At 44.1% G+C, this 138930-nt stretch overlaps 58 non-coding genes and 2 pseudogenes across 58 annotated transcripts; all 60 read right to left on the bottom strand.

Annotated features, from left to right (window-relative positions):
• Positions 1-707: 707 nt before the first annotated feature.
• Positions 708-898, bottom strand: LOC141229782 (U2 spliceosomal RNA). The gene has a single exon (XR_012296403.1). It is a non-coding gene; the product is annotated as a U2 spliceosomal RNA (small nuclear RNA).
• Positions 899-2019: 1121 nt separating this feature from the next.
• LOC141229977 (U2 spliceosomal RNA) lies at positions 2020-2219 on the bottom strand. Its single transcript, XR_012296588.1, has one exon. It is a non-coding gene; the product is annotated as a U2 spliceosomal RNA (small nuclear RNA).
• Positions 2220-8582: 6363 nt separating this feature from the next.
• On the bottom strand, positions 8583-8773 carry LOC141229793 (U2 spliceosomal RNA). Its single transcript, XR_012296414.1, has one exon. It is a non-coding gene; the product is annotated as a U2 spliceosomal RNA (small nuclear RNA).
• Positions 8774-9891: 1118 nt separating this feature from the next.
• Positions 9892-10082, bottom strand: LOC141229901 (U2 spliceosomal RNA). The gene has a single exon (XR_012296519.1). It is a non-coding gene; the product is annotated as a U2 spliceosomal RNA (small nuclear RNA).
• A 1115-nt stretch (positions 10083-11197) lies between these two features.
• On the bottom strand, positions 11198-11388 carry LOC141229985 (U2 spliceosomal RNA). Its single transcript, XR_012296595.1, has one exon. It is a non-coding gene; the product is annotated as a U2 spliceosomal RNA (small nuclear RNA).
• Positions 11389-17546: 6158 nt separating this feature from the next.
• On the bottom strand, positions 17547-17737 carry LOC141229804 (U2 spliceosomal RNA). The gene has a single exon (XR_012296425.1). It is a non-coding gene; the product is annotated as a U2 spliceosomal RNA (small nuclear RNA).
• A 1118-nt stretch (positions 17738-18855) lies between these two features.
• Positions 18856-19046, bottom strand: LOC141229816 (U2 spliceosomal RNA). Its single transcript, XR_012296436.1, has one exon. It is a non-coding gene; the product is annotated as a U2 spliceosomal RNA (small nuclear RNA).
• Positions 19047-20167: 1121 nt separating this feature from the next.
• LOC141229917 (U2 spliceosomal RNA) lies at positions 20168-20358 on the bottom strand. Its single transcript, XR_012296534.1, has one exon. It is a non-coding gene; the product is annotated as a U2 spliceosomal RNA (small nuclear RNA).
• Positions 20359-21476: 1118 nt separating this feature from the next.
• On the bottom strand, positions 21477-21667 carry LOC141229827 (U2 spliceosomal RNA). Its single transcript, XR_012296447.1, has one exon. It is a non-coding gene; the product is annotated as a U2 spliceosomal RNA (small nuclear RNA).
• Positions 21668-22785: 1118 nt separating this feature from the next.
• On the bottom strand, positions 22786-22976 carry LOC141229907 (U2 spliceosomal RNA). Its single transcript, XR_012296525.1, has one exon. It is a non-coding gene; the product is annotated as a U2 spliceosomal RNA (small nuclear RNA).
• Positions 22977-24094: 1118 nt separating this feature from the next.
• On the bottom strand, positions 24095-24288 carry LOC141229994 (U2 spliceosomal RNA). Its single transcript, XR_012296603.1, has one exon. It is a non-coding gene; the product is annotated as a U2 spliceosomal RNA (small nuclear RNA).
• Positions 24289-30400: 6112 nt separating this feature from the next.
• Positions 30401-30591, bottom strand: LOC141229838 (U2 spliceosomal RNA). Its single transcript, XR_012296458.1, has one exon. It is a non-coding gene; the product is annotated as a U2 spliceosomal RNA (small nuclear RNA).
• Positions 30592-31712: 1121 nt separating this feature from the next.
• Positions 31713-31903, bottom strand: LOC141229849 (U2 spliceosomal RNA). The gene has a single exon (XR_012296470.1). It is a non-coding gene; the product is annotated as a U2 spliceosomal RNA (small nuclear RNA).
• A 1115-nt stretch (positions 31904-33018) lies between these two features.
• Positions 33019-33209, bottom strand: LOC141229860 (U2 spliceosomal RNA). Its single transcript, XR_012296481.1, has one exon. It is a non-coding gene; the product is annotated as a U2 spliceosomal RNA (small nuclear RNA).
• A 1121-nt stretch (positions 33210-34330) lies between these two features.
• Positions 34331-34521, bottom strand: LOC141229873 (U2 spliceosomal RNA). Its single transcript, XR_012296493.1, has one exon. It is a non-coding gene; the product is annotated as a U2 spliceosomal RNA (small nuclear RNA).
• A 1118-nt stretch (positions 34522-35639) lies between these two features.
• Positions 35640-35830, bottom strand: LOC141229885 (U2 spliceosomal RNA). The gene has a single exon (XR_012296504.1). It is a non-coding gene; the product is annotated as a U2 spliceosomal RNA (small nuclear RNA).
• Positions 35831-36951: 1121 nt separating this feature from the next.
• On the bottom strand, positions 36952-37141 carry LOC141229944 (U2 spliceosomal RNA). The gene has a single exon (XR_012296561.1). It is a non-coding gene; the product is annotated as a U2 spliceosomal RNA (small nuclear RNA).
• A 1118-nt stretch (positions 37142-38259) lies between these two features.
• On the bottom strand, positions 38260-38450 carry LOC141229897 (U2 spliceosomal RNA). The gene has a single exon (XR_012296515.1). It is a non-coding gene; the product is annotated as a U2 spliceosomal RNA (small nuclear RNA).
• Positions 38451-39571: 1121 nt separating this feature from the next.
• Positions 39572-39762, bottom strand: LOC141229908 (U2 spliceosomal RNA). The gene has a single exon (XR_012296526.1). It is a non-coding gene; the product is annotated as a U2 spliceosomal RNA (small nuclear RNA).
• A 1121-nt stretch (positions 39763-40883) lies between these two features.
• LOC141229920 (U2 spliceosomal RNA) lies at positions 40884-41074 on the bottom strand. Its single transcript, XR_012296537.1, has one exon. It is a non-coding gene; the product is annotated as a U2 spliceosomal RNA (small nuclear RNA).
• A 1118-nt stretch (positions 41075-42192) lies between these two features.
• LOC141229950 (U2 spliceosomal RNA) lies at positions 42193-42385 on the bottom strand. Its single transcript, XR_012296565.1, has one exon. It is a non-coding gene; the product is annotated as a U2 spliceosomal RNA (small nuclear RNA).
• A 5565-nt stretch (positions 42386-47950) lies between these two features.
• On the bottom strand, positions 47951-48028 carry LOC141230015 (U2 spliceosomal RNA; annotated as a pseudogene).
• A 1121-nt stretch (positions 48029-49149) lies between these two features.
• Positions 49150-49340, bottom strand: LOC141229914 (U2 spliceosomal RNA). The gene has a single exon (XR_012296531.1). It is a non-coding gene; the product is annotated as a U2 spliceosomal RNA (small nuclear RNA).
• Positions 49341-50454: 1114 nt separating this feature from the next.
• LOC141229931 (U2 spliceosomal RNA) lies at positions 50455-50645 on the bottom strand. Its single transcript, XR_012296548.1, has one exon. It is a non-coding gene; the product is annotated as a U2 spliceosomal RNA (small nuclear RNA).
• Positions 50646-51766: 1121 nt separating this feature from the next.
• Positions 51767-51957, bottom strand: LOC141229943 (U2 spliceosomal RNA). The gene has a single exon (XR_012296560.1). It is a non-coding gene; the product is annotated as a U2 spliceosomal RNA (small nuclear RNA).
• A 1118-nt stretch (positions 51958-53075) lies between these two features.
• LOC141229953 (U2 spliceosomal RNA) lies at positions 53076-53273 on the bottom strand. The gene has a single exon (XR_012296568.1). It is a non-coding gene; the product is annotated as a U2 spliceosomal RNA (small nuclear RNA).
• Positions 53274-59635: 6362 nt separating this feature from the next.
• Positions 59636-59826, bottom strand: LOC141229955 (U2 spliceosomal RNA). Its single transcript, XR_012296570.1, has one exon. It is a non-coding gene; the product is annotated as a U2 spliceosomal RNA (small nuclear RNA).
• A 1109-nt stretch (positions 59827-60935) lies between these two features.
• LOC141229967 (U2 spliceosomal RNA) lies at positions 60936-61126 on the bottom strand. The gene has a single exon (XR_012296580.1). It is a non-coding gene; the product is annotated as a U2 spliceosomal RNA (small nuclear RNA).
• A 1109-nt stretch (positions 61127-62235) lies between these two features.
• Positions 62236-62426, bottom strand: LOC141229978 (U2 spliceosomal RNA). The gene has a single exon (XR_012296589.1). It is a non-coding gene; the product is annotated as a U2 spliceosomal RNA (small nuclear RNA).
• Positions 62427-63535: 1109 nt separating this feature from the next.
• LOC141229990 (U2 spliceosomal RNA) lies at positions 63536-63726 on the bottom strand. Its single transcript, XR_012296600.1, has one exon. It is a non-coding gene; the product is annotated as a U2 spliceosomal RNA (small nuclear RNA).
• A 1118-nt stretch (positions 63727-64844) lies between these two features.
• LOC141230001 (U2 spliceosomal RNA) lies at positions 64845-65035 on the bottom strand. Its single transcript, XR_012296609.1, has one exon. It is a non-coding gene; the product is annotated as a U2 spliceosomal RNA (small nuclear RNA).
• A 1109-nt stretch (positions 65036-66144) lies between these two features.
• Positions 66145-66335, bottom strand: LOC141230013 (U2 spliceosomal RNA). Its single transcript, XR_012296613.1, has one exon. It is a non-coding gene; the product is annotated as a U2 spliceosomal RNA (small nuclear RNA).
• Positions 66336-67444: 1109 nt separating this feature from the next.
• On the bottom strand, positions 67445-67635 carry LOC141230023 (U2 spliceosomal RNA). Its single transcript, XR_012296614.1, has one exon. It is a non-coding gene; the product is annotated as a U2 spliceosomal RNA (small nuclear RNA).
• A 1109-nt stretch (positions 67636-68744) lies between these two features.
• Positions 68745-68935, bottom strand: LOC141230024 (U2 spliceosomal RNA). Its single transcript, XR_012296615.1, has one exon. It is a non-coding gene; the product is annotated as a U2 spliceosomal RNA (small nuclear RNA).
• Positions 68936-70044: 1109 nt separating this feature from the next.
• LOC141230025 (U2 spliceosomal RNA) lies at positions 70045-70235 on the bottom strand. Its single transcript, XR_012296616.1, has one exon. It is a non-coding gene; the product is annotated as a U2 spliceosomal RNA (small nuclear RNA).
• Positions 70236-71344: 1109 nt separating this feature from the next.
• LOC141230026 (U2 spliceosomal RNA) lies at positions 71345-71535 on the bottom strand. The gene has a single exon (XR_012296617.1). It is a non-coding gene; the product is annotated as a U2 spliceosomal RNA (small nuclear RNA).
• Positions 71536-72644: 1109 nt separating this feature from the next.
• On the bottom strand, positions 72645-72835 carry LOC141230027 (U2 spliceosomal RNA). The gene has a single exon (XR_012296618.1). It is a non-coding gene; the product is annotated as a U2 spliceosomal RNA (small nuclear RNA).
• Positions 72836-73944: 1109 nt separating this feature from the next.
• Positions 73945-74135, bottom strand: LOC141230028 (U2 spliceosomal RNA). The gene has a single exon (XR_012296619.1). It is a non-coding gene; the product is annotated as a U2 spliceosomal RNA (small nuclear RNA).
• Positions 74136-75244: 1109 nt separating this feature from the next.
• LOC141230029 (U2 spliceosomal RNA) lies at positions 75245-75435 on the bottom strand. Its single transcript, XR_012296620.1, has one exon. It is a non-coding gene; the product is annotated as a U2 spliceosomal RNA (small nuclear RNA).
• A 1109-nt stretch (positions 75436-76544) lies between these two features.
• On the bottom strand, positions 76545-76735 carry LOC141229929 (U2 spliceosomal RNA). The gene has a single exon (XR_012296546.1). It is a non-coding gene; the product is annotated as a U2 spliceosomal RNA (small nuclear RNA).
• A 1109-nt stretch (positions 76736-77844) lies between these two features.
• On the bottom strand, positions 77845-78035 carry LOC141230031 (U2 spliceosomal RNA). Its single transcript, XR_012296622.1, has one exon. It is a non-coding gene; the product is annotated as a U2 spliceosomal RNA (small nuclear RNA).
• A 1109-nt stretch (positions 78036-79144) lies between these two features.
• Positions 79145-79338, bottom strand: LOC141229988 (U2 spliceosomal RNA). Its single transcript, XR_012296598.1, has one exon. It is a non-coding gene; the product is annotated as a U2 spliceosomal RNA (small nuclear RNA).
• A 6149-nt stretch (positions 79339-85487) lies between these two features.
• On the bottom strand, positions 85488-85678 carry LOC141229911 (U2 spliceosomal RNA). Its single transcript, XR_012296528.1, has one exon. It is a non-coding gene; the product is annotated as a U2 spliceosomal RNA (small nuclear RNA).
• A 1109-nt stretch (positions 85679-86787) lies between these two features.
• On the bottom strand, positions 86788-86978 carry LOC141229936 (U2 spliceosomal RNA). The gene has a single exon (XR_012296552.1). It is a non-coding gene; the product is annotated as a U2 spliceosomal RNA (small nuclear RNA).
• Positions 86979-88087: 1109 nt separating this feature from the next.
• LOC141230004 (U2 spliceosomal RNA) lies at positions 88088-88271 on the bottom strand. The gene has a single exon (XR_012296611.1). It is a non-coding gene; the product is annotated as a U2 spliceosomal RNA (small nuclear RNA).
• A 6103-nt stretch (positions 88272-94374) lies between these two features.
• On the bottom strand, positions 94375-94565 carry LOC141230032 (U2 spliceosomal RNA). The gene has a single exon (XR_012296623.1). It is a non-coding gene; the product is annotated as a U2 spliceosomal RNA (small nuclear RNA).
• A 1109-nt stretch (positions 94566-95674) lies between these two features.
• LOC141229894 (U2 spliceosomal RNA) lies at positions 95675-95865 on the bottom strand. Its single transcript, XR_012296512.1, has one exon. It is a non-coding gene; the product is annotated as a U2 spliceosomal RNA (small nuclear RNA).
• Positions 95866-96974: 1109 nt separating this feature from the next.
• LOC141229983 (U2 spliceosomal RNA) lies at positions 96975-97163 on the bottom strand. The gene has a single exon (XR_012296593.1). It is a non-coding gene; the product is annotated as a U2 spliceosomal RNA (small nuclear RNA).
• A 6068-nt stretch (positions 97164-103231) lies between these two features.
• LOC141229912 (U2 spliceosomal RNA) lies at positions 103232-103422 on the bottom strand. The gene has a single exon (XR_012296529.1). It is a non-coding gene; the product is annotated as a U2 spliceosomal RNA (small nuclear RNA).
• A 1109-nt stretch (positions 103423-104531) lies between these two features.
• On the bottom strand, positions 104532-104722 carry LOC141230033 (U2 spliceosomal RNA). Its single transcript, XR_012296624.1, has one exon. It is a non-coding gene; the product is annotated as a U2 spliceosomal RNA (small nuclear RNA).
• A 1109-nt stretch (positions 104723-105831) lies between these two features.
• LOC141230034 (U2 spliceosomal RNA) lies at positions 105832-106022 on the bottom strand. The gene has a single exon (XR_012296625.1). It is a non-coding gene; the product is annotated as a U2 spliceosomal RNA (small nuclear RNA).
• Positions 106023-107131: 1109 nt separating this feature from the next.
• Positions 107132-107322, bottom strand: LOC141229902 (U2 spliceosomal RNA). Its single transcript, XR_012296520.1, has one exon. It is a non-coding gene; the product is annotated as a U2 spliceosomal RNA (small nuclear RNA).
• A 1109-nt stretch (positions 107323-108431) lies between these two features.
• LOC141230035 (U2 spliceosomal RNA) lies at positions 108432-108622 on the bottom strand. Its single transcript, XR_012296626.1, has one exon. It is a non-coding gene; the product is annotated as a U2 spliceosomal RNA (small nuclear RNA).
• Positions 108623-109731: 1109 nt separating this feature from the next.
• LOC141230036 (U2 spliceosomal RNA) lies at positions 109732-109922 on the bottom strand. Its single transcript, XR_012296627.1, has one exon. It is a non-coding gene; the product is annotated as a U2 spliceosomal RNA (small nuclear RNA).
• A 1109-nt stretch (positions 109923-111031) lies between these two features.
• LOC141229903 (U2 spliceosomal RNA) lies at positions 111032-111222 on the bottom strand. Its single transcript, XR_012296521.1, has one exon. It is a non-coding gene; the product is annotated as a U2 spliceosomal RNA (small nuclear RNA).
• Positions 111223-112331: 1109 nt separating this feature from the next.
• Positions 112332-112542, bottom strand: LOC141229997 (U2 spliceosomal RNA; annotated as a pseudogene).
• A 6098-nt stretch (positions 112543-118640) lies between these two features.
• LOC141229969 (U2 spliceosomal RNA) lies at positions 118641-118830 on the bottom strand. The gene has a single exon (XR_012296582.1). It is a non-coding gene; the product is annotated as a U2 spliceosomal RNA (small nuclear RNA).
• A 6169-nt stretch (positions 118831-124999) lies between these two features.
• Positions 125000-125190, bottom strand: LOC141229941 (U2 spliceosomal RNA). Its single transcript, XR_012296558.1, has one exon. It is a non-coding gene; the product is annotated as a U2 spliceosomal RNA (small nuclear RNA).
• Positions 125191-126289: 1099 nt separating this feature from the next.
• LOC141229963 (U2 spliceosomal RNA) lies at positions 126290-126478 on the bottom strand. Its single transcript, XR_012296577.1, has one exon. It is a non-coding gene; the product is annotated as a U2 spliceosomal RNA (small nuclear RNA).
• A 6599-nt stretch (positions 126479-133077) lies between these two features.
• On the bottom strand, positions 133078-133267 carry LOC141229970 (U2 spliceosomal RNA). The gene has a single exon (XR_012296583.1). It is a non-coding gene; the product is annotated as a U2 spliceosomal RNA (small nuclear RNA).
• Positions 133268-138930: the final 5663 nt, after the last annotated feature.

Genomic DNA, 138930 nt, shown 5'->3' on the forward strand with positions numbered 1-138930 from the left:
ATGACACGCGCAGCCAGCGTTCCATTGCCACATTCCATCTACTGCAGGCAGGATACCTGGCTGGCTGAATGTCGCTGAGAAGCTCACAGAGACCGCCATAAGCAACAGTTTAACAGAATGCCACAGACTAATCAACCAAACTTTTTGGGTTGGGTTCTCTTTTATAGTCTGCAGGCATTAAATGAAAGAAGTCAGTGTTCCAGCAGAGGGAGACAACGTTTCAGAAAAGGCATTGTAGCAAACCAAAAAAGAAATTTTAAGCGCAGCAGAGTAACCAGCGCACATACCTGTTAGCTCAGGAGAGTTTAAAAGGCTGCTGTTGATAACAAGGGCATTTGCTAAATAGATGGTGTGTGTGCAACAATATACTGAAAGGTCAATTATATTGTGCAGCTTATCTCACCACCTGTAGTTATTTAGGTGAAAGCTCCAAAATGCTTGCCTAATATGTCTATTTATCCAAAAGGAAGTAAAAAGGGAGAGCTAGAAAGATAGCATTTCATTACATTACATGGCAATGCAATGCACAGTTGCTGAAGTTGAACCAAAATGAGCTTGTAATCTGGCTTCTGCAACTTTGAACATGAAAAATCCAATGAGGAGAAGAAAAGCAAAGCCAAAGAGTCCATCCCAAAATCCGACAAACAAGCAAAATGAACAAAAAACATTGAATTCAATTCTTTCTGATTTTAGAAACTGCATTAAAGAAGGGGTGCACCGGTCCTGGAGATACTGCAATACCAGGTCAATGCGTGGAGTGGACAGAGCAAGCTCTTTTTCCATCTCCCTGTTCTAAAAATCCATTTAATATATGGTCCCCAGATAGGGGACGTATCAGATATTAAACTGATAAGAACAGATACTACACTTGATCTTAGCCAAAAGGCCGAGAAGCGATAACCAGAATTGGTTTCAAACTACGGAGCCACCCAAGGATCCTGAAAAGTCCATTTGTGGAGATGAGCTCCTGGACTCCCGTTAAGAAGACATGTTGTCAACCTCTAGATCCCTTACATGCCTGCACTTTTCGGCTTGCTGCTGCTGCAATCCACGCGTTTTAGATCTGCATAACTCCACCTCTTTAAACACAGCACCTTCACCCCCTGCTGTTCCCACCCGCCTCAACACCGTTGGAAGGGAGGAGAACCAATTAAGGCGGGGGGTGGGGTGGAACGAGCAGCTGTCTACCCTTAGCAGGAGGGCTGCTGATTACATACCTCTCCTGCTGCTGCTGCTGCTGCTGCTGGCTGTCCAGCAGCAGACTGAAGGTGGCTGCTGCTGTGCACAGGTATATAAAGGCTCAGAGCCTATTATGACACGCGCAGCCAGCGTTCCATTGCCACATTCCATCTACTGCAGGCAGGATACCTGGCTGGCTGAATGTCGCTGAGAAGCTCACAGAGACCGCCATAAGCAACAGTTTAACAGAATGCCACAGACTAATCAACCAAACTTTTTGGGTTGGGTTCTCTTTTATAGTCTGCAGGCATTAAATGAAAGAAGTCAGTGTTCCAGCAGAGGGAGACAACGTTTCAGAAAAGGCATTGTAGCAAACCAAAAAAGAAATTTTAAGCGCAGCAGAGTAACCAGCGCACATACCTGTTAGCTCAGGTGAGTTTAAAAGGCTGCTGTTGATAACAAGGGCATTTGCTAAATAGATGGTGTGTGTGCAACAATATACTGAAAGGTCAATTATATTGTGCAGCTTATCTCACCACCTGTAGTTATTTAGGTGAAAGCTCCAAAATGCTTGCCTAATATGTCTGTTTATCCAAAAGGAAGTAAAAAGGGAGAGCTAGAAAGATAGCATTTCATTACATTACATGGCAATGCAATGCACAGTTGCTGAAGTTGAACCAAAATGAGCTTGTAATCTGGCTTCTGCAACTTTGAACATGAAAAATCCAATGAGGAGAAGAAAAGCAAAGCCAAAGAGTCCATCCCAAAATCCGACAAACAAGCAAAATGAACAAAAAACATTGAATTCAATTCTTTCTGATTTTAGAAACTGCATTAAAGAAGGGGTGCACCGGTCCTGGAGATACTGCAATACCAGGTCAATGCGTGGAGTGGACAGAGCAAGCTCTTTTTCCATCTCCCTGTTCTAAAAATCCATTTAATATATGGTCCCCAGATAGGGGACGTATCAGATATTAAACTGATAAGAACAGATTTTTTTTTTTTTTTTTTTTTAATTTGGCTATCCCCTGCAGAGGGATAAAACCGTTTATTAAAACTTTAACAAATTACAAGCATAATTACACAAATACCAAACGTTAAAAGACAAAATGAAATTTACAAAACAAAAAAATACAAAGATTTTAAATAATTAGGTTCCATTGGTCAACAAGCCATTTTTTGGAAATATGTACATTCTTCTTTTTGTCAATTAAATAATAAGTATACATTTCACATAAACATAAACTTAAAACATCATTCACTGATAAAACATCTTGTTTAAAAATAGCAATGTTGCGCGCTTTCCAGAGAGATGACTTGGCGCAGTTCACTGTCTTCCAAGCCATTGTGTACTGGTCCATTGTGGGGCATTCCATAAGTCCGTATAGCACAGTTTTATATGTAAAGTCCTTGAGGTCTGCCACCCTTTCCAGTAGGGGGAGCAGTCTTCTCCAGAAATCCTTTGCAAAATTACATGTCCATAATAGATGTTCCACCGTTTCCTCGTCTTGGCATCCGGCTCTTGGGCAGATGGCAGACCTCACAAATCCTCTTCTGTATTGGAATGCCCGGCAAGGAAGACAGCGGTGCATGCAACTCCAAGCCAGATCTCTCTGTTCATTAAAAAGATAAAAAACGTTAATCATTTTCCAGATAGACATAGATTTGTCATCATCATATCTGTCAACATTACATATTTCCTCACTTTTACGTATTTCTTTAATTAGTTTCTTACTATTTCTTAATTCCTCTATTTTCTTAGTCCCTAAATTAAAATCGGACACTATTTTCCTTAAAATCTCATAATGCGTCGACAAATTAAAAGCATGGGGCACAGATATATTAACTTTATACCATCCAAACTTTCTCATAAAAAATCCTGTATTAAAACGCATAAAAAAGGACCAATAGTGATTCTTAAAAAGGGCATTAAAACAGTAAACGAACAGATGGATTAAAAGAAACCTATTAAAATCTGGAAAATCTTTACCACCTTTTACTTTTGATTTCATCACGATTTCTCTTTTCAGCTTTTCCATTTTTGAGTTCCAAAAGAAGGTAAAACAGGTTTTGGTTATCTTTTTTAAAACATTAACAGGTGGGGGGAAAACCATGCTAAGATACAATAAAAGAGGTAAAATCACCATCTTTAAAACCAATACTTTACCCTCCATTGTAAGTCTCCTCATGTTCCACATACATATTTTCGTATTTACTTTCTGTGTAACTGTTTCCCAACTATTATAACCATCATTATTTTCAGTGAATGATATACCTAAAATGGAAATGGATTCGGAGACATTAATTGGTACATCACGTAAAATCATCCCCCCAACACTTAAAATGTTACACTTATTAAAATTGATTTTAAAACCAGAAGCTAGGCAAAAGGATTGCACTTGATGGAGAGTGGCCGTAAGTGATGGTGCATCTGTACACAAGACCGCCACGTCATCCGTGTAGCCTACAACCTTGGCCTCCAAACCACCGCTTCCAGGCAGAGGGACACCGCATATCTGTTTATTTTGGCGTATTGCACATAACATTGGTTCCAGTGCACAGATAAACAGTAGGGGGGACAGAGGGCATCCCTGTTTCACCCCTGACCGTAAAAATACCTCTTGTGTCTTAAAACCATTCACTAAAATCTTACTTGTACAATCCTTGTAAAATGCTTTAAGCGATAGTAAAAACCCTTCTGGTATGCCCATTTTCTCTAAAACTTTAAAAAGATAAAAGTGTGAGACACGGTCAAATGCTTTTTCAAAATCAATAGATAAAATCGCCATTTTCCCCTTTCTGTCTTTCACATCCTCAATACAGTCTTTCACTAAATTCAGATTGTCCCATATACTGCGCCCCGGCACCCCACACACTTGATTAGAATGAATAACTTTGCTGATGACTTCTTTTAGACGATTTGCACAAATTTTAGCCATTATTTTATAGTCACAATTTAAAAGTGTTATTGGTCTCCAGTTTTCTAATTTTGATTTATCACCTTTTTTGTATAGGAGGGAGACTTCACCTTTCTTCCAGGAATTTAATAAAACCTTATTATTAAAAACCTCAGTAAACAAATAAAACAAATCATCTTTTAAAATATCATAAAAACATACATAAAATTCTATTGGGATGCCATCAGGACCAGGGACCTTTCCATTTTTAAAACTTTTAATAGTTTTTAATACTTCTTGTTCCGTTAAAACTTGGGATAAAATCTCTTGGGATGCGGGATCTAAAACAGCCGTTAGTCCTTTCAGCGAATCATCCATTAATTTATTATCTATATTTTTTCCATGAAAAAGATTAGAAAAAAAAACCTCTACTTTACCCAGCATATTTTTTATATTATTCTCACCATCTATATGGTCAATTATCACTTTTTCTTTTTTATTTTTCCTAAAAAAATATCTGGAACACTTTTCATTTTCTTCTATATGTTGTACTCTAGAACGAAAAATTATCTCTTTTCCTTTTTGTTCTAGCCATTTTGAAATCTCTTCTTTTAAGTTTGAAATATCAACTTGTACATCTATCCCATTGTCTCTGAGCTTAAATAATGTTTGTAGGCGGGTATTTAAAATTCTATATTCTTCATATTTTTCTTTGGCTCTACATATACTCTTTTTAATAAAAAAGTCTTTTATTTTTACTTTCATTCTATCCCACCATACACTCATAGTCTTATTTGTTTTTTTCCCTTTTCTACATTTCCTATAAAACTCAATAAAATCTGATAAAATCTGCGGGTCAGTTAAAAGGGATACGTTCATTTTCCAGCTTTTCTTACCACATTTTTTGTTGTCATTTACTTTTATGGTAAAGGATAAAAGTTTATGGTCTGAAAATATATTAGCTAAAACTTCACATTTGGCAGGTATTGTTTTATCTGAACCAAAAATAAAATCAATCCTAGAGCTACAATTAGCATTGTTCCAAGTGAAACCGGCGTCCTCTGGGCTGTCACTATGACACTCTTTATATATGTCTATCAATTTAGCATCTTTGACTATATCATGTAGCATACCTGAGGTTTTATCGTAGTTCCTGCTTACAGAGCTGGAGCGCCGGTTTTCACCTTTTAAAACACAATTAAAATCCCCTGCTAAGATAAAAGGTTCAGAGTTATTAATAAATAAAGGTAAAAGATCAAGCATTTCGGCTCTTTCATTTTTCTCTGGGGATCCATAAAAATTTAAAAACTGCCATCTAATACCATCAATAAAAGCTTTCACTAATAAAATACGACCTGGTAAAATTTCCTGAATAAAATCAATTAAAACGTTCCCTTTAAAAAGTATGGCTACACCCGCTGATCCTGCAGCATTCGATCCGGACCAGACAGATGGCCCACACTTCCACTCATCTTTATATTTTTGATATGACATTTCATGTGGGATATTACATTCTTGCAGAAAAAATACAGATGCAGTAAAACACGTAAAAAAATTAAAAAGAGCAGTTCTTCTCGTGTTAGATTTTATGCCTCTCACGTTGAGGGAAATACATTTGAGTTCAGCCATCATTAGAAAATGTAGAAATTTTACTTAGGTAACTAAGAGCAACGGATTTACCTGTCCGATGAACCTGATCAGACCACTGGGCCTGCGCCTCCCTCCTCATCTGATAGTATCGTCACGAGAGTCTCCGTGGAGGAGGAAAGATTACCACATTTATATAAACCCGACGCTACACTGGCATAGCTCGGAGGGCTGGCTGGCAGAACCCGCTGGGTCTCCATTGGCTGGCCATGCAGTTCCTCATCAGGTGGGTCCCCGAGGGGTTCCGCCGCCCCTGTTTGACCTGTAGAAGGTCGTCCTATAGGAGGAGGTTGCGCACAAGGCAGAGCCTCTGACTCTTCAGAGGCAGCAAGATCCCGGTCCCCACCTGTAGCAGCGGAGACCGAAACCCCTGAGGGTCCAGCGTCCACGTCCCCTTCTGAAGAAGTGTCCATCTGTTCACCTCCTGCTGCCTCCTCCGAACCACCCTTTTTCTTTTTCTTAGGACCCACCTTTATCCACTCAGCGCCCTCAGCCCTAGGAGACCCAGACTGGGCAAGGGCTTCTGTGTCGGCCTTTTGCCGATCCCTTTTGACCTTACCAGTAGTGCCCTTCTGCTCCTTCTCAGCCCTCCTTTTGGACTCTCGCAGGTCCTGCAGCCAGGTTTTGGGATTTGGTATTTTACCTGTCATAGACTCTGGAGACATTTCACTATTTGGTACGCCCTTATTGTCTCCAGAGGCTCCAGGTTGTTGTTCCTCCTCCTGAGGGGTGGTCTGATCTTTTGGTCCTTGGTCGGACGTCTTGGACTTTCCCTTTTGCTCATCTTCCCGAAATCTGTGAGGGCAAGAAAAATAAAAGTGACCTGGAGTCTGGCAAAAACTACATTTCTTTTCCTTAGGGCATTCTTTTGTCTCATGTTCTTCACTAGCACAATTTCTACATGATACATTACAGTTTTCTTTTGAATGACCATAGCGCCCACAATTTCTGCAATATACTGGCATCCCAGAAAAGAAGAAATCCCCATTTGTTTGTCCAATTTTAAAACGGGCAGGGGGAAGCCGTATACCACCTGGTGTATTTGGATCTCTTATACACTTCACAAGAAATTTCCACTTAGATGTCCATATGTTATATTCATTAAGTATCTTCCCAATACATTTAACACTTTTAAAATAAATTGCTAAAAATGACATAATTTCTGGAGCAGAAACAAAAGGCGAAAATACTTTTACGACAACAAGTCTTACCTCATCCAGGACGTGCTCAACAATTTGTATCCCTTTCAGAACAGGACTATTTTCAACTTTTTTTAACTTTTCTAGAACATCTCTGAAAATACCTTCTCCGGTGAATGTGATGTCATAGTCACCTCTTCTAGGATAATCCTGGATGGACAGAATTTCATTCCTCTGCACGCCAAGAAGGTTCCTGAGCACGTCCTGGACTACATACCCTAATTTCCTCATATCCGAGCCACCCGCCGTGAAGTGAACTCGGATAGAGTTTTTTAGCCTCGCATAAAGAGGCACGAGGTTAGGGTCAACCTCCATGGAAACCGCAACAAGGTTGCAAATTGCAGCCGCTTGCAATCTGCGCTCCCAGTGTTCTTGCAGCGAAAGACACCTGGAAGCTGGGGGATCGCAACACGTTACCCTGGGACTAAGCCCTCTCCCTAATAGCAGCAAGCAGGTTAAGTCCACCAAAGTGGACGATCCTGCCAGGCCAAGGAGAGGGGTACCCGAGTACCCTTCAACTACAATCTCCTGCAATAAAGCACTTGATCGTAGCCAAAAGGCCGAGAAGCGATAACCAGAATTGGTTTCAAACTACGGAGCCACCCAAGGATCCTGAAAAGTCCATTTGTGGAGATGAGCTCCTGGACTCCCGTTAAGAAGACATGTTGTCAACCTCTAGATCCCTTACATGCCTGCACTTTTCGGCTTGCTGCTGCTGCAATCCACGCGTTTTAGATCTGCATAACTCCACCTCTTTAAACACAGTACCTTCACCCCCTGCTGTTCCCACCCGCCTCAACACCGTTGGAAGGGAGGAGAACCAATTAAGGCGGGGGGTGGGGTGGAACGAGCAGCTGTCTACCCTTAGCAGGAGGGCTGCTGATTACATACCTCTCCTGCTGCTGCTGCTGCTGCTGGCTGTCCAGCAGCAGACTGAAGGTGGCTGCTGCTGTGCATAGGTATATAAAGGCTCAGAGCCTATTATGACACGCGCAGCCAGCGTTCCATTGCCACATTCCATCTACTGCAGGCAGGATACCTGGCTGGCTGAATGTCGCTGAGAAGCTCACAGAGACCGCCATAAGCAACAGTTTAACAGAATGCCACAGACTAATCAACCAAATTTTTGGGTTGGGTTCTCTTTTATAGTCTGCAGGCATTAAATGAAAGAAGTCAGTGTTCCAGCAGAGGGAGACAACGTTTCAGAAAAGGCATTGTAGCAAACCAAAAAAGAAATTTTAAGCGCAGCAGAGTAACCAGCGCACATACCTGTTAGCTCAGGTGAGTTTAAAAGGCTGCTGTTGATAACAAGGGCATTTGCTAAATAGATGGTGTGTGTTGTGCAGCTTATCTCACCACCTGTAGTTATTTAGGTGAAAGCTCCAAAATGCTTGCCTAATATGTCTGTTTATCCAAAAGGAAGTAAAAAGGGAGAGCTAGAAAGATAGCATTTCATTACATTACATGGCAATGCAATGCACAGTTGCTGAAGTTGAACCAAAATGAGCTTGTAATCTGGCTTCTGCAACTTTGAACATGAAAAATCCAATGAGGAGAAGAAAAGCAAAGCCAAAGAGTCCATCCCAAAATCCGACAAACAAGCAAAATGAACAAAAAACATTGAATTCAATTCTTTCTGATTTTAGAAACTGCATTAAAGAAGGGGTGCACCGGTCCTGGAGATACTGCAATACCAGGTCAATGCGTGGAGTGGACAGAGCAAGCTCTTTTTCCATCTCCCTGTTCTAAAAATCCATTTAATATATGGTCCCCAGATAGGGGACGTATCAGATATTAAACTGATAAGAACAGATACTACACTTGATCTTAGCCAAAAGGCCGAGAAGCGATAACCAGAATTGGTTTCAAACTACGGAGCCACCCAAGGATCCTGAAAAGTCCATTTGTGGAGATGAGCTCCTGGACTCCCGTTAAGAAGACATGTTGTCAACCTCTAGATCCCTTACATGCCTGCACTTTTCGGCTTGCTGCTGCTGCAATCCACGCGTTTTAGATCTGCATAACTCCACCTCTTTAAACACAGCACCTTCACCCCCTGCTGTTCCCACCCGCCTCAACACCGTTGGAAGGGAGGAGAACCAATTAAGGCGGGGGGTGGGGTGGAACGAGCAGCTGTCTACCCTTAGCAGGAGGGCTGCTGATTACATACCTCTCCTGCTGCTGCTGCTGCTGCTGGCTGTCCAGCAGCAGACTGAAGGTGGCTGCTGCTGTGCACAGGTATATAAAGGCTCAGAGCCTATTATGACGCGCGCAGACAGCGTTCCATTGCCACATTCCATCTACTGCAGGCAGGATACCTGGCTGGCTGAATGTCGCTGAGAAGCTCACAGAGACCGCCATAAGCAACAGTTTAACAGAATGCCACAGACTAATCAACCAAACTTTTTGGGTTGGGTTCTCTTTTATAGTCTGCAGGCATTAAATGAAAGAAGTCAGTGTTCCAGCAGAGGGAGACAACGTTTCAGAAAAGGCATTGTAGCAAACCAAAAAAGAAATTTTAAGCGCAGCAGAGTAACCAGCGCACATACCTGTTAGCTCAGGTGAGTTTAAAAGGCTGCTGTTGATAACAAGGGCATTTGCTAAATAGATGGTGTGTGTGCAACAATATACTGAAAGGTCAATTATATTGTGCAGCTTATCTCACCACCTGTAGTTATTTAGGTGAAAGCTCCAAAATGCTTGCCTAATATGTCTGTTTATCCAAAAGGAAGTAAAAAGGGAGAGCTAGAAAGATAGCATTTCATTACATTACATGGCAATGCAATGCACAGTTGCTGAAGTTGAACCAAAATGAGCTTGTAATCTGGCTTCTGCAACTTTGAACATGAAAAATCCAATGAGGAGAAGAAAAGCAAAGCCAAAGAGTCCATCCCAAAATCCGACAAACAAGCAAAATGAACAAAAAACATTGAATTCAATTCTTTCTGATTTTAGAAACTGCATTAAAGAAGGGGTGCACCGGTCCTGGAGATACTGCAATACCAGGTCAATGCGTGGAGTGGACAGAGCAAGCTCTTTTTCCATCTCCCTGTGCTAAAAATCCATTTAATATATGGTCCCCAGATAGGGGACGTATCAGATATTAAACTGATAAGAACAGATACTACACTTGATCTTAGCCAAAAGGCCGAGAAGCGATAACCAGAATTGGTTTCAAACTACGGAGCCACCCAAGGATCCTGAAAAGTCCATTTGTGGAGATGAGCTCCTGGACTCCCGTTAAGAAGACATGTTGTCAACCTCTAGATCCCTTACATGCCTGCACTTTTCGGCTTGCTGCTGCTGCAATCCACGCGTTTTAGATCTGCATAACTCCACCTCTTTAAACACAGCACCTTCACCCCCTGCTGTTCCCACCCGCCTCAACACCGTTGGAAGGGAGGAGAACCAATTAAGGCGGGGGGTGGGGTGGAACGAGCAGCTGTCTACCCTTAGCAGGAGGGCTGCTGATTACATACCTCTCCTGCTGCTGCTGCTGCTGGCTGTCCAGCAGCAGACTGAAGGTGGCTGCTGCTGTGCACAGGTATATAAAGGCTCAGAGCCTATTATGACACGCGCAGCCAGCGTTCCATTGCCACATTCCATCTACTGCAGGCAGGATACCTGGCTGGCTGAATGTCGCTGAGAAGCTCACAGAGACCGCCATAAGCAACAGTTTAACAGAATGCCACAGACTAATCAACCAAACTTTTTGGGTTGGGTTCTCTTTTATAGTCTGCAGGCATTAAATGAAAGAAGTCAGTGTTCCAGCAGAGGGAGACAACGTTTCAGAAAAGGCATTGTAGCAAACCAAAAAAGAAATTTTAAGCGCAGCAGAGTAACCAGCGCACATACCTGTTAGCTCAGGTGAGTTTAAAAGGCTGCTGTTGATAACAAGGGCATTTGCTAAATAGATGGTGTGTGTGCAACAATATACTGAAAGGTCAATTATATTGTGCAGCTTATCTCACCACCTGTAGTTATTTAGGTGAAAGCTCCAAAATGCTTGCCTAATATGTCTGTTTATCCAAAAGGAAGTAAAAAGGGAGAGCTAGAAAGATAGCATTTCATTACATTACATGGCAATGCAATGCACAGTTGCTGAAGTTGAACCAAAATGAGCTTGTAATCTGGCTTCTGCAACTTTGAACATGAAAAATTCAATGAGGAGAAGAAAAGCAAAGCCAAAGAGTCCATCCCAAAATCCGACAAACAAGCAAAATGAACAAAAAACATTGAATTCAATTCTTTCTGATTTTAGAAACTGCATTAAAGAAGGGGTGCACCGGTCCTGGAGATACTGCAATACCAGGTCAATGCGTGGAGTGGACAGAGCAAGCTCTTTTTCCATCTCCCTGTTCTAAAAATCCATTTAATATATGGTCCCCAGATAGGGGACGTATCAGATATTAAACTGATAAGAACAGATTTTTTTTTTTTTTTTTTTTCTCCTCAGACGAGGAAATTCCACAGTCTATGGAAACCAGACAAAGGAAAATTCCATCAAAACAGCTGCGTCAAATCCAATACGCAATTTGCTGTCCCCATCATCATCGGAAATATTTATTTCATATTTCAAAACAACAATAACAAAAATCAAGAGGTACTAACAATATATCTCCACTTTTTAACTTTCCATATTCCCTCCGCATCCACTTCCCCTCTCCTCTTTTTGTCCCATAGGAAACACACATACATCTTCCCCAAAATCACCTTCACACTATCCTTTACAGCAATTTCCTTCCTTTTAAACACATACACATTCCTCACATCCCATAACACTTCCTTTATACATGCAAGCATCAACCACAAGACTCTTTCCTTCGTCCCATCACATATTCCCAAACCAAACATAAACAACTCAAAAGACAACAAATTCACACCACACAATTCTTTACACAAAGGCCCCATTCTCCCAATCACATCTCTAGCATACTGGCAATTCCAAAAAACATGCAACACACTTTCCCTTCCACCACAGCCATTTCTTGGACACATTTCACTCCTCACCAAACCTCTATTCCTCTGAAACTCTCTCACAGGTAATACTCCATGTAAAGACTGCCACACAACTTCACTCTGTTTGTTGGTCATACCACTCATCCGCACTTTCTTCCAAACCTTCTGCACATCACCACCCCTAACCATATTTATTCCACATTCTACCTCTCTACATTCAATCATCCTATACACAGCCTTCTTATTCTCCAGCAATCTCACATCTGCATCACACAGTTCATACCTCACCAAAAACTTATAAACCCACACATACCATACAGGCACCTCAAAAGCAATCGGACATCGCAAATCCCTTTCTTGCCACTTTAAACGAAACAAATACGCTCCAAATAAATACCTACACATAGATGAAAACTTTCCATCCGCCCTAATCACTTTCAAAACAAACACAACGATATTCACACCAAAAAACACGTCCAAATTCGGAAAACCCAAACCACCTTTTTCCACTCTTTTAACCAAAATTTCTCTCCTAGCTCTCTCCATTTTCGAGTTCCACAAAAAAACAAATAAAATTCTATTCAAGCTTCTCATACACATATATCCTGGTGGAAATACTACCGCAATATATAAAAATATTGGCAACACCACACTCTTAACAATTAAAATCTTCCCAAAAAAGGATAAACTCCTCAATTTCCAAAAATTCAACTTCTGCTCAACTTTTCCTTTCGCATCATCCCAACTTTCTTTCCCATCCAAACTCTCTGAAAACTTCACACCCAAAACTTTAATAGGTCCATTCACTACATTCACACCTACATCCCTACTTAAACTTCCGCCTCCAAAACCCTTACACTCACTCTTTTCCCAATTCACTTTAAACGCAGATGCACCACAAAAAATAGACACTAACAACTTCACCCGCCTCACCGAACATTCAGAATCACATAATACACACACGTCATCCATATAACCACTCACCTTCCATTCTTTTCCTCCACCTCCCGGCACTTGCACACCACGAATTACCTTATCTTTCCTCAGCATACACAACAATGGCTCAATTGCACAAATAAATGCTACAGGGGACAAAGGACACCCCTGTCGCACACCCGAAAACACATTCACTTTCCTACCCACATACCCATTCATTAAAACACAGCTATAAACACCCGCATACAAACTTCTCACTCGCCCAACAAAATCAGCCGGAAAACCCATTTTTAACAACACTCTGAACAAAAAACCATGCGACAACCTATCATAAGCCTTTTCAAAATCCAAACTTAACAAAAATACACTCTTCTTACGACCCATGCAATCCCATAGACAATCTCTTAACATACACACACACTCATGAATCCGCCTCCCAGGTACCGCACAACACTGCTCATCCCCAATCACACTCTCTATCACATCACGCATCCTATTAGCCATAAGTTTTGCATAGATTTTATAATCACAATTAAGTAACGTTATTGGCCTCCAATTCCTCAGACTTTTCAAATCCCCTTTCTTAGGAATTAACACAACCATACCTGCACGCATACTCTCAGTCACCTCCATGTTTCCCCACATATACTTACATACATCCACAAAGTCCTTACCAATCACACCCCACATCACACGATAAAATTCTACTGGGAGGCCATCCTCCCCCGGCGTCTTATTCAAAGCCATACTACACATAACCTTCCATACCTCATCACCAGTCACCTCACCCATCACTCTCTCTCTTTCTGCTTCACTCAACTTACTCTCTAACACACTCAAAACATCATTCTCCAAACATTCATCCCTCTGTTTCACTGCATACAGATCCTCATAAAACTTAGCCACCTCTTCACACATATCCTCTCCACTCACCTCACTTCCATCTGCTCCATACACCACGCTCATACTCTGTTTCTTTCCAAAAACTTTTTTAAAGAAAAACCGAGAACATTTCTCATCCTGCTCCATCTTATCAATCTTTGCCCTAAACACTATGCTTCTCCCTCTCTCCAACAAAAACTCACTAATCTCCTTTTTTACCTCTAAAATATCCTCCTCCACCTCAACTCCTCCTTCCCTTAACTTATACAAAACGCTCAACCGCGCGTTCAGTTTAACAAAACTCTCTCTTTTAATTGCTGCATACTTGTATCCTAAATTTTTAAAGAACATTTTTGTTTGTTTCTTCACCCAGTCCCACCACTCACAAACATTCCCAAACTCATTTTTATGCTTACACCATTCTTCATACCGCCTTTCATACTCCTTTCTCACATCTTCATTCTCTAACAGTTTAACATTTAACTTCCACAATCCTCTCCCAAACACTCCATCAACTTTTATATCCAACTCACACAACATACACACATGATCTGAAAAAAGAACGTTTTCCTGCCTATAATTAACAGAAACCATATTTTTAGAAATAAAACAATAATCCAATCTGGATTGTACCCTACCACTCTCAGAAAAGAAAGTGTTCAACAAAGGATTCATGTTACATACGCGCTGTATATCACACAACCCAAAATCATTCACTAACTCCAATAATGCTTTCCCAGACACATCCACATTCACTCTCCCCACATCACAGTTCATATCACCCACAATTACCACAGGTATTCTTCCTGGAACAAAAAGCTTAATTTTTTCAAATAAATTTTTGCGCTCATTTTTTTCAACTGGCGCATAAACATTAATAACACAAAACTTTACATTCTTGTATACAAAATTAGCAAGGATACATCTCCCCACCTCAATAACCAAATAATCACTCAAAACAACCTCCCTTCCTTTAACCAAAATACCCACACCATCATTCTTATTACATGCACTCCCCGACCACACAGACGCTCCATAAGACCATTCATCCCCTTTCACACCATCCACTACCCCACATTCTTGTAAACAAAAAATAGATGCATTTTGCATAGCTAAAAACTCAAAAATAGCAGCTCTTCTTACTTTACTTTTAAACACTCTTACGTTTTGGGACACTATGGTAAATCCCATAATACTTCTACTCCTTCAAAAATTACACAAAGAAATAGCCTTTGGCCTAAACCAAAGCTCACAAGAGGACAAAAAGAAAAAACATTTACAATATTATATGGTGACACTATCCAGCACCACCACTGTCCTCCTCCGCCATCAGAACAGAACAGCTGGTTTCCGACCCGCTGGCTTCACCAGCCACACTCCTCATTCTGGCAGTTCTGATCTTCCTCTGAGGCTCACTAAAATCTGCATCATCACTGCCCCCACCATCCTCCCTACGACTCTTCTTTGCACCCCTATCATCCTCCGAAGAAAAATCTTCAGTGTTTTCAGGACCCGAAGGGTGTTCAGGACTGTCGGGTTCCGAGATTTGCACTTCACATCCTGTTGCGTCCATTGCCTCTCCAAAAGTCATCATCTCAGGCAGCTCTGCTTCCACCACTTTCCTAGATATTCTCGCAGACACTGCCTTTTTCTCCACCTTTGCCACTTCCCTCCAGAACTCCTTTTCTTCCCTCCGCTTCTTCCTCATTTCTTCAGCAGAAGAAGAACATGGTCTCAGGGACACCTCCTCTGGCGCCGTAGAGGGAGAGGCTCTACCAGTTTCCCGCCTCCTTCCCTCTCTCTCCTCCCTCTCCAATCTTTCCAGCACTTTCAGTGCGCTTGCCATCTGCCTCCTCTCCAGCTCCTCCTCCTTCTGTTCTTTATCAGAACGTCTAGGTGCACTCATAGGACAGTCCTTATACATGTGATCACTACTCCCACAGACATCACAGGACTTGGCCTCTGGACACTGGTTGGCCATATGCCCCTCCTTTCTGCAATTTCGGCAACACTGCCCTTTAAGGCATGTTACCATGGTATGTCCGAAAGAAAAGCATCTACGGCAAAACATGGGCTGGCCTGGGTAAAAGAGGAAACCTCTATGGCCTGCAACGGAAAAATTTGATGGAGGGTGTCTAAAGCCCCCCACACTGTCAGGATCCCTTTTCAATTTCACACGGAATTTATACTGACAGTTAAAGATTCCTAGACAATTGACTTGCTTCACTCCCTTCCGCACATATTCACAGTAGCGAGAGAGGAAGCACTCCAGCAGCTCAGGGTCTGTAAAAGGGTTATAGACAGTCACAGTCACCTCCTTTTCTTGCAGACCAAACAAAGGTTCCCATCTAACTCCTTCCAAGCAGGGGTCACTAGAGTGACCACGGAGCCATTAAAAGACATTAAGGCAAACATCCTGGTCCATAAAGGTAACGTCATAATTACCTTGACGTGAAAATTCGTTGACACTGAAGATCTCAGAACGTCTTGCTCCAGCTTTGCCTTCAACGATGTCTTGGACAATGAAAACCACGTTGTTCTTGTTCTGGTCAGATGGATCCACGGACAAACGGATGGTGTTCTTCACAAAAGACATCTTGGATTCTGTCGGTATGGAATACCACAGGAAAAAGCAGAAAATCCTCCACAAAAGGGTCCGGATTACTCCAGGAGACTCGCACCAATCAAGGTACAGTCATACGATCGCAGCCAAAAGGCCGAGAAGCGATAACCAGAATTGGTTTCAAACTACGGAGCCACCCAAGGATCCTGAAAAGTCCATTTGTGGAGATGAGCTCCTGGACTGCCGTTAAGAAGACATGTTGTCAACCTCTAGATCCCTTACATGCCTGCACTTTTCGGCTTGCTGCTGCTGCAATCCACGCGTTTTAGATCTGCATAACTCCACCTCTTTAAACACAGCACCTTCACCCCCTGCTGTTCCCACCCGCCTCAACACCGTTGGAAGGGAGGAGAACCAATTAAGGCGGGGGGTGGGGTGGAACGAGCAGCTGTCTACCCTTAGCAGGAGGGCTGCTGATTACATACCTCTCCTGCTGCTGCTGCTGCTGCTGGCTGTCCAGCAGCAGACTGAAGGTGGCTGCTGCTGTGCACAGGTATGTAAAGGCTCAGAGCCTATTATGACGCGCGCAGACAGCGTTCCATTGCCACATTCCATCTACTGCAGGCAGGATACCTGGCTGGCTGAATGTCGCTGAGAAGCTCACAGAGACCGCCATAAGCAACAGTTTAACAGAATGCCACAGACTAATCAACCAAACTTTTTGGGTTGGGTTCTCTTTTATAGTCTGCAGGCATTAAATGAAAGAAGTCAGTGTTCCAGCAGAGGGAGACAACGTTTCAGAAAAGGCATTGTAGCAAACCAAAAAAGAAATTTTAAGCGCAGCAGAGTAACCAGCGCACATACCTGTTAGCTCAGGTGAGTTTAAAAGGCTGCTGTTGATAACAAGGGCATTTGCTAAATAGATGGTGTGTGTGCAACAATATACTGAAAGGTCAATTATATTGTGCAGCTTATCTCACCACCTGTAGTTATTTAGGTGAAAGCTCCAAAATGCTTGCCTAATATGTCTGTTTATCCAAAAGGAAGTAAAAAGGGAGAGCTAGAAAGATAGCATTTCATTACATTACATGGCAATGCAATGCACAGTTGCTGAAGTTGAACCAAAATGAGCTTGTAATCTGGCTTCTGCAACTTTGAACATGAAAAATCCAATGAGGAGAAGAAAAGCAAAGCCAAAGAGTCCATCCCAAAATCCGACAAACAAGCAAAATGAACAAAAAACATTGAATTCAATTCTTTCTGATTTTAGAAACTGCATTAAAGAAGGGGTGCACCGGTCCTGGAGATACTGCAATACCAGGTCAATGCGTGGAGTGGACAGAGCAAGCTCTTTTTCCATCTCCCTGTTCTAAAAATCCATTTAATATATGGTCCCCAGATAGGGGACGTATCAGATATTAAACTGATAAGAACAGATACTACACTTGATCTTAGCCAAAAGGCCGAGAAGCGATAACCAGAATTGGTTTCAAACTACGGAGCCACCCAAGGATCCTGAAAAGTCCATTTGTGGAGATGAGCTCCTGGACTCCCGTTAAGAAGACATGTTGTCAACCTCTAGATCCCTTACATGCCTGCACTTTTCGGCTTGCTGCTGCTGCAATCCACGCGTTTTAGATCTGCATAACTCCACCTCTTTAAACACAGCACCTTCACCCCCTGCTGTTCCCACCCGCCTCAACACCGTTGGAAGGGAGGAGAACCAATTAAGGCGGGGGGTGGGGTGGAACGAGCAGCTGTCTACCCTTAGCAGGAGGGCTGCTGATTACATACCTCTCCTGCTGCTGCTGCTGCTGCTGGCTGTCCAGCAGCAGACTGAAGGTGGCTGCTGCTGTGCACAGGTATATAAAGGCTCAGAGCCTATTATGACACGCGCAGCCAGCGTTCCATTGCCACATTCCATCTACTGCAGGCAGGATACCTGGCTGGCTGAATGTCGCTGAGAAGCTCACAGAGACCGCCATAAGCAACAGTTTAACAGAATGCCACAGACTAATCAACCAAACTTTTTGGGTTGGGTTCTCTTTTATAGTCTGCAGGCATTAAATGAAAGAAGTCAGTGTTCCAGCAGAGGGAGACAACGTTTCAGAAAAGGCATTGTAGCAAACCAAAAAAGAAATTTTAAGCGCAGCAGAGTAACCAGCGCACATACCTGTTAGCTCAGGTGAGTTTAAAAGGCTGCTGTTGATAACAAGGGCATTTGCTAAATAGATGGTGTGTGTGCAACAATATACTGAAAGGTCAATTATATTGTGCAGCTTATCTCACCACCTGTAGTTATTTAGGTGAAAGCTCCAAAATGCTTGCCTAATATGTCTGTTTATCCAAAAGGAAGTAAAAAGGGAGAGCTAGAAAGATAGCATTTCATTACATTACATGGCAATGCAATGCACAGTTGCTGAAGTTGAACCAAAATGAGCTTGTAATCTGGCTTCTGCAACTTTGAACATGAAAAATCCAATGAGGAGAAGAAAAGCAAAGCCAAAGAGTCCATCCCAAAATCCGACAAACAAGCAAAATGAACAAAAAACATTGAATTCAATTCTTTCTGATTTTAGAAACTGCATTAAAGAAGGGGTGCACCGGTCCTGGAGATACTGCAATACCAGGTCAATGCGTGGAGTGGACAGAGCAAGCTCTTTTTCCATCTCCCTGTTCTAAAAATCCATTTAATATATGGTCCCCAGATAGGGGACGTATCAGATATTAAACTGATAAGAACAGATACTACACTTGATCTTAGCCAAAAGGCCGAGAAGCGATAACCAGAATTGGTTTCAAACTACGGAGCCACCCAAGGATCCTGAAAAGTCCATTTGTGGAGATGAGCTCATGGACTCCCGTTAAGAAGACATGTTGTCAACCTCTAGATCCCTTACATGCCTGCACTTTTCGGCTTGCTGCTGCTGCAATCCACGCGTTTTAGATCTGCATAACTCCACCTCTTTAAACACAGCACCTTCACCCCCTGCTGTTCCCACCCGCCTCAACACCGTTGGAAGGGAGGAGAACCAATTAAGGCGGGGGGTGGGGTGGAACGAGCAGCTGTCTACCCTTAGCAGGAGGGCTGCTGATTACATACCTCTCCTGCTGCTGCTGCTGCTGCTGCTGGCTGTCCAGCAGCAGACTGAAGGTGGCTGCTGCTGTGCACAGGTATATAAAGGCTCAGAGCCTATTATGACACGCGCAGCGAGCGTTCCATTGCCACATTCCATCTACTGCAGGCAGGATACCTGGCTGGCTGAATGTCGCTGAGAAGCTCACAGAGACCGCCATAAGCAACAGTTTAACAGAATGCCACAGACTAATCAACCAAACTTTTTGGGTTGGGTTCTCTTTTATAGTCTGCAGGCATTAAATGAAAGAAGTCAGTGTTCCAGCAGAGGGAGACAACGTTTCAGAAAAGGCATTGTAGCAAACCAAAAAAGAAATTTTAAGCGCAGCAGAGTAACCAGCGCACATACCTGTTAGCTCAGGTGAGTTTAAAAGGCTGCTGTTGATAACAAGGGCATTTGCTAAATAGATGGTGTGTGTGCAACAATATACTGAAAGGTCAATTATATTGTGCAGCTTATCTCACCACCTGTAGTTATTTAGGTGAAAGCTCCAAAATGCTTGCCTAATATGTCTGTTTATCCAAAAGGAAGTAAAAAGGGAGAGCTAGAAAGATAGCATTTCATTACATTACATGGCAATGCAATGCACAGTTGCTGAAGTTGAACCAAAATGAGCTTGTAATCTGGCTTCTGCAACTTTGAACATGAAAAATCCAATGAGGAGAAGAAAAGCAAAGCCAAAGAGTCCATCCCAAAATCCGACAAACAAGCAAAATGAACAAAAAACATTGAATTCAATTCTTTCTGATTTTAGAAACTGCATTAAAGAAGGGGTGCACCGGTCCTGGAGATACTGCAATACCAGGTCAATGAGTGGAGTGGACAGAGCAAGCTCTTTTTCCATCTCCCTGTTCTAAAAATCCATTTAATATATGGTCCCCAGATAGGGGACGTATCAGATATTAAACTGATAAGAACAGATACTACACTTGATCTTAGCCAAAAGGCCGAGAAGCGATAACCAGAATTGGTTTCAAACTACGGAGCCACCCAAGGATCCTGAAAAGTCCATTTGTGGAGATGAGCTCCTGGACTCCCGTTAAGAAGACATGTTGTCAACCTCTAGATCCCTTACATGCCTGCACTTTTCGGCTTGCTGCTGCTGCAATCCACGCGTTTTAGATCTGCATAACTCCACCTCTTTAAACACAGCACCTTCACCCCCTGCTGTTCCCACCCGCCTCAACACCGTTGGAAGGGAGGAGAACCAATTAAGGCGGGGGGTGGGGTGGAACGAGCAGCTGTCTACCCTTAGCAGGAGGGCTGCTGATTACATACCTCTCCTGCTGCTGCTGCTGCTGCTGGCTGTCCAGCAGCAGACTGAAGGTGGCTGCTGCTGTGCACAGGTATATAAAGGCTCAGAGCCTATTATGACACGCGCAGCCAGCGTTCCATTGCCACATTCCATCTACTGCAGGCAGGATACCTGGCTGGCTGAATGTCGCTGAGAAGCTCACAGAGACCGCCATAAGCAACAGTTTAACAGAATGCCACAGACTAATCAACCAAACTTTTTGGGTTGGGTTCTCTTTTATAGTCTGCAGGCATTAAATGAAAGAAGTCAGTGTTCCAGCAGAGGGAGACAACGTTTCAGAAAAGGCATTGTAGCAAACCAAAAAAGAAATTTTAAGCGCAGCAGAGTAACCAGCGCACATACCTGTTAGCTCAGGTGAGTTTAAAAGGCTGCTGTTGATAACAAGGGCATTTGCTAAATAGATGGTGTGTGTGCAACAATATACTGAAAGGTCAATTATATTGTGCAGCTTATCTCACCACCTGTAGTTATTTAGGTGAAAGCTCCAAAATGCTTGCCTAATATGTCTGTTTATCCAAAAGGAAGTAAAAAGGGAGAGCTAGAAAGATAGCATTTCATTACATTACATGGCAATGCAATGCACAGTTGCTGAAGTTGAACCAAAATGAGCTTGTAATCTGGCTTCTGCAACTTTGAACATGAAAAATCCAATGAGGAGAAGAAAAGCAAAGCCAAAGAGTCCATCCCAAAATCCGACAAACAAGCAAAATGAACAAAAAACATTGAATTCAATTCTTTCTGATTTTAGAAACTGCATTAAAGAAGGGGTGCACCGGTCCTGGAGATACTGCAATACCAGGTCAATGCGTGGAGTGGACAGAGCAAGCTCTTTTTCCATCTCCCTGTTCTAAAAATCCATTTAATATATGGTCCCCAGATAGGGGACGTATCAGATATTAAACTGATAAGAACAGATACTACACTTGATCTTAGCCAAAAGGCCGAGAAGCGATAACCAGAATTGGTTTCAAACTACGGAGCCACCCAAGGATCCTGAAAAGTCCATTTGTGGAGATGAGCTCCTGGACTCCCGTTAAGAAGACATGTTGTCAACCTCTAGATCCCTTACATGCCTGCACTTTTCGGCTTGCTGCTGCTGCAATCCACGCGTTTTAGATCTGCATAACTCCACCTCTTTAAACACAGCACCTTCACCCCCTGCTGTTCCCACCCGCCTCAACACCGTTGGAAGGGAGGAGAACCAATTAAGGCGGGGGGTGGGGTGGAACGAGCAGCTGTCTACCCTTAGCAGGAGGGCTGCTGATTACATACCTCTCCTGCTGCTGCTGCTGCTGCTGGCTGTCCAGCAGCAGACTGAAGGTGGCTGCTGCTGTGCACAGGTATATAAAGGCTCAGAGCCTATTATGACACGCGCAGCCAGCGTTCCATTGCCACATTCCATCTACTGCAGGCAGGATACCTGGCTGGCTGAATGTCGCTGAGAAGCTCACAGAGACCGCCATAAGCAACAGTTTAACAGAATGCCACAGACTAATCAACCAAACTTTTTGGGTTGGGTTCTCTTTTATAGTCTGCAGGCATTAAATGAAAGAAGTCAGTGTTCCAGCAGAGGGAGACAACGTTTCAGAAAAGGCATTGTAGCAAACCAAAAAAGAAATTTTAAGCGCAGCAGAGTAACCAGCGCACATACCTGTTAGCTCAGGTGAGTTTAAAAGGCTGCTGTTGATAACAAGGGCATTTGCTAAATAGATGGTGTGTGTGCAACAATATACTGAAAGGTCAATTATATTGTGCAGCTTATCTCACCACCTGTAGTTATTTAGGTGAAAGCTCCAAAATGCTTGCCTAATATGTCTGTTTATCCAAAAGGAAGTAAAAAGGGAGAGCTAGAAAGATAGCATTTCATTACATTACATGGCAATGCAATGCACAGTTGCTGAAGTTGAACCAAAATGAGCTTGTAATCTGGCTTCTGCAACTTTGAACATGAAAAATCCAATGAGGAGAAGAAAAGCAAAGCCAAAGAGTCCATCCCAAAATCCGACAAACAAGCAAAATGAACAAAAAACATTGAATTCAATTCTTTCTGATTTTAGAAACTGCATTAAAGAAGGGGAGCACCGGTCCTGGAGATACTGCAATACCAGGTCAATGCGTGGAGTGGACAGAGCAAGCTCTTTTTCCATCTCCCTGTTCTAAAAATCCATTTAATATATGGTCCCCAGATAGGGGACGTATCAGATATTAAACTGATAAGAACAGATACTACACTTGATCTTAGCCAAAAGGCCGAGAAGCGATAACCAGAATTGGTTTCAAACTACGGAGCCACCCAAGGATCCTGAAAAGTCCATTTGTGGAGATGAGCTCCTGGACTCCCGTTAAGAAGACATGTTGTCAACCTCTAGATCCCTTACATGCCTGCACTTTTCGGCTTGCTGCTGCTGCAATCCACGCATTTTAGATCTGCATAACTCCACCTCTTTAAACACAGCACCTTCACCCCCTGCTGTTCCCACCCGCCTCAACACCGTTGGAAGGGAGGAGAACCAATTAAGGCGGGGGGTGGGGTGGAACGAGCAGCTGTCTACCCTTAGCAGGAGGGCTGCTGATTACATACCTCTCCTGCTGCTGCTGCTGCTGCTGGCTGTCCAGCAGCAGACTGAAGGTGGCTGCTGCTGTGCACAGGTATATAAAGGCTCAGAGCCTATTATGACACACGCAGCCAGCGTTCCATTGCCACATTCCATCTACTGCAGGCAGGATACCTGGCTGGCTGAATGTCGCTGAGAAGCTCACAGAGACCGCCATAAGCAACAGTTTAACAGAATGCCACAGACTAATCAACCAAACTTTTTGGGTTGGGTTCTCTTTTATAGTCTGCAGGCATTAAATGAAAGAAGTCAGTGTTCCAGCAGAGGGAGACAACGTTTCAGAAAAGGCATTGTAGCAAACCAAAAAAGAAATTTTAAGCGCAGCAGAGTAACCAGCGCACATACCTGTTAGCTCAGGTGAGTTTAAAAGGCTGCTGTTGATAACAAGGGCATTTGCTAAATAGATGGTGTGTGTGCAACAATATACTGAAAGGTCAATTATATTGTGCAGCTTATCTCACCACCTGTAGTTATTTAGGTGAAAGCTCCAAAATGCTTGCCTAATATGTCTGTTTATCCAAAAGGAAGTAAAAAGGGAGAGCTAGAAAGATAGCATTTCATTACATTACATGGCAATGCAATGCACAGTTGCTGAAGTTGAACCAAAATGAGCTTGTAATCTGGCTTCTGCAACTTTGAACATGAAAAATCCAATGAGGAGAAGAAAAGCAAAGCCAAAGAGTCCATCCCAAAATCCGACAAACAAGCAAAATGAACAAAAAACATTGAATTCAATTCTTTCTGATTTTAGAAACTGCATTAAAGAAGGGGTGCACCGGTCCTGGAGATACTGCAATACCAGGTCAATGCGTGGAGTGGACAGAGCAAGCTCTTTTTCCATCTCCCTGTTCTAAAAATCCATTTAATATATGGTCCCCAGATAGGGGACGTATCAGATATTAAACTGATAAGAACAGATTTTTTTTTTTTTTTTTTTTTTTTTTTTTTTTTTAAACCATTCAGGTTAGTTTTATAGCAAATCAGTAGGATATACCAAAACTGTTGCAAAAAAACCTTCTCATCATCATGGCCATATTTATTAAGCATAAAGTAACCTAATATTACAGAAAGAAGAACATCTTATTAATATAAACCAAAAGATCACTGAAATTTTACAATATGCCTCCACTTTTTAAATTTCCATATTCCCTCGGCATCTGTTCCACCACCGCTACTACTATCCATCTTGTAAATCAAAAATAGCCTAGAAAGAATAATCCTAATACATTCATTTACTGTAATTGATTTCCTTTTAAATACACAAAGATTCCTCACATCCCACAAACTTTCTAACACACAAGCCATAATTAACCACAAAACTCTCTCCTTTACACGTCCACTTGCACCAATACCAAACATAACCACACGCCAATCCACAAAAGTCACTCCTGCCAAACTCCTACACAACCCCCCTACACATTTCCACACGTCTTGCGCAAAATCACAATTCCACATCAGATGCATAACCGTCTCACAACCATTACATCCATCTGTTGGACAAACATCTGACCTAATCAAACCTCTCTTCTTTTGAACGTCTCTCACTGGAAGAATATTGTGAAACGCCATCCACACTACATCCTTCTGTTTGTTGGACATCCCATACATACCCAACTTTCTCCAAGCATCCGCAACCTCATTCCCTCTCAAACCAACAATATTAGACTCGACCTCATTTGCACACAATTTCCTATACACCCTCTTAGTCATTCTAAACTCATCCACCGGCACACTCAGCAAATCATACTTCTTGACAAACTTCTCAATCACCTCATACCACACCGGACACTTAAAAGACACAGGCACTCTCGCATCCCTCTTTCTCCAACCTAACCCATACAACATCCATCCTGCAGAATAACTTGCCATACATGCACCCTTATTACCTTTACCCAACAATACCACAATCGTCTTAATATAATGGAGCCCTAAAAAAACCTCAACATTAGGAAATCCCAAACCACCATGCTGGCAGGCCTTATAAAGGCTTTCCCTCTTCAGCTTCTCCATCTTGCTGCACCAGAAAAAGGAAAAAATCATTTTCTCAACTCTCTTCACTTTCCTAAAAGGGGATGGAAAAATTATGGCCACAAAAAGCAGAATGGGTAAGATCACTGCTTTGATAACTAGAACTTTGCCCCGCAAAGAAAGATCTCTCATTCTCCAAAAATTCAATTTTCGCTCAACACGCATACCACACTCGTCCCAACTCTCATTTCCTTTCAGATCATCATTGAAAAATACCCCTAAAACCTTAATTGCACTCTCCTCATACTTAACACCTTCCATACGAATACTGTCATCTCCAAAGCATTTGAAACTACACTTAGTCCAGTTAACTCTAAAACCTGATGCACCACAGAAAAAATCCAAAAGCAACCTCACCCTACTCATTGAAGCCATACTTTCACTCACCATCACAACATCATCCATGTAACCTAACACCTTCACATGCTTACCACCACTCCCAGGCACTAACAATCCTCTCATCATTTTCTCACGTCTCACTAAACACAGCAAAGGCTCAATCACACATACAAACAAGACAGGGGACATAGGGCACCCCTGTCATACACCAGACCTAATCATCACTTTGTCAGACAACCATCCATTCACTAAAAACTCACTTGACACATAATCATATAAAGACTTAACTCCATTCAGAAAAACCCTAGGGAAACCCATCCTCTCCAATACTTTAAACAGAAACACATGCGAAACTCTATCAAAAGCCTTTTCGAAATCAATTGCTAACACCATACACTTCTGCTTTCTAGTCTTACAATCCCCAAGCATATCCCTTAACAATAACAAATTATCACTTATACTCCGACCAGGCACGGCACACGCTTGGTCATCCTCCACAACCCTACCAATCACCTCACGCATACGATTTGCTAACAATTTACTGTAGACCTTATAATCAGCGTTAAGCAATGATATGGGTCTCCAGTTCTCCAAACGCTTTTTCTCACCCTTCTTAAACACAAGAACCACTATACCCTCTTTCATACTGTCACACAAAACACCATTCATCCACATATACCTACAAACCTCAGTCAAGTCCTTACCCAAAAACTCCCAAGCTTTCACATACAGCTCCACAGGCAACCCATCCTTCCCAGGCGTCTTATTCTTTTTAGCACTCATAACAACATTCCTCACCTCATCCAAAATAACATCCTCACACAAAGCATCACATTCATCCGAACCAAGTCTCTTCTCCATACCACTCAATACATGCGACACAAGTCCAGGATCAATCCATTTCTCATCGTACAACTTACTATAGAAGCCATTCACCTCATTCAACACATTCTTCCCAACCACACTAGATCCATCTTCACCTACCACTTCACTCAAATCCAACTTCCTTCCATTCATTTTTTTAAAAAAGTACCTGGTGCACTTTTCATTCTTTTCCAAATGCTCTAACTTGGTACGGTAAATAATCTCTTTACCTTTTTCATCCAGAAGACATTTTAACTCATTCTTAGCAACCTCAAGCTGATCAGACATATCCATTCCTTTCCTAACACACCCACGCAACCAATCAATCCGTCTACTTAAGTCATTAAATCTATTACGATATCTGGCAGCTTTTTTGTAGCCCCATTTTTTAAAGAAAGTTTTTAACTGTAATTTCACCCAATCCCACCATTCAAGCACACTACCAAAATCACGCTTACGCCACCTCCAACTTGCATACCTTTTCTCCAACTCACTCATCACCTCCTCATCCTCCAACAACCTCGTATTCAATTTCCAAACCCCACCCCCAAACACCATGTCCCCATTCGCACTAAAAACTCCACGCAAACACTCATGATCAGAAAAAGGTACCTTATGTTGAACATAACTTGAACAAACCATATTTTTGGAAAATAACATCCTATCTATCCTCGATGAAATATTACCACGGTCAGCATAATATGTAGGCGGTGGTGGAATGCCATACTCAAGTATTGCAGCGTCTAAGAAAGAAAAATCAGAAATAAGTTGAGATAACTTTTTTCCCGTAATGTCCACATTACCTTCTGTGACACAATTACAGTCACCAACAAAAACTGTAGGAATTTTTCCAGGGAGAAAAAAACTCAATTTCTCAAGAAGAGCAAGCCGCTCCTCTTTTTTAGTAGGACAATATAAATTAATCATTCTAACCTTCCACCCCCTATAACTCAAAAAAACAATAATGCAGCGACCCACCTCCACAACCGTGTAACTATCAATAGTAATATTCTTATTACCAACTAAAATCCCCACACCATCATTTTTGTTAAAGCTGGACCCCGACCAAACATACTGGCCATAAGGCCAGTCCTTATCCCCTGGAGATTCAGTAATCCCACACTCTTGTAGACAATAGACATCTGCACTCAAACCCTTTAGATAATCCAGAACTGTTGTTCTTCGGGTAACAGATCTAATTTGCCTAACATTAAGGGACACAATGTCCCATCCAGAATGATGCGGCATAACTAAAGGGGATCACACATAACCTGAAAAAAAAAGAAAGAAAACATCAACTCAACCTTCATCAAGCAAAGCAAAGCTATTACCATCTGGCTGAATGCCAAATGTAACAATGTCAGGAGAAAATACATCTGACGGGTAAGCACGAGAGTCCACCGGGCTATCACACACGGCAGCAATGGATGAACACTCAGTCCTTGGCTTCTTCTTGACCACATCAGGATCCTCCTCATCAGAGAAACGGACAGCAGACAAGTCCCCTTGGCCACCGCCCCCGATCTCCTCTGAAGCAGTATTGCACCAAGATATGACAGGAGAATTGGACAAGTCCATTTCCCCCTCACCACGGACACCAAACTGGGGAGGGAAAGGTGACATCACCTCTGGAATCACCATGTCAAAGCCTCCTGACGCAGGAGGCTGAAGCTGGGCATCTTCAAATATGTCGTCCATCTGAGTGCCATCCTCTTCCTCTTGGGGAGCAGTTGCCTCCCCGACATCCGGAAGGGGACCTTGTGGAACCCTAGTAGAAGTCGAAGGAACAGCAGGCCCCTCCGCGACCACTTGAGCAAAAGACTTAGGAGTGGTTCTAGCTTGACACTGCCTAAGAACATGCCCCTCCTCACCACAAGCATCACACTTTACCTGGTTCTTGCAGTCTTTCGCCATATGACCAGACGTGTTACACCTCCTGCAGGTTGGCGGATACCTGCAGGACTCCTGGACATGACCATACTTGTTACATCTTCTGCAGAATAAAGGAGCATCAGGAAAGTACAAGAAACCAGTGTCTCTCCCAATAGAGAAACTCATAGGAGGATAATGTATGCCCCCTGGCCCCTCGGGGTCTGTAGCAAAACGAACAAAGTACTTGTATTTGCCAGTCCACAAGCCTTCTTCATTCGAGATCTTGTGGGAAAAATGCACATAAGTACAATGCCTCCTCAAGAATACAGTAATGTCCTCCTGGGGGATAAAGGGATTGTGCATAAACACAACAACAGGAACATCCCCCTTTGAATAGAGGACAGTAAAAGTGAGTCCATCTAGGAGGGAGTTCTCAGTATGGCCTTTCAAGGTTCTATAAAGATTTTGGCAAGCAGCCATAGTAGAAAGAACCAGCACATACCTTCCATGACTTCTAAATTCCTGCAGGCAAAGAATGTCCGACTTCTTAATCTTCAATGCTTCATAGAAGATGGCATTCACCAGGTAGGACATGGAAAAATGTCCCTTCTTCTCCTCGGAAATCTCAATGCGAAATCCATTCTTGACCCGGGGGTCCCCGGTCCCAGCAAATTTCAGCTTGACTCCCATAGTCAGCCACGGAAATCGCCTTCCCGTTTCCTCCTCACTCTCCCCCTATAGCAGCATCCAGCTTAAGCCACCGGAGTGGCGATGCTGGAAGGCCGAGGGCTAGCACTCAAGGAACCTGATGTCCAGACACTTGATCTGAGCCAAAAGGCCGAGAAGCGATAACCAGAATTGGTTTCAAACTACGGAGCCACCCAAGGATCCTGAAAAGTCCATTTGTGGAGATGAGCTCCTGGACTCCCGTTAAGAAGACATGTTGTCAACCTCTAGATCCCTTACATGCCTGCACTTTTCGGCTTGCTGCTGCTGCAATCCACGCGTTTTAGATCTGCATAACTCCACCTCTTTAAACACAGCACCTTCACCCCCTGCTGTTCCCACCCGCCTCAACACCGTTGGAAGGGAGGAGAACCAATTAAGGCGGGGGGTGGGGTGGAACGAGCAGCTGTCTACCCTTAGCAGGAGGGCTGCTGATTACATACCTCTCCTGCTGCTGCTGCTGCTGCTGGCTGTCCAGCAGCAGACTGAAGGTGGCTGCTGCTGTGCACAGGTATATAAAGGCTCAGAGCCTATTATGACACGCGCAGCCAGCGTTCCATTGCCACATTCCATCTACTGCAGGCAGGATACCTGGCTGGCTGAATGTCGCTGAGAAGCTCACAGAGACCGCCATAAGCAACAGTTTAACAGAATGCCACAGACTAATCAACCAAACTTTTTGGGTTGGGTTCTCTTTTATAGTCTGCAGGCATTAAATGAAAGAAGTCAGTGTTCCAGCAGAGGGAGACAACGTTTCAGAAAAGGCATTGTAGCAAACCAAAAAAGAAATTTTAAGCGCAGCAGAGTAACCAGCGCACATACCTGTTAGCTCAGGTGAGTTTAAAAGGCTGCTGTTGATAACAAGGGCATTTGCTAAATAGATGGTGTGTGTGCAACAATATACTGAAAGGTCAATTATATTGTGCAGCTTATCTCACCACCTGTAGTTATTTAGGTGAAAGCTCCAAAATGCTTGCCTAATATGTCTGTTTATCCAAAAGGAAGTAAAAAGGGAGAGCTAGAAAGATAGCATTTCATTACATTACATGGCAATGCAATGCACAGTTGCTGAAGTTGAACCAAAATGAGCTTGTAATCTGGCTTCTGCAACTTTGAACATGAAAAATCCAATGAGGAGAAGAAAAGCAAAGCCAAAGAGTCCATCCCAAAATCCGACAAACAAGCAAAATGAACAAAAAACATTGAATTCAATTCTTTCTGATTTTAGAAACTGCATTAAAGAAGGGGTGCACCGGTCCTGGAGATACTGCAATACCAGGTCAATGCGTGGAGTGGACAGAGCAAGCTCTTTTTCCATCTCCCTGTTCTAAAAATCCATTTAATATATGGTCCCCAGATAGGGGACGTATCAGATATTAAACTGATAAGAACAGATACTACACTTGATCTTAGCCAAAAGGCCGAGAAGCGATAACCAGAATTGGTTTCAAACTACGGAGCCACCCAAGGATCCTGAAAAGTCCATTTGTGGAGATGAGCTCCTGGACTCCCGTTAAGAAGACATGTTGTCAACCTCTAGATCCCTTACATGCCTGCACTTTTCGGCTTGCTGCTGCTGCAATCCACGCGTTTTAGATCTGCATAACTCCACCTCTTTAAACACAGCACCTTCACCCCCTGCTGTTCCCACCCGCCTCAACACCGTTGGAAGGGAGGAGAACCAATTAAGGCGGGGGGTGGGGTGGAACGAGCAGCTGTCTACCCTTAGCAGGAGGGCTGCTGATTACATACCTCTCCTGCTGCTGCTGCTGCTGCTGCTGGCTGTCCAGCAGCAGACTGAAGGTGGCTGCTGCTGTGCACAGGTATATAAAGGCTCAGAGCCTATTATGACACGCGCAGCCAGCGTTCCATTGCCACATTCCATCTACTGCAGGCAGGATACCTGGCTGGCTGAATGTCGCTGAGAAGCTCACAGAGACCGCCATAAGCAACAGTTTAACAGAATGCCACAGACTAATCAACCAAACTTTTTGGGTTGGGTTCTCTTTTATAGTCTGCAGGCATTAAATGAAAGAAGTCAGTGTTCCAGCAGAGGGAGACAACGTTTCAGAAAAGGCATTGTAGCAAACCAAAAAAGAAATTTTAAGTGCAGCAGAGTAACCAGCGCACATACCTGTTAGCTCAGGTGAGTTTAAAAGGCTGCTGTTGATAACAAGGGCATTTGCTAAATAGATGGTGTGTGTGCAACAATATACTGAAAGGTCAATTATATTGTGCAGCTTATCTCACCACCTGTAGTTATTTAGGTGAAAGCTCCAAAATGCTTGCCTAATATGTCTGTTTATCCAAAAGGAAGTAAAAAGGGAGAGCTAGAAAGATAGCATTTCATCACATTACATGGCAATGCAATGCACAGTTGCTGAAGTTGAACCAAAATGAGCTTGTAATCTGGCTTCTGCAACTTTGAACATGAAAAATCCAATGAGGAGAAGAAAAGCAAAGCCAAAGAGTCCATCCCAAAATCCGACAAACAAGCAAAATGAACAAAAAACATTGAATTCAATTCTTTCTGATTTTAGAAACTGCATTAAAGAAGGGGTGCACCGGTCCTGGAGATACTGCAATACCAGGTCAATGCGTGGAGTGGACAGAGCAAGCTCTTTTTCCATCTCCCTGTTCTAAAAATCCATTTAATATATGGTCCCCAGATAGGGGACGTATCAGATATTAAACTGATAAGAACAGATACTACACTTGATCTTAGCCAAAAGGCCGAGAAGCGATAACCAGAATTGGTTTCAAACTACGGAGCCACCCAAGGATCCTGAAAAGTCCATTTGTGGAGATGAGCTCCTGGACTCCCGTTAAGAAGACATGTTGTCAACCTCTAGATCCCTTACATGCCTGCACTTTTCGGCTTGCTGCTGCAATCCACGCGTTTTAGATCTGCATAACTCCACCTCTTTAAACACAGCACCTTCACCCCCTGCTGTTCCCACCCGCCTCAACACCGTTGGAAGGGAGGAGAACCAATTAAGGCGGGGGGTGGGGTGGAACGAGCAGCTGTCTACCCTTAGCAGGAGGGCTGCTGATTACATACCTCTCCTGCTGCTGCTGCTGCTGCTGGCTGTCCAGCAGCAGACTGAAGGTGGCTGCTGCTGTGCACAGGTATATAAAGGCTCAGAGCCTATTATGACACGCGCAGCCAGCGTTCCATTGATACATTCCATCTACTGCAGGCAGGATACCTGGCTGGCTGAATGTCGCTGAGAAGCTCAAAGAGACCGCCATAAGCAACAGTTTAACAGAATGCCACAGACTAATCAACCAAACTTTTTGGGTTGGGTTCTCTTTTATAGTCTGCAGGCATTAAATGAAAGAAGTCAGTGTTCCAGCAGAGGGAGACAACGTTTCAGAAAAGGCATTGTAGCAAACCAAAAAAGAAATTTTAAGCGCAGCAGAGTAACCAGCGCACATACCTGTTAGCTCAGGTGAGTTTAAAAGGCTGCTGTTGATAACAAGGGCATTTGCTAAATAGATGGTGTGTGTGCAACAATATACTGAAAGGTCAATTATATTGTGCAGCTTATCTCACCACCTGTAGTTATTTAGGTGAAAGCTCCAAAATGCTTGCCTAATATGTCTGTTTATCCAAAAGGAAGTAAAAAGGGAGAGCTAGAAAGATAGCATTTCATTACATTACATGGCAATGCAATGCACAGTTGCTGAAGTTGAACCAAAATGAGTTTGTAATCTGGCTTCTGCAACTTTGAACATGAAAAATCCAATGAGGAGAAGAAAAGCAAAGCCAAAGAGTCCATCCCAAAATCCGACAAACAAGCAAAATGAACAAAAAACATTGAATTCAATTCTTTCTGATTTTAGAAACTGCATTAAAGAAGGGGTGCACCGGTCCTGGAGATACTGCAATACCAGGTCAATGCGTGGAGTGGACAGAGCAAGCTCTTTTTCCATCTCCCTGTTCTAAAAATCCATTTAATATATGGTCCCCAGATAGGGGACGTATCAGATATTAAACTGATAAGAACAGATACTACACTTGATCTTAGCCAAAAGGCCGAGAAGCGATAACCAGAATTGGTTTCAAACTACGGAGCCACCCAAGGATCCTGAAAAGTCCATTTGTGGAGATGAGCTCCTGGACTCCCGTTAAGAAGACATGTTGTCAACCTCTAGATCCCTTACATGCCTGCACTTTTCGGCTTGCTGCTGCTGCAATCCACGCGTTTTAGATCTGCATAACTCCACCTCTTTAAACACAGCACCTTCACCCCCTGCTGTTCCCACCCGCCTCAACACCGTTGGAAGGGAGGAGAACCAATTAAGGCGGGGGGTGGGGTGGAACGAGCAGCTGTCTACCCTTAGCAGGAGGGCTGCTGATTACATACCTCTCCTGCTGCTGCTGCTGCTGCTGCTGGCTGTCCAGCAGCAGACTGAAGGTGGCTGCTGCTGTGCACAGGTATATAAAGGCTCAGAGCCTATTATGACACGCGCAGCCAGCGTTCCATTGCCACATTCCATCTACTGCAGGCAGGATACCTGGCTGGCTGAATGTCGCTGAGAAGCTCACAGAGACCGCCATAAGCAACAGTTTAACAGAATGCCACAGACTAATCAACCAAACTTTTTGGGTTGGGTTCTCTTTTATAGTCTGCAGGCATTAAATGAAAGAAGTCAGTGTTCCAGCAGAGGGAGACAACGTTTCAGAAAAGGCATTGTAGCAAACCAAAAAAGAAATTTTAAGCGCAGCAGAGTAACCAGCGCACATACCTGTTAGCTCAGGTGAGTTTAAAAGGCTGCTGTTGATAACAAGGGCATTTGCTAAATAGATGGTGTGTGTGCAACAATATACTGAAAGGTCAATTATATTGTGCAGCTTATCTCACCACCTGTAGTTATTTAGGTGAAAGCTCCAAAATGCTTGCCTAATATGTCTGTTTATCCAAAAGGAAGTAAAAAGGGAGAGCTAGAAAGATAGCATTTCATTACATTACATGGCAATGCAATGCACAGTTGCTGAAGTTGAACCAAAATGAGCTTGTAATCTGGCTTCTGCAACTTTGAACATGAAAAATCCAATGAGGAGAAGAAAAGCAAAGCCAAAGAGTCCATCCCAAAATCCGACAAACAAGCAAAATGAACAAAAAACATTGAATTCAATTCTTTCTGATTTTAGAAACTGCATTAAAGAAGGGGTGCACCGGTCCTGGAGATACTGCAATACCAGGTCAATGCGTGGAGTGGACAGAGCAAGCTCTTTTTCCATCTCCCTGTTCTAAAAATCCATTTAATATATGGTCCCCAGATAGGGGACGTATCAGATATTAAACTGATAAGAACAGATACTACACTTGATCTTAGCCAAAAGGCCGAGAAGCGATAACCAGAATTGGTTTCAAACTACGGAGCCACCCAAGGATCCTGAAAAGTCCATTTGTGGAGATGAGCTCCTGGACTCCCGTTAAGAAGACATGTTGTCAACCTCTAGATCCCTTACATGCCTGCACTTTTCGGCTTGCTGCTGCTGCAATCCACGCGTTTTAGATCTGCATAACTCCACCTCTTTAAACACAGCACCTTCACCCCCTGCTGTTCCCACCCGCCTCAACACCGTTGGAAGGGAGGAGAACCAATTAAGGCGGGGGGTGGGGTGGAACGAGCAGCTGTCTACCCTTAGCAGGAGGGCTGCTGATTACATACCTCTCCTGCTGCTGCTGCTGCTGCTGGCTGTCCAGCAGCAGACTGAAGGTGGCTGCTGCTGTGCACAGGTATATAAAGGCTCAGAGCCTATTATGACATGCGCAGCCAGCGTTCCATTGCCACATTCCATCTACTGCAGGCAGGATACCTGGCTGGCTGAATGTCGCTGAGAAGCTCACAGAGACCGCCATAAGCAACAGTTTAACAGAATGCCACAGACTAATCAACCAAACTTTTTGGGTTGGGTTCTCTTTTATAGTCTGCAGGCATTAAATGAAAGAAGTCAGTGTTCCAGCAGAGGGAGACAACGTTTCAGAAAAGGCATTGTAGCAAACCAAAAAAGAAATTTTAAGCGCAGCAGAGTAACCAGCGCACATACCTGTTAGCTCAGGTGAGTTTAAAAGGCTGCTGTTGATAACAAGGGCATTTGCTAAATAGATGGTGTGTGTGCAACAATATACTGAAAGGTCAATTATATTGTGCAGCTTATCTCACCACCTGTAGTTATTTAGGTGAAAGCTCCAAAATGCTTGCCTAATATGTCTGTTTATCCAAAAGGAAGTAAAAAGGGAGAGCTAGAAAGATAGCATTTCATTACATTACATGGCAATGCAATGCACAGTTGCTGAAGTTGAACCAAAATGAGCTTGTAATCTGGCTTCTGCAACTTTGAACATGAAAAATCCAATGAGGAGAAGAAAAGCAAAGCCAAAGAGTCCATCCCAAAATCCGACAAACAAGCAAAATGAACAAAAAACATTGAATTCAATTCTTTCTGATTTTAGAAACTGCATTAAAGAAGGGGTGCACCGGTCCTGGAGATACTGCAATACCAGGTCAATGCGTGGAGTGGACAGAGCAAGCTCTTTTTCCATCTCCCTGTTCTAAAAATCCATTTAATATATGGTCCCCAGATAGGGGACGTATCAGATATTAAACTGATAAGAACAGATACTACACTTGATCTTAGCCAAAAGGCCGAGAAGCGATAACCAGAATTGGTTTCAAACTACAGAGCCACCCAAGGATCCTGAAAAGTCCATTTGTGGAGATGAGCTCCTGGACTCCCGTTAAGAAGACATGTTGTCAACCTCTAGATCCCTTACATGCCTGCACTTTTCGGCTTGCTGCTGCTGCAATCCACGCGTTTTAGATCTGCATAACTCCACCTCTTTAAACACAGCACCTTCACCCCCTGCTGTTCCCACCCGCCTCAACACCGTTGGAAGGGAGGAGAACCAATTAAGGCGGGGGGTGGGGTGGAACGAGCAGCTGTCTACCCTTAGCAGGAGGGCTGCTGATTACATACCTCTCCTGCTGCTGCTGCTGCTGCTGCTGGCTGTCCAGCAGCAGACTGAAGGTGGCTGCTGCTGTGCACAGGTATATAAAGGCTCAGAGCCTATTATGACACGCGCAGCCAGCGTTCCATTGCCACATTCCATCTACTGCAGGCAGGATACCTGGCTGGCTGAATGTCGCTGAGAAGCTCACAGAGACCGCCATAAGCAACAGTTTAACAGAATGCCACAGACTAATCAACCAAACTTTTTGGGTTGGGTTCTCTTTTATAGTCTGCAGGCATTAAATGAAAGAAGTCAGTGTTCCAGCAGAGGGAGACAACGTTTCAGAAAAGGCATTGTAGCAAACCAAAAAAGAAATTTTAAGCGCAGCAGAGTAACCAGCGCACATACCTGTTAGCTCAGGTGAGTTTAAAAGGCTGCTGTTGATAACAAGGGCATTTGCTAAATAGATGGTGTGTGTGCAGCAATATACTGAAAGGTCAATTATATTGTGCAGCTTATCTCACCACCTGTAGTTATTTAGGTGAAAGCTCCAAAATGCTTGCCTAATATGTCTGTTTATCCAAAAGGAAGTAAAAAGGGAGAGCTAGAAAGATAGCATTTCATTACATTACATGGCAATGCAATGCACAGTTGCTGAAGTTGAACCAAAATGAGCTTGTAATCTGGCTTCTGCAACTTTGAACATGAAAAATCCAATGAGGAGAAGAAAAGCAAAGCCAAAGAGTCCATCCCAAAATCCGACAAACAAGCAAAATGAACAAAAAACATTGAATTCAATTCTTTCTGATTTTAGAAACTGCATTAAAGAAGGGGTGCACGGGTCCTGGAGATACTGCAATACCAGGTCAATGCGTGGAGTGGACAGAGCAAGCTCTTTTTCCATCTCCCGTTCTAAAAATCCATTTAATATATGGTCCCCAGATAGGGGACGTATCAGATATTAAACTGATAAGAACAGATACTACACTTGATCTTAGCCAAAAGGCCGAGAAACGATAACCAGAATTGGTTTCAAACTACGGAGCCACCCAAGGATCCTGAAAAGTCCATTTGTGGAGATGAGCTCCTGGACTCCCGTTAAGAAGACATGTTGTCAACCTCTAGATCCCTTACATGCCTGCACTTTTCGGCTTGCTGCTGCTGCAATCCACGCGTTTTAGATCTGCATAACTCCACCTCTTTAAACACAGCACCTTCACCCCCTGCTGTTCCCACCCGCCTCAACACCGTTGGAAGGGAGGAGAACCAATTAAGGCGGGGGGTGGGGTGGAACGAGCAGCTGTCTACCCTTAGCAGGAGGGCTGCTGATTACATACCTCTCCTGCTGCTGCTGCTGCTGCTGGCTGTCCAGCAGCAGACTGAAGGTGGCTGCTGCTGTGCACAGGTATATAAAGGCTCAGAGCCTATTATGACACGCGCAGCCAGCGTTCCATTGCCACATTCCATCTACTGCAGGCAGGATACCTGGCTGGCTGAATGTCGCTGAGAAGCTCACAGAGACCGCCATAAGCAACAGTTTAACAGAATGCCACAGACTAATCAACCAAACTTTTTGGGTTGGGTTCTCTTTTATAGTCTGCAGGCATTAAATGAAAGAAGTCAGTGTTCCAGCAGAGGGAGACAACGTTTCAGAAAAGGCATTGTAGCAAACCAAAAAAGAAATTTTAAGCGCAGCAGAGTAACCAGCGCACATACCTGTTAGCTCAGGTGAGTTTAAAAGGCTGCTGTTGATAACAAGGGCATTTGCTAAATAGATGGTGTGTGTGCAACAATATACTGAAAGGTCAATTATATTGTGCAGCTTATCTCACCACCTGTAGTTATTTAGGTGAAAGCTCCAAAATGCTTGCCTAATATGTCTGTTTATCCAAAAGGAAGTAAAAAGGGAGAGCTAGAAAGATAGCATTTCATTACATTACATGGCAATGCAATGCACAGTTGCTGAAGTTGAACCAAAATGAGCTTGTAATCTGGCTTCTGCAACTTTGAACATGAAAAATCCAATGAGGAGAAGAAAAGCAAAGCCAAAGAGTCCATCCCAAAATCCGACAAACAAGCAAAATGAACAAAAAACATTGAATTCAATTCTTTCTGATTTTAGAAACTGCATTAAAGAAGGGGTGCACCGGTCCTGGAGATACTGCAATACCAGGTCAATGCGTGGAGTGGACAGAGCAAGCTCTTTTTCCATCTCCCTGTTCTAAAAATCCATTTAATATATGGTCCCCAGATAGGGGACGTATCAGATATTAAACTGATAAGAACAGATACTACACTTGATCTTAGCCAAAAGGCCGAGAAGCGATAACCAGAATTGGTTTCAAACTACGGAGCCACCCAAGGATCCTGAAAAGTCCATTTGTGGAGATGAGCTCCTGGACTCCCGTTAAGAAGACATGTTGTCAACCTCTAGATCCCTTACATGCCTGCACTTTTCGGCTTGCTGCTGCTGCAATCCACGCGTTTTAGATCTGCATAACTCCACCTCTTTAAACACAGCACCTTCACCCCCTGCTGTTCCCACCCGCCTCAACACCGTTGGAAGGGAGGAGAACCAATTAAGGCGGGGGGTGGGGTGGAACGAGCAGCTGTCTACCCTTAGCAGGAGGGCTGCTGATTACATACCTCTCCTGCTGCTGCTGCTGCTGCTGCTGGCTGTCCAGCAGCAGACTGAAGGTGGCTGCTGCTGTGCACAGGTATATAAAGGCTCAGAGCCTATTATGACACGCGCAGCCAGCGTTCCATTGCCACATTCCATCTACTGCAGGCAGGATACCTGGCTGGCTGAATGTCGCTGAGAAGCTCACAGAGACCGCCATAAGCAACAGTTTAACAGAATGCCACAGACTAATCAACCAAACTTTTTGGGTTGGGTTCTCTTTTATAGTCTGCAGGCATTAAATGAAAGAAGTCATTGTTCCAGCAGAGGGAGACAACGTTTCAGAAAAGGCATTGTAGCAAACCAAAAAAGAAATTTTAAGCGCAGCAGAGTAACCAGCGCACATACCTGTTAGCTCAGGTGAGTTTAAAAGGCTGCTGTTGATAACAAGGGCATTTGCTAAATAGATGGTGTGTGTGCAACAATATACTGAAAGGTCAATTATATTGTGCAGCTTATCTCACCACCTGTAGTTATTTAGGTGAAAGCTCCAAAATGCTTGCCTAATATGTCTGTTTATCCAAAAGGAAGTAAAAAGGGAGAGCTAGAAAGATAGCATTTCATTACATTACATGGCAATGCAATGCACAGTTGCTGAAGTTGAACCAAAATGAGCTTGTAATCTGGCTTCTGCAACTTTGAACATGAAAAATCCAATGAGGAGAAGAAAAGCAAAGCCAAAGAGTCCATCCCAAAATCCGACAAACAAGCAAAATGAACAAAAAACATTGAATTCAATTCTTTCTGATTTTAGAAACTGCATTAAAGAAGGGGTGCACCGGTCCTGGAGATACTGCAATACCAGGTCAATGCGTGGAGTGGACAGAGCAAGCTCTTTTTCCATCTCCCTGTTCTAAAAATCCATTTAATATATGGTCCCCAGATAGGGGACGTATCAGATATTAAACTGATAAGAACAGATACTACACTTGATCTTAGCCAAAAGGCCGAGAAGCGATAACCAGAATTGGTTTCAAACTACGGAGCCACCCAAGGATCCTGAAAAGTCCATTTGTGGAGATGAGCTCCTGGACTCCCGTTAAGAAGACATGTTGTCAACCTCTAGATCCCTTACATGCCTGCACTTTTCGGCTTGCTGCTGCTGCAATCCACGCGTTTTAGATCTGCATAACTCCACCTCTTTAAACACAGCACCTTCACCCCCTGCTGTTCCCACCCGCCTCAACACCGTTGGAAGGGAGGAGAACCAATTAAGGCGGGGGGTGGGGTGGAACGAGCAGCTGTCTACCCTTAGCAGGAGGGCTGCTGATTACATACCTCTCCTGCTGCTGCTGCTGCTGCTGCTGGCTGTCCAGCAGCAGACTGAAGGTGGCTGCTGCTGTGCACAGGTATATAAAGGCTCAGAGCCTATTATGACACGCGCAGCCAGCGTTCCATTGCCACATTCCATCTACTGCAGGCAGGATACCTGGCTGGCTGAATGTCGCTGAGAAGCTCACAGAGACCGCCATAAGCAACAGTTTAACAGAATGCCACAGACTAATCAACCAAACTTTTTGGGTTGGGTTCTCTTTTATAGTCTGCAGGCATTAAATGAAAGAAGTCAGTGTTCCAGCAGAGGGAGACAACGTTTCAGAAAAGGCATTGTAGCAAACCAAAAAAGAAATTTTAAGCGCAGCAGAGTAACCAGCGCACATACCTGTTAGCTCAGGTGAGTTTAAAAGGCTGCTGTTGATAACAAGGGCATTTGCTAAATAGATGGTGTGTGTGCAACAATATACTGAAAGGTCAATTATATTGTGCAGCTTATCTCACCACCTGTAGTTATTTAGGTGAAAGCTCCAAAATGCTTGCCTAATATGTCTGTTTATCCAAAAGGAAGTAAAAAGGGAGAGCTAGAAAGATAGCATTTCATTGCATTACATGGCAATGCAATGCACGGTTGCTGAAGTTGAACCAAAATGAGCTTGTAATCTGGCTTCTGCAACTTTGAACATGAAAAATCCAATGAGGAGAAGAAAAGCAAAGCCAAAGAGTCCATCCCAAAATCCGACAAACAAGCAAAATGAACAAAAAACATTGAATTCAATTCTTTCTGATTTTAGAAACTGCATTAAAGAAGGGGTGCACCGGTCCTGGAGATACTGCAATACCAGGTCAATGCGTGGAGTGGACAGAGCAAGCTCTTTTTCCATCTCCCTGTTCTAAAAATCCATTTAATATATGGTCCCCAGATAGGGGACGTATCAGATATTAAACTGATAAGAACAGATACTACACTTGATCTTAGCCAAAAGGCCGAGAAGCGATAACCAGAATTGGTTTCAAACTACGGAGCCACCCAAGGATCCTGAAAAGTCCATTTGTGGAGATGAGCTCCTGGACTCCCGTTAAGAAGACATGTTGTCAACCTCTAGATCCCTTACATGCCTGCACTTTTCGGCTTGCTGCTGCTGCAATCCACGCGTTTTAGATCTGCATAACTCCACCTCTTTAAACACAGCACCTTCACCCCCTGCTGTTCCCACCCGCCTCAACACCGTTGGAAGGGAGGAGAACCAATTAAGGCGGGGGGTGGGGTGGAACGAGCAGCTGTCTACCCTTAGCAGGAGGGCTGCTGATTACATACCTCTCCTGCTGCTGCTGCTGCTGCTGGCTGTCCAGCAGCAGACTGAAGGTGGCTGCTGCTGTGCACAGGTATATAAAGGCTCAGAGCCTATTATGACATGCGCAGCCAGCGTTCCATTGCCACATTCCATCTACTGCAGGCAGGATACCTGGCTGGCTGAATGTCGCTGAGAAGCTCACAGAGACCGCCATAAGCAACAGTTTAACAGAATGCCACAGACTAATCAACCAAACTTTTTGGGTTGGGTTCTCTTTTATAGTCTGCAGGCATTAAATGAAAGAAGTCAGTGTTCCAGCAGAGGGAGACAACGTTTCAGAAAAGGCATTGTAGCAAACCAAAAAAGAAATTTTAAGCGCAGCAGAGTAACCAGCGCACATACCTGTTAGCTCAGGTGAGTTTAAAAGGCTGCTGTTGATAACAAGGGCATTTGCTAAATAGATGGTGTGTGTGCAACAATATACTGAAAGGTCAATTATATTGTGCAGCTTATCTCACCACCTGTAGTTATTTAGGTGAAAGCTCCAAAATGCTTGCCTAATATGTCTGTTTATCCAAAAGGAAGTAAAAAGGGAGAGCTAGAAAGATAGCATTTCATTACATTACATGGCAATGCAATGCACAGTTGCTGAAGTTGAACCAAAATGAGCTTGTCATCTGGCTTCTGCAACTTTGAACATGAAAAATCCAATGAGGAGAAGAAAAGCAAAGCCAAAGAGTCCATCCCAAAATCCGACAAACAAGCAAAATGAACAAAAAACATTGAATTCAATTCTTTCTGATTTTAGAAACTGCATTAAAGAAGGGGTGCACCGGTCCTGGAGATACTGCAATACCAGGTCAATGCGTGGAGTGGACAGAGCAAGCTCTTTTTCCATCTCCCTGTTCTAAAAATCCATTTAATATATGGTCCCCAGATAGGGGACGTATCAGATATTAAACTGATAAGAACAGATTTTTTGATTGAATATATCTTTTATTAGCACAAAAAATAAGTTAACAGACAGTGTACAGTGCCGCAGCCCAGTACACACAGAATTCTACATCATATTTACATAGCATGAGGATACGACGCACTAACTAGACACATCACACCCCTATGCTACACAAAACACTCAATCTGAAAGAAAAAGCATGTCAATCAATACAGTACGACGAACCGTGATAAGGGATAGGGATTGGGAAAAAGGGGATGGGGAGGGGAAAATCACAGGCCCGAAGCTTTATTGAAAGACAAGACACATAAGGGGAGAGGGGGAGGAGGGGTTTAGTCCTCATCCTCGTCCTCCGGACCGTCCATGATGGAATAGTCTCTGAGCAGGCTGTGGATCAGCCTGCGGCAGTCCTGGATGGACATCCTCTCCCTCCTCAAGATGAGCCGGTTCCTGGCGACCCAAACGGCATCCTTGAAGCAGTTCATAAGGCGCCAAGCCTCCTGGATGGCTCCGACGGTATGAACCCCAGGGAATAGTCCATAAAGCACAGAATGGTGCGATAGGCTCGCCCTGGGGACAGAGTTCCTCAGGTCGTCCTCAAGTGCAGTCAATAGGCGCTGTGCAAATCCGCAGTCCCAAAAAGTGTGCAAAGATGTTTCCTCCACGAAGGGGCACCTTGGGCAGTACCGGGTCTTGCACAGGTTCCGGGCATGCATGAATGACCGGACGGGCAGTCCGCCCTGAATCGCCATCCACGACAAGTCCTTGTGCCCGTTGGTCAGCCTGTCAGACGACACATTTGTCCACACAGTCTCCAGCGTGTCCTGGTGAAGTCCTGTGATGTTCTCCACGTCATCCTTGGCTCTGATTAGCTTGTGGATAGTTTTGGGCTTCCACAAGTCGGGCTTGAGTCCCTCCAGTTGATGCTCCCCCACAAATCGAACGACGTCTCCGTAGAACCATGGCGTCGTCCAGTTGTAGGGGAAGGAGCTGTCCCACTTGTCCCAGCCGAGTCGCCTCCAAAGAGGAAGCAGGAAGAAGTGAGACATGGACCTGCCCGCGGAGCCATTCTTGACTTGCAAAGTCCGGCGGACACAATCACACACAAAAGAGGATCGCAGGAGGGTGGGGATATCTGGAACGCCCTTCCCACCCTTGCGAGGCTCCTTGTACATGACGGCCCGCCTGACTCTGTCCATCTTGGATCCCCAGACAAAGTGAAACACTGTCTTGGTAATGGCCCTGCACACAGTGACGTGTGGGGGCCAGGCCTGCGCCGTGTACTGCAAGACGGGCAGGACCTCATTACGCAGGACGAGTGCCTTACCCTCACAAGTGAGGTGTCTGAGGCTCCAGAGTCCGATCCGTTGCTTCACCTTGGCCAAGCGTTCTTGCCAGGACTTGAGGGCCGCTCCTTCCTTCCCGAACCAGACTCCCAGCACCTTGAGGAAATCCGGTTGAATGTTGAAGGGGAAGGGGGCAGAGGAGGCCGGCTGCCAATCCCCGAAGAGCATGGCTTCCGACTTCCTGCAGTTGACTTTGGCCCCTGAAGCCCGGCCGAACCTCTCACACGTCTGGACGAGGGCGTCGACTGAACCACGATCAGCGCAGAAGACGGTGACGTCGTCCATGTAGAGCGAGCACTTGACCTCGTGTCGTCCCGGACCCGGTGCGGTGATCCCTCTGATCTCTCCATTCTGCCGGATAGCCTCTGCGAAGAGTTCTATAACACAAACAAAAAGAAGAGGTGATAGAGGGCAGCCTTGTCTGACCCCAGAGAGGACAGGGAAGGGGTCAGTCTTCCAGCCGTTCACCAACACCGAGCTGTGGATATCAAAATACATCAGACGGACATATGAACAAAACATGTTACCCAAACCTAACCGGTGCAGAGCTCGGCCCATGAACTCGTGGGAAACCCGGTCGAAGGCCTTCTCCTGATCCAAGGAGACCAGGGCCGCGTGTGCGCGGCGGACCTTGATGTACTCGACCGTGTCCCGCACGAGAGCGAGGCTGTCTGCGATGCGACGTCCAGGGATGCCGCAGGTCTGGTCCGGGTGGATGATCCGTCCGATGACCGTCTTAAGTCGTGTCGCCATCGTCTTGGCCAGGATCTTGTAGTCCACGTTGAGCAGAGTGATGGGACGCCAATTCCTCAGGTCGCACCTCTCTCCCTTCCGCTTGTACAGGATCGTGACCATTCCTTCCCTCAAAGATGGAGGCATTCTACCCTCCACCACCATCTCCTCGTACAGGTCCAACAGGTCCGGACAGATGAGGTCTCCCAGCGCTACATAGAGCTCCGCTGGAAGACCATCACTGCCCGGGGTCCTGCCGGTCCTAAATGATTTAGCGGCAGAGAGCAATTCGCCCACCATCAGAGGTTTGTCCAAGGCTGCCGTGCCTGCAGGATCAAGATGGTTAGTGATACCTGACAGGAACTTATCAGCAGCGTAGGGGTCGGTAGTCTTGTGGGAGTAGAGTTCGCTGTAGAAGTCGCTGACGACCCTCATCACGTCCTCCTTCCCACGTCGCATGTTTCCGCTCTCGTCTCGCAGCTCGTTCAGGGGCGTGTGACCGGCATGAAGTTTCCTGAAAAAGAATGAGTTACATTTCTCACCCTTCTCCAGATTCTCCACTTTGGAACGGAAGACGATTCGCTTGGACTCCTCCTCAAAGTGCCTTTTCAGGCTCTTCTTGGTCTCCTCCAGCTCCTCCCTCACGTCCCAGCCGCAGTGAAGAAGGTCCTGCAGCGACCGCAGCTCGCGCTGCAGCCCTCTGAAGTCCCTCCTCTTCTCACACGCCTGTTGTCGACCCTTGGCCTGAAAGAAACAGCGAAACTCAAGTTTAACATATTCCCACCAATCAGAGACTGTTTGGAAGCTACCCTTGTAGGACTGCCACATTGCGTAGGCTGCTCTCAGCTCCTCCACGACTTCATCCTGAGCCAGCAGAGCACAATTCAGCTTCCAGGAGCCGGGGCCGGACGGAAAACCGTCGCCGAGGACACCTTGTAAGTGAATGGCTCTGTGGTCGGAGAAGAAGCAGGAGACCATCGAGTGCCTACTCTGCCTGACTGCCCGAGAGGTGAACACAAAGTCAATCCTGGAGCGGAGTGAGCCATCGGGTCGGCTCCACGAATAGTTCGTGGAGCCTCTCCCCATGGAGCCCACCACGTCCTGAAGAGAGGCCTCGGTTACCATCTCGATGAGCAGCTTGGACGTGATGTCCAACTTGGCAGATGTGCCAGAACTACGACCATCCTCCTCGATGGGGCAGTTGAAATCCCCGGCCATCACTAAGGTCCTGGTGGTGGCAAGCTGAAGCCGCAGGGTCTGGAAAAGCTCCAAACGCTCATTCTTCAGTGGGGACGCATACACGTTGATGAACCTGACAGGTTCTCCCGCCCAGTTGCCATCTACAACAAGAGCCCTGCCGCAGATGAGCTCCTGGACGGACTCAAGCGTGAATGCGCCCCCCCTGATCAGAATTGCGACCCCCGCAGACTTGCAGTCACCCCCACCGGACCAGTAGGATGGACCGTGGGACCACTCCCTGGCCAGATGTTTGAAGGACCTAGAGGAGGGAAGGGAACATTCCTGCAACATATAAACATCACACAACTGGGAAGTAAGGAAGGCATAAATAGTCTGACGTCTGAACTTGTCCTTGATGCTCCTGACATTAATGGAAAATAAGTTAATATTAGCCATCATGTAGGGAAAAAAGAAAAAGTTAGCGCAGGCAATACACCTTAGTTACCACTCCGGTCGGGTGGTCCCTCGTCGGTGTTGACTGCTGGTGACGGGATCACCAGCAGGCCCTCTTCCTCCATCTGGTCAAGCAGCGCGGCCTCGATCTCGGCGACCACCAGTTCCTCCTCTTCTGGCTCGGCCACCAGGGTCTCAACCATGTGCTCCATCTCTTCTGGCTCAGGGAGGGTATCCTCCTTTTCGCCTACGAAATCCAGAATCTTCTTTTTGAAGGATTCAGTAGCAGGGCTGTCCTCCACCTTCCTCTTTCCCCGGGTTGGAACTGGGGAGACAAGAAGGGGAAAATCCTCCTCGGAATAGATAGCGGCGGGTGGAGGAAAGGTTAATTCCACCGCTACCATGGTCTGGGGAGGGAGAGTGGCTGCCGGGGCAGGGGAAAGGACACCTGCTGAGGAGTAGGGGAAGGAGGAAGAGGAAGTGGAATCCTCAGCAGGGTTGGCCGGGGTGGGGGGGGGGTTGGACGGGGGTGGCAGGGGGAGGGATCGAGAGAGGGGTGACAGAACTCTTACCCTCCTTTGACTTTTTCTTCTGCTTCGGAGCTGCTGGGACCGTCGCTGGGGCTTTGGCCACCGACTCCTTGACCGCTTTGGCCTTGGTCGTCTCGGCCTTGGCCGCTGGGGCCTTGGTCGTCGCGTCCTTGACCTTCACAGGCCTGGTCATCGGGGCCTTGTCCTCCGTAGCTGGGGTCGTCGCAACCACCGATGCCCAGGATCTCTCACGCTTGGGGCAATCCTTGTACAGATGAGCCGCCAGCCCACACAGGTTGCAGGACGTCTTCTTCGGGCAGTCCTTCGAGCTGTGTCCCGTCACTCGACAAATCCTGCAGGCATCCTCCTTGCAGTCCTTCATCTCGTGGCCGTTCTTGCCGCATCTCCTGCAGTTCCGCGGCATGTCCGGGTAATAGATGAGGCCGTAGGAGTTGCCCAGGGAGAATGTCGGGGGCAGGTGCCGAAGTCCGTCTGAGTACGCCAGGTCCCTGTGAAGTCTAACGGTCACCGACCACTTACCTGTCCAGAAGCCGAGTCCATTCAGGATGTGAGAAGGTTCCTTCACAACCAAACAGAAGCGTCTCAGGAAGGTACAGATGTCTTGGCCTGGGGTGTGCGGGTTGCGCATGGAGACCGTGATCCTCCTTTCGTCCCTCTGGATAGGGCAGCTACCTGTAAAGGCAGAGAAAGAATTATCTGGTCCTTTTGCGCTTACCATTTCCCAGAACCTCCTGCAGGTGTTCACAGTGGCGAAGGTGACGAAGAAGATCCCCGTCAAGAAGGTCTGGATGCTGAGGGTGTCCGACCTGGAGAAGCCTCGATCCAGCAGCATCTTCTGGCAGAACACGTCCGAGGACATGTCCGGCACCCTCCCATCCACTTCCTTCAGCTTCAGGGCCACCGTCTGCCGCATCCATGGCTCCAGGGCTGGAGCTTCGTGGCGGGGCTTCTGGGGTCCCTTCTGCTGGCCAGTCGTGGAGGCAGAGTCCTTGGGGTCAGAATCGGCTCCTGGCTGGGCCCTCCTGGCTGTCCCCTGCTCCAGGCTCTTCTTTTCGGCCTTCCTCGCAGCGCTTGCCATGGCTTTCCTCCTGCAGTTACTTCTTGGAGCTGGATCTGGAACTTTTCCCGGAATGGGTGGAGCTATGCAGATTCTTCTCCCGTCGTGTTCTGGACAAATTCCCCGAAAGGTCTTTGTCTCGATGATTTTCTTCCTCGAAGATTCCACAGGACAGCCCGATTCTTCTCCGAGTCTTCGTCTTCTTCTGGATTCTTTAGAGCTTCTTCCTCCCACCGATATCCGCCTTCCTTCTCCGATGTCAGCTGGGCTCCGAAGCTCTTCTCCTTCCGAGTTCGATCGCTCTCGTCAAGTGTAGATCGTAGCTCTTGTGTTCTTATAAGAACAGATACTACACTTGATCTTAGCCAAAAGGCCGAGAAGCGATAACCAGAATTGGTTTCAAACTACGGAGCCACCCAAGGATCCTGAAAAGTCCATTTGTGGAGATGAGCTCCTGGACTCCCGTTAAGAAGACATGTTGTCAACCTCTAGATCCCTTACATGCCTGCACTTTTCGGCTTGCTGCTGCTGCAATCCACGCGTTTTAGATCTGCATAACTCCACCTCTTTAAACACAGCACCTTCACCCCCTGCTGTTCCCACCCGCCTCAACACCGTTGGAAGGGAGGAGAACCAATTAAGGCGGGGGGTGGGGTGGAACGAGCAGCTGTCTACCCTAAGCAGGAGGGCTGCTGATTACATACCTCTCCTGCTGCTGCTGCTGCTGCTGCTGGCTGTCCAGCAGCAGACTGAAGGTGGCTGCTGCTGTGCACAGGTATATAAAGGCTCAGAGCCTATTATGACACGCGCAGCCAGCGTTCCATTGCCACATTCCATCTACTGCAGGCAGGATACCTGGCTGGCTGAATGTCGCTGAGAAGCTCACAGAGACCGCCATAAGCAACAGTTTAACAGAATGCCACAGACTAATCAACCAAACTTTTTGGGTTGGGTTCTCTTTTATAGTCTGCAGGCATTAAATGAAAGAAGTCAGTGTTCCAGCAGAGGGAGACAACGTTTCAGAAAAGGCATTGCAGCAAACCAAAAAAGAAATTTTAAGCGCAGCAGAGTAACCAGCGGACATACCTGTTAGCTCAGGTGAGTTTAAAAGGCTGCTGTTGATAACAAGGGCATTTGCTAAATAGATGGTGTGTGTGCAACAATATACTGAAAGGTCAATTATATTGTGCAGCTTATCTCACCACCTGTAGTTATTTAGGTGAAAGCTCCAAAATGCTTGCCTAATATGTCTGTTTATCCAAAAGGAAGTAAAAAGGGAGAGCTAGAAAGATAGCATTTCATTACATTACATGGCAATGCAATGCACAGTTGCTGAAGTTGAACCAAAATGAGCTTGTAATCTGGCTTCTGCAACTTTGAACATGAAAAATCCAATGAGGAGAAGAAAAGCAAAGCCAAAGAGTCCATCCCAAAATCCGACAAACAAGCAAAATGAACAAAAAACATTGAATTCAATTCTTTCTGATTTTAGAAACTGCATTAAAGAAGGGGTGCACCGGTCCTGGAGATACTGCAATACCAGGTCAATGCGTGGAGTGGACAGAGCAAGCTCTTTTTCCATCTCCCTGTTCTAAAAATCCATTTAATATATGGTCCCCAGATAGGGGACGTATCAGATATTAAACTGATAAGAACAGGTACTACACTTGATCTTAGCCAAAAGGCCGAGAAGCGATAACCAGAATTGGTTTCAAACTACGGAGCCACCCAAGGATCCTGAAAAGTCCATTTGTGGAGATGAGCTCCTGGACTCCCGTTAAGAAGACATGTTGTCAACCTCTAGATCCCTTACATGCCTCACTTTTCGGCTTGCTGCTGCAATCCACGCGTTTTAGATCTGCATAACTCCACCTCTTTAAACACAGCACCTTCACTCCCTGCTGTTCCCACCCGCCTCAACACCGTTGGAAGGGAGGAGAACCAATTAAGGCGGGGGGTGGGGTGGAACGAGCAGCTGTCTACCCTTAGCAGGAGGGCTGCTGATTACATACCTCTCCTGCTGCTGCTGCTGCTGCTGGCTGTCCAGCAGCAGACTGAAGGTGGCTGCTGCTGTGCACAGGTATATAAAGGCTCAGAGCCTATTATGATACGCGCAGCCAGCGTTCCATTGCCACATTCCATCTACTGCAGGCAGGATATCTGGCTGGCTGAATGTCGCTGAGAAGCTCACAGAGACCGCCATAAGCAACAGTTTAACAGAATGCCACAGACTAATCAACCAAACTTTTTGGGTTGGGTTCTCTTTTATAGTCTGCAGGCATTAAATGAAAGAAGTCAGTGTTCCAGCAGAGGGAGACAACGTTTCAGAAAAGGCATTGTAGCAAACCAAAAAAGAAATTTTAAGCGCAGCAGAGTAACCAGCGCACATACCTGTTAGCTCAGGTGAGTTTAAAAGGCTGCTGTTGATAACAAGGGCATTTGCTAAATAGATGGTGTGTGTGCAACAATATACTGAAAGGTCAATTATATTGTGCAGCTTATCTCACCACCTGTAGTTATTTAGGTGAAAGCTCCAAAATGCTTGCCTAATATGTCTGTTTATCCAAAAGGAAGTAAAAAGGGAGAGCTAGAAAGATAGCATTTCATTACATTACATGGCAATGCAATGCACAGTTGCTGAAGTTGAACCAAAATGAGCTTGTAATCTGGCTTCTGCAACTTTGAACATGAAAAATCCAATGAGGAGAAGAAAAGCAAAGCCAAAGAGTCCATCCCAAAATCCGACAAACAAGCAAAATGTACAAAAAACATTGAATTCAATTCTTTCTGATTTTAGAAACTGCATTAAAGAAGGGGTGCACCGGTCCTGGAGATACTGCAATACCAGGTCAATGCGTGGAGTGGACAGAGCAAGCTCTTTTTCCATCTCCCTGTTCTAAAAATCCATTTAATATATGGTCCCCAGATAGGGGACGTATCAGATATTAAACTGATAAGAACAGATACTACACTTGATCTTAGCCAAAAGGCCGAGAAGCGATAACCAGAATTGGTTTCAAACTACGGAGCCACCCAAGGATCCTGAAAAGTCCATTTGTGGAGATGAGCTCCTGGACTCCCGTTAAGAAGACATGTTGTCAACCTCTAGATCCCTTACATGCCTGCACTTTTCGGCTTGCTGCTGCTGCAATCCACGCGTTTTAGATCTGCATAACTCCACCTCTTTAAACACAGCACCTTCACTCCCTGCTGTTCCCACCCGCCTCAACACCGTTGGAAGGGAGGAGAACCAATTAAGGCGGGGGGTGGGGTGGAACGAGCAGCTGTCTACCCTTAGCAGGAGGGCTGCTGATTACATACCTCTCCTGCTGCTGCTGCTGCTGCTGCTGGCTGTCCAGCAGCAGACTGAAGGTGGCTGCTGCTGTGCACAGGTATATAAAGGCTCAGAGCCTATTATGACACGCGCAGCCAGCGTTCCATTGCCACATTCCATCTACTGCAGGCAGGATACCTGGCTGGCTGAATGTCGCTGAGAAGCTCACAGAGACCGCCATAAGCAACAGTTTAACAGAATGCCACAGACTAATCAACCAAACTTTTTGGGTTGGGTTCTCTTTTATAGTCTGCAGGCATTAAATGAAAGAAGTCAGTGTTCCAGCAGAGGGAGACAACGTTTCAGAAAAGGCATTGTAGCAAACCAAAAAAGAAATTTTAAGCGCAGCAGAGTAACCAGCGCACATACCTGTTAGCTCAGGTGAGTTTAAAAGGCTGCTGTTGATAACAAGGGCATTTGCTAAATAGATGGTGTGTGTGCAAAAATATACTGAAAGGTCAATTATATTGTGCAGCTTATCTCACCACCTGTAGTTATTTAGGTGAAAGCTCCAAAATGCTTGCCTAATATGTCTGTTTATCCAAAAGGAAGTAAAAAGGGAGAGCTAGAAAGATAGCATTTCATTACATTACATGGCAATGCAATGCACAGTTGCTGAAGTTGAACCAAAATGAGCTTGTAATCTGGCTTCTGCAACTTTGAACATGAAAAATCCAATGAGGAGAAGAAAAGCAAAGCCAAAGAGTCCATCCCAAAATCCGACAAACAAGCAAAATGAACAAAAAACATTGAATTCAATTCTTTCTGATTTTAGAAACTGCATTAAAGAAGGGGTGCACCGGTCCTGGAGATACTGCAATACCAGGTCAATGCGTGGAGTGGACAGAGCAAGCTCTTTTTCCATCTCCCTGTTCTAAAAATCCATTTAATATATGGTCCCCAGATAGGGGACGTATCAGATATTAAACTGATAAGAACAGATACTACACTTGATCTTAGCCAAAAGGCCGAGAAGCGATAACCAGAATTGGTTTCAAACTACGGAGCCACCCAAGGATCCTGAAAAGTCCATTTGTGGAGATGAGCTCCTGGACTCCCGTTAAGAAGACATGTTGTCAACCTCTAGATCCCTTACATGCCTGCACTTTTCGGCTTGCTGCTGCTGCAATCCACGCGTTTTAGATCTGCATAACTCCACCTCTTTAAGCACAGCACCTTCACCCCCTGCTGTTCCCACCCGCCTCAACACCGTTGGAAGGGAGGAGAACCAATTTAGGCGGGGGGTGGGGTGGAACGAGCAGCTGTCTACCCTTAGCAGGAGGGCTGCTGATTACATACCTCTCCTGCTGCTGCTGCTGCTGCTGGCTGTCCAGCAGCAGACTGAAGGTGGCTGCTGCTGTGCACAGGTATATAAAGGCTCAGAGCCTATTATGACATGCGCAGCCAGCGTTCCATTGCCACATTCCATCTACTGCAGGCAGGATACCTGGCTGGCTGAATGTCGCTGAGAAGCTCACAGAGACCGCCATAAGCAACAGTTTAACAGAATGCCACAGACTAATCAACCAAACTTTTTGGGTTGGGTTCTCTTTTATAGTCTGCAGGCATTAAATGAAAGAAGTCAGTGTTCCAGCAGAGGGAGACAACGTTTCAGAAAAGGCATTGTAGCAAACCAAAAAAGAAATTTTAAGCGCAGCAGAGTAACCAGCGCACATACCTGTTAGCTCAGGTGAGTTTAAAAGGCTGCTGTTGATAACAAGGGCATTTGCTAAATAGATGGTGTGTGTGCAACAATATACTGAAAGGTCAATTATATTGTGCAGCTTATCTCACCACCTGTAGTTATTTAGGTGAAAGCTCCAAAATGCTTGCCTAATATGTCTGTTTATCCAAAAGGAAGTAAAAAGGGAGAGCTAGAAAGATAGCATTTCATTACATTACATGGCAATGCAATGCACAGTTGCTGAAGTTGAACCAAAATGAGCTTGTAATCTGGCTTCTGCAACTTTGAACATGAAAAATCCAATGAGGAGAAGAAAAGCAAAGCCAAAGAGTCCATCCCAAAATCCGACAAACAAGCAAAAAGAACAAAAAACATTGAATTCAATTCTTTCTGATTTTAGAAACTGCATTAAAGAAGGGGTGCACCGGTCCTGGAGATACTGCAATACCAGGTCAATGCGTGGAGTGGACAGAGCAAGCTCTTTTTCCATCTCCCTGTTCTAAAAATCCATTTAATATATGGTCCCCAGATAGGGGACGTATCAGATATTAAACTGATAAGAACAGATTTTTTTTTTAATTTGGCTATCCCCCACATGGGGATAAAAACCGTTTATTTAAAATTTAACAAATTACAGAAATAAAACCATTACATCCACATTACACTTTCGGGACTTCAAAGAAAAATAAAAATTCCATCACAGCAAATTTTACAAGACTTCAAATATTCCATAGGTTAAAAAGCCATTTTCCTGCCAATGTTGCATTCTTTTTCCTGTCCAATAAATAGTATATGTACATTTCACTTTTACAAAAGGCTAAAACATCATCTACTGGTAACATTTCATGTTTAAAAACAGCAATATTTCTAGCATTCCAGAGCGCTATCTTGGCACAATTCACTGTCTTCCACGCCATTATTTTTTGGTCCATTGTTGGGCATTCCAGAAGACCATATAACACTGATGCAAAATTAAAGTCCTTGAGGTCCACCATTTTCTCCAGCAGGGGGATTAATCTTCTCCAGAACTCTTTAGCAAAAGCACAAGTCCATAAAAGATGCTTCACTGTCTCTTCTTCTTGACAACCTTCTCTTGGGCAGATGGCAGACCTCACAAAACCTCTTCTGTACTGGAATGCCCGGCAAGGAAGACAGTGGTGAGCGCAGCTCCAAGACATGTCTTTCTGTACATTAAAAAGATAAGGGGCGTTAATCATTTTCCATATGTGTACAGTTTTGTCATCATCATAACGTTCAATATCACACAACGTCACATCAGTACTAATTTGTTTGAGTAGTGTCTTGCTGTTACATAGATCCCCTGTCTGTTTCTTATTCAAATTAAAATCAAGAATAATTTTCTTTAAAATCTCATAATGTGCAGGTAGGTTAAAAGCATAAGGAAAAGATAAAACCGTTTCAAACCAACCAAACCTTCTCATGAGAAAACCAGTGTTAAAACGCATAAAATAGGAAAGGTAATTATCTTTAAAAAGGGTTTTAAAACAGAAACAGAAAAAATGTATTAAAAGAAACTTATCTAAAACAGGGAAATCTTTCCCACCTTTAACCTTTGGCTTTGTCACAATTTCTCTTTTGAGTTTCTCCATTTTTGAGCCCCAAAAAAAGGTAAAACATACTTTTGTAATTCGTTTCAACAAATTTGTAGGAGGGGGGAACACCAAACTAAGATATAACAGGATAGGTAATATCACCATTTTTACAATCAGAACTTTACCTTTCATTGACAGCTTTCTCATATTCCACATGCAGATTTTCTGATTAATTTTCTGTGCTGCCGCATCCCAGCTATTAAAACCATTATTAGATTCATTAAAAGAAACACCTAAAATAGTAATGGAATCTGTAACTGCAATTGGTACATCATGTAAACTCATCCCCCCGACATTTAAAATATTACATTTAGTAAGATTAATTTTAAAACCGGAAACTGTACAAAAAGACTGAATTTGGCTTATCGTTTTTTGTATTGAAGGTACATCACATCCAAACACTGCTACATCATCCATATAGCTTACAACTTTAACTTGTAGACCGTTCCCTCCGGGTAAGGGTACTCCACATATTTGCTTATCCCGGCGTATTGTACATAAAAGGGGTTCTATAGCACATATAAAAAGCAGGGGGGACAAAGGGCAACCCTGCTTCACCCCTGATTTTAAAACTACCTCTTTTGTTTTAAAACCATTAACTAAAATCTTACTCGTACAATCATTATAAAAAGCTTTAAGAGACAATAAAAACCCACCCGGAATGCCCATTTTTTCTAAAACTTTAAAAAGATAAAAATGAGACACGCGGTCAAAAGCTTTCTCAAAATCCACCGCTAGGATTGACATCTTTGTCTTTCTGGTTTTTACATCTTCAATACAATCTTTCACCAGGTTTAAATTGTCCCAGATACTACGCCCAGGTACCCCGCATACCTGATTTGCATGAATTACTTTATGTATCACCTTTTCCAACCGATTTGCACAGATCTTAGCCATAATTTTGTAATCACTATTTAAAAGAGTTATCGGCCTCCAGTTTTTAAGATCCGTTTTGTCACCTTTTTTGTATAGTAGTGATACCTCACCTTTCTTCCATGAGTTGAGTAAAACCTTATTATTAAAAACTTCGGAAAACAAATTAAACAAATCATCTTTTAAAATATCATAAAAACTTATATAAAACTCTATGGGGATACCATCAGGGCCCGGCACTTTACCATTTTTAAAACTCTTCATGGTTTCTAAAATCTCTTCCTCACATAGAGGTTGGGATAAAAAACTTTGGGCATCAGCATCTAGGGTGGACTTGATCTCCCCCAGGAAAGTGTGTATTAAATCATGGTCTACAGTTTTTACATTAAAAAGATCATTAAAATAAACATTTACCTTATCCAATATAACGTTGATATTATTATCTCCATCTATGTTATCAATTATTGTTTTCGCCTGTTTGTTTTTCTTAAAAAAATACCTGGAACAAGTCTCATCCTCTTCTACGTGTTTTACCTTTGAACGAAAAATCAGTTCTTTTCCTTTTTGTTCCAACCACTTTGAAATTTCTCCTTTAAGACTCAATATATCATTACCTACATCCAGACCATTGTCTTTGAATTTGTACAATGTCTGTAACCTGATATTAAGAAAATTATAGATCTCAAACTTTTCTTTAGCTTTTTGTATGCTTTTCTTAATAAAGAAATCTTTAATGCTTATTTTCATTCTATCCCACCAGGAGCTAAAAGAAATATTGGGGTTTTTCCTTTTTCTACACTTTACATAAAACTCAATAAAATCCGATAAAATTTGTGGATCTTTTAAAAGGGACACATTCAATTTCCAAGATTTCTTACCACATTTCTTCTTTCCATTAATCCTCACTCTAAAAGATAAAACCTTGTGATCTGAGAGAATATTAGTTAAAACTTCACATTTCACTGGCAGTATTTTTTCTGAACCTAAAACAAAATCTATCCTGGAGCTACATGTAGAATTGCTCCAGGTGAAACCAGCGTCTATAGGGCTATCCTTGTTACATTCTTTATACACATCAGTTAATTTACAATCATTTATAATATTGCTTAACATTCCAGACGTTTTGTCATAATTTCTACTCACGGAACCGGAGCATCGGCTTTCGCCTTTTAAAATACAATTAAAATCACCTGCCAGGATAAAAGGTTCAGAAATGTTAATAAATAAAGGTAAAATTTCCAGCATATCAGCCCTTTCATTTTTATCAGGTGACCCATAAAAATTTAAAAACTGCCATCTTGTCCCATCAATAAAAGCCTTAACTAAAAGAATACGACCCGGTAAAATATCTTGGATAAAATCAATAGACACATTTCCCTTAAAAAGTATAGCTACCCCGGCTGATCTGGTTGCATTTGATCCAGACCAGACCGATGGACCATGTTTCCACTCTTCCTTATATTTTTTGTAAGAAATCTTATGAGGGATATGACATTCTTGTAAAAAGAAAACAGAAGCTGTAAAACAGGTTAAAAAATGTAAAACAGTAGCTCTTCTGGTCTTGGATCCTATGCCTCTCACATTGAGGGAAACACCACTAATGTCAGCCATCATAACAAATGGTTAGGAAGAAACAAAAAACTGGACTTTACCTATCCGATGGACGGATCAGACCACTTGGACTTTCACCAACGCCCTCTTCTGAATCCACCGTTATCAAAGAGTCTTCATCATCGGAGAAGGAACATTCACTTAAATTAAGACCCGACGCTACTGGGGTGTAGCTCGGAAGGATATTGAGAGAAAGGTTACACTGGGTCTCCATAGGCTGACCATTTAGGTCCTCGTCAGGTGGGTCTCCGAGAGGCTCCGCACTCCCCTGCTGACCCGCAGAGGGTCGTAACACAGGGGCAGGCTGCGCACATGGCGGAGCCTCAGAGTCCCCGGAGGCAGCCAGGTTCGGGGCCCCACCTGGGGCAGCAGAGCCCCGGGACCTCGGGATTCCAGAGTCTACACCCCCGTGAGGGGATGTATCCATCTCCTCCCTATTAGCCACCTCCACGGAACCATTCTTTTTCTTATTATGAGACCTCACCAAATGCCACGTACCGCCCTCGCTCTCGTGAGACCCAGTGGGAATTTTGGGCTCGGTGTCAGCCTTTTGGCGCTCTTTTTTGGCCTTACCGACCGCCCCTTTATGATCTTTCTCAGCCTTCCTTTTAGCCTCCTTATGGTCTTTCAGCCAGCTCCTGGGCTCCTGTGAGTTACCTGTCATTGACTCGGAGGGATTGTTACTAGTCGAAGCGCCCTTATCACCTCCCGAGGCTCCAGGTTGCTGTTCCTCCTCCTGAGGGGTGGTCTGATTGGCCCGTCCATTCCCGGATGTCTTGGACTTCTCCTTTTGTTTTTGTTCATCCTCTCTGAACCTGTGAGGGCAAGAAAAATAGAAATGACCATTTTTTTTAATTTGGGCACTCCTTTGTGTCATGTTCAGTACTGGCACAATTTCTACAAGTGGCACCACAACTATCCTTAGAGTGCCCATAGAGACCACAATACCTACAGAAAAGTGGCATTCCTGAGAAAAAAAAATCCCCATTAGTTTGCCCTATTTTAAATCGAGCTGGAGGAAGTCTCACACCTCCAGGGAATTTAGGGTCTCTTTCACATTTTACTAAAAACTTCCATTTTGAGGTCCAGATGTTAAACTCATTCATCACTTTCCCAATCAATTTCACACTTTTAAAATAAACTGACAAAAAGGAAATAACCTCTGGTGCCGTTATGAAGGGTGAGAAGATTTTCACAACCACCATCTTTACCTCATCCAGGACGTGCTCGATGATCTGAATCCCTTTTAGACCAGGGCTATTTTCTACCGACTTAACTCTGGACAAAACATCTTTGAAAATACCTTCGCCAGTAAAGGTTACATCATAGTTTCCACGTCGAGGATAATCCTGGATAGAAAGGATTTCGTTGGTTCTGACGTGGAGCAGTTTCTCAAGCACGTCCTGGACTACATATCCCAGATTCCGCATATCGGAACCACCAGCCGTAAAGCGGACCCTTATGGTGTTCTTGAGCCTCGCATATAGAGGCACGAGGTTGGGGTCAACCTCCATGGTATGGCGCAACAAAATGCAAATTGCAACCGCCTGCAATCTGAGCCTTCAGAGCTTTGTGATAAAGCACCTGAAGGCTGGGGGATCGCTGCCCGTTACCCTAGGACTAATCCCTCTCCCTAATAGCAGCAGGCAGGTGAAGCCCACCGAAGTGGACGATCCTGCCAGGCCAAGGAGAGGAGTACCTGAGTGCCCTTCAACTGAAACCTCCTGCTGTGAAGCACTTGGTCTCAGCCAAAAGGCCGAGAAGCGATAACCAGAATTGGTTTCGAACTACGGAGCCACCCAAGGATCCTGAAGTGTCCATTTGTGGAGATGAGCTCCTGGACTCCCGTTAAGAAGACATGTTGTCAACCTCTAGATCCCTTACATGCCTGCACTTTTCGGCTTGCTGCTGCTGCAATCCACGCGTTTTAGATCTGCATAACTCCACCTCTTTAAACACAGCACCCTCACCCCCTGCTGTTTTCACCCGCCTCAACACCGTTGGAAGGGAGGAGAACCAATTAAGGCGGGGGGTGGGGTGGAACGAGCAGCTGTCTACCCTTAGCAGGAGGGCTGCTGATTACTTACCTCTCCTGCTGCTGCTGGCTGTCCAGCAGCAGACTGAAGGTGGCTGCTGCTGTGCGCAGGTATATAAAGGCTCAGAGCCTATTATGACACGCGCAGCCAGCGTTCCATTGCCACATTCCATCTACTGCAGGCAGGATACCTGGCTGGCTGAATGTCGCTGAGAAGCTCACAGAGACCGCCATAAGCAACAGTTTAACAGAATGCCACAGACTAATCAACCAAACTTTTTGGGTTGGGTTCTCTTTTATAGTCTGCAGGCATTAATTGAAAGAAGTCAGTGTTCCAGCAGAGGGAGACAACGTTTCAGAAAAGGCATTGTAGCAAACCAAAAAAGAAATTTTAAGCGCAGCAGAGTAACCAGCGCACATACCTGTTAGCTCAGGTGAGTTTAAAAGGCTGCTGTTGATAACAAGGGCATTTGCTAAATAGATGGTGTGTGTGCAACAATATACTGAAAGGTCAATTATATTGTGCAGCTTATCTCACCACCTGTAGTTATTTAGGTGAAAGCTCCAAAATGCTTGCCTAATATGTCTGTTTATCCAAAAGGAAGTAAAGAGGGAGAGCTAGAAAGATAGCATTGCGTTACATTACATGGCAATGCAATGCACAGTTGCTGAAGTTGAACCAAAATGAGCTTGTCATCTGGCTTCTGCAACTTTGAACATGAAAAATCCAATGAGGAGAAGAAAAGCAAAGCCAAAGAGTCCATCCCAAAATCCGACAAACAAGCAAAATGAACAAAAAACATTGAATTCAATACTTTCTGATTTTAGAAACTGCATTAAAGAAGGGGTGCACCGGTCCTGGAGATACTGCAATACCAGGTCAATGCGTGGAGTGGACAGAGCAAGCTCTTTTTCCATCTCCCTGTTCTAAAAATCCATTTAATATATGGTCCCCAGATAGGGGACGTATCAGATATTAAACTGATAAGAACAGATACTACACTTGATCTTAGCCAAAAGGCCGAGAAGCGATAACCAGAATTGGTTTCGAACTACGGAGCCACCCAAGGATCCTGAAGAGTCCATTTGTGGAGATGAGCTCCTGGACTCCCGTTAAGAAGACATGTTGTCAACCTCTAGATCCCTTACATGCCTGCACTTTTCGGCTTGCTGCTGCTGCAATCCACGCGTTTTAGATCTGCATAACTCCACCTCTTTAAACACAGCACCCTCACCCCCTGCTGTTCCCACCCGCCTCAACACCATTGGAAGGGAGGAGAACCAATTAAGGCGGGGGGTGGGGTGGAACGAGCAGCTGTCTACCCTTAGCAGGAGGGCTGCTGATTACTTACCTCTCCTGCTGCTGCTGGCTGTCCAGCAGCAGACTGAAGGTGGCTGCTGCTGTGCGCAGGTATATAAAGGCTCAGAGCCTATTATGACACGCGCAGCCAGCGTTCCATTGCCACATTCCATCTACTGCAGGCAGGATACCTGGCTGGCTGAATGTCGCTGAGAAGCTCACAGAGACCGCCATAAGCAACAGTTTAACAGAATGCCACAGACTAATCAACCAAACTTTTTGGGTTGGGTTCTCTTTTATAGTCTGCAGGCATTAATTGAAAGAAGTCAGTGTTCCAGCAGAGGGAGACAACGTTTCAGAAAAGGCATTGTAGCAAACCAAAAAAGAAATTTTAAGCGCAGCAGAGTAACCAGCGCACATACCTGTTAGCTCAGGTGAGTTTAAAAGGCTGCTGTTGATAACAAGGGCATTTGCTAAATAGATGGTGTGTGTGCAACAATATACTGAAAGGTCAATTATATTGTGCAGCTTATCTCACCACCTGTAGTTATTTAGGTGAAAGCTCCAAAATGCTTGCCTAATATGTCTGTTTATCCAAAAGGAAGTAAAGAGGGAGAGCTAGAAAGATAGCATTGCGTTACATTACATGGCAATGCAATGCACAGTTGCTGAAGTTGAACCAAAATGAGCTTGTCATCTGGCTTCTGCAACTTTGAACATGAAAAATCCAATGAGGAGAAGAAAAGCAAAGCCAAAGAGTCCATCCCAAAATCCGACAAACAAGCAAAATGAACAAAAAACATTGAATTCAATACTTTCTGATTTTAGAAACTGCATTAAAGAAGGGGTGCACCGGTCCTGGAGATACTGCAATACCAGGTCAATGCGTGGAGTGGACAGAGCAAGCTCTTTTTCCATCTCCCTGTTCTAAAAATCCATTTAATATATGGTCCCCAGATAGGGGACGTATCAGATATTAAACTGATAAGAACAGATACTACACTTGATCTTAGCCAAAAGGCCGAGAAGCGATAACCAGAATTGGTTTCGAACTACAGAGCCACCCAAGGATCCTGAAGAGTCCATTTGTGGAGATGAGCTCCTGGACTCCCGTTAAGAAGACATGTTGTCAACCTCTAGATCCCTTACATGCCTGCACTTTTCGGCTTGCTGCTGCTGCAATCCACGCGTTTTAGATCTGCATAACTCCACCTCTTTAAACACAGCACCCTCACCCCCTGCTGTTCCCACCCGCCTCAACACCGTTGGAAGGGAGGAGAACCAATTAAGGCGGGGGGTGGGGTGGAACGAGCAGCTGTCTACCCTTAGCAGGAGGGCTGCTGATTACTTACCTCTCCTGCTGCTGCTGGCTGTCCAGCAGCAGACTGAAGGTGGCTACTGCTGTGCGCAGGTATATAAAGGCTCAGAGCCTATTATGACACGCGCAGCCAGCGTTCCATTGCCACATTCCATCTACTGCAGGCAGGATACCTGGCTGGCTGAATGTCGCTGAGAAGCTCACAGAGACCGCCATAAGCAACAGTTTAACAGAATGCCACAGACTAATCAACCAAACTTTTTGGGTTGGGTTCTCTTTTATAGTCTGCAGGCATTAATTGAAAGAAGTCAGTGTTCCAGCAGAGGGAGACAACGTTTCAGAAAAGGCATTGTAGCAAACCAAAAAAGAAATTTTAAGCGCAGCAGAGTAACCAGCGCACATACCTGTTAGCTCAGGTGAGTTTAAAAGGCTGCTGTTGATAACAAGGGCATTTGCTAAATAGATGGTGTGTGTGCAACAATATACTGAAAGGTCAATTATATTGTGCAGCTTATCTCACCACCTGTAGTTATTTAGGTGAAAGCTCCAAAATGCTTGCCTAATATGTCTGTTTATCCAAAAGGAAGTAAAGAGGGAGAGCTAGAAAGATAGCATTGCGTTACATTACATGGCAATGCAATGCACAGTTGCTGAAGTTGAACCAAAATGAGCTTGTCATCTGGCTTCTGCAACTTTGAACATGAAAAATCCAATGAGGAGAAGAAAAGCAAAGCCAAAGAGTCCATCCCAAAATCCGACAAACAAGCAAAATGAACAAAAAACATTGAATTCAATACTTTCTGATTTTAGAAACTGCATTAAAGAAGGGGTGCACCGGTCCTGGAGATACTGCAATACCAGGTCAATGCGTGGAGTGGACAGAGCAAGCTCTTTTTCCATCTCCCTGTTCTAAAAATCCATTTAATATATGGTCCCCAGATAGGGGACGTATCAGATATTAAACTGATAAGAACAGATACTACACTTGATCTTAGCCAAAAGGCCGAGAAGCGATAACCAGAATTGGTTTCGAACTGCGGAGCCACCCAAGGATCCTGAAGAGTCCATTTGTGGAGATGAGCTCCTGGACTCCCGTTAAGAAGACATGTTGTCAACCTCTAGATCCCTTACATGCCTGCACTTTTCGGCTTGCTGCTGCTGCAATCCACGCGTTTTAGATCTGCATAACTCCACCTCTTTAAACACAGCACCCTCACCCCCTGCTGTTCCCACCTGCCTCAACACCGTTGGAAGGGAGGAGAACCAATTAAGGCGGGGGGTGGGGTGGAACGAGAAGCTGTCTACCCTTAGCAGGAGGGCTGCTGATTACTTACCTCTCCTGCTGCTGCTGGCTGTCCAGCAGCAGACTGAAGGTGGCTGCTGCTGTGCGCAGGTATATAAAGGCTCAGAGCCTATTATGACACGCGCAGCCAGCGTTCCATTGCCACATTCCATCTACTGCAGGCAGGATACCTGGCTGGCTGAATGTCGCTGAGAAGCTCACAGAGACCGCCATAAGCAACAGTTTAACAGAATGCCACAGACTAATCAACCAAACTTTTTGGGTTGGGTTCTCTTTTATAGTCTGCAGGCATTAAATGAAAGAAGTCAGTGTTCCAGCAGAGGGAGACAACGTTTCAGAAAAGGCATTGTAGCAAACCAAAAAAGAAATTTTAAGCGCAGCAGAGTAACCAGCGCACATACCTGTTAGCTCAGGTGAGTTTAAAAGGCTGCTGTTGATAACAAGGGCATTTGCTAAATAGATGGTGTGTGTGCAACAATATACTGAAAGGTCAATTATATTGTGCAGCTTATCTCACCACCTGTAGTTATTTAGGTGAAAGCTCCAAAATGCTTGCCTAATATGTCTGTTTATCCAAAAGGAAGTAAAAAGGGAGAGCTAGAAAGATAGCATTTCATTGCATTACATGGCAATGCAATGCACGGTTGCTGAAGTTGAACCAAAATGAGCTTGTAATCTGGCTTCTGCAACTTTGAACATGAAAAATGCAATGAGGAGAAGAAAAGCAAAGCCAAAGAGTCCATCCCAAAATCCGACAAACAAGCAAAATGAACAAAAAACATTGAATTCAATTCTTTCTGATTTTAGAAACTGCATTAAAGAAGGGGTGCACCGGTCCTGGAGATACTGCAATACCAGGTCAATGCGTGGAGTGGACAGAGCAAGCTCTTTTTCCATCTCCCTGTTCTAAAAATCCATTTAATATATGGTCCCCAGATAGGGGACGTATCAGATATTAAACTGATAAGAACAGATACTACACTTGATCTTAGCCAAAAGGCCGAGAAGCGATAACCAGAATTGGTTTCAAACTACGGAGCCACCCAAGGATCCTGAAAAGTCCATTTGTGGAGATGAGCTCCTGGACTCCCGTTAAGAAGACATGTTGTCAACCTCTAGATCCCTTACATGCCTGCACTTTTCGGCTTGCTGCTGCTGCAATCCACGCGTTTTAGATCTGCATAACTCCACCTCTTTAAACACAGCACCTTCACCCCCTGCTGTTCCCACCCGCCTCAACACCGTTGGAAGGGAGGAGAACCAATTAAGGCGGGGGGTTGGGTGGAACGAGCAGCTGTCTACCCTTAGCAGGAGGGCTGCTGATTACATACCTCTCCTGCTGCTGCTGCTGCTGCTGGCTGTCCAGCAGCAGACTGAAGGTGGCTGCTGCTGTGCACAGGTATAGAAAGGCTCAGAGCCTATTATGACATGCGCAGCCAGCGTTCCATTGCCACATTCCATCTACTGCAGGCAGGATACCTGGCTGGCTGAATGTCGCTGAGAAGCTCACAGAGACCGCCATAAGCAACAGTTTAACAGAATGCCACAGACTAATCAACCAAACTTTTTGGGTTGGGTTCTCTTTTATAGTCTGCAGGCATTAAATGAAAGAAGTCAGTGTTCCAGCAGAGGGAGACAACGTTTCAGAAAAGGCATTGTAGCAAACCAAAAAAGAAATTTTAAGCGCAGCAGAGTAACCAGCGCACATACCTGTTAGCTCAGGTGAGTTTAAAAGGCTGCTGTTGATAACAAGGGCATTTGCTAAATAGATGGTGTGTGTGCAACAATATACTGAAAGGTCAATTATATTGTGCAGCTTATCTCACCACCTGTAGTTATTTAGGTGAAAGCTCCAAAATGCTTGCCTAATATGTCTGTTTATCCAAAAGGAAGTAAAAAGGGAGAGCTAGAAAGATAGCATTTCATTACATTACATGGCAATGCAATGCACAGTTGCTGAAGTTGAACCAAAATGAGCTTGTCATCTGGCTTCTGCAACTTTGAACATGAAAAATCCAATGAGGAGAAGAAAAGCAAAGCCAAAGAGTCCATCCCAAAATCCGACAAACAAGCAAAATGAACAAAAAACATTGAATTCAATTCTTTCTGATTTTAGAAACTGCATTAAAGAAGGGGTGCACCGGTCCTGGAGATACTGCAATACCAGGTCAATGCGTGGAGTGGACAGAGCAAGCTCTTTTTCCATCTCCCTGTTCTAAAAATCCATTTAATATATGGTCCCCAGATAGGGGACGTATCAGATATTAAACTGATAAGAACAGATACTACACTTGATCTTAGCCAAAAGGCCGAGAAGCGATAACCAGAATTGGTTTCGAACTGCGGAGCCACCCAAGGATCCTGAAGAGTCCATTTGTGGAGATGAGCTCCTGGACTCCCGTTAAGAAGACATGTTGTCAACCTCTAGATCCCTTACATGCCTGCACTTTTCGGCTTGCTGCTGCTGCAATCCACGCGTTTTAGATCTGCATAACTCCACCTCTTTAAACACAGCACCCTCACCCCCTGCTGTTCCCACCTGCCTCAACACCGTTGGAAGGGAGGAGAACCAATTAAGGCGGGGGGTGGGGTGGAACGAGAAGCTGTCTACCCTTAGCAGGAGGGCTGCTGATTACTTACCTCTCCTGCTGCTGCTGGCTGTCCAGCAGCAGACTGAAGGTGGCTGCTGCTGTGCGCAGGTATATAAAGGCTCAGAGCCTATTATGACATGCACAGCCAGCGTTCCATTGCCACATTCCATCTACTGCAGGCAGGATACCTGGCTGGCTGAATGTCACTGAGAAGCTCACAGAGACCGCCATAAGCAACAGTTTAACAGAATGCCACAGACTAATCAACCAAACTTTTTGGGTTGGGTTCTCTTTTATAGTCTGCAGGCATTAATTGAAAGAAGTCAGTGTTCCAGCAGAGGGAGACAACGTTTCAGAAAAGGCATTGTAGCAAACCAAAAAAGAAATTTTAAGCGCAGCAGAGTAACCAGCGCACATACCTGTTAGCTCAGGTGAGTTTAAAAGGCTGCTGTTGATAACAAGGGCATTTGCTAAATAGATGGTGTGTGTGCAACAATATACTGAAAGGTCAATTATATTGTGCAGCTTATCTCACCACCTGTAGATATTTAGGTGAAAGCTCCAAAATGCTTGCCTAATATGTCTGTTTATCCAAAAGGAAGTAAAGAGGGAGAGCTAGAAAGATAGCATTGCGTTACATTACATGGCAATGCAATGCACAGTTGCTGAAGTTGAACCAAAATGAGCTTGTCATCTGGCTTCTGCAACTTTGAACATGAAAAATCCAATGAGGAGAAGAAAAGCAAAGCCAAAGAGTCCATCCCAAAATCCGACAAACAAGCAAAATGAACAAAAAACATTGAATTCAATACTTTCTGATTTTAGAAACTGCATTAAAGAAGGGGTGCACCGGTCCTGGAGATACTGCAATACCAGGTCAATGCGTGGAGTGGACAGAGCAAGCTCTTTTTCCATCTCCCTGTTCTAAAAATCCATTTAATATATGGTCCCCAGATAGGGGACGTATCAGATATTAAACTGATAAGAACAGATACTACACTTGATCTTAGCCAAAAGGCCGAGAAGCGATAACCAGAATTGGTTTCGAACTGCGGAGCCACCCAAGGATCCTGAAGAGTCCATTTGTGGAGATGAGCTCCTGGACTCCCGTTAAGAAGACATGTTGTCAACCTCTAGATCCCTTACATGCCTGCACTTTTCGGCTTGCTGCTGCTGCAATCCACGCGTTTTAGATCTGCATAACTCCACCTCTTTAAACACAGCACCCTCACCCCCTGCTGTTCCCACCTGCCTCAACACCGTTGGAAGGGAGGAGAACCAATTAAGGCGGGGGGTGGGGTGGAACGAGAAGCTGTCTACCCTTAGCAGGAGGGCTGCTGATTACTTACCTCTCCTGCTGCTGCTGGCTGTCCAGCAGCAGACTGAAGGTGGCTGCTGCTGTGCGCAGGTATATAAAGGCTCAGAGCCTATTATGACATGCGCAGCCAGCGTTCCATTGCCACATTCCATCTACTGCAGGCAGGATACCTGGCTGGCTGAATGTCACTGAGAAGCTCACAGAGACCGCCATAAGCAACAGTTTAACAGAATGCCACAGACTAATCAACCAAACTTTTTGGGTTGGGTTCTCTTTTATAGTCTGCAGGCATTAATTGAAAGAAGTCAGTGTTCCAGCAGAGGGAGACAACGTTTCAGAAAAGGCATTGTAGCAAACCAAAAAAGAAATTTTAAGCGCAGCAGAGTAACCAGCGCACATACCTGTTAGCTCAGGTGAGTTTAAAAGGCTGCTGTTGATAACAAGGGCATTTGCTAAATAGATGGTGTGTGTGCAACAATATACTGAAAGGTCAATTATATTGTGCAGCTTATCTCACCACCTGTAGATATTTAGGTGAAAGCTCCAAAATGCTTGCCTAATATGTCTGTTTATCCAAAAGGAAGTAAAGAGGGAGAGCTAGAAAGATAGCATTGCGTTACATTACATGGCAATGCAATGCACAGTTGCTGAAGTTGAACCAAAATGAGCTTGTCATCTGGCTTCTGCAACTTTGAACATGAAAAATCCAATGAGGAGAAGAAAAGCAAAGCCAAAGAGTCCATCCCAAAATCCGACAAACAAGCAAAATGAACAAAAAACATTGAATTCAATACTTTCTGATTTTAGAAACTGCATTAAAGAAGGGGTGCACCGGTCCTGGAGATACTGCAATACCAGGTCAATGCGTGGAGTGGACAGAGCAAGCTCTTTTTCCATCTCCCTGTTCTAAAAATCCATTTAATATATGGTCCCCAGATAGGGGACGTATCAGATATTAAACTGATAAGAACAGATACTACACTTGATCTTAGCCAAAAGGCCGAGAAGCGATAACCAGAATTGGTTTCGAACTACGGAGCCACCCAAGGATCCTGAAGAGTCCATTTGTGGAGATGAGCTCCTGGACTCCCGTTAAGAAGACATGTTGTCAACCTCTAGATCCCTTACATGCCTGCACTTTTCGGCTTGCTGCTGCTGCAATCCACGCGTTTTAGATCTGCATAACTCCACCTCTTTAAACACAGCACCCTCACCCCCTGCTGTTCCCACCCGCCTCAACACCGTTGGAAGGGAGGAGAACCAATTAAGGCGGGGGGTGGGGTGGAACGAGCAGCTGTCTACCCTTAGCAGGAGGGCTGCTGATTACTTACCTCTCCTGCTGCTGCTGGCTGTCCAGCAGCAGACTGAAGGTGGCTGCTGCTGTGCGCAGGTATATAAAGGCTCAGAGCCTATTATGACACGCGCAGCCAGCGTTCCATTGCCACATTCCATCTACTGCAGGCAGGATACCTGGCTGGCTGAATGTCGCTGAGAAGCTCACAGAGACCGCCATAAGCAACAGTTTAACAGAATGCCACAGACTAATCAACCAAACTTTTTGGGTTGGGTTCTCTTTTATAGTCTGCAGGCATTAATTGAAAGAAGTCAGTGTTCCAGCAGAGGGAGACAACGTTTCAGAAAAGGCATTGTAGCAAACCAAAAAAGAAATTTTAAGCGCAGCAGAGTAACCAGCGCACATACCTGTTAGCTCAGGTGAGTTTAAAAGGCTGCTGTTGATAACAAGGGCATTTGCTAAATAGATGGTGTGTGTGCAACAATATACTGAAAGGTCAATTATATTGTGCAGCTTATCTCACCACCTGTAGTTATTTAGGTGAAAGCTCCAAAATGCTTGCCTAATATGTCTGTTTATCCAAAAGGAAGTAAAGAGGGAGAGCTAGAAAGATAGCATTGCGTTACATTACATGGCAATGCAATGCACAGTTGCTGAAGTTGAACCAAAATGAGCTTGTCATCTGGCTTCTGCAACTTTGAACATGAAAAATCCAATGAGGAGAAGAAAAGCAAAGCCAAAGAGTCCATCCCAAAATCCGACAAACAAGCAAAATGAACAAAAAACATAGAATTCAATACTTTCTGATTTTAGAAACTGCATTAAAGAAGGGGTGCACCGGTCCTGGAGATACTGCAATACCAGGTCAATGCGTGGAGTGGACAGAGCAAGCTCTTTTTCCATCTCCCTGTTCTAAAAATCCATTTAATATATGGTCCCCAGATAGGGGACGTATCAGATATTAAACTGATAAGAACAGATACTACACTTGATCTTAGCCAAAAGGCCGAGAAGCGATAACCAGAATTGGTTTCGAACTGCGGAGCCACCCAAGGATCCTGAAGAGTCCATTTGTGGAGATGAGCTCCTGGACTCCCGTTAAGAAGACATGTTGTCAACCTCTAGATCCCTTACATGCCTGCACTTTTCGGCTTGCTGCTGCTGCAATCCACGCGTTTTAGATCTGCATAACTCCACCTCTTTAAACACAGCACCCTCACCCCCTGCTGTTCCCACCTGCCTCAACACCGTTGGAAGGGAGGAGAACCAATTAAGGCGGGGGGTGGGGTGGAACGAGAAGCTGTCTACCCTTAGCAGGAGGGCTGCTGATTACTTACCTCTCCTGCTGCTGCTGGCTGTCCAGCAGCAGACTGAAGGTGGCTGCTGCTGTGCGCAGGTATATAAAGGCTCAGAGCCTATTATGACATGCGCAGCCAGCGTTCCATTGCCACATTCCATCTACTGCAGGCAGGATACCTGGCTGGCTGAATGTCACTGAGAAGCTCACAGAGACCGCCATAAGCAACAGTTTAACAGAATGCCACAGACTAATCAACCAAACTTTTTGGGTTGGGTTCTCTTTTATAGTCTGCAGGCATTAATTGAAAGAAGTCAGTGTTCCAGCAGAGGGAGACAACGTTTCAGAAAAGGCATTGTAGCAAACCAAAAAAGAAATTTTAAGCGCAGCAGAGTAACCAGCGCACATACCTGTTAGCTCAGGTGAGTTTAAAAGGCTGCTGTTGATAACAAGGGCATTTGCTAAATAGATGGTGTGTGTGCAACAATATACTGAAAGGTCAATTATATTGTGCAGCTTATCTCACCACCTGTAGTTATTTAGGTGAAAGCTCCAAAATGCTTGCCTAATATGTCTGTTTATCCAAAAGGAAGTAAAGAGGGAGAGCTAGAAAGATAGCATTGCGTTACATTACATGGCAATGCAATGCACAGTTGCTGAAGTTGAACCAAAATGAGCTTGTCATCTGGCTTCTGCAACTTTGAACATGAAAAATCCAATGAGGAGAAGAAAAGCAAAGCCAAAGAGTCCATCCCAAAATCCGACAAACAAGCAAAATGAACAAAAAACATTGAATTCAATACTTTCTGATTTTAGAAACTGCATTAAAGAAGGGGTGCACCGGTCCTGGAGATACTGCAATACCAGGTCAATGCGTGGAGTGGACAGAGCAAGCTCTTTTTCCATCTCCCTGTTCTAAAAATCCATTTAATATATGGTCCCCAGATAGGGGACGTATCAGATATTAAACTGATAAGAACAGATACTACACTTGATCTTAGCCAAAAGGCCGAGAAGCGATAACCAGAATTGGTTTCGAACTGCGGAGCCACCCAAGGATCCTGAAGAGTCCATTTGTGGAGATGAGCTCCTGGACTCCCGTTAAGAAGACATGTTGTCAACCTCTAGATCCCTTACATGCCTGCACTTTTCGGCTTGCTGCTGCTGCAATCCACGCGTTTTAGATCTGCATAACTCCACCTCTTTAAACACAGCACCCTCACCCCCTGCTGTTCCCACCTGCCTCAACACCGTTGGAAGGGAGGAGAACCAATTAAGGCGGGGGGTGGGGTGGAACGAGAAGCTGTCTACCCTTAGCAGGAGGGCTGCTGATTACTTACCTCTCCTGCTGCTGCTGGCTGTCCAGCAGCAGACTGAAGGTGGCTGCTGCTGTGCGCAGGTATATAAAGGCTCAGAGCCTATTATGACATGCGCAGCCAGCGTTCCATTGCCACATTCCATCTACTGCAGGCAGGATACCTGGCTGGCTGAATGTCACTGAGAAGCTCACAGAGACCGCCATAAGCAACAGTTTAACAGAATGCCACAGACTAATCAACCAAACTTTTTGGGTTGGGTTCTCTTTTATAGTCTGCAGGCATTAATTGAAAGAAGTCAGTGTTCCAGCAGAGGGAGACAACGTTTCAGAAAAGGCATTGTAGCAAACCAAAAAAGAAATTTTAAGCGCAGCAGAGTAACCAGCGCACATACCTGTTAGCTCAGGTGAGTTTAAAAGGCTGCTGTTGATAACAAGGGCATTTGCTAAATAGATGGTGTGTGTGCAACAATATACTGAAAGGTCAATTATATTGTGCAGCTTATCTCACCACCTGTAGATATTTAGGTGAAAGCTCCAAAATGCTTGCCTAATATGTCTGTTTATCCAAAAGGAAGTAAAGAGGGAGAGCTAGAAAGATAGCATTGCGTTACATTACATGGCAATGCAATGCACAGTTGCTGAAGTTGAACCAAAATGAGCTTGTCATCTGGCTTCTGCAACTTTGAACATGAAAAATCCAATGAGGAGAAGAAAAGCAAAGCCAAAGAGTCCATCCCAAAATCCGACAAACAAGCAAAATGAACAAAAAACATTGAATTCAATACTTTCTGATTTTAGAAACTGCATTAAAGAAGGGGTGCACCGGTCCTGGAGATACTGCAATACCAGGTCAATGCGTGGAGTGGACAGAGCAAGCTCTTTTTCCATCTCCCTGTTCTAAAAATCCATTTAATATATGGTCCCCAGATAGGGGACGTATCAGATATTAAACTGATAAGAACAGATACTACACTTGATCTTAGCCAAAAGGCCGAGAAGCGATAACCAGAATTGGTTTCGAACTGCGGAGCCACCCAAGGATCCTGAAGAGTCCATTTGTGGAGATGAGCTCCTGGACTCCCGTTAAGAAGACATGTTGTCAACCTCTAGATCCCTTACATGCCTGCACTTTTCGGCTTGCTGCTGCTGCAATCCACGCGTTTTAGATCTGCATAACTCCACCTCTTTAAACACAGCACCCTCACCCCCTGCTGTTCCCACCTGCCTCAACACCGTTGGAAGGGAGGAGAACCAATTAAGGCGGGGGGTGGGGTGGAACGAGAAGCTGTCTACCCTTAGCAGGAGGGCTGCTGATTACTTACCTCTCCTGCTGCTGCTGGCTGTCCAGCAGCAGACTGAAGGTGGCTGCTGCTGTGCGCAGGTATATAAAGGCTCAGAGCCTATTATGACATGCGCAGCCAGCGTTCCATTGCCACATTCCATCTACTGCAGGCAGGATACCTGGCTGGCTGAATGTCACTGAGAAGCTCACAGAGACCGCCATAAGCAACAGTTTAACAGAATGCCACAGACTAATCAACCAAACTTTTTGGGTTGGGTTCTCTTTTATAGTCTGCAGGCATTAATTCAAAGAAGTCAGTGTTCCAGCAGAGGGAGACAACGTTTCAGAAAAGGCATTGTAGCAAACCAAAAAAGAAATTTTAAGCGCAGCAGAGTAACCAGCGCACATACCTGTTAGCTCAGGTGAGTTTAAAAGGCTGCTGTTGATAACAAGGGCATTTGCTAAATAGATGGTGTGTGTGCAACAATATACTGAAAGGTCAATTATATTGTGCAGCTTATCTCACCACCTGTAGATATTTAGGTGAAAGCTCCAAAATGCTTGCCTAATATGTCTGTTTATCCAAAAGGAAGTAAAGAGGGAGAGCTAGAAAGATAGCATTGCGTTACATTACATGGCAATGCAATGCACAGTTGCTGAAGTTGAACCAAAATGAGCTTGTCATCTGGCTTCTGCAACTTTGAACATGAAAAATCCAATGAGGAGAAGAAAAGCAAAGCCAAAGAGTCCATCCCAAAATCCGACAAACAAGCAAAATGAACAAAAAACATTGAATTCAATACTTTCTGATTTTAGAAACTGCATTAAAGAAGGGGTGCACCGGTCCTGGAGATACTGCAATACCAGGTCAATGCGTGGAGTGGACAGAGCAAGCTCTTTTTCCATCTCCCTGTTCTAAAAATCCATTTAATATATGGTCCCCAGATAGGGGACGTATCAGATATTAAACTGATAAGAACAGATACTACACTTGATCTTAGCCAAAAGGCCGAGAAGCGATAACCAGAATTGGTTTCGAACTACGGAGCCACCCAAGGATCCTGAAGAGTCCATTTGTGGAGATGAGCTCCTGGACTCCCGTTAAGAAGACATGTTGTCAACCTCTAGATCCCTTACATGCCTGCACTTTTCGGCTTGCTGCTGCTGCAATCCACGCGTTTTAGATCTGCATAACTCCACCTCTTTAAACACAGCACCCTCACCCCCTGCTGTTCCCACCCGCCTCAACACCGTTGGAAGGGAGGAGAACCAATTAAGGCGGGGGGTGGGGTGGAACGAGCAGCTGTCTACCCTTAGCAGGAGGGCTGCTGATTACTTACCTCTCCTGCTGCTGCTGGCTGTCCAGCAGCAGACTGAAGGTGGCTGCTGCTGTGCGCAGGTATATAAAGGCTCAGAGCCTATTATGACACGCGCAGCCAGCGTTCCATTGCCACATTCCATCTACTGCAGGCAGGATACCTGGCTGGCTGAATGTCGCTGAGAAGCTCACAGAGACCGCCATAAGCAACAGTTTAACAGAATGCCACAGACTAATCAACCAAACTTTTTGGGTTGGGTTCTCTTTTATAGTCTGCAGGCATTAATTGAAAGAAGTCAGTGTTCCAGCAGAGGGAGACAACGTTTCAGAAAAGGCATTGTAGCAAACCAAAAAAGAAATTTTAAGCGCAGCACAGTAACCAGCGCACATACCTGTTAGCTCAGGTGAGTTTAAAAGGCTGCTGTTGATAACAAGGGCATTTGCTAAATAGATGGTGTGTGTGCAACAATATACTGAAAGGTCAATTATATTGTGCAGCTTATCTCACCACCTGTAGTTATTTAGGTGAAAGCTCCAAAATGCTTGCCTAATATGTCTGTTTATCCAAAAGGAAGTAAAGAGGGAGAGCTAGAAAGATAGCATTGCGTTACATTACATGGCAATGCAATGCACAGTTGCTGAAGTTGAACCAAAATGAGCTTGTCATCTGGCTTCTGCAACTTTGAACATGAAAAATCCAATGAGGAGAAGAAAAGCAAAGCCAAAGAGTCCATCCCAAAATCCGACAAACAAGCAAAATGAACAAAAAACATAGAATTCAATACTTTCTGATTTTAGAAACTGCATTAAAGAAGGGGTGCACCGGTCCTGGAGATACTGCAATACCAGGTCAATGCGTGGAGTGGACAGAGCAAGCTCTTTTTCCATCTCCCTGTTCTAAAAATCCATTTAATATATGGTCCCCAGATAGGGGACGTATCAGATATTAAACTGATAAGAACAGATACTACACTTGATCTTAGCCAAAAGGCCGAGAAGCGATAACCAGAATTGGTTTCGAACTGCGGAGCCACCCAAGGATCCTGAAGAGTCCATTTGTGGAGATGAGCTCCTGGACTCCCGTTAAGAAGACATGTTGTCAACCTCTAGATCCCTTACATGCCTGCACTTCTCGGCTTGCTGCTGCTGCAATCCACGCGTTTTAGATCTGCATAACTCCACCTCTTTAAACACAGCACCCACACCCCCTGCTGTTCCCACCCGCCTCAACACCGTTGGAAGGGAGGAGAACCAATTAAGGCGGGGGGTGGGGTGGAACGAGCAGCTGTCTACCCTTAGCAGGAGGGCTGCTGATTACTTACCTCTCCTGCTGCTGCTGGCTGTCCAGCAGCAGACTGAAGGTGGCTGCTGCTGTGCGCAGGTATATAAAGGCTCAGAGCCTATTATGACACGCGCAGCCAGCGTTCCATTGCCACATTCCATCTACTGCAGGCAGGATACCTGGCTGGCTGAATGTCGCTGAGAAGCTCACAGAGACCGCCATAAGCAACAGTTTAACAGAATGCCACAGACTAATCAACCAAACTTTTTGGGTTGGGTTCTCTTTTATAGTCTGCAGGCATTAATTGAAAGAAGTCAGTGTTCCAGCAGAGGGAGACAACGTTTCAGAAAAGGCATTGTAGCAAACCAAAAAAGAAATTTTAAGCGCAGCAGAGTAACCAGCGCACATACCTGTTAGCTCAGGTGAGTTTAAAAGGCTGCTGTTGATAACAAGGGCATTTGCTAAATAGATGGTGTGTGTGCAACAATATACTGAAAGGTCAATTATATTGTGCAGCTTATCTCACCACCTGTAGTTATTTAGGTGAAAGCTCCAAAATGCTTGCCTAATATGTCTGTTTATCCAAAAGGAAGTAAAGAGGGAGAGCTAGAAAGATAGCATTGCGTTACATTACATGGCAATGCAATGCACAGTTGCTGAAGTTGAACCAAAATGAGCTTGTCATCTGGCTTCTGCAACTTTGAACATGAAAAATCCAATGAGGAGAAGAAAAGCAAAGCCAAAGAGTCCATCCCAAAATCCGACAAACAAGCAAAATGAACAAAAAACATTGAATTCAATACTTTCTGATTTTAGAAACTGCATTAAAGAAGGGGTGCACCGGTCCTGGAGATACTGCAATACCAGGTCAATGCGTGGAGTGGACAGAGCAAGCTCTTTTTCCATCTCCCTGTTCTAAAAATCCATTTAATATATGGTCCCCAGATAGGGGACGTATCAGATATTAAACTGATAAGAACAGATACTACACTTGATCTTAGCCAAAAGGCCGAGAAGCGATAACCACAATTGGTTTCGAACTGCGGAGCCACCCAAGGATCCTGAAGAGTCCATTTGTGGAGATGAGCTCCTGGACTCCCGTTAAGAAGACATGTTGTCAACCTCTAGATCCCTTACATGCCTGCACTTTTCGGCTTGCTGCTGCTGCAATCCACGCGTTTTAGATCTGCATAACTCCACCTCTTTAAACACAGCACCCTCACCCCCTGCTGTTCCCACCCGCCTCAACACCGTTGGAAGGGAGGAGAACCAATTAAGGCGGGGGGTGGGGTGGAACGAGCAGCTGTCTACCCTTAGCAGGAGGGCTGCTGATTACTTACCTCTCCTGCTGCTGCTGGCTGTCCAGCAGCAGACTGAAGGTGGCTGCTGCTGTGCGCAGGTATATAAAGGCTCAGAGCCTATTATGACACGCGCAGCCAGCGTTCCATTGCCACATTCCATCTACTGCAGGCAGGATACCTGGCTGGCTGAATGTCGCTGAGAAGCTCACAGAGACCGCCATAAGCAACAGTTTAACAGAATGCCACAGACTAATCAACCAAACTTTTTGGGTTGGGTTCTCTTTTATAGTCTGCAGGCATTAATTGAAAGAAGTCAGTGTTCCAGCGGAGTGAGACAACGTTTCAGAAAAGGCATTGTAGCAAACCAAAAAAGAAATTTTAAGCGCAGCAGAGTAACCAGCGCACATACCTGTTAGCTCAGGTGAGTTTAAAAGGCTGCTGTTGATAACAAGGGCATTTGCTAAATAGATGGTGTGTGTGCAACAATATACTGAAAGGTCAATTATATTGTGCAGCTTATCTCACCACCTGTAGTTATTTAGGTGAAAGCTCCAAAATGCTTGCCTAATATGTCTGTTTATCCAAAAGGAAGTAAAGAGGGAGAGCTAGAAAGATAGCATTGCGTTACATTACATGGCAATGCAATGCACAGTTGCTGAAGTTGAACCAAAATGAGCTTGTCATCTGGCTTCTGCAACTTTGAACATGAAAAATCCAATGAGGAGAAGAAAAGCAAAGCCAAAGAGTCCATCCCAAAATCCGACAAACAAGCAAAATGAACAAAAAACATTGAATTCAATACTTTCTGATTTTAGAAACTGCATTAAAGAAGGGGTGCACCGGTCCTGGAGATACTGCAATACCAGGTCAATGCGTGGAGTGGACAGAGCAAGCTCTTTTTCCATCTCTCTGTTCTAAAAATCCATTTAATATATGGTCCCCAGATAGGGGACGTATCAGATATTAAACTGATAAGAACAGATACTACACTTGATCTTAGCCAAAAGGCCGAGAAGCGATAACCAGAATTGGTTTCGAACTACGGAGCCACCCAAGGATCCTGAAGAGTCCATTTGTGGAGATGAGCTCCTGGACTCCCGTTAAGAAGACATGTTGTCAACCTCTAGATCCCTTACATGCCTGCACTTTTCGGCTTGCTACTGCTGCAATCCACGCGTTTTAGATCTGCATAACTCCACCTCTTTAAACACAGCACCCTCACCCCCTGCTGTTCCCACCCGCCTCAACACCGTTGGAAGGGAGGAGAACCAATTAAGGCGGGGGGTGGGGTGGAACGAGCAGCTGTCTACCCTTAGCAGGAGGGCTGCTGATTACTTACCTCTCCTGCTGCTGCTGGCTGTCCAGCAGCAGACTGAAGGTGGCTGCTGCTGTGCGCAGGTATATAAAGGCTCAGAGCCTATTATGACACGCGCAGCCAGCGTTCCATTGCCACATTCCATCTACTGCAGGCAGGATACCTGGCTGGCTGAATGTCGCTGAGAAGCTCACAGAGACCGCCATAAGCAACAGTTTAACAGAATGCTACAGACTAATCAACCAAACTTTTTGGGTTGGGTTCTCTTTTTTAGTCTGCAGGCATTAATTGAAAGAAGTCAGTGTTCCAGCAGAGGGAGACAACGTTTCAGAAAAGGCATTGTAGCAAACCAAAAAAGAAATTTTAAGCGCAGCAGAGTAACCAGCGCACATACCTGTTAGCTCAGGTGAGTTTAAAAGGCTGCTGTTGATAACAAGGGCATTTGCTAAATAGATGGTGTGTGTGCAACAATATACTGAAAGGTCAATTATATTGTGCAGCTTATCTCACCACCTGTAGTTATTTAGGTGAAAGCTCCAAAATGCTTGCCTAATATGTCTGTTTATCCAAAAGGAAGTAAAGAGGGAGAGCTAGAAAGATAGCATTGCGTTACATTACATGGCAATGCAATGCACAGTTGCTGAAGTTGAACCAAAATGAGCTTGTCATCTGGCTTCTGCAACTTTGAACATGAAAAATCCAATGAGGAGAAGAAAAGCAAAGCCAAAGAGTCCATCCCAAAATCCGACAAACAAGCAAAATGAACAAAAAACATTGAATTCAATACTTTCTGATTTTAGAAACTGCATTAAAGAAGGGGTGCACCGGTCCTGGAGATACTGCAATACCAGGTCAATGCGTGGAGTGGACAGAGCAAGCTCTTTTTCCATCTCCCTGTTCTAAAAATCCATTTAATATATGGTCCCCAGATAGGGGACGTATCAGATATTAAACTGATAAGAACAGATACTACACTTGATCTTAGCCAAAAGGCCGAGAAGCGATAACCAGAATTGGTTTCGAACTACGGAGCCACCCAAGGATCCTGAAGAGTCCATTTGTGGAGATGAGCTCCTGGACTCCCGTTAAGAAGACATGTTGTCAACCTCTAGATCCCTTACATGCCTGCACTTTTCGGCTTGCTGCTGCTGCAATCCACGCGTTTTAGATCTGCATAACTCCACCTCTTTAAACACAGCACCCTCACCCCCTGCTGTTCCCACCCGCCTCAACACCGTTGGAAGGGAGGAGAACCAATTAAGGCGGGGGGTGGGGTGGAACGAGCAGCTGTCTACCCTTAGCAGGAGGGCTGCTGATTACTTACCTCTCCTGCTGCTGCTGGCTGTCCAGCAGCAGACTGAAGGTGGCTGCTGCTGTGCGCAGGTATATAAAGGCTCAGAGCCTATTATGACACGCGCAGCCAGCGTTCCATTGCCACATTCCATCTACTGCAGGCAGGATACCTGGCTGGCTGAATGTCGCTGAAAAGCTCACAGAGACCGCCATAAGCAACAGTTTAACAGAATGCCACAGACTAATCAACCAAACTTTTTGGGTTGGGTTCTCTTTTATAGTCTGCAGGCATTAATTGAAAGAAGTCAGTGTTCCAGCAGAGGGAGACAACGTTTCAGAAAAGGCATTGTAGCAAACCAAAAAAGAAATTTTAAGCGCAGCAGAGTAACCAGCGCACATACCTGTTAGCTCAGGTGAGTTTAAAAGGCTGCTGTTGATAACAAGGGCATTTGCTAAATAGATGGTGTGTGTGCAACAATATACTGAAAGGTCAATTATATTGTGCAGCTTATCTCACCACCTGTAGTTATTTAGGTGAAAGCTCCAAAATGCTTGCCTAATATGTCTGTTTATCCAAAAGGAAGTAAAGAGGGAGAGCTAGAAAGATAGCATTGCGTTACATTACATGGCAATGCAATGCACAGTTGCTGAAGTTGAACCAAAATGAGCTTGTCATCTGGCTTCTGCAACTTTGAACATGAAAAATCCAATGAGGAGAAGAAAAGCAAAGCCAAAGAGTCCATCCCAAAATCCGACAAACAAGCAAAATGAACAAAAAACATTGAATTCAATACTTTCTGATTTTAGAAACTGCATTAAAGAAGGGGTGCACCGGTCCTGGAGATACTGCAATACCAGGTCAATGCGTGGAGTGGACAGAGCAAGCTCTTTTTCCATCTCCCTGTTCTAAAAATCCATTTAATATATGGTCCCCAGATAGGGGACGTATCAGATATTAAACTGATAAGAACAGATTTTTTTTTTTTTTTTTTTTTTTCTCCTCAGACGAGGAAATTCCACAGTCTATGGAAACCAGACAAAGGAAAATTCCATCAAAACAGCTGCGTCAAATCCAATACGCAATTTGCTGTCCCCATCATCATCGGAAATATTTATTTCATATTTCAAAACAACAATAACAAAAATCAAGAGGTACTAACAATATATCTCCACTTTTTAACTTTCCATATTCCCTCCGCATCCACTTCCCCTCTCCTCTTTTTGTCCCATAGGAAACACACATACATCTTCCCCAAAATCACCTTCACACTATCCTTTACAGCAATTTCCTTCCTTTTAAACACATACACATTCCTCACATCCCATAACACTTCCTTTATACATGCAAGCATCAACCACAAGACTCTTTCCTTCGTCCCATCACATATTCCCAAACCAAACATAAACAACTCAAAAGACAACAAATTCACACCACACAATTCTTTACACAAAGGCCCCATTCTCCCAATCACATCTCTAGCATACTGGCAATTCCAAAAAACATGCAACACACTTTCCCTTCCACCACAGCCATTTCTTGGACACATTTCACTCCTCACCAAACCTCTATTCCTCTGAAACTCTCTCACAGGTAATACTCCATGTAAAGACTGCCACACAACTTCACTCTGTTTGTTGGTCATACCACTCATCCGCACTTTCTTCCAAACCTTCTACACATCACCACCCCTAACCATATTTATTCCACATTCTACCTCTCTACATTCAATCATCCTATACACAGCCTTCTTATTCTCCAGCAATCTCACATCTGCATCACACAGTTCATACCTCACCGAAAACTTATAAACCCACACATACCATACAGGCACCTCAAAAGCAATCGGACATCGCAAATCCCTTTCTTGCCACTTTAAACGAAACAAATACGCTCCAAATAAATACCTACACATAGATGAAAACTTTCCATCCGCCCTAATCACTTTCAAAACAAACACAACGATATTCACACCAAAAAACACGTCCAAATTCGGAAAACCCAAACCACCTTTTTCCACTCTTTTAACCAAAATTTCTCTCCTAGCTCTCTCCATTTTCGAGTTCCACAAAAAAACAAATAAAATTCTATTCAAGCTTCTCATACACATATATCCTGGTGGAAATACTACCGCAATATATAAAAATATTGGCAACACCACACTCTTAACAATTAAAATCTTCCCAAAAAAGGATAAACTCCTCAATTTCCAAAAATTCAACTTCTGCTCAACTTTTCCTTTCGCATCATCCCAACTTTCTTTCCCATCCAAACTCTCTGAAAACTTCACACCCAAAACTTTAATAGGTCCATTCACTACATTCACACCTACATCCCTACTTAAACTTCCGCCTCCAAAACCCTTACACTCACTCTTTTCCCAATTCACTTTAAACGCAGATGCACCACAAAAAATAGACACTAACAACTTCACCCGCCTCACCGAACATTCAGAATCACATAATACACACACGTCATCCATATAACCACTCACCTTCCATTCTTTTCCTCCACCTCCCGGCACTTGCACACCACGAATTACCTTATCTTTCCTCAGCATACACAACAATGGCTCAATTGCACAAATAAATGCTACAGGGGACAAAGGACACCCCTGTCGCACACCCGAAAACACATTCACTTTCCTACCCACATACCCATTCATTAAAACACAGCTATAAACACCCGCATACAAACTTCTCACTCGCCCAACAAAATCAGCCGGAAAACCCATTTTTAACAACACTCTGAACAAAAAACCATGCGACAACCTATCATAAGCCTTTTCAAAATCCAAACTTAACAAAAATACACTCTTCTTACGACCCATGCAATCCCATAGACAATCTCTTAACATACACACACACTCATGAATCCGCCTCCCAGGTACCGCACAACACTGCTCATCCCCAATCACACTCTCTATCACATCACGCATCCTATTAGCCATAAGTTTTGCATAGATTTTATAATCACAATTAAGTAACGTTATTGGCCTCCAATTCCTCAGACTTTTCAAATCCCCTTTCTTAGGAATTAACACAACCATACCTGCACGCATACTCTCAGCCACCTCCATGTTTCCCCACATATACTTACATACATCCACAAAGTCCTTACCAATCACACCCCACATCACACGATAAAATTCTACTGGGAGGCCATCCTCCCCCGGCGTCTTATTCAAAGCCATACTACACATAACCTTCCATACCTCATCACCAGTCACCTCACCCATCACTCTCTCTCTTTCTGCTTCACTCAACTTACTCTCTAACACACTCAAAACATCATTCTCCAAACATTCATCCCTCTGTTTCACTGCATACAGATCCTCATAAAACTTAGCCACCTCTTCACACATATCCTCTCCACTCACCTCACTTCCATCTGCTCCATACACCACGCTCATACTCTGTTTCTTTCCAAAAACTTTTTTAAAGAAAAACCGAGAACATTTCTCATCCTGCTCCATCTTATCAATCTTTGCCCTAAACACTATGCTTCTCCCTCTCTCCAACAAAAACTCACTAATCTCCTTTTTTACCTCTAAAATATCCTCCTCCACCTCAACTCCTCCTTCCCTTAACTTATACAAAACGCTCAACCACGCGTTCAGTTTAACAAAACTCTCTCTTTTAATTGCTGCATACTTGTATCCTAAATTTTTAAAGAACATTTTTATTTGTCTCTTCACCCAGTCCCACCACTCACAAACATTCCCAAACTCATTTTTATGCTTACACCATTCTTCATACCGCCTTTCATACTCCTTTCTCACATCTTCATTCTCTAACAGTTTAACATTTAACTTCCACAATCCTCTCCCAAACACTCCATCAACTTTTATATCCAACTCACACAACATACACACATGATCTGAAAAAAGAACGTTTTCCTGCCTATAATTAACAGAAACCATATTTTTAGAAATAAAACAATAATCCAATCTGGATTGTACCCTACCACTCTCAGAAAAGAAAGTGTTCAACAAAGGATTCATGTTACACACGCGCTGCATATCACACAACCCAAAATCATTCACTAACTCCAATAATGCTTTCCCAGACACATCCACATTCACTCTCCCCATATCACAGTTCATATCACCCACAATTACCACAGGTATTCTTCCTGGAACAAAAAGCTTAATTTTTTCAAATAAATTTTTGCGCTCATTTTTTTCAACTGGCGCATAAACATTAATAACACAAAACTTTACATTCTTGTATACAAAATTAGCAAGGATACATCTCCCCACCTCAATAACCAAATAATCACTCAAAACAACCTCCCTTCCTTTAACCAAAATACCCACACCATCATTCTTATTACATGCACTCCCCGACCACACAGACGCTCCATAAGACCATTCATCCCCTTTCACACCATCCACTACCCCACATTCTTGTAAACAAAAAATAGATGCATTTTGCATAGCTAAAAACTCAAAAATAGCAGCTCTTCTTACTTTACTTTTAAACACTCTTACGTTTTGGGACACTATGGTAAATCCCATAATACTTCTACTCCTTCACCAATTACACAAAGAAATAGCCTTTGGCCTAAACCAAAGCTCACAAGAGGACAAAAAGAAAAAACATTTACAATATTATATGGTGACACTATCCAGCACCACCACTGTCCTCCTCCGCCATCAGAACAGAACAGCTGGTTTCCGACCCGCTGGCTTCACCAGCCACACTCCTCATTCTGGCAGTTCTGATCTTCCTCTGAGGCTCACTAAAATCTGCATCATCACTGCCCCCACCATCCTCTCTACGACTCTTCTTTGCACCCCTATCATCCTCCGAAGAAAAATCTTCAATGTTTTCAGGACCCGAAGGGTGTTCAGGACTGTCGGGTTCCGAGATTTGCACTTCACATCCTGTTGCGTCCATTGCCTCTCCAAAAGTCATCATCTCAGGCAGCTCTGCTTCCACCACTTTCCTAGATATTCTCGCAGACACTGCCTTTTTCTCCACCTTTGCCACTTCCCTCCAGAACTCCTTTTCTTCCCTCCGCTTCTTCCTCATTTCTTCAGCAGAAGAAGAACATGGTCTCAGGGACACCTCCTCTGGCGCCGTAGAGGGAGAGGCTCTACCAGTTTCCCGCCTCCTTCCCTCTCTCTCCTCCCTCTCCAATCTTTCCAGCACTTTCAGTGCGCTTGCCATCTGCCTCCTCTCCAGCTCTTCCTCCTTCTGTTCTTTATCAGAACGTCTAGGTGCACTCATAGGACAGTCCTTATACATGTGATCACTACTCCCACAGACATCACAGGACTTGGCCTCTGGACACTGGTTGGCCATATGCCCCTCCTTTCTGCAATTTCGGCAACACTGCCCTTTAAGGCATGTTACCATGGTATGTCCGAAAGAAAAGCATCTACGGCAAAACATGGGCTGGCCTGGGTAAAAGAGGAAACCTCTATGGCCTGCAACGGAAAAATTTGATGGAGGGTGTCTAAAGCCCCCCACACTGTCAGGATCCCTTTTCAATTTCACACGGAATTTATACTGACAGTTAAAGATTCCTAGACAATTGACTTGCTTCACTCCCTTCCGCACATATTCACAGTAGCGAGAGAGGAAGCACTCCAGCAGCTCAGGGTCTGTAAAAGGGTTATAGACAGTCACAGTCACCTCCTTTTCTTGCAGACCAAACAAAGGTTCCCATCTAACTCCTTCCAAGCAGGGGTCACTAGAGTGACCACGGAGCCATTCAAAGACATTAAGGCAAACATCCTGGTCCATAAAGGTAACGTCATAATTACCTTGACGTGAAAATTCGTTGACACTGAAGATCTCAGAACGTCTTGCTCCAGCTTTGCCTTCAACGATGTCTTGGACAATGAAAACCACGTTGTTCTTGTTCTGGTCAGATGGATCCACGGACAAACGGATGGTGTTCTTCACAAAAGACATCTTGGATTCTGTCGGTATGGAATACCACAGGAAAAAGCAGAAAATCCTCCACAAAAGGGTCCGGATTCCTCCAGGAGACTCGCACCAATCAAGGTACAGTCATACGATCGCAGCCAAAAGGCCGAGAAGCGATAACCAGAATTGGTTTCAAACTACGGAGCCACCCAAGGATCCTGAAAAGTCCATTTGTGGAGATGAGCTCCTGGACTCCCGTTAAGAAGACATGTTGTCAACCTCTAGATCCCTTACATGCCTGCACTTTTCGGCTTGCTGCTGCTGCAATCCACGCGTTTTAGATCTGCATAACTCCACCTCTTTAAACACAGGACCCTCACCCCCTGCTGTTCCCACCCGCCTCAACATCGTTGGAAGGGAGGAGAACCAATTAAGGCGGGGGGTGGGGTGGAATGAGCAGCTGTCTACCCTTAGCAGGAGGGCTGCTGATTACTTACCTCTCCTGCTGCTGCTGGCTGTCCAGCAGCAGACTGAAGGTGGCTGCTGCTGTGCGCAGGTATATAAAGGCTCAGAGCCTATTATGACACGTGCAGCCAGCGTTCCATTGCCACATTCCATCTACTGCAGGCAGGATACCTGGCTGGCTGAATGTCGCTGAGAAGCTCACAGAGACCGCCATAAGCAACAGTTTAACAGAATGCCACAGACTAATCAACCAAACTTTTTGGGTTGGGTTCTCTTTTATAGTCTGCAGGCATTAATTGAAAGAAGTCAGTGTTCCAGCAGAGGGAGACAACGTTTCAGAAAAGGCATTGTAGCAAACCAAAAAAGAAATTTTAAGCGCAGCAGAGTAACCAGCGCACATACCTGTTAGCTCAGGTGAGTTTAAAAGGCTGCTGTTGATAAAAAGGGCATTTGCTAAATAGATGGTGTGTGTGCAACAATATACTGAAAGGTCAATTATATTGTGCAGCTTATCTCACCACCTGTAGTTATTTAGGTGAAAGCTCCAAAATGCTTGCCTAATATGTCTGTTTATCCAAAAGGAAGTAAAGAGGGAGAGCTAGAAAGATAGCATTGCGTTACATTACATGGCAATGCAATGCACAGTTGCTGAAGTTGAACCAAAATGAGCTTGTCATCTGGCTTCTGCAACTTTGAACATGAAAAATCCAATGAGGAGAAGAAAAGCAAAGCCAAAGAGTCCATCCCAAAATCCGACAAACAAGCAAAATGAACAAAAAACATTGAATTCAATACTTTCTGATTTTAGAAACTGCATTAAAGAAGGGGTGCACCGGTCCTGGAGATACTGGAATACCAGGTCAATGCGTGGAGTGGACAGAGCAAGCTCTTTTTCCATCTCCCTGTTCTAAAAATCCATTTAATATATGGTCCCCAGATAGGGGACGTATCAGATATTAAACTGATAAGAACAGATACTACACTTGATCTTAGCCAAAAGGCCGAGAAGCGATAACCAGAATTGATTTCGAACTACGGAGCCACCCAAGGATCCTGAAGAGTCCATTTGTGGAGATGAGCTCCTGGACTCCCGTTAAGAAGACATGTTGTCAACCTCTAGATCCCTTACATGCCTGCACTTTTCGGCTTGCTGCTGCTGCAATCCACGCGTTTTAGATCTGCATAACTCCACCTCTTTAAACACAGCACCCTCACCCCCTGCTGTTCCCACCCGCCTCAACACCGTTGGAAGGGAGGAGAACCAATTAAGGCGGGGGGTGGGGTGGAACGAGCAGCTGTCTACCCTTAGCAGGAGGGCTGCTGATTACTTACCTCTCCTGCTGCTGGTGGCTGTCCAGCAGCAGACTGAAGGTGGCTGCTGCTGTGCGCAGGTATATAAAGGCTCAGAGCCTATTATGACACGCGCAGCCAGCGTTCCATTGCCACATTCCATCTACTGCAGGCAGGATACCTGGCTGGCTGAATGTCGCTGAGAAGCTCACAGAGACCGCCATAAGCAACAGTTTAACAGAATGCCACAGACTAATCAACCAAACTTTTTGGGTTGGGTTCTCTTTTATAGTCTGCAGGCATTAATTGAAAGAAGTCAGTGTTCCAGCAGAGGGAGACAACGTTTCAGAAAAGGCATTGTAGCAAACCAAAAAAGAAATTTTAAGCGCAGCAGAGTAACCAGCGCACATACCTGTTAGCTCAGGTGAGTTTAAAAGGCTGCTGTTGATAACAAGGGCATTTGCTAAATAGATGGTGTGTGTGCAACAATATACTGAAAGGTCAATTATATTGTGCAGCTTATCTCACCACCTGTAGTTATTTAGGTGAAAGCTCCAAAATGCTTGCCTAATATGTCTGTTTATCCAAAAGGAAGTAAAGAGGGAGAGCTAGAAAGATAGCATTGCGTTACATTACATGGCAATGCAATGCACAGTTGCTGAAGTTGAACCAAAATGAGCTTGTCATCTGGCTTCTGCAACTTTGAACATGAAAAATCCAATGAGGAGAAGAAAAGCAAAGCCAAAGAGTCCATCCCAAAATCCGACAAACAAGCAAAATGAACAAAAAACATTGAATTCAATACTTTCTGATTTTAGAAACTGCATTAAAGAAGGGGTGCACCGGTCCTGGAGATACTGCAATACTAGGTCAATGCGTGGAGTGGACAGAGCAAGCTCTTTTTCCATCTCCCTGTTCTAAAAATCCATTTAATATATTGTCCCCAGATAGGGGACGTATCAGATATCAAACTGATAAGAACAGATACTACACTTGATCTTAGCCAAAAGGCCGAGAAGCGATAACCAGAATTGGTTTCGAACTACGGAGCCACCCAAGGATCCTGAAGAGTCCATTTGTGGAGATGAGCTCCTGGACTCCCGTTAAGAAGACATGTTGTCAACCTCTAGATCCCTTACATGCCTGCACTTTTCGGCTTGCTGCTGCTGCAATCCACGCGTTTTAGATCTGCATAACTTCACCTCTTTAAACACAGCACCCTCACCCCCTGCTGTTCCCACCCGCCTCAACACCGTTGGAAGGGAGGAGAACCAATTAAGACGGGGGGTGGGGTGGAACGAGCAGCTGTCTACCCTTAGCAGGAGGGCTGCTGATTACTTACCTCTCCTGCTGCTGCTGGCTGTCCAGCAGCAGACTGAAGGTGGCTGCTGCTGTGCGCAGGTATATAAAGGCTCAGAGCCTATTATGACACGCGCAGCCAGCGTTCCATTGCCACATTCCATCTACTGCAGGCAGGATACCTGGCTGGCTGAATGTCGCTGAGAAGCTCACAGAGACCGCCATAAGCAACAGTTTAACAGAATGCCACAGACTAATCAACCAAACTTTTTGGGTTGGGTTCTCTTTTATAGTCTGCAGGCATTAATTGAAAGAAGTCAGTGTTCCAGCAGAGGGAGACAACATTTCAGAAAAGGCATTGTAGCAAACCAAAAAAGAAATTTTAAGCGCAGCAGAGTAACCAGCGCACATACCTGTTAGCTCAGGTGAGTTTAAAAGGCTGCTGTTGATAACAAGGGCATTTGCTAAATAGATGGTGTGTGTGCAACAATATACTGAAAGGTCAATTATATTGTGCAGCTTATCTCACCACCTGTAGTTATTTAGGTGAAAGCTCCAAAATGCTTGCCTAATATGTCTGTTTATCCAAAAGGAAGTAAAGAGGGAGAGCTAGAAAGATAGCATTGCGTTACATTACATGGCAATGCAATGCACAGTTGCTGAAGTTGAACCAAAATGAGCTTGTCATCTGGCTTCTGCAACTTTGAACATGAAAAATCCAATGAGGAGAAGAAAAGCAAAGCCAAAGAGTCCATCCCAAAATCCGACAAACAAGCAAAATGAACAAAAAACATTGAATTCAATACTTTCTGATTTTAGAAACTGCATTAAAGAAGGGGTGCACCGGTCCTGGAGATACTGCAATACCAGGTCAATGCGTGGAGTGGACAGAGCAAGCTCTTTTTCCATCTCCCTGTTCTAAAAATCCATTTAATATATGGTCCCCAGATAGGGGACGTATCAGATATTAAACTGATAAGACCAGATTTTTTTTTTTTTTTTTTTTTTTTAAACCATTCAGGTTAGTTTTATAGCAAATCAGTAGGATATACCAAAACTGTTGCAAAAAAAACTTCTCATCATCATGGCCATATTTATTAAGCATAAAGTAACCTAATATTACAGAAAGAAGAACATCTTATTAATATAAACCAAAAGATCACTGAAATTTTACAATATGCCTCCACTTTTTAAATTTCCATATTCCCTCGGCATCTGTTCCACCACCGCTACTACTATCCATCTTGTAAATCAAAAATAGCCTAGAAAGAATAATCCTAATACATTCATTTACTGTAATTGATTTCCTTTTAAATACACAAAGATTCCTCACATCCCACAAACTTTCTAACACACAAGCCATAATTAACCACAAAACTCTCTCCTTTACACGTCCACTTGCACCAATACCAAACATAACCACACGCCAATCCACAAAAGTCACTCCTGCCAAACTCCTACACAACCCCCCTACACATTTCCACACGTCTTGTGCAAAATCACAATTCCACATCAGATGCATAACCGTCTCACAACCATTACATCCATCTCTTGGACAAACATCCGACCTAATCAAACCTCTCTTCTTTTGAACGTCTCTCACTGGAAGAATATTGTGAAACGCCATCCAGACTACATCCTTCTGTTTGTTGGACATCCCATACATACCCAACTTTCTCCAAGCATCCGCAACCTCATTCCCTCTCAAACCAACAATATTAGACTCGACCTCATTTGCACACAATTTCCTATACACCCTCTTAGTCATTCTAAACTCATCCACCGGCACACTCAGCAAATCATACTTCTTGACAAACTTCTCAATCACCTCATACCACACCGGACACTTAAAAGACACAGGCACTCTCGCATCCCTCTTTCTCCAACCTAACCCATACAACATCCATCCTGCAGAATAACTTGCCATACATGCACCCTTATTACCTTTACCCAACAATACCACAATCGTCTTAATATAATGGAGCCCTAAAAAAACCTCAACATTAGGAAATCCCAAACCACCATGCTGGCAGGCCTTATAAAGGCTTTCCCTCTTCAGCTTCTCCATCTTGCTGCACCAGAAAAAGGAAAAAATCATTTTCTCAACTCTCTTCACTTTCCTAAAAGGGGATGGAAAAATTATGGCCACAAAAAGCAGAATGGGTAAGATCACTGCTTTGATAACTAGAACTTTGCCCCGCAAAGAAAGATCTCTCATTCTCCAAAAATTCAATTTTCGCTCAACACGCATACCACACTCGTCCCAACTCTCATTTCCTTTCAGATCATCATTGAAAAATACCCCTAAAACCTTAATTGCACTCTCCTCATACTTAACACCTTCCATACGAATACTGTCATCTCCAAAGCATTTGAAACTACACTTAGTCCAGTTAACTCTAAAACCTGATGCACCACAGAAAAAATCCAAAAGCAACCTCACCCTACTCATTGAAGCCATACTTTCACTCACCATCACAACATCATCCATGTAACCTAACACCTTCACATGCTTACCACCACTCCCAGGCACTAACAATCCTCTCATCATTTTCTCACGTCTCACTAAACACAGCAAAGGCTCAATCACACATACAAACAAGACAGGGGACATAGGGCACCCCTGTCTTACACCAGACCTAATCATCACTTTGTCAGACAACCATCCATTCACTAAAAACTCACTTGACACATAATCATATAAAGACTTAACTCCATTCAGAAAAACCCTAGGGAAACCCATCCTCTCCAATACTTTAAACAGAAACACATGCGAAACTCTATCAAAAGCCTTTTCGAAATCAATTGCTAACACCATACACTTCTGCTTTCTAGTCTTACAATCCCCAAGCATATCCCTTAACAATAACAAATTATCACTTATACTCCGACCAGGCACGGCACACACTTGGTCATCCTCCACAACCCTACCAATCACCTCACGCATACGATTTGCTAACAATTTACTGTAGACCTTATAATCAGCGTTAAGCAATGATATGGGTCTCCAGTTCTCCAAACGCTTTTTCTCACCCTTCTTAAACACAAGAACCACTATACCCTCTTTCATACTGTCACACAAAACACCATTCATCCACATATACCTACAAACCTCAGTCAAGTCCTTACCCAAAAACTCCCAAGCTTTCACATACAGCTCCACAGGCAACCCATCCTTCCCAGGCGTCTTATTCTTTTTAGCACTCATAACAACATTCCTCACCTCATCCAAAATAACATCCTCACACAAAGCATCACATTCATCCGAACCAAGTCTCTTCTCCATACCACTCAATACATGCGACACAAGTCCAGGATCAATCCATTTCTCATCGTACAACTTACTATAGAAGCCATTCACCTCATTCAACACATTCTTCCCAACCACACTAGATCCATCTTCACCTACCACTTCACTCAAATCCAACTTCCTTCCATTCATTTTTTTAAAAAAGTACCTGGTGCACTTTTCATTCTTTTCCAAATGCTCTAACTTGGTACGGTAAATAATCTCTTTACCTTTTTCATCCAGAAGACATTTTAACTCATTCTTAGCAACCTCAAGCTGATCAGACATATCCATTCCTTTCCTAACACACCCACGCAACCAATCAATCCGTCTACTTAAGTCATTAAATCTATTACGATATCTGGCAGCTTTATTGTAGCCCCATTTTTTAAAGAAAGTTTTTAACTGTAATTTCACCCAATTCCACCATTCAAGCACACTACCAAAATCACGCTTACGCCACCTCCAACTTGCATACCTTTTCTCCAACTCACTCATCACCTCCTCATCCTCCAACAACCTCGTATTCAATTTCCAAACCCCACCCCCAAACACCATGTCCCCATTCGCACTAAAAACTCCACGCAAACACTCATGATCAGAAAAAGGTACCTTATGTTGAACATAACTTGAACAAACCATATTTTTGGAAAATAACATCCTATCTATCCTCGATGAAATATTACCACGGTCAGCATAATATGTAGGCGGTGGTGGAATGCCATACTCAAGTATTGCAGCGTCTAAGAAAGAAAAATCAGAAATAAGTTGAGATAACTTTTTTCCCGTAATGTCCACATTACCTTCTGTGACACAATTACAGTCACCAACAAAAACTGTAGGAATTTTTCCAGGGAGAAAAAAACTCAATTTCTCAAGAAGAGCAAGCCGCTCCTCTTTTTTAGTAGGACAATATAAATTAATCATTCTAACCTTCCACCCCCTATAACTCAAAAAAACAATAATGCAGCGACCCACCTCCACAACCGTGTAACTATCAATAGTAATATTCTTATTACCAACTAAAATCCCCACACCATCATTTTTGTTAAAGCTGGACCCCGACCAAACATACTGGCCATAAGGCCAGTCCTTATCCCCTGGAGATTCAGTAATCCCACACTCTTGTAGACAATAGACATCTGCACTCAAACCCTTTAGATAATCCAGAACTGTTGTTCTTCGGGTAACAGATCTAATTTGCCTAACATTAAGGGACACAATGTCCCATCCAGAATGATGCGGCATAACTAAAGGGGATCACACATAACCTGAAAAAAAAAGAAAGAAAACATCAACTCAACCTTCATCAAGCAAAGCAAAGCTATTACCATCTGGCTGAATGCCAAATGTAACAATGTCAGGAGAAAATACATCTGACGGGTAAGCACGAGAGTCCACCGGGCTATCACACACGGCAGCAATAGATGAACACTCAGTCCTTGGCTTCTTCTTGACCACATCAGGATCCTCCTCATCAGAGAAACGGACAGCAGACAAGTCCCCTTGGCCACCGCCCCCGATCTCCTCTGAAGCAGTATTGCACCAAGATATGACAGGAGAATTGGACAAGTCCATTTCCCCCTCACCACGGACACCAAACTGGGGAGGGAAAGGTGACATCACCTCTGGAATCACCATGTCAAAGCCTCCTGACGCAGGAGGCTGAAGCTGGGCATCTTCAAATATGTCGTCCATCTGAGTGCCATCCTCTTCCTCTTGGGGAGCAGTTGCCTCCCCGACATCCGGAAGGGGACCTTGTGGAACCCTAGTAGAAGTCGAAGGAACAGCAGGCCCCTCCGCGACCACTTGAGCAAAAGACTTAGGAGTGGTTCTAGCTTGACACTGCCTAAGAACATGCCCCTCCTCACCACAAGCATCACACTTTACCTGGTTCTTGCAGTCTTTCGCCATATGACCAGACGTGTTACACCTCCTGCAGGTTGGCGGATACCTGCAGGACTCCTGGACATGACCATACTTGTTACATCTTCTGCAGAAAAAAGGAGCATCAGGAAAGTACAAGAAACCAGTGTCTCTCCCAATAGAGAAACTCATAGGAGGATAATGTATGCCCCCTGGCCCCTCGGGGTCTGTAGCAAAACGAACAAAGTACTTGTATTTGCCAGTCCACAAGCCTTCTTCATTCGAGATCTTGTGGGAAAAATGCACATAAGTACAATGCCTCCTCAAGAATACAGTAATGTCCTCCTGGGGGATAAAGGGATTGTGCATAAACACAACAACAGGAACATCCCCCTTTGAATAGAGGACAGTAAAAGTGAGTCCATCTAGGAGGGAGTTCTCAGTATGGCCTTTCAAGGTTCTATAAAGATTTTGGCAAGCAGCCATAGTAGAAAGAACCAGCACATACCTTCCATGACTTCTAAATTCCTGCAGGCAAAGAATGTCCGACTTCTTAATCTTCAATGCTTCATAGAAGATGGCATTCACCAGGTAGGACATGGAAAAATGTCCCTTCTTCTCCTCGGAAATCTCAATGCGAAATCCATTCTTGACCCGGGGGTCCCCGGTCCCAGCAAATTTCAGCTTGACTCCCATAGTCAGCCACGGAAATCGCCTTCCCGTTTCCTCCTCACTCTCCCCCTATAGCAGCATCCAGCTTAAGCCACCGGAGTGGCGATGCTGGAAGGCCGAGGGCTAGCACTCAAGGAACCTGATGTCCAGACACTTGATCTGAGCCAAAAGGCCGAGAAGCGATAACCAGAATTGGTTTCGAACTACGGAGCCACCCAAGGATCCTGAAGAGTCCATTTGTGGAGATGAGCTCCTGGACTCCCGTTAAGAAGACATGTTGTCAACCTCTAGATCCCTTACATGCCTGCACTTTTCGGCTTGCTGCTGCTGCAATCCACGCGTTTTAGATCTGCATAACTCCACCTCTTTAAACACAGCACCCTCACCCCCTGCTGTTCCCACCCGCCTCAACACCGTTGGAAGGGAGGAGAACCAATTAAGGCGGGGGGTGGGGTGGAACGAGCAGCTGTCTACCCTTAGCAGGAGGGCTGCTGATTACTTACCTCTCCTGCTGCTGCTGGCTGTCCAGCAGCAGACTGAAGGTGGCTGCTGCTGTGCGCAGGTATATAAAGGCTCAGAGCCTATTATGACACGCGCAGCCAGCGTTCCATTGCCACATTCCATCTACTGCAGGCAGGATACCTGGCTGGCTGAATGTCGCTGAGAAGCTCACAGAGACCGCCATAAGCAACAGTTTAACAGAATGCCACAGACTAATCAACCAAACTTTTTGGGTTGGGTTCTCTTTTATAGTCTGCAGGCATTAATTGAAAGAAGTCAGTGTTCCAGCAGAGGGAGACAACGTTTCAGAAAAGGCATTGTAGCAAACCAAAAAAGAAATTTTAAGCGCAGCAGAGTAACCAGCGCACATACCTGTTAGCTCAGGTGAGTTTAAAAGGCTGCTGTTGATAACAAGGGCATTTGCTAAATAGATGGTGTGTGTGCAACAATATACTGAAAGGTCAATTATATTGTGCAGCTTATCTCACCACCTGTAGTTATTTAGGTGAAAGCTCCAAAATGCTTGCCTAATATGTCTGTTTATCCAAAAGGAAGTAAAGAGGGAGAGCTAGAAAGATAGCATTGCGTTACATTACATGGCAATGCAATGCACAGTTGCTGAAGTTGAACCAAAATGAGCTTGTCATCTGGCTTCTGCAACTTTGAACATGAAAAATCCAATGAGGAGAAGAAAAGCAAAGCCAAAGAGTCCATCCCAAAATCCGACAAACAAGCAAAATGAACAAAAAACATTGAATTCAATACTTTCTGATTTTAGAAACTGCATTAAAGAAGGGGTGCACCGGTCCTGGAGATACTGCAATACCAGGTCAATGCGTGGAGTGGACAGAGCAAGCTCTTTTTCCATCTCCCTGTTCTAAAAATCCATTTAATATATGGTCCCCAGATAGGGGACGTATCAGATATTAAACTGATAAGAACAGATACTACACTTGATCTTAGCCAAAAGGCCGAGAAGCGATAACCAGAATTGGTTTCGAACTACGGAGCCACCCAAGGATCCTGAAGAGTCCATTTGTGGAGATGAGCTCCTGGACTCCCGTTAAGAAGACATGTTGTCAACCTCTAGATCCCTTACATGCCTGCACTTTTCGGCTTGCTGCTGCTGCAATCCACGCGTTTTAGATCTGCATAACTCCACCTCTTTAAACACAGCACCCTCACCCCCTGCTGTTCCCACCCGCCTCAACACCGTTGGAAGGGAGGAGAACCAATTAAGGCGGGGGGTGGGGTGGAACGAGCAGCTGTCTACCCTTAGCAGGAGGGCTGCTGATTACTTACCTCTCCTGCTGCTGCTGGCTGTCCAGCAGCAGACTGAAGGTGGCTGCTGCTGTGCGCAGGTATATAAAGGCTCAGAGCCTATTATGACACGTGCAGCCAGCGTTCCATTGCCACATTCCATCTACTGCAGGCAGGATACCTGGCTGGCTGAATGTCGCTGAGAAGCTCACAGAGACCGCCATAAGCAACAGTTTAACAGAATGCCACAGACTAATCAACCAAACTTTTTGGGTTGGGTTCTCTTTTATAGTCTGCAGGCATTAATTGAAAGAAGTCAGTGTTCCAGCAGAGGGAGACAACGTTTCAGAAAAGGCATTGTAGCAAACCAAAAAAGAAATTTTAAGCGCAGCAGAGTAACCAGCGCACATACCTGTTAGCTCAGGTGAGTTTAAAAGGCTGCTGTTGATAACAAGGGCATTTGCTAAATAGATGGTGTGTGTGCAACAATATACTGAAAGGTCAATTATATTGTGCAGCTTATCTCACCACCTGTAGTTATTTAGGTGAAAGCTCCAAAATGCTTGCCTAATATGTCTGTTTATCCAAAAGGAAGTAAAGAGGGAGAGCTAGAAAGATAGCATTGCGTTACATTACATGGCAATGCAATGCACAGTTGCTGAAGTTGAACCAAAATGAGCTTGTCATCTGGCTTCTGCAACTTTGAACATGAAAAATCCAATGAGGAGAAGAAAAGCAAAGCCAAAGAGTCCATCCCAAAATCCGACAAACAAGCAAAATGAACAAAAAACATTGAATTCAATACTTTCTGATTTTAGAAACTGCATTAAAGAAGGGGTGCACCGGTCCTGGAGATACTGCAATACCAGGTCAATGCGTGGAGTGGACAGAGCAAGCTCTTTTTCCATCTCCCTGTTCTAAAAATCCATTTAATATTTGGTCCCCAGATAGGGGACGTATCAGATATTAAACTGATAAGAACAGATACTACACTTGATCTTAGCCAAAAGGCCGAGAAGCGATAACCAGAATTGGTTTCGAACTACGGAGCCACCCAAGGATCCTGAAGAGTCCATTTGTGGAGATGAGCTCCTGGACTCCCGTTAAGAAGACATGTTGTCAACCTCTAGATCCCTTACATGCCTGCACTTTTCGGCTTGCTGCTGCTGCAATCCACGCGTTTTAGATCTGCATAACTCCATATCTTTAAACACAGCACCCTCACCCCCTGCTGTTCCCACCCGCCTCAACACCGTTGGAAGGGAGGAGAACCAATTAAGGCGGGGGGTGGGGTGGAACGAGCAGCTGTCTACCCTTAGCAGGAGGGCTGCTGATTACTTACCTCTCCTGCTGCTGCTGTCTGTCCAGCAGCAGACTGAAGGTGGCTGCTGCTGTGCGCAGGTATATAAAGGCTCAGAGCCTATTATGACACGCGCAGCCAGCGTTCCATTGCCACATTCCATCTACTGCAGGCAGGATACCTGGCTGGCTGAATGTCGCTGAGAAGCTCACAGAGACCGCCATAAGCAACAGTTTAACAGAATGCCACAGACTAATCAACCAAACTTTTTGGGTTGGGTTCTCTTTTATAGTCTGCAGGCATTAATTGAAAGAAGTCAGTGTTCCAGCAGAGGGAGACAACGTTTCAGAAAAGGCATTGTAGCAAACCAAAAAAGAAATTTTAAGCACAGCAGAGTAACCAGCGCACATACCTGTTAGCTCAGGTGAGTTTAAAAGGCTGCTGTTGATAACAAGGGCATTTGCTAAATAGATGGTGTGTGTGCAACAATATACTGAAAGGTCAATTATATTGTGCAGCTTATCTCACCACCTGTAGTTATTTAGGTGAAAGCTCCAAAATGCTTGCCTAATATGTCTGTTTATCCAAAAGGAAGTAAAGAGGGAGAGCTAGAAAGATAGCATTGCGTTACATTACATGGCAATGCAATGCACAGTTGCTGAAGTTGAACCAAAATGAGCTTGTCATCTGGCTTCTGCAACTTTGAACATGAAAAATCCAATGAGGAGAAGAAAAGCACAGCCAAAGAGTCCATCCCAAAATCCGACAAACAAGCAAAATGAACAAAAAACATTGAATTCAATACTTTCTGATTTTAGAAACTTCATTAAAGAAGGGGTGCACCGGTCCTGGAGATACTGCAATACCAGGTCAATGCGTGGAGTGGACAGAGCAAGCTCTTTTTCCATCTCCCTGTTCTAAAAATCCATTTAATATATGGTCCCCAGATAGGGGACGTATCAGATATTAAACTGATAAGAACAGATTTTTTTTTTTTCCTCAGATTAAGACCCACATTAATTTATGCATCATAGCGCATATTCACATAACGGGTTCTCAAATCATCATTCGGAAAAACAAAAACAAAATCCCAAAAAACACAACCCTGCAATTAACTGTTACTTACTGTAAGAAGTCCAATGTGAAAAGTTCCAGAGTGCTTCTGCTGCTGTCTCACCATACTTCTTTTTATCCAATAAATAGGCATAAAACAGTCTAGCAAGAAAAATCTTTCTGCATTCCATGGGGGAAAAAACAATCTTTTTAAAAATCACCAAATTCCGAACGTCCCATAAAACCTCTTTATATATGACAAAAATAATCCAGCTTGCCCGCTTCCTTTGCGAGTACTTAAAATCTTGACCTATTAAAATCCTTTCAAAATCGAAACAATGAAAACCAACTAAAGCAACAAACATACGTGACAACAAGGTAAAAACTTTTTTAGCAAAAAAACAGTCCCAAAAAATATGCTGTATTGTTTCCACCTTATTGCAACCTTCCCTAGGACATAGTTCTTGAACCTTTATCCCCCGGTCATTCAAAAAAGCCCTTGTTGGCAAGCATCCATGCAACGCCATCCAGGTTACATCCTTCTGTCTGTTGCTGATTCCACGCATGAAAAAAAGCTTCCACACCTGTCCAGACTGTGCATTATTACAAAACGGCACATCACATAACATCTCCTTCTTCTTAATACCTGAGACAATCAGTTTTTTGTCCGGTCTAACCATGGAGCTTATCCCATTTTGATCATAGAAGGACCTAAGCACCACATAAAAAAACGGTATCACAAACGAAACTGGTTTTCTTAAATCCTTCTCACACCAGCTCCATTTCTGGAAAAGCCGTCCTGCTAAATATTTGCACATGTCCGCAGTCCTGTTATTGCACTGGGATAATTTATAAATGTTCAAAAAATAATGCATTCTTAAAAATAAGTCAATGTTAGGAAAATCACAACCCCCATTTTCCACAGAACACATAACCATTCCTCTTCTTAGTTTCTCCATTTTGGATCCCCAAAAAAACACAAACAGTTTCCTTGTCACTCTCTTTGTCCAAAGCACAGCAGGTGGGAAAATCAAAGCAGTGTACAGCAGAAGCGGGAGAATCACAGACTTGATTACCAGCACTTTCCCTCTCAGCGACAGGTTCCTTAGTTTCCAAAAGTTCAACTTCTGATCCATTTTGTCTTCTAGAATCTTCAGGCTGCTTTTCCCTTTCAGTTCCTTCTCAAAGATGACACCAAGAACCTCAATTTCCTCCCTACTCTCCACTCCTGCCACGTTAACCTCAACCTGCCTCCCAAAGTTACAAAGCTGGCACTTTCCCCAATTCACCGCCATACCAGCCACACAACAAAAAATCCTTACGTGCAAATTCACTCTATTGAGATCCGCCTGTGAACCACAAGTAAAAACAATATCATCCATATAACTTAAAGACTTGACTGGACCCCCGGATCCCCCAGGAATAAAAACACCAGCCACACACTTGTCAACTTGCACACTTTTTAAAAGGGCCTCAACCACACAGATAAAAAGAATTGGTGACTGGGGACAACCCTGCCTAACTCCCGATAAAATATTAAAACTGGAACTCACATGCCCATTAAATAAAATCTGGCTACTGACCCCACAATAAAAACTCTTAATGACCATCAATAATTTATCCGGAACACCAAGGTGACTTAAAGCAGAGAACAAAAATCTATGTGATATTTTATCAAAGGCTTTCTCCAGGTCCACCGACTGTAACAAAAGAGCATTCTTATTCAAATTAGCCTGATAAATTAAGTCTCTTAGAAGCAGCAAATTATCTGAAATTTTCCTACCAGGCACTGCACATGCCTGATACTCCCCCACCATATCACCTATCACATCTGCCAGTCTACCAGCCACAATTTTAGAAATAATTTTGTAATCACTGTTTAACAATGTTATGGGCCTCCAATTTTTAATATCCCTCATGTCCCCTTTCTTATGAATCAGCGTAACAATCCCCCTACGCATAGAAACCGATAAAATCCCATGAGTAAAACCATATTGCACCACCCGGGAAAACTCCACACCTATAATATCCCAAAATCTAACATAAAATTCAGCAGGAAGACCATCACAGCCTGGCGTCTTGCCTTTCGCCAAGCCATCCACTGCCCGTCTAATTTCATCTTTCCCAACCTCCTCACTTAAAAACCCAATTTTCTCCTCAGGAATATTATTAGTTAATACTTTGCAATAATCATTAATTTCCGCATCACTGGCTCTACTATCGTTAGAGAAGAGTGTTTCATAAAAGGAAAGAATACTGCCAATCATCTCATCCCCAGATACCTCCCCTGCAGGAGAAAAAACAGACTTAAAAACCCCTTTAGGTTTAAAACATTTTTTAAAAAAGTATCTCGAACATTGCTCATTTTCCTCCATGTGCTTTATTTTTGCCTTAAACATAATAGTCTTCCCTTTTTCAATAAGTATCTTCTTCAGTTCGTCCTTCAAATCTGCAATCTCTTTATCCACCTCCATCCCCGCTCTCTTAAACTTATGGAGTACTTCCAATTTTGAAATAACAGCAGCATCATGATCCCTTTTGGCTTTCGCTCTCCTAAAACACACCCCTTTAAAATAACATGCAAATTTCTCCTTAGCCCAGTCCCACCACTCTAGCAAATTTTTAAAAAGGTGCTGTTCAGACACACAAGACAAAAACACTTTATTAAAACCAACCTTAACACTCTCCTCTTCCAGCAGGCTTACGTTCAGCTTCCAGAGTCCCTTTCCAAAAGCCAGGGACTCAGCTATACACAGATCTACCACTATCATCTTGTGGTCAGAAAAAGTCGTCATCACGTGGTTGCACTTGGCCACCTTAATCCCTTCAGACATAAAAACATAGTCAATTCGGGAAACACTACGTCCACTATCTGATATGTATGTGAACTTATCACTTGGCCCAACCATCAGACCAGCATCCGTGTAGCGTAAATCCTGCACAATCTGATTTAAAATATTAGACGTAACATCAGTCCTACCTTCCGTAGAGCTCTTACGATCTTTTGCGGATCTGACACAATTAAAATCTCCAGCCACTATAGTGAAGTCTCTGCCTGGTAAAAACAACTTTAGAGACTCCAAAAACCCAACTCTTGCTTGTTTATCAGCAGGGGCATAAACATTAAAAACCCGTACCCGCTGACCTAAAAAATCCACTAATAAAAACAAACATCTCCCAGGTATGATTACTTTAAACTCTAAAACCTTTAGACTGGAATTACACAGTAAAATGCCCACCCCTTCATTCCTGTTTTCTGAGCATGGGGACCAAAAAGATTGCCCCTTATTCCACTCACTCTCATGCGGGGCAGATTTAATTACACATTCCTGCAGACAGACAATATCTGCATTCACACTCTCAATGTACTCCAGTATCCCTGCTCTCCTACAAGCAGAACCAATCCCTCGTACATTCAGAGAAGCAACACACAACGCCATCATAACAACAGGAAAAAATCTCCACCATACCCGATCCATCATGAACCAGGAGAAAACCCACTCCTGCCACCCACTTTTCTACGTATATCAGGCGACTCAGAACTCGAGTCCCTGTTAGAATAACCTGGTCTTAGGGAGACTGGATCTTCCTGCCCCCCAGACCAACACCCCTCCACCTTACTTCTTTTAATCACGGAGGCATAACTCTCCTCCTTGCCATCATCTTCCTCCTCATTTTCACTCCAATCACTGTTAACCCTATCACGCTGCTGAGGGGTTATAGTTCCATCCGAATCAGAATCCTCCTCCTCCAAAACCTCCATTTCCTCACCCCCATCTCTTCCCAAAACAGGATTCACTGACTCCGCCATATTAGACAAATCCATCCCATCACCCGGGCCATGCACATCAGCTACTTTGTTTATTACTTCCAGCCCCTCCCTCAAACCAACTTTCTTCTGGCTACGCCCCTTTTCCTCCATCTTGGGCACCGCATGGTCTCTTCCCCTACCACCATCTTGTTTTTGGCTTTCCCCCTCTGAATCTGAGCCTTCGCCCTCCTCCCCACTTTCCTGCCGAGTCTTCTTCTGCCTCTCTTCAGCGTCCACCTGTGACCTAGGAATCTGAGCCCACAATCTACATTTCCTTGCAAGGTGATCTGCATGTCCACACAAATCACACACCTTATTCATTGGGCAACCACTTGCAACATGCCCAGATTTCCCACAACCTCTACAAACATCACCTTGCACTGGACAATCTTTCTGAACATGTCCAAACTCATGACACTTCCTACAATATTCCATCTGTCCATTATAAAAACAAAATCCTCTTTCTCCTCCGATAGAAAACTGTGCAGGAATGCTCTTGGCACCCCCAATAGCTCTATCATCCGGTGTCAGTTTTACAACATATCTCCTCTTGCCATTTAGATAATTGTATTTGTTCTTCATTCTTCCCAAAAATTTAACCTCACTACAATACCGAGCTAAAAAATTGGAAACAGTCTCATCCGGAACTTTAGGGTTATACATGTGCACAACCACATACTTATATGTCTGCTGGAACAGAGGTTCCAGTGCAATAAACTCTAGGCATTTCAATTCCTTTTCTTCCTTCATTCGTACCAACTCCATGTAGACTCTCTGGCAAATACTCAAAGAAACAAAAGTGATATCATAAATTCCTTGTTTCTGAAAATCCTGCAGTGCCAATACATCCGTTACCTTCAAGCCATTAATGTTCTTCAAGACATCAACGCAAACTTGGTCCAAACCGATTTCTCCTTCATGACCTGCAGCCACCTTCAGACGGACCGAGTCCTCTAATCCACGTGTTTTCTCCACCATTTTTACAGCAGATAAACACAATCGCCGCTCAATCGCACACTAGGGCCCCACAAGGGGGAACCCCAGTCACAACTGCCCTCCAAACAACACCAGCAGCAGAAAACCACCACTGATCTTGCCAAAAGGCCGAGAAGCGATAACCAGAATTGGTTTCGAACTACGGAGCCACCCAAGGATCCTGAAGAGTCCATTTGTGGAGATGAGCTCCTGGACTCCCATTAAGAAGACATGTTGTCAACCTCTAGATCCCTTACATGCCTGCACTTTTCGGCTTGCTGCTGCTGCAATCCACGCGTTTTAGATCTGCATAACTCCACCTCTTTAAACACAGCACCCTCACCCCCTGCTGTTCCCACCCGCCTCAACACCGTTGGAAGGGAGGAGAACCAATTAAGGCGGGGGGTGGGGTGGAACGAGCAGCTGTCTACCCTTAGCAGGAGGGCTGCTGATTACTTACCTCTCCTGCTGCTGCTGGCTGTCCAGCAGCAGACTGAAGGTGGCTGCTGCTGTGCGCAGGTATATAAAGGCTCAGAGCCTATTATGACACGCGCAGCCAGCGTTCCATTGCCACATTCCATCTACTGCAGGCAGGATACCTGGCTGGCTGAATGTCGCTGAGAAGCTCACAGAGACCGCCATAAGCAAAAGTTTAACATAATGCCACAGACTAATCAACCAAACTTTTTGGGTTGGGTTCTCTTTTATAGTCTGCAGGCATTAATTGAAAGAAGTCAGTGTTCCAGCAGAGGGAGACAACGTTTCAGAAAAGGCATTGTAGCAAACCAAAAAAGAAATTTTAAGCGCAGCAGAGTAATCAGCGCACATACCTGTTAGCTCAGGTGAGTTTAAAAGGCTGCTGTTGATAACAAGGGCATTTGCTAAATAGATGGTGTGTGTGCAACAATATACTGAAAGGTCAATTATATTGTGCAGCTTATCTCACCACCTGTAGTTATTTAGGTGAAAGCTCCAAAATGCTTGCCTAATATGTCTGTTTATCCAAAAGGAAGTAAAGAGGGAGAGCTAGAAAGATAGCATTGCGTTACATTACATGGCAATGCAATGCACAGTTGCTGAAGTTGAACCAAAATGAGCTTGTCATCTGGCTTCTGCAACTTTGAACATGAAAAATCCAATGAGGAGAAGAAAAGCAAAGCCAAAGAGTCCATCCCAAAATCCGACAAACAAGCAAAATGAACAAAAAACATTGAATTCAATACTTTCTGATTTTAGAAACTGCATTAAAGAAGGGGTGCACCGGTCCTGGAGATACTGGAATACCAGGTCAATGCGTGGAGTGGACAGAGCAAGCTCTTTTTCCATCTCCCTGTTCTAAAAATCCATTTAATATATGGTCCCCAGATAGGGGACGTATCAGATATTAAACTGATAAGAACAGATACTACACTTGATCTTAGCCAAAAGGCCGAGAAGCGATAACCAGAATTGGTTTCGAACTACGGAGCCACCCAAGGATCCTGAAGAGTCCATTTGTGGAGATGAGCTCCTGGACTCCCGTTAAGAAGACATGTTGTCAACCTCTAGATCCCTTACATGCCTGCACTTTTCGGCTTGCTGCTGCTGCAATCCACGCGTTTTAGATCTGCATAACTCCACCTCTTTAAACACAGCACCCTCACCCCCTGCTGTTCCCACCCGCCTCAACACCGTTGGAAGGGAGGAGAACCAATTAAGGCGGGGGGTGGGGTGGAACGAGCAGCTGTCTACCCTTAGCAGGAGGGCTGCTGATTACTTACCTCTCCTGCTGCTGCTGGCTGTCCAGCAGCAGACTGAAGGTGGCTGCTGCTGTGCGCAGGTATATAAAGGCTCAGAGCCTATTATGACACGCGCAGCCAGCGTTCCATTGCCACATTCCATCTACTGCAGGCAGGATACCTGGCTGGCTGAATGTCGCTGAGAAGCTCACAGAGACCGCCATAAGCAACAGTTTAACAGAATGCCACAGACTAATCAACCAAACTTTTTGGGTTGGGTTCTCTTTTATAGTCTGCAGGCATTAATTGAAAGAAGTCAGTGTTCCAGCAGAGGGAGACAACGTTTCAGGAAAGGCATTGTAGCAAACCAAAAAAGAAATTTTAAGCGCAGCAGAGTAACCAGCGCACATACCTGTTATCTCAGGTGAGTTTAAAAGGCTGCTGTTGATAACAAGGGCATTTGCTAAATAGATGGTGTGTGTGCAACAATATACTGAAAGGTCAATTATATTGTGCAGCTTATCTCACCACCTGTAGTTATTTAGGTGAAAGCTCCAAAATGCTTGCCTAATATGTCTGTTTATCCAAAAGGAAGTAAAGAGGGAGAGCTAGAAAGATAGCATTGCGTTACATTACATGGCAATGCAATGCACAGTTGCTGAAGTTGAACCAAAATGAGCTTGTCATCTGGCTTCTGCAACTTTGAACATGAAAAATCCAATGAGGAGAAGAAAAGCAAAGCCAAAGAGTCCATCCCAAAATCCGACAAACAAGCAAAATGAACAAAAAACATTGAATTCAATACTTTCTGATTTTAGAAACTGCATTAAAGAAGGGGTGCACCGGTCCTGGAGATACTGCAATACCAGGTCAATGCGTGGAGTGGACAGAGCAAGCTCTTTTTCCATCTCCCTGTTCTAAAAATCCATTTAATATATGGTCCCCAGATAGGGGACGTATCAGATATTAAACTGATAAGAACAGATACTACACTTGATCTTAGCCAAAAGGCCGAGAAGCGATAACCAGAATTGGTTTCGAACTACGGAGCCACCCAAGGATCCTGAAGAGTCCATTTGTGGAGATGAGCTCCTGGACTCCCGTTAAGAAGACATGTTGTCAACCTCTAGATCCCTTACATGCCTGCACTTTTCGGCTTGCTGCTGCTGCAATCCACGCGTTTTAGATCTGCATAACTCCACCTCTTTAAACACAGCACCCTCACCCCCTGCTGTTCCCACCCGCCTCAACACCGTTGGAAGGGAGGAGAACCAATTAAGGCGGGGGGTGGGGTGGAACGAGCAGCTGTCTACCCTTAGCAGGAGGGCTGCTGATTACTTACCTCTCCTGCTGCTGCTGGCTGTCCAGCAGCAGACTGAAGGTGGCTGCTGCTGTGCGCAGGTATATAAAGGCTCAGAGCCTATTATGACACGCGCAGCCAGCGTTCCATTGCCACATTCCATCTACTGCAGGCAGGATACCTGGCTGGCTGAATGTCGCTGAGAAGCTCACAGAGACCGCCATAAGCAACAGTTTAACAGAATGCCACAGACTAATCAACCAAACTTTTTGGGTTGGGTTCTCTTTTATAGTCTGCAGGCATTAATTGAAAGAAGTCAGTGTTCCAGCAGAGGGAGACAACGTTTCAGGAAAGGCATTGTAGCAAACCAAAAAAGAAATTTTAAGCGCAGCAGAGTAACCAGCGCACATACCTGTTATCTCAGGTGAGTTTAAAAGGCTGCTGTTGATAACAAGGGCATTTGCTAAATAGATGGTGTGTGTGCAACAATATACTGAAAGGTCAATTATATTGTGCAGCTTATCTCACCACCTGTAGTTATTTAGGTGAAAGCTCCAAAATGCTTGCCTAATATGTCTGTTTATCCAAAAGGAAGTAAAGAGGGAGAGCTAGAAAGATAGCATTGCGTTACATTACATGGCAATGCAATGCACAGTTGCTGAAGTTGAACCAAAATGAGCTTGTCATCTGGCTTCTGCAACTTTGAACATGAAAAATCCAATGAGGAGAAGAAAAGCAAAGCCAAAGAGTCCATCCCAAAATCCGACAAACAAGCAAAATGAACAAAAAACATTGAATTCAATACTTTCTGATTTTAGAAACTGCATTAAAGAAGGGGTGCACCGGTCCTGGAGATACTGCAATACCAGGTCAATGCGTGGAGTGGACAGAGCAAGCTCTTTTTCCATCTCCCTGTTCTAAAAATCCATTTAATATATGGTCCCCAGATAGGGGACGTATCAGATATTAAACTGATAAGAACAGATACTACACTTGATCTTAGCCAAAAGGCCGAGAAGCGATAACCAGAATTGGTTTCGAACTACGGAGCCACCCAAGGATCCTGAAGAGTCCATTTGTGGAGATGAGCTCCTGGACTCCCGTTAAGAAGACATGTTGTCAACCTCTAGATCCCTTACATGCCTGCACTTTTCGGCTTGCTGCTGCTGCAATCCACGCGTTTTAGATCTGCATAACTCCACCTCTTTAAACACAGCACCCTCACCCCCTGCTGTTCCCACCCGCCTCAACACCGTTGGAAGGGAGGAGAACCAATTAAGGCGGGGGGTGGGGTGGAACGAGCAGCTGTCTACCCTTAGCAGGAGGGCTGCTGATTACTTACCTCTCCTGCTGCTGCTGGCTGTCCAGCAGCAGACTGAAGGTGGCTGCTGCTGTGCGCAGGTATATAAAGGCTCAGAGCCTATTATGACACGCGCAGCCAGCGTTCCATTGCCACATTCCATCTACTGCAGGCAGGATACCTGGCTGGCTGAATGTCGCTGAGAAGCTCACAGAGACCGCCATAAGCAACAGTTTAACAGAATGCCACAGACTAATCAACCAAACTTTTTGGGTTGGGTTCTCTTTTATAGTCTGCAGGCATTAATTGAAAGAAGTCAGTGTTCCAGCAGAGGGAGACAACGTTTCAGAAAAGGCATTGTAGCAAACCAAAAAAGAAATTTTAAGCGCAGCAGAGTAACCAGCGCACATACCTGTTAGCTCAGGTGAGTTTAAAAGGCTGCTGTTGATAACAAGGGCATTTGCTAAATAGATGGTGTGTGTGCAACAATACACTGAAAGGTCAATTATATTGTGCAGCTTATCTCACCACCTGTAGTTATTTAGGTGAAAGCTCCAAAATGCTTGCCTAATATGTCTGTTTATCCAAAAGGAAGTAAAGAGGGAGAGCTAGAAAGATAGCATTGCGTTACATTACATGGCAATGCAATGCACAGTTGCTGAAGTTGAACCAAAATGAGCTTGTCATCTGGCTTCTGCAACTTTGAACATGAAAAATCCAATGAGGAGAAGAAAAGCAAAGCCAAAGAGTCCATTCCAAAATCCGACAAACAAGCAAAATGAACAAAAAACATTGAATTCAATACTTTCTGATTTTAGAAACTGCATTAAAGAAGGGGTGCACCGGTCCTGGAGATACTGCAATACCAGGTCAATGCGTGGAGTGGACAGAGCAAGCTCTTTTTCCATCTCCCTGTTCTAAAAATCCATTTAATATATGGTCCCCAGATAGGGGACGTATCAGATATTAAACTGATAAGAACAGATACTACACTTGATCTTAGCCAAAAGGCTGAGAAGCGATAACCAGAATTGGTTTCGAACTACGGAGCCACCCAAGGATCCTGAAGAGTCCATTTGTGGAGATGAGCTCCTGGACTCCCATTAAGAAGACATGTTGTCAACCTCTAGATCCCTTACATGCCTGCACTTTTCGGCTTGCTGCTGCTGCAATCCACGCGTTTTAGATCTGCATAACTCCACCTCTTTAAACACAGCACCCTCACCCCCTGCTGTTCCCACCCGCCTCAACACCGTTGGAAGGGAGGAGAACCAATTAAGGCGGGGGGTGGGGTGGAACGAGCAGCTGTCTACCCTTAGCAGGAGGGCTGCTGATTACTTACCTCTCCTGCTGCTGCTGGCTGTCCAGCAGCAGACTGAAGGTGGCTGCTGCTGTGCGCAGGTATATAAAGGCTCAGAGCCTATTATGACACGCGCAGCCAGCGTTCCATTGCCACATTCCATCTACTGCAGGCAGGATACCTGGCTGGCTGAATGTCGCTGAGAAGCTCACAGAGACCGCCATAAGCAAAAGTTTAACATAATGCCACAGACTAATCAACCAAACTTTTTGGGTTGGGTTCTCTTTTATAGTCTGCAGGCATTAATTGAAAGAAGTCAGTGTTCCAGCAGAGGGAGACAACGTTTCAGAAAAGGCATTGTAGCAAACCAAAAAAGAAATTTTAAGCGCAGCAGAGTAATCAGCGCACATACCTGTTAGCTCAGGTGAGTTTAAAAGGCTGCTGTTGATAACAAGGGCATTTGCTAAATAGATGGTGTGTGTGCAACAATATACTGAAAGGTCAATTATATTGTGCAGCTTATCTCACCACCTGTAGTTATTTAGGTGAAAGCTCCAAAATGCTTGCCTAATATGTCTGTTTATCCAAAAGGAAGTAAAGAGGGAGAGCTAGAAAGATAGCATTGCGTTACATTACATGGCAATGCAATGCACAGTTGCTGAAGTTGAACCAAAATGAGCTTGTCATCTGGCTTCTGCAACTTTGAACATGAAAAATCCAATGAGGAGAAGAAAAGCAAAGCCAAAGAGTCCATCCCAAAATCCGACAAACAAGCAAAATGAACAAAAAACATTGAATTCAATACTTTCTGATTTTAGAAACTGCATTAAAGAAGGGGTGCACCGGTCCTGGAGATACTGCAATACCAGGTCAATGCGTGGAGTGGACAGAGCAAGCTCTTTTTCCATCTCCCTGTTCTAAAAATCCATTTAATATATGGTCCCCAGATAGGGGACGTATCAGATATTAAACTGATAAGAACAGATACTACACTTGATCTTAGCCAAAAGGCCGAGAAGCGATAACCAGAATTGGTTTCGAACTACGGAGCCACCCAAGGATCCTGAAGAGTCCATTTGTGGAGATGAGCTCCTGGACTCCCGTTAAGAAGACATGTTGTCAACCTCTAGATCCCTTACATGCCTGCACTTTTCGGCTTGCTGCTGCTGCAATCCACGCGTTTTAGATCTGCATAACTCCACCTCTTTAAACACAGCACCCTCACCCCCTGCTGTTCCCACCCGCCTCAACACCGTTGGAAGGGAGGAGAACCAATTAAGGCGGGGGGTGGGGTGGAACGAGCAGCTGTCTACCCTTAGCAGGAGGGCTGCTGATTACTTACCTCTCCTGCTGCTGCTGGCTGTCCAGCAGCAGACTGAAGGTGGCTGCTGCTGTGCGCAGGTATATAAAGGCTCAGAGCCTATTATGACACGCGCAGCCAGCGTTCCATTGCCACATTCCATCTACTGCAGGCAGGATACCTGGCTGGCTGAATGTCGCTGAGAAGCTCACAGAGACCGCCATAAGCAACAGTTTAACAGAATGCCACAGACTAATCAACCAAACTTTTTGGGTTGGGTTCTCTTTTATAGTCTGCAGGCATTAATTGAAAGAAGTCAGTGTTCCAGCAGAGGGAGACAACGTTTCAGAAAAGGCATTGTAGCAAACCAAAAAAGAAATTTTAAGCGCAGCAGAGTAACCAGCGCACATACCTGTTATCTCAGGTGAGTTTAAAAGGCTGCTGTTGATAACAAGGGCATTTGCTAAATAGATGGTGTGTGTGCAACAATATACTGAAAGGTCAATTATATTGTGCAGCTTATCTCACCACCTGTAGTTATTTAGGTGAAAGCTCCAAAATGCTTGCCTAATATGTCTGTTTATCCAAAAGGAAGTAAAGAGGGAGAGCTAGAAAGATAGCATTGCGTTACATTACATGGCAATGCAATGCACAGTTGCTGAAGTTGAACCAAAATGAGCTTGTCATCTGGCTTCTGCAACTTTGAACATGAAAAATCCAATGAGGAGAAGAAAAGCAAAGCCAAAGAGTCCATCCCAAAATCCGACAAACAAGCAAAATGAACAAAAAACATTGAATTCAATACTTTCTGATTTTAGAAACTGCATTAAAGAAGGGGTGCACCGGTCCTGGAGATACTGCAATACCAGGTCAATGCGTGGAGTGGACAGAGCAAGCTCTTTTTCCATCTCCCTGTTCTAAAAATCCATTTAATATATGGTCCCCAGATAGGGGACGTATCAGATATTAAACTGATAAGAACAGATACTACACTTGATCTTAGCCAAAAGGCCGAGAAGCGATAACCAGAATTGGTTTCGAACTACGGAGCCACCCAAGGATCCTGAAGAGTCCATTTGTGGAGATGAGCTCCTGGACTCCCGTTAAGAAGACATGTTGTCAACCTCTAGATCCCTTACATGCCTGCACTTTTCGGCTTGCTGCTGCTGCAATCCACGCGTTTTAGATCTGCATAACTCCACCTCTTTAAACACAGCACCCTCACCCCCTGCTGTTCCCACCCGCCTCAACACCGTTGGAAGGGAGGAGAACCAATTAAGGCGGGGGGTGGGGTGGAACGAGCAGCTGTCTACCCTTAGCAGGAGGGCTGCTGATTACTTACCTCTCCTGCTGCTGCTGGCTGTCCAGCAGCAGACTGAAGGTGGCTGCTGCTGTGCGCAGGTATATAAAGGCTCAGAGCCTATTATGACACGCGCAGCCAGCGTTCCATTGCCACATTCCATCTACTGCAGGCAGGATACCTGGCTGGCTGAATGTCGCTGAGAAGCTCACAGAGACCGCCATAAGCAACAGTTTAACAGAATGCCACAGACTAATCAACCAAACTTTTTGGGTTGGGTTCTCTTTTATAGTCTGCAGGCATTAATTGAAAGAAGTCAGTGTTCCAGCAGAGGGAGACAACGTTTCAGAAAAGGCATTGTAGCAAACCAAAAAAGAAATTTTAAGCGCAGCAGAGTAACCAGCGCACATACCTGTTAGCTCAGGTGAGTTTAAAAGGCTGCTGTTGATAACAAGGGCATTTGCTAAATAGATGGTGTGTGTGCAACAATACACTGAAAGGTCAATTATATTGTGCAGCTTATCTCACCACCTGTAGTTATTTAGGTGAAAGCTCCAAAATGCTTGCCTAATATGTCTGTTTATCCAAAAGGAAGTAAAGAGGGAGAGCTAGAAAGATAGCATTGCGTTACATTACATGGCAATGCAATGCACAGTTGCTGAAGTTGAACCAAAATGAGCTTGTCATCTGGCTTCTGCAACTTTGAACATGAAAAATCCAATGAGGAGAAGAAAAGCAAAGCCAAAGAGTCCATTCCAAAATCCGACAAACAAGCAAAATGAACAAAAAACATTGAATTCAATACTTTCTGATTTTAGAAACTGCATTAAAGAAGGGGTGCACCGGTCCTGGAGATACTGCAATACCAGGTCAATGCGTGGAGTGGACAGAGCAAGCTCTTTTTCCATCTCCCTGTTCTAAAAATCCATTTAATATATGGTCCCCAGATAGGGGACGTATCAGATATTAAACTGATAAGAACAGATACTACACTTGATCTTAGCCAAAAGGCTGAGAAGCGATAACCAGAATTGGTTTCGAACTACGGAGCCACCCAAGGATCCTGAAGAGTCCATTTGTGGAGATGAGCTCCTGGACTCCCGTTAAGAAGACATGTTGTCAACCTCTAGATCCCTTACATGCCTGCACTTTTCGGCTTGCTGCTGCTGCAATCCACGCGTTTTAGATCTGCATAACTCCACCTCTTTAAACACAGCACCCTCACCCCCTGCTGTTCCCACCCGCCTCAACACCGTTGGAAGGGAGGAGAACCAATTAAGGCGGGGGGTGGGGTGGAACAAGCAGCTGTCTACCCTTAGCAGGAGGGCTGCTGATTACTTACCTCTCCTGCTGCTGCTGGCTGTCCAGCAGCAGACTGAAGGTGGCTGCTGCTGTGCGCAGGTATATAAAGGCTCAGAGCCTATTATGACACGCGCAGCCAGCGTTCCATTGCCACATTCCATCTACTGCAGGCAGGATACCTGGCTGGCTGAATGTCGCTGAGAAGCTCACAGAGACCGCCATAAGCAACAGTTTAACAGAATGCCACAGACTAATCAACCAAACATTTTGGGTTGGGTTCTCTTTTATAGTCTGCAGGCATTAATTGAAAGAAGTCAGTGTTCCAGCAGAGGGAGACAACGTTTCAGAAAAGGCATTGTAGCAAACCAAAAAAGAAATTTTAAGCGCAGCAGAGTAACCAGCGCACATACCGGTTAGCTCAGGTGAGTTTAAAAGGCTGCTGTTGATAACAAGGGCATTTGCTAAATGGATGGTGTGTGTGCAACAATATACTGAAAGGTCAATTATATTGTGCAGCTTATCTCACCACCTGTAGTTATTTAGGTGAAAGCTCCAAAATGCTTGCCTAATATGTCTGTTTATCCAAAAGGAAGTAAAGAGGGAGAGCTAGAAAGATAGCATTGCGTTACATTACATGGCAATGCAATGCACAGTTGCTGAAGTTGAACCAAAATGAGCTTGTCATCTGGCTTCTGCAACTTTGAACATGAAAAATCCAATGAGGAGAAGAAAAGCAAAGCCAAAGAGTCCATCCCAAAATCCGACAAACAAGCAAAATGAACAAAAAACATTGCATTCAATACTTTCTGATTTTAGAAACTGCATTAAAGAAGGGGTGCACCGGTCCTGGAGATACTGCAATACCAGGTCAATGCGTGGAGTGGACAGAGCAAGCTCTTTTTCCATCTCCCTGTTCTAAAAATCCATTTAATATATGGTCCCCAGATAGGGGACGTATCAGATATTAAACTGATAAAAACAGATTTTTTTTTTTTTTTTTTTTTTTTAACCACTCAGGTTTAGATATAAGCAAACAGTTAACCAGACTTCGTCATAAGTTATACTGCCACTTCATAAACATCATTGTGGTTTCTTTATTAAAGTATTATTCAACAAAAATACAAACAAGTAATCCTATGCCAGAGACATTTCCAGAAAAAATATCAACGGTATTTAACCATATCCTGCCACTTAAGGTATTTCCACACACCTTCAGAATCTGTTCCACCACCACCACCTTCTCTTGTATCCCACAAATAGATTACATATAGTTTTGCTAAGATCAACCTAATACAATCATTTACTGTTAAATTTACCTTTTTAAACACACACAAATTTCTCACATCCCATAAGCTCTCCTGCACACACACCATAATAAACCACATCATCCTTTCTAGGCCACGACGACTAGCACCAAAACCAAACATAGCCACTCTCCAATCAATAAACTTCACACCAGCAATCCCTTTACACAGTCCACCCACACCTTTCCACACATCATACGCAAAATTACAATCCCACATAAGGTGCCTCACCGTCTCATTCGCTCCACAACCATCCCTTGGACATACTGCAGATCTTATGAGATCTCTTTTCTTCTGAAAATCCCTCACTGGCAAAATATTATGAAGGCCCATCCATACTATATCTCGCTGTCTATTCGACACACCTTGAATGCTTAACTTCTTCCATACCCGCGCAACTTCCATAGAACGCAATCCCACCACATTACCCTCACACTCATTCACACACATCTTCCCCATCACCTTCTTAACAAACGTAAAGTCTTTCATTGCAACTGCTAACAAATCATTCTTCCTCACAAACTTCTCAATCAAACCATACCACTCAGGACACTTAAAAGCAACAGGCACATTCTTATCACGCTTCACCCAATTCAGACCATACAGCATCCATCCAGCCAAATACTTACACATAAATGCCCCTTTATTATTCTTCCCAATCAAAATGACCGTAGTCTTAATAAAATGCAATGTTAGAAACACTTCAATATTCGGAAACTTCAGTCCCCCATACAAATATTGCTTAAACAAAATCTCTCTCTTAAGTCTTTCCATCCTACTGCCCCAAAAAAACACAAAAATTAGTTTCTCCACTTTTTTAATTTTCCTATAGGGCACTGGAAAAATACAAGAAACATAAAGCAAAATAGGGAGAATAACAGCCTTAATAATAAGAACCTTCCCTACCAAAGACAAAGAACGTAACTTCCAAAAATTCATCTTCCGCACAATCCGCTCACCACATTCATCCCAACTCTCATAACCTTTCAAATCATCATTAAAAAAAACTCCCAACACTTTAATTGCACCATCCACACCAGCCACACCATCCATCTTAATCCTATTGTCACCAAAACATTTAAACATGCATTTGTTCCAATTCACACGAAACGCTGACGCGCCACAAAAAAAATTCAACAACAATTTTACTCTCTCCATAGAGGCCACACTCTCACTCACCACTACTACATCATCCATATATCCTAAGACTTTCACAGTCATTCCACCACTCCCCGGCACTAACAAACCACGCACCACTTTCTCTTTCCGAATCATACACAGCAGTGGCTCAATCACACACACAAATAATACCGGTGACATGGGACAACCTTGCCTCACACCAGACCTAATACACACTTTCTCACTCAAAAACCCATTCACCAGAAATTCACTCACCACCTCCCCATACAATCCTCTCACGGCACGCACAAATTTCTCCGGAAAACCCATTCTACGCAAAACCTCAAATAGAAACACATGAGACACGCGATCAAACGCCTTTTCAAAGTCAACAGCCATCACCATACACTTCTGCTTTCTTACTTTACAATCCCACAACACATCTCTTAAAAGACACAGATTATCTGTCATACATCTACCAGGCACTGCACACACTTGATCTTTACCAATCACATCAGCTATAACCACACGCATCCGACACGCCAAAATTTTACTGAATACCTTGTAATCGGCGTTCAGAAGCGTAATTGGCCTCCAATTACTCAAACACCTTTTATCCCCTTTCTTATGGATTAAGACCACCACTCCCTCCTTCATTGAACCCGCAAGCATCCCATTCTCCCACATAAACTGACACACTTCCACTAAATCCATACCCATCACTTCCCACATCATAACATATAGCTCCACAGGCAAACCATCCTTCCCAGGCGTCACATTTTTCCTTGCACCAAACACCGCTTTCTTAACTTCCTCCTCAATCACTGCCTCACATAGACCAGAACATCCATCCTTATCCACCTTACAATCCAAAGTCTTAAGCACTTCTTCTTTCAAACTCTCATCCACCCACTTCCTGCCAAACAACTCAGCATAAAACGTGACCACTTCCTTCATTACATCCTCCCCACTCACACAAACACCATCCACATCAAAAATCTCCTCCATACCCTCCTTCTTACCATTTATTTTTTTAAAGAAATATCTTGAACACTTTTCATCTTTATCAAGATGGACCACCTTTGACCTAAAAATTATTTCCCTTCCCTTCCTCTCCAAAGTCCTCTTCAAATCCTCTCTCGCACTTCTTAACAAATCATCCACATCCACACCACACATCCTCATTTTCTCCAGCCATTCCACCCTCATCATTAAATCTTTATATTGACTCCTAACCATGGCAGCCTTTTTATAGCCCCATCGACGAAAAAACTTTTGCACTTCATACTTCATCCAATCCCACCACACCAACACACTTTCAAACTTACTCTTTTGAGATTTACACCAACTATATTTTTTCTTAAAATCATTCACAATTCTCTCATCCTCAAGCAAACTCACATTCAATTTCCACACACCTCTCCCATGCACCCGCCTTAAATCCCCTCTAAACTCACCTTTCAGGCACACATGGTCCGAAAAAGGAACTGAAAATTGAGAAAAACCATCACATATTATATTTTTAGAAAAAAACATCCTATCAATCCTAGATGTTATCCCACCCCTGTCAGCTTTATAGGTTGGTGGTGGTGGCTTCCCCAAATAAACCTCAGCAGCATCAAAAAAGAAAAAATCAGAAATAATGTTTGCCAATTTTTTTCCTGAGGCATCAACTTTCCCCTCAGTTACACAGTTAAAATCACCTGTTACGATCACAGGGATCCTACCAGGTAATTCTAAACATAATTTATCTAATAAACTTAACCTGTCTTCTTTTTTTGTAGGACCATAAATATTTATAATTTTAACTTTCCACCCCCTCCCACACACAAATGCAGAGATGCAACGACCCACCTCTATTACCTTATAATATTCAAAAACAAAATTTCTATTATTTAATACTATCCCAACTCCATCATTTTTATTCCCACTAGAGCCAGACCAGATATGCTGGCCATATGGCCAATCAGCGTCTTCCAGGGGTTCTTCTATACCACACTCCTGTAGACACATAATATCAAAAGAATGGTTATGTAAGAAGTCCAGAATCACAGATCTTCTAACTCTAGACTTTAAAAGTCTTACATTAAGGGACGCAATGTCCCAATTTGGTTTAGAGACCATTCTTTGGCTCAAAAACCAGAAACACCAGTCTCAGCAAAAAAACATGCCTTCCTTATCCTTTGTCATCCGGCGAACTCCCACTTAGCTGAAAGATAGTGGACTCCAAATTCTCCTCCAGGTAAGCCGTTGACGCAGGAGAAAGAGAAACCACTGGGTAATCCCGCTCACTCACCGGACTTGCCACGCATTGGCTACTTGATGGTTCAGACAACCGGGCCCTTTTATTCTTAGCGCGGTCCGGTTCCTCAGAAGACCTCACCCCAGTCTCAGTGAAGTCTCCTTGACCTCCAGCTCCCTCTTCATCCATACTTTCACTGCTCCAACTGAGAGCCGGGTCCCCTGGGATTTCCAAGGCTCCCTCACGTTCTTCACAAAAGGAGTCAATGAAACCCCCCTGATAGGAAGAAATGTCCATCTCAGCTGCCAGAACCTCTTCCACTCTCCCGGGCTCCACCAGTAGGTCAGCAGACGCCCTCACTGGAGCAGTCTCCACACGCTGTTCCACTACCTTCACCCTGGAAGAAACTGCGGCCTCAGGTGCCACACTCTTAGGCCTCGGAGAGTTCGAGACCACCTCAGAGTATGCCCTTGCCTTGCCCTCGTTCGCACGACGAGTACAATCCTTAAAGGCATGCCCCTCCATACCACAAGCATTGCAAACAATTGGATTGGTACAGTCCTTAGCAACATGCCCACTTTGGTTGCACTTGGAGCAAACAGGCACAGCAGTACAAACCTCTTGTAAGTGTCCGTACTTCTTACATTTCCTGCAAAAAACTGGGGCCTCAGGAAAGAAGAGAATACCCCTATCTCTCCCGATAGAGAAACTTTGGGGAGGGTAATGAACACCTCCAGGCTCCGAAGAACTTTCCCCAAATCTGACAAAATATCTGTATTTGCCAGTCCATAAGTTCTCCTCGTTCATGATTTTGTGACTGTTGCTCACAAAGTCACAATGCCTCTTAAGAAAAGTCGCAATGTCATGTTCGTGCACAAAGGGATTATACATAAATATGACTAGGGGAACATCACCTTTGGAGTACAAGACTGTAAAAGTCAAACCATGCAAGGTTGGATTCTTCTCCTGCTCCCTCAACTTCTTATACAGGTTCCGGCAAGCCGCCATAGATTGCAACACCAAGACATACCGTCCTTCTTTCCGGGATTCCTGCAGGCAGACGATGTTTTCTCTTGTCACTTCCAGGATTTTGAAGATCACCTCGTGCACCATATACGACAGATTGAAACGCTCTCTGACAGCAGCATCAACTTCAATGCGGAATGCATTGCGAACCCGATTGTCATCGGTCCCAGCATAGCGTATCTTCACGCCCATTATGATCACTCTCTCGTTCCTCCTCGTTCTCCCCCTAAAGCAGCAACCGGCTTAAGCCATCAAGATGGCGATGCCGGAAGGCCAAGGGAAAACACTCAAGGACCCCGGACAAGACACTTGGTCTTAGCCAAAAGGCCGAGAAGCGATAACCAGAATTGGTTTCGAACTACGGAGCCACCCAAGGATCCTGAAGAGTCCATTTGTGGAGATGAGCTCCTGGACTCCCGTTAAGAAGACATGTTGTCAACCTCTAGATCCCTTACATGCCTGCACTTTTCGGCTTGCTGCTGCTGCAATCCACGCGTTTTAGATCTGCATAACTCCACCTCTTTAAACACAGCACCCTCACCCCCTGCTGTTCCCACCCGCCTCAACACCGTTGGAAGGGAGGAGAACCAATTAAGGCGGGGGGTGGGGTGGAACGAGCAGCTGTCTACCCTTAGCAGGAGGGCTGCTGATTACTTACCTCTCCTGCTGCTGCTGGCTGTCCAGCAGCAGACTGAAGGTGGCTGCTGCTGTGCGCAGGTATATAAAGGCTCAGAGCCTATTATGACACACGCAGCCAGCGTTCCATTGCCACATTCCATCTACTGCAGGCAGGATACCTGGCTGGCTGAATGTCGCTGAGAAGCTCACAGAGACCGCCATAAGCAACAGTTTAACAGAATGCCACAGACTAATCAACCAAACTTTTTGGGTTGGGTTCTCTTTTATAGTCTGCAGGCATTAATTGAAAGAAGTCAGTGTTCCAGCAGAGGGAGACAACGTTTCAGAAAAGGCATTGTAGCAAACCAAAAAAGAAATTTTAAGCGCAGCAGAGTAACCAGCGCACATACCTGTTTGCTCAGGTGAGTTTAAAAGGCTGCTGTTGATAACAAGGGCATTTGCTAAATAGATGGTGTGTGTGCAACAATATACTGAAAGGTCAATTATATTGTGCAGCTTATCTCACCACCTGTAGTTATTTAGGTGAAAGCTCCAAAATGCTTGCCTAATATGTCTGTTTATCCAAAAGGAAGTAAAGAGGGAGAGCTAGAAAGATAGCATTGCGTTACATTACATGGCAATGCAATGCACAGTTGCTGAAGTTGAACCAAAATGAGCTTGTCATCTGGCTTCTGCAACTTTGAACATGAAAAATCCAATGAGGAGAAGAAAAGCAAAGCCAAAGAGTCCATCCCAAAATCCAACAAACAAGCAAAATGAACAAAAAACATTGAATTCAATACTTTCTGATTTTAGAAACTGCATTAAAGAAGGGGTGCACCGGTCCTGGAGATACTGCAATACCAGGTCAATGCGTGGAGTGGACAGAGCAAGCTCTTTTTCCATCTCCCTGTTCTAAAAATCCATTTAATATATGGTCCCCAGATAGGGGACGTATCAGATATTAAACTGATAAGAACAGATCAGGTTTCAACATATTTTATTAAGTGCGTAAAAGATGGTTTACAATCAAAAACAACAACACAAACAGTACATTATTAAAACACAGAATTCCACCCATAAAAACCCCATATACGATTGGCATCCCTTCTCCCAATACATTTGACATCCCTCAAGTAATAAATATACATCTGGCTAAAAGCAATTTTAAGACAATCCTTCACAGAAATAGCATCACGTTTAAAAAGTAAAATATTGCGTGCCTTCCAAAGGGCGTCTTTAAAACAGTTAATCCTACACCAACATATACAATACTGTTGAGGGGTCGGACATTTAAAAAGGCCATATAAAACATATTCATGGTTAAAATCTCTTAAACCGCAAGTCCATTTTAAAAGAATCCCAACTTTGTGCCAAAGTTCCTGTGCAAATGGGCAATTCCACATAAGGTGCAAGGTGGTTTCGTCATAAACACATGAGTCTCTGGGGCATTTTGCTCTGGCCACCAGGCCTCTCCTGTGTTGAAACTCTCTGGTGGGGAGGCACTGGTGGACCACCATCCATGCGATATCCTTATGTCCATTTGCTAAGAATTTCCCGAAGACATTCTTCCAAACTTGCTTCGACCTCTCTTCTGAGAAATTTACTATGGGGGTCACATCTTCATTCCTCCTAAGAAAAGATAAAAGCTTCTTGCGGTCTTTAAAAATGTCCATATTAAAATCACCAAGGCTATAAAATCGAACAGTCTTTTCTAAGATTGCTTGGTGTTTGGGGGGGCATAGTAAAACAGGGGAATTCAACGACAACTTAAACCATCTTTTAAAAATCATCCCACAAGTATATTTTAAAAAATAACTTAGCGCACTATTACCATTAAAATGTTTGAAACAAAAGCAGAAATAATTTAAATACAAATAAATATGTAAATCGGGGACATCCCTTCCGCCGTTCATTTTATTCTTCCTCATTATTTCTCGCCTTAATTTTTCCATTTTGGAGTTCCATAAAAACATAAAGATCATCCTAGTCATTTTTTTAATTAAAACATCAGAGGGGGGGTACACCATAGCTATATACAGTATGAGGGGTAACAACACTGATTTTATAATTAAAATTTTCCCCTCCATTGTTAGGGACCTCAAACCCCAAAATGATATTTTCTTTGACATTTTTTCTATGACATTCTCCCAGCTTTGAGTTCCCACATTCTCCTCGTTAAAAACAACTCCAAGAATTTTTACATTGTCTCGTTTTATAGTGAGCTGCGGGAGTTGGGCGGTGTCCCAGGATCCCAAAGTCAGACATTCAGATTTATTTAAATTAAGTTTAAAACCGGATGCCTGGGAAAAAAAATCAATGCGCAACACCGCCCTCCGGAGGGAAGCAGGGTCCACGCACACAACCGTCACGTCATCCATGTAGCCAAAGACTCTCACATCACTGCCACCTCCGCCAGGAACAGGAACCCCTCTAATCACTTTGTCTTTTCTTATTGCGCTCAGCAGGGGCTCCATGGCGCAGATGAACAGGATGGGCGACAAGGGGCATCCCTGCTTCACTCCGGACTCAAGGGGAACTCCATCTGTTAAAAAGCCATTAAGAGAAATTTGACTAAAACAATTTTTATATAAAATCTTAATACAATTTAAAAGCATATTAGGGATACCCATTCTTTTTAAAACTCTAAAAAGAAATCTATGAGAGACTCTATCGAAAGCTTTTTCAAAATCTAGGGCTAAAAGAGCTACATTTTGACCCCGGTCTCTGGAATACCAAATTACATCCCTTAATACGTTTAAAACCTCTGAAATACTTCTGCCTGGTACACTACAAACCTGCTCAGGCTGGATTAGTTTGGCAATGACATTCCTGAGCTGGTTTGCAACCACCTTAGCAAGTACCTTGTAATCGACGTTTAGGAGAGTTATGGGTCTCCAATTCGCTAGAGTACTGCGGTCACCTTTTTTATATATCAAAGACACCACTCCTCTCCTCCACGAAAATGGCAACTGTTCAGAAATAAAAACTTCTTTAAAAAGCATAAAAAGGTCCTCTTTTAAAATGTCCCAAAAAGTAAGGTAAAATTCTACAGGTAGTCCGTCACACCCAGGTGCTTTACCCTTAGAGAAACTTTTAAAAACATAAAATAATTCCTCTAAAACAATATTGCGTTCTAAAAACTCCTGGTCTGTAAAATTTAACTTAAAATCGAGATCATTAAGAGCATCAGATAAAAAGGACTCATCTATACACTTTTTACTAAAAAGATGCTTATAAAAGTTAAAAGTAGCATTCAACATTCCCTGCATAGATGTTTCACCCTCTAGATTTGTGATCACTTCTCTTTTATCCATGACTTTTTTGAAGAAGAAGCGAGAGCACTTCTCCCCCTCCTCCAAGTGCTGCACTCTAGAGTTAAAAATAATCTCTTTCCCCTTTGTGTCTATGCAGTTCTGGATTTCAGTTTTTAGGCTAGCAATATCATCTCCCACCTCCACCTCTAGCTCTTTGAACTTAAAAAGTGTTTGCAGTTTGGTGTTAAGATCACTAAAACATCTTTTTTTCTCTCTAGCTTTACGTCTCCCTGCTTTTATAAAAAACATTCTGACTTTTTTTTTCAAATTTTCCCACCAGGTTACCATAGGGGCATCAGAAGGTTTTTGTCGCCGCCAGACTTGATAGGCTTTACCAAAGTCTTGTCGAATCAGAGGGTCCTCCAGCAGGTAAGTACTTAGACGCCAGAGGCCCCTGTTGACCCTCTGTTCATCCCGGTATTCTAGGTGCACCTCCAAGCCCTTATGGTCAGAAAATATATTTGATGTTAAAACACATTTTACAGGGTTAAAATCATCTGATAGGAAAATAAAATCGATCCTGGAAGACACCCCTCTTCCGGACCACGTATAACCAGGGTCCGTCGGCAGAAGTGACCTCCACGCATCGCATAATTTAAAATCAGTTATAAAATCTTTCAATAGATGACATGACTTATCCAATTTGCGTAAAGGGTCACCCCCCGCTCGTTGTTCACTAGCACAAAGACAATTAAAATCACCCCCTACGATCAGGGGAGATGACCCAGTACAGTACAATGGCAATATCCCAAATAAATTAATTCTCTCTTGCTTATCAGGGGAAGCATAAACATTCATTACACGTAGGGTAAAACCATTAAATTTAAAATGCACTAAAACCACTCTGCCTGGTACTATTTCTGTGACAGTATTTATAGTAATATTTCTCCCACGACAGAGGAAGCCCACCCCCGCTGACTTGTTGTCATTGGAGCCAGACCAGATGGAGGGCCCCAGTCTCCAATCTGTCTTGATGTCATTATAATTTAGTGCATGTTGTATCCCGCATTCCTGTAATAAACATATGTCAAAGTCAGTGGTTTCTAAGTACTTAAATAGAGCAGCCCTACGAACTGGGCTCTTTAATGACCTCACATTCAGTGAGACAAGTCTTAATGTGGGCATTCATAGGTCAGGGTGGTGGATCTTCCATGAGGACACCTGACTCAAAGCCCTGTATGTCAAATTGCTCCAGAACATCCGGGCTAGAGGACCCAAACGACTCGATATTCTGTGAGCTGGCGGTTGCCCCCTCGTAGGTCACGGTTCCCAGCCACATTCCAGGAGACGCTGGGGCTTCGACATTCTGTCTCTTTTTCGGGGCAGACTCCACCAGGTCACTGGTGCAGTCCTCCTCTTCCTCCACCTCCTCCAGGGGGAGAGACTGGTCCATCAGGATAAGATCACCAACACAGATTCCCTGATGTTCGCCACCTAGAAGCAAAGCCCCCTCATCTGGCTGGCTAATCGCCCTGGAAGATCCTGAGGCCATCGCTGCGTGGTCCCCTGTAGCCAACCGCACAGGGGCACCACCCTCCAGCCCAACAGGATCGGTATCGGGAACCATCGACACGGAGGATACCCTCCCAGAAGGAGGACCCCTCCGCTCCGGTCCATGCGAGGTCCGCCCATCGTTAAGGGACTTCGATGCAGGGGCCGCCCCAGAGGGGCCTCCGGCTCCCTGCTCCATCCCAGCCTTCTCGCCCTTCGAACCGCCCTCCGACGCCGGCCCGCCAGTGAAGACCGGCGGGCGCATCGGCTCAGCTGCAGAAGATGCAGCTTCTGCGTAGGTCCTGGTCCTGGTCCTGTTGGGGCATCCTCGGAACATGTGCCCCGCCTCACCACAAAGATTGCATTTCCTCCCAGCGGGACAGTCCTTCATTAAATGTCCGTAACAGCTGCAATTATTGCAGCGGTCTACTTTCCTGCCCGTGCAGGACGTTTGGGTATGACCCATTTGTCCACAGTTCCTGCAACATACCGGCATTCCAGGGTAAAATAAGTAGCCTCTGCTCTTACCGATCACAAATGTTGAGGGAGGGTGTAGCATTCCTCCCACTCCGCTTGGGTCCCTCTTTAGACGGGCCATGTACCTCCTCTTGCCGCACCAGAAGCCTACCGCGTTCTTCACAGTGCCCAGGTATCTCAGATCGTCACAATAACGGATAAGGTAGGTCGAGATGTCTGCAGCTTCCACAAAGGGGTTCGGGAAATGCACCACGATAGGGATCTCGTCATAGGCATACAAGAGACAAAAGGTTAGTCCATCCATTTCATCTAAGTAGTTTTTCTCATTTACCTTTTGTACGAGTTGGTGACAGCATCCCTGGCTCTTGAAGGTGATGGTGTAAGTCCCCTTGTACTCATTGTCCTGGAAGCAGAATATGTCTTCCCGCCGAAACTCCAGAACTCCAAGCAGAATCCTATGGCAGATGTAGTCCAAATTCTTCTCCGTCCTCGATCCTGCTCCAACTTCAATCCTCACGGTGTTCCGCATCCGGGCATCACCCGATGAATATGTGAGCGTTGCCGGCATCCTTCACTCAGGAACGTACCGACTCTTCTCTCTGAAAGGCGCAAGCCTTCATGGGATCCCTTCCCGTTGTTCCCGGACTAATCCTTCCTCCCAATAGCAGCAGGGGGGTTAAGTCCCTCCGAAGAGGAACGATCCCCCCAGGCCGAGAGAAAGGGTACCAAGAGCACCTCACAGGCAAGACCACACAGGTAAACCTGATAGATCGTGCCAAAAGGCCGAGAAGCGATAACCAGAATTGGTTTCGAACTACGGAGCCACCCAAGGATCCTGAAGAGTCCATTTGTGGAGATGAGCTCCTGGACTCCCGTTAAGAAGACATGTTGTCAACCTCTAGATCCCTTACATGCCTGCACTTTTCGGCTTGCTGCTGCTGCAATCCACGCGTTTTAGATCTGCATAACTCCACCTCTTTAAACACAGCACCCTCACCCCCTGCTGTTCCCACCCGCCTCAACACCGTTGGAAGGGAGGAGAACCAATTAAGGCGGGGGGTGGGGTGGAACGAGCAGCTGTCTACCCTTAGCAGGAGGGCTGCTGATTACTTACCTCTCCTGCTGCTGCTGGCTGTCCAGCAGCAGACTGAAGGTGGCTGCTGCTGTGCGCAGGTATATAAAGGCTCAGAGCCTATTATGACACGCGCAGCCAGCGTTCCATTGCCACATTCCATCTACTGCAGGCAGGATACCTGGCTGGCTGAATGTCGCTGAGAAGCTCACAGAGACCGCCATAAGCAACAGTTTAACAGAATGCCACAGACTAATCAACCAAACTTTTTGGGTTGGGTTCTCTTTTATAGTCTGCAGGCATTAATTGAAAGAAGTCAGTGTTCCAGCAGAGGGAGACAACGTTTCAGAAAAGGCATTGTAGCAAACCAAAAAAGAAATTTTAAGCGCAGCAGAGTAACCAGCGCACATACCTGTTAGCTCAGGTGAGTTTAAAAGGCTGCTGTTGATAACAAGGGCATTTGCTAAATAGATGGTGTGTGTGCAACAATATACTGAAAGGTCAATTATATTGTGCAGCTTATCTCACCACCTGTAGTTATTTAGGTGAAAGCTCCAAAATGCTTGCCTAATATGTCTGTTTATCCAAAAGGAATTAAAGAGGGAGAGCTAGAAAGATAGCATTGCGTTACATTACATGGCAATGCAATGCACAGTTGCTGAAGTTGAACCAAAATGAGCTTGTCATCTGGCTTCTGCAACTTTGAACATGAAAAATCCAATGAGGAGAAGAAAAGCAAAGCCAAAGAGTCCATCCCAAAATCCGACAAACAAGCAAAATGAACAAAAAACATTGAATTCAATACTTTCTGATTTTAGAAACTGCATTAAAGAAGGGGTGCACCGGTCCTGGAGATACTGCAATACCAGGTCAATGCGTGGAGTGGACAGAGCAAGCTCTTTTTCCATCTCCCTGTTCTAAAAATCCATTTAATATATGGTCCCCAGATAGGGTATGTATCAGATATTAAACTGATAAGAACAGATACTACACTTGATCTTAGCCAAAAGGCCGAGAAGCGATAACCAGAATTGGTTTCGAACTACGGAGCCACCCAAGGATCCTGAAGAGTCCATTTGTTGAGATGAGCTCCTGGACTCCCGTTAAGAAGACATGTTGTCAACCTCTAGATCCCTTACATGCCTGCACTTTTCGGCTTGCTGCTGCTGCAATCCACGCATTTTAGATCTGCATAACTCCACCTCTTTAAACACAGCACCCTCACCCCCTGCTGTTCCCACCCGCCTCAACACCGTTAGAAGGGAGGAGAACCAATGAAGGCGGGGGGTGGGGTGGAACGAGCAGCTGTCTACCCTTAGCAGGAGGGCTGCTGATTACTTACCTCTCCTGCTGCTGCTGGCTGTCCAGCAGCAGACTGAAGGTGGCTGCTGCTGTGCGCAGGTATATAAAGGCTCAGAGCCTATTATGACACGCGCAGCCAGCGTTCCATTGCCACATTCCATCTACTGCAGGCAGGATACCTGGCTGGCTGAATGTCGCTGAGAAGCTCACAGAGACCGCCATAAGCAACAGTTTAACAGAATGCCACAGACTAATCAACCAAACTTTTTGGGTTGGGTTCTCTTTTATAGTCTGCAGGCATTAATTGAAAGAAGTCAGTGTTCCAGCAGAGGGAGACAACGTTTCAGAAAAGGCATTGTAGCAAACCAAAAAAGAAATTTTAAGCGCAGCAGAGTAACCAGCGCACATACCTGTTAGCTCAGGTGAGTTTAAAAGGCTGCTGTTGATAACAAGGGCATTTGCTAAATAGATGGTGTGTGTGCAACAATATACTGAAAGGTCAATTATATTGTGCAGCTTATCTCACCACCTGTAGTTATTTAGGTGAAAGCTCCAAAATGCTTGCCTAATATGTCTGTTTATCCAAAAGGAAGTAAAGAGGGAGAGCTAGAAAGATAGCATTGCGTTACATTACATGGCAATGCAATGCACAGTTGCTGAAGTTGAACCAAAATGAGCTTGTCATCTGGCTTCTGCAACTTTGAACATGAAAAATCCAATGAGGAGAAGAAAAAGAGTCCATCCCAAAATCCGACAAACAAGCAAAATGAACAAAAAACATTGAATTCAATACTTTCTGATTTTAGAAACTGCATTAAAGAAGGGGTGCACCGGTCCTGGAGATACTGCAATACCAGGTCAATGCGTGGAGTGGACAGAGCAAGCTCTTTTTCCATCTCCCTGTTCTAAAAATCCATTTAATATATGGTCCCCAGATAGGGGACGTATCAGATATTAAACTGATAAGAACAGATAAGGTTTCAACGCAATTTTATTGATTCAAAAGTATATTTACAAAGGTTTTAAAAAAGAACATTTATAACATTACAATAAAATGATAAAACATGATAATAATCAATTCAAGTTTTTTGTAAAAACACAATTTACCATCATAAAACCATTGTAACAATTAAGAAAATCATAATTACAGATGTACTTGGGTTTATTTAATTACCACTAATTGTGTTCCATAATTGTACACACCACATAGAAGCCGCTTCTTTTGCTCCATACAGTTTTTTATCTCTGAGATAGTAAATATACATTTCACTTAAAGCAATTTTTATACAGTCTGTTGAATCAATATGATCATGTTTGAAGAGTAAAATATTTCTAACTTTCCACATGGCATTTTTAAAACAATTAATAATAATCCAGGCAACTCGGAATTGTTTAAAATTTGGACACTTAAAAAGACCATAAAAGACATAAAAGTGATTAAAATCTTTCAGGCCACATGCCCATTTTAAAAGTGGGCCTACCTTTCTCCAAACCTCCTGTGCAAAAGGACAATTCCAAAAGAGATGCAATACAGACTCACTTTCCCCGCATATATCTCTTGGACATTTGGCTCTCGCCACCAGCCCCCGCCTATGTTGAAACTCACGGGTAGGGAGGCACTGGTGGACGATAGCCCAGGCAAGGTCCTTGTGTACATTTGCAAGATATTTCCCGTACACATTTCGCCACACCGTTTTGGACCTTGCCTGTGAAAAATTGGAGACAGGAATTGTGTCCTCAGAGTGTCTGCAAGCAATAGATACCTTCCTTTGGTCCCCCAATATATCAGGCTCCAATTCCTGGAGACCTAAAAGCCTGACCGTTTTCTCAAGTATCACATACTGTTTAGGTGGGCACAGGAGCACAGGAGAACTTAAAGGTAGGCTAAATCACCTTTTAAAAATCATTCCTGCTGCATATTTTAAAAAATAACTAAAAATGCCATCAGATTTAAAAACCTTAAAACAGAAGCAGAAATACTTTATATGGAAAAAGGTAAAAAAATTGGGTACATCTTTACCTCCATTAGATTTACATTTGTACATCAGATCTCTTTTTAACTTTTCCATTTTTGAACCCCATAAAAACATAAAAACAATTCTTGTTACTTTCTTGATTTGTAAATTGGAAGGGGGAAACACCATTGCAACATACAACATAATGGGAATTAAAACGGCTTTAATAATTAAAATTTTACCTTCCATACTAAGGTTCCTTAAATTCCACAATGAGATCTTTTATTCAATTTTATCCATTGCAGAGTCCCAGTTAGGGTCCCCCTCATTGTCTTGGTTAAAAATAATTCCTAAAATTTTTATGTGATTTTTCTGTATCACTATCCCAGGGGTCAAAGAGGAGTCCCATCCCCCCACATTAAAACAGTCACATTTATCTATATTTAATTTAAAACCTGAGGCTTCACAGAAAAATTGTGTGTTTCTCAATACCCTCCTCAGAGATGTGGAATCTGGACATAGTATGGTAACATCATCCATGTAACTTAGGGCTTTAAGTTGCATACCCCTACTCCCGGGAATAGGTACCCCTTTAATTACTTTATCTTTTCTCAGTATGGTTAATAGTGGTTCCATAACACAGATAAAGAGCAGTGGTGAGAGAGGGCACCCTTGTTTCACCCCTGATAATAGAGGAACCCCCTTCGTTAAAAACCCATTTACAGAAATTTGGCTAAAACAAGAATGATATAAAAGCATAATGCGGGTTAAAATTTTCTCTGGAAACGCCATTTTTTTAAGAACCATAAAAAGAAATTCATGCGATACCCTGTCAAAAGCTTTTTCAAAGTCTAAGGATAAAATAGCAAGGTTTTGACTTCTCTCTTTTGAATACCATATGGTATCCCTAATTATGTTGAGGGACTCAGCTATGGTTCTTCCGGGAACACCACATACCTGGTTAGGGTGAATTAATTTGGCTATAAAGGGTTTTAAACGGACTGCAATAAGTTTAGCTAAAATTTTATAATCAAGGTTTAAAAGCGTAATAGGCCGCCAGTTTTTAAGTTGGCTCCTATCCCCTTTTTTATATATTAAAGATACCAGACCTCTCCTCCAAGATGGGGGTAATTTATTAGTATTAAAAGCTTCTTTAAACAATAAAAACATATCGTTCTTTAAAATTCCCCAAAAAGTCAGATAAAACTCAATCGGTAGACCGTCTTCCCCACGGGCTTTCCCACTGGAGAAACTTTTAAAAATCTGTAAAAGTTCCTCACTGGTGAGATCCCTAGATAAAATACCCTGGTCTAAAATATCTAACTTAAAATCAAGGGAATTAATAGCATACTCTAAAAAGGATGGATCTATAACTTTAGTGTTAAAAAGAAGTTGATAAAAATTAAAAGCTTTTCCTAACATACCCTTAATATCATTTTCACCTTCAAGATTTAGGATTGCGTTCCTCCTCCCCATTACCTTTTTGAAGAAGAATCGGGAGCATTTCTCTCCTTCCTCCAGGTGCTGTACATGGGAGTTAAAAATTATTTGTTTTCCTTTTTCATTAAGAGCATTTTTTATTTCAGACTTAAGATTTGCAATATCATCATCCACATCAATACCAACTTCTTTTAGTTTAAAGAGTACTTGTAATCTCATATTAAAAACATAAAACCACTGCTTTTTCTTTTTTGCTTTCATTTTCCCTGCCTTAATAAAAAATAATTTAATCTTAGGTTTAATGCTCTCCCACCAATCCAGCATCGAGGCGCGGGGGTCTCTCTTTGATTGCCAGCACTGGTAGGCCTGCACAAACCTCTTTTGAATATCAATATCCTCTAGGAGAGTTGTATTTAATCTCCATGGGCCTCTTGAGGTATTTTGTTCCCCTGCTAACTCTAAAAACACAGATAAAACTTTATGATCAGAGAATAAATTAGATAAAAGAAAACATTTACAAGGTTTAAAGGCAGTAGAAGCAAATATGAAATCAATTCTAGAAGAAACTCTTCCATTGGACCATGTAACACCTGGATCCGCCGGCAATAGCTCCTTCCAGCAGTCCTGTAATCTAAAATCATCAATTAAACTTTTCAACAAATAGGAGGTACGGTCTTTACGATTCACATCCCCACCCTGCCGGGATTCCCCATCACGTAAACAATTAAAATCTCCTCCCACTAGCAGGGGGGTTGACCCAACACAAAATAATGGCAATATTTCAAGTAAATCCGCCCTTTCCTGCTTCCCAGGAGGAGCGTACACATTTAATAAACGTAAAGAAAGTCCATTAAAAACAAGATGTATTAAAATAGCTCTGCCAGGTATAATTTCAGTCACAGATTGAATGATGGTAGAATGTCCACGGCAAAGTAGTCCAACTCCGGCAGCACGACAGTCATTAGCACCGGACCACACAGAAGCGCCCAGTTTCCAGTCTTCTTTTAAGTCCTTATAATTTAAATTACTCTGTATACCACATTCTTGTAGAAAGCAGAAATCAAAGTCCAATGTCTCTAAATAAGAAAATAAAGCAGCCCTACGTGTAGGGCTCTTTAGGGACCTCACATTTAGTGAGGAGATTTTAAGAGGAACAGACATTAAGAAGAATCAGGATCTGAAGATGGGAAGAAGTCAATACACGGCACCTCCTCCTCCGCATCTCCAGGGGTCAGGATTTGTTTAATATTACCGGGATCTGAAGCAAGCAAAAAGGCATCATCCACTTTTGGCTCCTCATCTGGACCTCGACATCCGTGTTTTCTTTGGATAACAGGTTGCTTTACGTCCTCCCGTTGCCTTTTCAGAGGCTGGGAGCTGTCCATCTTTTCCAAGTCCTGTGCATCTGCAGTCCTCATGGCGGTCTGGTCTATGGAACGGGTGTCATCCCTCTGGGTCGTCTTGTCCTCTGGTCTGGTCACGGAACTACTGCGACTTCTGGTTCGAGGACCAGGGCTCGACTGGGTCTTAGCCGGGTCCTTTTTACTTCACGCCCTAGAGGTCTCTCTTTCCGACACACTGGTTGATCGATTAAGGAGCGTACCCTTTTTGCCCTTACTCAAGATCACCGATGATGGTGTGGCGAATCTGGGTGCTTGCTTAATCGGGGTACTAGAGGTCTCCTCAGTTCCACATAATGCCGGTGGTGCATTCATGCTGGATGAGGACCCTTCCTCTTGACTCTGAGATACGGCAACATCTAGAGCCAGAACATCGATCAATTCCACAGAGAGCGAACCCTCGGTTAATCTTATGGAGCCCCTACGACCGTCCTTCTGTGGAACTACCAGCGGGCCCTCTGGCGGAGCCGTTGAAGGATTTGGTCCGGACCCGTCAGCGTGCGCCAACCGAGGTCCAGGGGCAGGTGTAGTAATACTCCCTCCGAAGTATTCTTGGATAGTCAGTTGACCTGACTTAAACATGTCATATGTTTTTGACTTTTTGCTCGGACAATTCCTGAAGGCGTGACCTGCCTTCCCACATAGGTTACATACGATCTCAGAGTCACACGTAGCGGAGGTGTGCCCACTCTTACCGCACTTGTTGCAAAAGACTACATGAGCCCTTGTACAATTTTCTCGTGTATGCCCATATTCATGACAATTCCGGCATTGAAGGGGCATTCCTGGGTAGCGTAGGAATCCCCTGACATTACCAATGGCAAAATTAGCAGGCGGGTGGTGAAGACCACCAATGCCGCTCTGATCTGGATGGAACTTCACCAGGTATTTCCTCTTCCCATTCCAGAAGCGCTGGGAGTTGAGGATATCATGTGAGAAGCGCACTGACTTGCAGTAACGCTTCAAAAAGGTTTCGATATCGCCCTCAGAGACGAATGGGCTGTACATGAAGATCACCAAGGGTACTTCCTCTTCACCGTACAGGAAGTCAAAGCTCAGCCCGTTCAGTCTCTCATCGTCCTTGTCCGCAACCATCAGTGCTGCATGGATATTATCACAGCATGATTTAGCCATAAAGGAAATGGTATATCGCCCACGGAGTTCCTGATCGTAAAGACACAGGATCTTATCTCGCTCCAGGTGGAAGAACCCAAAAAGAATCTCATGCACGATGTACTGCAGATTCTTCTCATGGCGCTGGCATTCATCCACCATGATTCTAATGGACTGTCGCAGTGGAGTCTCCCCCACCGCAAATCCAAAAGAAAAAGGCATTTTCGGCCCTCAGGGACTAAGCCCTCCCCCAATAGTAACAAGGGAATGAATCCCACAAAAGCAGGAACAAACCCAAGACCGAGGGAGGAGTACCCCAAGAACTTACACAGCCCACTAAGCGATAAAGCTCAGCAAAGGAAAACGCCCTTATTTCCTCGGATCGCCCCGAAGACAAGACACGATCGCTCCCCGTTGTCCGGGGACTAAGCCGACCTGCCAATAGCTGCAAGGGGGTGAAGCTCCCTCCGTTAAGAGAGAGCGATCCCCCAAGGCCAACAAGTCGGGTACCCCAGGCACCTCCTAGCCGAGACCAAGGCAGCAACCGTTAGATCACTGTACCTGATCCTAGCCAAAAGGCCGAGAAGCGATAACCAGAATTGGTTTCGAACTACGGAGCCACCCAAGGATCCTGAAGAGTCCATTTGTGGAGATGAGCTCCTGGACTCCCGTTAAGAAGACATGTTGTCAACCTCTAGATCCCTTACATGCCTGCACTTTTCGGCTTGCTGCTGCTGCAATCCACGCGTTTTAGATCTGCATAACTCCACCTCTTTAAACACAGCACCCTCACCCCCTGCTGTTCCCACCCGCCTCAACACCGTTGGAAGGGAGGAGAACCAATTAAGGCGGGGGGTGGGGTGGAACGAGCAGCTGTCTACCCTTAGCAGGAGGGCTGCTGATTACTTACCTCTCCTGCTGCTGCTGGCTGTCCAGCAGCAGACTGAAGGTGGCTGCTGCTGTGCGCAGGTATATAAAGGCTCAGAGCCTATTATGACACGCGCAGCCAGCGTTCCATTGCCACATTCCATCTACTGCAGGCAGGATACCTGGCTGGCTGAATGTCGCTGAGAAGCTCACAGAGACCGCCATAAGCAACAGTTTAACAGAATGCCACAGACTAATCAACCAAACTTTTTGGGTTGGGTTCTCTTTTATAGTCTGCAGGCATTAATTGAAAGAAGTCAGTGTTCCAGCAGAGGGAGACAACGTTTCAGAAAAGGCATTGTAGCAAACCAAAAAAGAAATTTTAAGCGCAGCAGAGTAACCAGCGCACATACCTGTTAGCTCAGGTGAGTTTAAAAGGCTGCTGTTGATAACAAGGGCATTTGCTAAATAGATGGTGTGTGTGCAACAATATACTGAAAGGTCAATTATATTGTGCAGCTTATCTCACCACCTGTAGTTATTTAGGTGAAAGCTCCAAAATGCTTGCCTAATATGTCTGTTTATCCAAAAGGAAGTAAAGAGGGAGAGCTAGAAAGATAGCATTGCGTTACATTACATGGCAATGCAATGCACAGTTGCTGAAGTTGAACCAAAATGAGCTTGTCATCTGGCTTCTGCAACTTTGAACATGAAAAATCCAATGAGGAGAAGAAAAGCAAAGCCAAAGAGTCCATCCCAAAATCCGACAAACAAGCAAAATGAACAAAAAACATTGAATTCAATTCTTTCTGATTTTAGAAACTGCATTAAAGAAGGGGTGCACCGGTCCTGGAGATACTGCAATACCAGGTCAATGCGTGGAGTGGACAGAGCAAGCTCTTTTTCCATCTCCCTGTTCTAAAAATCCATTTAATATATGGTCCCCAGATAGGGGACGTATCAGATATTAAACTGATAAGAACAGATCAGGTTTCAACATATTTTATTAAGTGCGTAAAAGATGGTTTACAATTAAAAACAACAACACAAACAGTACATTATTAAAACACAGAATTCCACCCATAAAAACCCCATATACGATTGGCATCCCTTCTCCCAATACATTTGACATCCCTCAAGTAATAAATATACATCTGGCTAAAAGCAATTTTAAGACAATCCTTCACAGAAATAGCGTCACGTTTAAAAAGTAAAATATTGCGTGCCTTCCAAAGGGCGTCTTTAAAACAGTTAATCATACACCAACATATACAATACTGTTGAGGGGTCGGACATTTAAAAAGGCCATATAAAACATATTCATGGTTAAAATCTCTTAAACCGCAAGTCCATTTTAAAAGAATCCCAACTTTGTGCCAAAGTTCCTGTGCAAATGGGCAATTCCACATAAGGTGCAAGGTGGTTTCGTCATAAACACATGAGTCTCTGGGGCATTTGGCTCTGGCCACCAGGCCTCTCCTGTGTTGAAACTCTCTGGTGGGGAGGCACTGGTGGACCACCATCCATGCGACGTCCTTATGTCCATTTGCTAAGAATTTCCCGAAGACATTCTTCCAAACTTGCTTCGATCTCTCTTCTGAGAAATTTACTATGGGGGTCACATCTTCATTCCTCCTCAGAAAAGATAAAAGCTTCTTGCGGTCTTTAAAAATGTCCATATTAAAATCACCAAGGCTATAAAATCGAACAGTCTTTTCTAAGATTGCTTGGTGTTTGGGGGGGCATAGTAAAACAGGGGAATTCAACGACAACTTAAACCATCTTTTAAAAATCATCCCACAAGTATATTTTAAAAAATAACTTAGCGCACTATTACCATTAAAATGTTTGAAACAAAAGCAGAAATAATTTAAATACAAATAAATATGTAAGTCGGGGACATCCCTTCCGCCGTTCATTTTATTCTTCCTCATTGTTTCTCGCCTTAATTTTTCCATTTTGGAGTTCCATAAAAACATAAAGATCATCCTAGTCATTTTTTTAATTAAAACATCAGAGGGGGGGTACACCATAGCTATATACAGTATGAGGGGTAACAACACTGATTTTATAATTAAAATTTTCCCCTCCATTGTTAGGGACCTCAAACCCCAAAATGATATTTTCTTTGACATTTTTTCTATGACATTCTCCCAGCTTTGAGTTCCCACATTCTCCTCGTTAAAAACAACTCCAAGAATTTTTACATTGTCTCGTTTTATAGTGAGCTGCGGGAGTTGGGCGGTGTCCCAGGATCCCAAAGTCAGACATTCAGATTTATTTAAATTAAGTTTAAAACCGGATGCCTGGGAAAAAAAATCAATGCGCAACACCGCCCTCCGGAGGGAAGCAGGGTCCACGCACACAACCGTCACGTCATCCATGTAGCCAAAGACTCTCACATCACTGCCACCTCCGCCAGGAACAGGAACCCCTCTAATCACTTTGTCTTTCCTTATTGCGCTCAGCAGGGGCTCCATGGCGCAGATGAACAGGATGGGCGACAAGGGGCATCCCTGCTTCACTCCGGACTCAAGGGGAACTCCATCTGTTAAAAAGCCATTAAGAGAAATTTGACTAAATCAATTTTTATATAAAATCTTAATACAATTTAAAAGCATATTAGGGATACCCATTCTTTTTAAAACTCTAAAAAGAAATCTATGAGAGACTCTATCGAAAGCTTTTTCAAAATCTAGGGCTAAAAGAGCTACATTTTGACCCCGGTCTGTGGAATACCAAATTACATCCCTTAATACGTTTAAAACCTCTGAAATACTTCTGCCTGGTACACTACAAACCTGCTCAGGCCGGATTAGTTTGGCAATGACACTCCTGAGCCGGTCTGCAACCACCTTAGCAAGTACCTTGTAATCAACATTTAGGAGAGTTATGGGTCTCCAATTCGCTAGAGTACTGCGGTCACCTTTTTTATATATCAAAGACACCACTCCTCTCCTCCACGAAAATGGCAATTGTTCACAAATAAAAACTTCTTTAAAAAGCATAAAAAGGTCCTCTTTTAAAATGTCCCAAAAAGTAAGGTAAAATTCTACAGGTAGTCCGTCACACCCAGGTGCTTTACCCTTAGAGAAACTTTTAAAAACATAAAATAATTCCTCTAAAACAATATCGCGTTCTAAAAACTCCTGGTCTGTAAAATTTAACTTAAAATCGAGATCATTAAGAGCATCAGATAAAAAGGACTCATCTATACACTTTTTACTAAAAAGATGCTTATAAAAGTTAAAAGTAGCATTCAACATTCCCTGCATAGATGTTTCACCCTCTAGATTTGTGATCACTTCTCTTTTATCCATGACTTTTTTGAAGAAGAAGCGAGAGCACTTCTCCCCCTCCTCCAAGTGCTGCACTCTAGAGTTAAAAATAATCTCTTTCCCCTTTGTGTCTATGCAGTTCTGGATTTCAGTTTTTAGGCTAGCAATATAATCTCCCACCTCCACCCCTAGCTCTTTGAATTTAAAAAGTGTTTGTAGTTTGGTGTTAAGATCACTAAAACATCTTTTTTTCTCTCTAGCTTTACGTCTCCCTGCTTTTATAAAAAACATTCTGACTTTTTTTTTAAAATTTTCCCACCAGGTTGCCATAGGGGCATCAGAAGGTTTTTGTCGCCACCAGGCTTGATAGGCTTTACCAAAGTCTTGTCGAATCAGAGGGTCCTCCAGCAGGTATGTACTTAGACGCCAGAGGCCCCTGTTGACCCTCTGTTCATCCCGGTATTCTAGATGCACCTCCAAGCCCTTATGGTCAGAAAATATATTTGATGTTAAAACACATTTTACAGGGTTAAAATCATCTGATAGGAAAATAAAATCGATCCTGGAGGACACCCCTCTTCCGGACCACGTATAACCAGGGTCCGTCGGCAGGAGTGACCTCCACGCATCGCATAATTTAAAATCAGTTATAAAATCTTTCAATAGATGACATGACTTATCCAATTTGCGTAAAGGGTCACCCCCTGCTCGTTGTTCACTAGCACAAAGACAATTAAAATCACCCCCTACGATCAGGGGAGATGACCCAGTACAGTACAATGGCAATATCCCAAATAAATTAATTCTCTCTTGCTTATCAGGGGGAGCATAAATATTCATTATACGTAGGGTAAAACCATTAAATTTAAAATGCACTAAAACCACTCTGCCTGGTACTATTTCTGTGACAGCATTTATAGTAATATTTCTCCCACGACAGAGGAAGCCCACCCCCGCTGACTTGTTGTCATTGGAGCCAGACCAGATGGAGGGCCCCAGTCTCCAATCTGTCTTGATTAGAGATGAGCGGTGTTCGACTAGAACTGTTCGCCAATCTCAAATTCGAGCTGTTTTGGGCGGTGTTCGAGTTGTTCGACGAACCCAAACGATTTGCAAAAAATTCGGCTGTTCGAGGTTATGTTCGATAACTGTTCGTGCACCAAAAGCGTGTCCTGCATGTCTGGCGCTATTTAGAGCACCAATCATGCAGGGATTGTCTGCCACTCACTGTAATGCCACAGCCATGGTGGTTGTGGCATTACAGTGATTGCCCAAATCGATGGGAACAGTGCCAACAGTGAAACATGAAAAGCCGGCAATTCAGCAGCGGCATACACCTGTACCCGACAATTTAGAACCGAAAGAATAGAGCTTCACACATAGATTAGATAGATAGAAACATGTCAGCCACATATATATGAAGTACAGTGAAAGTGCTGCTTACTGTACTTGTCATTTAGCGTAAAGGATTTATCAAAAAAAATAATAGTGTTTTCATGCACTGTCTCTTTAAAAAAGCCGGCCGGCAATTCAGCATCTGTACCCAACAATTTATAACAGACAGAATAGAGCATCATACATAGATTAGATAGATAGAAACATGTCAGCCACATATATACGAAGTACAGTGACAGTGTTGCTTACTGTACTTGTCATTTAGCGTAAAGGATTTATCAAAAAAAATAATAGTGTTTTCATGCACTGTCTCTTTAAAAAAGCCGGCCGGCAATTCAGCAGCGGTACCCGACAATTTAGAACAGACAGAATAGAGCTTCACACATAGATTAGATAGATAGAAACATGTCAGTCACATATATATGAAGTACAGTGATAGTGTTGGTTACTGTACTTGTCATTTAGTATTAAAATAAAGGATTTATTATTAAAAAAATTGGCGTGCGGTTCCCCTTAATTTTAGGCTCTAGCGGAGGTTAAGCAGACAGCTGGGGCAGATGTTTGAAGCCTGGGAAGGGGGTAATACCCACGGAGCTTCCCAGGCTACTAATATCAGCCCCCAGCTGAATACATAGCCTTTACTAGCTATTAAAATGGGGGACCCCCCAAAAAAAATGACGTGGGGTCCCCCCTAATTTAATAGCTAGCAAAGGCTAGGCAGACAGCTGGGGGCTGATATTAATAGCCCAGGAAGGGAGCCATGAATATTGGCCCCCTCCCAGGCTAGAAACACCAGCCGTCAGCCGCCCCAGAAATGGCGCATTCATAGGATGCGCCAATTCTGGCACTTAGCCTCGCTCTTCCACGCTGCCCTGGTGCGGTGGCAGGGGGTAATAGGGTTGGGGTTGATGTCAGCTTATAATGCCAGCTGACATCAAGCCCAGGTTAGTAATGGAGAGGCGTCTATAAGACACCCCCATTACTAACCCCATAGTCAAAGTTAAAAAAAACACAAACACCCAGAATAAAGTCCTTTAATTGAAATAAAGACACAATCCTTTATTGTTCTAAATTAAACCATACTTACCGTCACGCCCATTCCAGCTGAAGCCAACGATCTCCTGCAATAAAAGAAAAATAATAAAGCAACCTCATCCTTACCTTTCCATGGTTCCCACGACAGCTTCAGCTCTGCTACATCGAGATGACAGGCTGGACCGCAGCAGAACGCTGCCATCCAGCCTCTCATCCCGCAGACACTGAGAAGCGCAGGCTTACTTTCGCTGCTCAGCGTCTCTCTGTGAAGACATCCAGATGAGCCGAGTTCATGTCCAATGAACTCGGCTCACCTCATGCACGTCACTGACAGCGTGGGAAAATTCTCACGCTGAAGCGGTGAGTGCAGGAGAATTCTCCCACGCTGTCAGTGACGTGCATAAGGTGAGCTCATGTCCAATGAACTCAGCTCACCTCCTGCACGTCACTGACAGCGTGGGAGAATTCTCCTGCACTCAGCGCTTCAGCGTGAGAATTCTCCCGCTGAAGCGCTGAGTGCAGGAGAATTTTCCCACGCTGTCAGTGACGTGCATAAGGTGAGCTCATGTCCAATGAACTCAGCTCACCTCCTGCACGTCACTGACAGCGTGGGAGAATTCTCCTGCACTCAGCGCTTCAGTGTGAGAATTCTCCCACGCTGAAGCGCTGAGTGCAGGAGAATTTTCCCACGCTGTCAGTGACGTGCATGAGGTGAGCCGAGTTCATTGGACATTAACTCGGCTCATCTGGATGCCCTCGCAGAGAGACACTGTGGAGCGCAAGCAAGCCTGCGCTTCTCAGTGTCTGCGGGATGACAGGCAGGATGGCAGCGTTCTGCTGCGGTCCAGCCTGTCATCTCGATGTAGCAGAGCTGAAGCTGTCATGGGAACCATGGAAAGGTAAGGATGATGTTGCTTTATTATTTTTCTTTTATTTCAGGAGATCGTTGGCTTCAGCTGGAATGGGCGTGATGGTAAG

This window comes from Phyllobates terribilis, unplaced genomic scaffold (assembly GCF_046119375.1).
Source record: "Phyllobates terribilis strain yellow unplaced genomic scaffold, ASM4611937v1 Scaffold_488__1_contigs__length_1352022, whole genome shotgun sequence".
NCBI classification, from domain to species: domain Eukaryota; kingdom Metazoa; phylum Chordata; class Amphibia; order Anura; family Dendrobatidae; genus Phyllobates; species Phyllobates terribilis.